Source organism: Microcaecilia unicolor, chromosome 6, assembly GCF_901765095.1.
Source record: "Microcaecilia unicolor chromosome 6, aMicUni1.1, whole genome shotgun sequence".
Lineage (NCBI taxonomy): Eukaryota > Metazoa > Chordata > Amphibia > Gymnophiona > Siphonopidae > Microcaecilia > Microcaecilia unicolor.
In genome coordinates, this window is record NC_044036.1 from 333058816 (window position 1) to 333198442 (window position 139627).

Here is a 139627-nt window from a genome sequence, read left to right on the forward strand (position 1 = left end):
CCCAATGTGTCACAATCTTTACACGCATTCCCTCACCTAGAGACCAAGAGTTCTCAAACCACTACAGGGCACTTCTAGAAATAAGGCACCTCCATAACCAGGCCCCTGATGTTGTATGATGAGCACCTACTATTAATGACATGTGGAGGGGCATTTTCAATATGCCATCGGACGTTGGACTTTGGACGCTTTGAGCTAAACATCCCGAAGCCAAATAGGAAATATGGCCATTTTCCAAAACTGGTAAAGTTTTTTTTTTTCCTGAAAATATCATTTGTAACAAGGTTTTGTGCACTTTATTTTTTTCAGGCCATTTTGGAAAAAAATCCCACACGTGAAAAACGTATAAAGTCAAGCCATTGCGCTGTAGTAAGGGGCCAGCATTTTTAGCAGACTGGTCCCCCAGACATCCCAGGAGAGCAACGGGGGTACGGCTTTGGACTTCATATAAATGTTCCCAGGTACACATCTCACCATTGCTCCCTTGTCTGCTGAGCCCTCCAAAACCCAATACACCCAACTGTATACCACTACAGTGGCCCAAGGGTGAAGAGAGCACCTATATATGGATACAGTGGCTTTGTGGTGCATTTTGGAGGGCTCACAGTTTCCACCACAAGTGGGACAGATAATGGGGAGGTATGGCACTGGTCCACCTGTCGGCAGTGCACTGCACCCACCACTCGATTACTCGGGGGGACCTGCTTGCTGCTCTAATGGACCTGAGTATAACACCTGAGGCTAATAAGTACTTTTTATTCACATTTTTTTTTTTTTTTTTTTTTGGGGGGGGGGGGTAGGAGGGGGTTAGTGACCACTGGGGGAGTAAAGGGGGGGGGGTCATTTAGGGCACCTTTTTATGTCTTGTTATAAAAACAGGTCTAGACCAAACTATAAGTTTTTGGCCTAGCCATTTTTGTTTTCTTCCATTATGGCTTTAAGACGTCCAAGTGTTAGGAACACCCTAAGCCTGCCAACTTGTGATTTGGTCACATTGCAGACAAAATGCATAGATAAGTATCTGCAGAATAGGTTTTGAAAATACTGAGTTGGACGTTTTGAGAAGAAATCCATCCAAAGGGTGTTCTGACACTTTTTGGACATTTTTCTCTTTTCAAAATGAGTCCTACAGGTACTAAAATAACCTGAAAGCAGCATGCCAAAATATTTACATGCCCTCAGGTTACACCAGCCCTAGCCCTGGTGTAACTGCAGTTATGTAAATACAGCAGGGCCAAGCATAACTTATACATGTAAGCCCTACCCATGCTCTGCCCCCCTTGCATTTACACACTCATTAAGACTTATAAAGTTCCATAAGTTACTACATAGGGGCTCATTTTCAAGGCACTTATTTCCATAGATTACTATGTAACTTTGTAAGTCTAAGAGCTTTGCAAATACACCTCTATGCACTTAGGTGCCCTGCTGGCATTTTCACAGGTAAGCCTATACTTAAGCATATTCAGTGCTCGTATTTGGTACATTTATGCATGCAAGTGGTAGATAAATGCAGGCAGCTAGTTATAAAATTGTCCTTTCTCTGTGTTTAGCTGTAAACCGACCAGAGCTTATGGTAGAAGGAAGACATATAAATGTAATAAATGGCTGCATGGTCAAGCGGTCTTAGGGGTGCAGGAGCCAGTCAGGTTTCAGGACGTTTACAATGAATCTGCATACACTTGAGGTAGTATATGCAGTGTGATCATGCGTGTTTATTGCACATAGCCTCAAAACGTGATTGGCTGCTGTCGCCTCAAACAAGTTTAGAGAACACCATTCAAACCTGTGGAATCCTTTCATGCATTCCCTAGCGCAGGGCGCTGGTCAAGAGCCACAAACCACTGGTGTTTTCAGTATATATAGTAGCAAGTTTAGAGAACCACCATTCAAACCTGTGGAATCCTTTCATGCATTTTTTAAAATGTATTTACTTATTAGGATTTATTTCCTACCTTTTTGAAGGAATTCACTCAGATGGTGTACAGTAAGAATAAATCAAACATGAGCAATAGTCCACACACACACATATATATATACATACATACTGCCTTAACTTGCACAGGAGTTAATAAAAAACTGTGAAACATGGAAGTGTGATGACTTTATTACTACCATAAAATAACAAAATCCTTTATTTTTTTTTTCTTGTTTGTTTGTGCAAAACAGTTGCTATTGCAAGAAGAAAATTCTAGGTATATATAAAGAAATATTTCACTAGAACTCTTATGGTTGTACACATTAAATAGTATACATTAAAAAAAAAGACTATATAAAAACATACAGTTTAGGTTAGCTTTTACACTGTGGTTCTGCTATGTACTTCTGGTAAATAGAATACTGTGCATCTATGTAACGAATAAAAGACCACAGAGAGGGTCGTGCAAAGCAGACAGTTCAACAAGCTAAAAGCAACAGAGCACCTGTGACATTTTTTTTTCTTTTTGGCCCACACAAAGCTGTTCTTCCAAATTCCAAAGCAACATCCAGCATGCTGAGGGTTGGAGACTTGTCACGACAGCTTCGCTTTGCCCTTCTGACTTCCACGGCACAAACTTATCTACCAAAATCAAAACAGAACTGCCTTATTCTTCCCGGCCAGACTGTTCACAAGTGTGTTATAAGCAGATTTATAGGGTAAGGGGTGATGGATTTGATATACCGCCTTTCTGTGGTTACAATCAAGGCGGTTTACATATTAGATACAGGTACTTATTTTGAATCTGGCACAACGGAGGCTTAGATGACATGCCCGGAGTCACAAGGTGCTGCAGTGAGACTTGAACCCAGTTCTCCTGGTTCTCAGGCCACTGCACTAAGCAATAGGTGACTCCTCCGCACAAAGCCTTTTATCTGTTCTGTGAAAACTCCAGAGTTCTTCTTTAGGTATTAACATATCAGCTAAAAAATAATAATTTTGTCATTTTTGTTTTGATTCTAAAGAATCCCTACAACCAAGAATAAACAGAACATATGTTTTAACAGGGCCCTGTCATGCCATACTGTTTCCACTGACAGCTACCCCGACCAAAGCAAGCTCACTGGGACAGAATGACTGAGGAGCGCCTGGTATCCTATTTCGAACCCCGAAATGTTTAAAAGAGCCAGTGTTTACCCCCCCCCCCCCCCCCCCGGGCTATAGGAGAAATGACATAAGTAGGGCTTTGGATTTTACATTTTACCTACTAAAAACCCCTTTCCAAAAATGTTGACTACTTTTGTAACGTGCCTAAAACTATTCTACTCCAGATCTGCACCATCTGCTGGAGGCAGATAAATAGTGGCAGGTTCCAGGACTGCAGCACCTCTTACACCAATGTCACTGAAGTCTCAGGTTTTTCTCTACATCCAACTGCTGGTCTGGGGATATAATTGACTAGTCTGGACTGGTCTAGTGAGATAAGCAATAGATCATTTTTATTGGTTAAATGCTGGGAAAAACACCCATCCCCTGGTTTGTTTGTTTTTTTGGGGGGTGGGGGTTTGCACTGACACTTGCATGTTACAATATAACATCCACGTCTACCAGTGAAGGATTATTGTATTTTCAAAGAACCCCTGATTAGCTGAGAAATAAATACCTAAGTAATCAAACCCATTGTTCCTCTGCCCCCTAATACAGTTCACTCCTCTGAGGGAAGTTGCACAGATTCAAGGGATTCCTACCTCTTCAACAGTGGTAATTGGCTCTATACTCAGCTTGTTTAAATACAGAAAACTCTGACCAGACTTGTTACTGGTACTGCTACTGCCACCTAATGGTGAATGAATGCAATTTCCTGCTCTGGCCAATATGCTTGCTACTTTTTGACCTTTTTTTTTTATTTTTAAGGGGCCCTTTTACTAAGCCGCGTAAGCGTCTATGCGTGCCAAAATAGAGTTACCGCCCGGCTCTTGCGGTAATTTCATTTTTGGCGCGCGTCCGAAAAATAATTTTTATTTTCAGATGCGCGTATCGGACGCACAGCAAGTGGCATTTGACGTGCATAGGTCATTTTACCGCCTGGATACCGTGTGCGACTTCACTGCTAGGTCAACGGCTGGCGGTAAGGTCTCAGACCCAAAATGGACACACGGCAATTTTCATTTTGCCGCACATCCATTTTCAGCAAAAATTTTAAAAAGGCATTTTTTTTTTACAGGTGCGCTCAAAAATGATTCTGCGCGCACCCAAAACACGCGTCTACACTACCGCAGGCCATTTTTCAGCAGGGCTTTGTAAAAGGGCCCCAACTTATTTATTTTCAGTACTTGATATACCGCAAGTGATTACAGGCACTTTGCATTCTCTGTGTGCTGTATTTTTCCTTGCATTTTTCATTGATTGTTGAATCCTCCCCCATGCCAGATGGTGCTCTAGAAGAGCACAAGAAACCCTCACTAGCTCAGAAAGAAGCAGACCTGCCAAGTTTCCCATAATCTGCAGGAGACTCCTGCTTTTATGGGTCATCTCTCACACTCCTAACGGAGAGCCAAGACTCAGCAGCCTCCCCCTTCCACTGACAACAAGAGCTGCATATGACTAAGATGCAAACTCTTGTAGCTAAAGGACCAGTTTTGTGATAACAGTTGCAAAATTTCAATGCTATTTTCATGAGTCTAGTCCCACAGAAGCAGGAGATTACATTTTATTAAGGCCTCTGCTGCTGCCTAAGGGAGAGGTGGCTGCCACAGGTCTATCGGAGGGATGGAACCAGGAGTTGGAGTGGCTGGAGCTGGGAACATAGCTGCGTGACGAGGGCTGGGGCATGTCTTAAGATCTGCCTCTTAAAGATCAAGCCCCCTTGGCAACTCAGAGGAAGTGTCTACTGGGACTCTCAACCACGTGCTCCACAGGAAATCACTTGCTGATGTACAATGCTGGGGGTCTGTCCCAAACATTGGCATACACATGCTTTGGAAAGAAGCAAGAACTTAATACTGATCAAGTAGCCTTTACACGTAAGGCTGCTACTCTCTCACACACAGGAAGCCCAGGTTCCCACAAATTCTCTCTCTGGGGTAGAAATCATTCAGAAAAGTTTGGAGGAGGGAGGAATTAAAACAGTTCCTTCCCTGTTGCACTAATTTCCCTTCTGAATGTGCTGCTTTCATGTGCAAGAGAACTCGGCAATCAAAGGAAAATATCTGATGAATCGAGCAGTTCTATGCATAAAAATATGCTTACGTTTGATGGGATACTTTAGGTAGCCAGTTCCTCACTGTCCTTTTATGCTGCTTCAGTCAAAAGCACTGACTGCACTTCAAAAGCATTCACAGGCAATAAGGGACCTGCAGTATGGCAAAACATGTCATGGACCTCCATAACACAATGGGTCTTCCAAGCAAAACCACTGAAAGTACAGTTGTTACTGGCATATTAACATACCATCGCCTGAAAGCAAAAAAACACTGTTGTATGTGCACTTGACGCGAAACAGAGAAAGCTGAGTAAAGCTTAATGTGCTTATTATACAATAATGTATCACCAACAGTACATCAAGATTTTACTTTTTTTTAAAAACTTGTGATATGGCTTTCAGAAGTCACAACAGTTTGGTATTCAAGAAGACCTTACAGCAGTGTCCTGAAATTCATGTCTCTCTCATGATATGACACTTTTGCTTTCAGACGACGATACAGAAACTTCAATATTCACTGGCCGTTATTCACAACTGAAAGTTACTACTTTTGTACACGAGAAGGATGGCTCTGCAGCTTGAAATTCCAAACTAAGACTAAACACAAGCATCCTTATCTTTTGAGGAGTCAGAATATTTCTTAATGATGAAAAACTGCTCTCTCTCTCTCTCCCCACAGTTTGAATTTGAAACCAAGCTTAAAAGGCCCCTCGATCTAGCTAGCTTAAGAAAATTCCAGCAGATTTTTTCCACCAATGCTAATGATTTAAAATGTTCTGATTTTACAACTTTCTATCTAGCTTCAGTACACAAGTGAGGGTTTATTAAACAAATCTATATGTTATAAAATACTTTAAAAACACAAGAGCCATGTTGAGTTAGACCAAGGCCCACTGACCCCAGCATCCTGTCTCCAACCACGGCCAGCCCAGGTCAAAAGTACCCCAGCAGATTCATTTCTCATTGCCCGGATCGACGATGGCTCTTCCCAGCACTACCTGGCTAATCATTTTTGATGGACTGTTTCCCCCAGGAACTTTTCCAAACCTTTACGTTGGCTGCCTTGACCGAGTCCTCCAGCAACAGATTCCACAACATCCTTTCTTTGATTTGTTTTAAAGCTACTGTTTAGTAGGTTCAAGTTATGTTCTCTTGTCTTTATGTAGTTTAGCCGCTTAAAGTATCGTTTGCTATTTAACTGTGCCCCCCTATTCATGGTTTTATAAACTGCCCTCTCATTTTTTTTCCAAACTAAGGGGGCCCTTTTACTAAGCTGCGTAGGCACCTATGCACACACAACGCGTACCAAATTGGACTTACCGCCCGGTTACTGCGTGGCCCTTGCGGTAATTTCAATTTTAGCGAGCGTCTGAAAAATATTTTTTTATTTTCTGGCGAGTGGCATTTGATGCATGTAGACCATTACCGCTCGGTTACCACGTGAGAACTTACCACTAGGTCAATGACTAGGTCAAGGCCTCAGAGCCAAAATAAACAGGAGGCAATTTTCATTTTGCTGCATGTCCCTTTTTTTTTTTTTTTTTTGGGGGGGGGGGGGGGAGAAAGGCTTTTTGTAGGTGCGCTAAAAAATAATTCTGCGTGCGCCCAAAACATGCGTCTACACTACCGCAGGCCATTTTTCAGCTCACCTTAGTAAAAGGACCCCCTGAAAAGCCCTAACGCATTTAGCCTCTCTTCAACAAGGGGATGGAACGGTTCCCTTACCATTCTGTCTCCCTTTGTGGAATCTTCTAGTGAGATTATCTAAAGGATACGGCAGAACTAGATAATTCTTATCCCATCTCTTTCTGAGACGTAAGGGATGAAGCAACATCAACATCACTGGCAGCTCTATAGCTACTTGGACAAAATGGCCGTTACCAGAAGCAGCAGGAACTTTATGTAAGATTAATGGACAACTATTTGGAGAAACAAAAACTGTCAAATCAGAGAAGACATTTCCACCTGGCTGTTCTAGGACCTGTCCCTTTTTTTTTAACCAGAGCAGTGATACTAATCTTGTACCTATCACTGACACAGAGCTTAACCGAGATTGGATAGCAGAGCCGGTAGTGGGAGGCGGGGCTGGAGGTTGGGAGGCGGGGATAGTGCGGGGCAGTCTTATACGGTCTGTGCCAGAGCCAGTGGTTGGGAGGCGGGGATAGCGCTGGGCAGACTTATACGTTCTGTGCCAGAGCCGGTGGTGGGAGGCGGGGATAGTGCTGGGCAGACTTATACGGTCTGTGCCAGAGCCGGTGGTGGGAGGCGGGGATAGTGCTGGCAGACTTATACGGTCTGTGCCAGAGCTGGTGGTTGGGAGGCAGGGATAGTGCTGGGCAGACTTATACGGTCTGTGCCAGAGCCAGTGGTGGGAGGTGGGGATAGTGCTGGGCAGACTTATACGGTCTATGCCAGAGCCGGTGGTTGGGAGGTGGGGCTAGTGCTGGGCAGACTTATACGGTCTGTGCCAGAGCCGGTGGTTGGGAGGCGGGGCTGGTGGTTGGGAGGCGGGGCTAGTGCTGGGCAGACTTTATACGGTCTGTGCCAGAGCCAGTGGTGGGAGGTGGGGCTAGTGCTGGGCAGACTTATACGGTCTGTACCCTGAAGAGCACAGGTACAAATCAAAGTAGGGTATACACAAAAGTAGCACACATGAGTTGTCTTGTTGGGCAGACCGGATGGACCGTGCAGGTCTTTTTCTGCCGTCATCTACTATGTTACTATGTTATGACACCTCATGCCCCTGGACATTAATTTTATCCATTTACAGAACTGAGCAGATGGATCCACCATGAGCTAAATGTAAGTGTGACAAAAATGGCACCAGCCCTCTCCATGCCTCAAGTGAGGTTCAACAATCCAGAGTCAGAACTTTTAAAACGAGGTCATCTCCAGCTAAAGTTCCCTCCCGACAATGTAAACATATGCTTAGCTTATAACTGTATAGATTTCCAAAATCCCAAACATTGTGATGTTTGTTGTTCATTCACTATTTGGCATTCAAATTCAATTGGCTTTGCAAAATGAAACGTGCAGCATTAAAAGCTTTCTTCTTAATTCAATTCTAATTAAAAACTTAACACCCTTGTGAAAATAACAAGGACTGTACATAATCCAAAACTTTATCTGCCTGAAGTTGTTTTCCAGTTTCTCTTCAGCTGTGATACGTCTGGAAGGGAAGAAATTGCCCCACCCCTCCCCACCAAAAAAAAAACCACCACGTATATCGAACCCCTGTAGAACTTGCCTTCGATCTTTACATTTAGTTTATTTGCAGAGTGCTTTTTTCACCCTCTTCTGCATGTGGACATTTTTCCTTCCAGACGTTTCAGGAAGCTGAATCCTTAGGTACAGGATGTGCTGTTTCTAAAAACTGCATGACCAGACTTGCAGCTTTACCCTCCATTTGTCCGTTCCACTGAGGATTCTTTAGGGCTTTCTTAATTTGGATATCTGACTACTTCCTAAGCTGTGCGTACAGAACAGCAGATGACTGCTGGCCTTTACGCTCACTGTCTACAGTGTGGCACATCACACAGCCAGTACCAAGACTGGGAATTTTAGGAGCTGGAAACTAAAGTGTGTTAGATTCTGCATCTTAACAGAACCTTACCATCATGCCTACTGCACATGAGCAGGGTTAATGTTAGTAAGAATTACAGCATGTACCAAAAGGCTATCGTCTGTATACACGGCACAAGTTGCTGGTGTTAAATAAGAACAGATTAGGGACATAGACCAGCTCTTCTGTTAGAAGCCTACTACTTTCTTCTGGTTGTGGGCCTGTACTGTGGTTTTTAGGGGCTCTGAATGCTCACAGGAGGGAATTCGTTCTCGTCATCGAGACACACTGGGCCAGTGGCAAACTCGTGCTCTGGTATCACTTCACCTCGAAGGGCACCACCATCCTCAGAAAAACCTGCGGATACCCAAACACAAGCAAATGTCAGAGGGAAAGCGTCATGCTAAAAGCTCCAGTGTGAACTCTCTCAATATCTGGCATTTTAGGAAAGGTTGGATGCAATGAAGAACAGGTTTAGTATTACAACAGTGAATACCAAACATTATCATCACCACACTCAAACAACTGTACACAAAGAAATAGGAAAGAAAATGCAGTAGCACCAAATGGTCAGGGAAAGTTCTCGCTATTTTGCACGCTACAGATTATGCATGTATACGCACTGAAGTAATGATAAATAAATCCATACAGCTAAAAAAAAAAAAAAGTGATACATTTAACAAGAAATAAGAAAAGGCAGAGAAACATAGTTACGATCTTAATTTAATTCCATATTTCTATTCCACTTAACCTCCAGGTTTCCAAGCAGATTCTAACATAAAGGGGCCCTTTAACTAAGCCGCACAAGCGTCTACGCGCACCCAACGCACGCCAAAATGGAGTTACCGCCCGGCTACCACGTGGCTCTTGCAGTAATTTCATTTTTGGCACGCATACAAGCGTCCGAAAAATAATTTTTATTTTTTGGCCGCGCGCCAAGTGGTGTTTGACACACATAGGTCATTACCGCCCGGTTACCTCATGAGCCTTTACCGCTAGGTCAACGGCTGATGATAAGGTCTCAGATCCAAAAAGGTACGTGTGGCAATTTTCATTTCACAGCACGTCCATTTTCGGCAAAAATGTTAAAAAGGCATTTTTTTTTTTATAGGTACGCTGAAAAATGATTGTGTGCATGCCCAAAACGCACGTCTACACTACCACAGGTCATTTTGTAAAAGGGCCCCAAAATAAAAACAGAATACACAAAACTCATAAAAATCGCCTTACAAAAGCAGCAATAAACAACATAATAAAACAAAGCATTCACAGATCTACAGCTACTAAGTATTTGTTAAATTCTTCTGGAAAAGCCACAATTTTAGTGCTTTCTGAAATCTCTCTATATAAAAGGCAACACCAACGTTCTATGAAGCCTCCAGCCGGAAGTGTGAAGGGGGCGAGATATCCGGTTTCCCTATGAGTGTCTGCCCCGCCCTCTCTAACACAGTCAGTGAAGGAAAACAGCAGAGCACGAAATCAAATCGCTGGCTCTGTAACAGTGAAGGACTCAGAGGGGGGAGGGGAGAGAGGCCAGAGGGCAGGGACACACACACTCCCACATGCACACAGAAGAAAACATTGCTAGCCCCCGTTTCATTTGCATCACAAACGGGGCTTTTTTACTAGTGACATATAATGAGTTATAATCTGAATACATGAAGGTAAGCCATTCCAAAGCTCAGGGGAGGGGCTTTCCCATATAAAAGCTCTGTTCCTTATGCTCACTAATTGGCACATATGGAAAAAGGGCAAAGCGATGACCTTAAACAGCGAGATGGCTAGTAAATAACCAGCAAGGATTGATTTATTTATTTGTGGAATTTATACCCCGCTCTTTCCCGCTCAATAGCAGGTTCAGTGCGGCTTACGTAGTATGGTACAAAATATCACAGCGATAATACAGGGATGGAAACAATGTACCAAAGAGATGACATAATTACTTAGATTAGGTTCAGTATGGTACGATGTGGAACAAAGTGTCGCAGGGACGGGAATGTGAATCCTATTGACGAAGTTTGAAATGTCTGATTTCTTTAGATATTACCTTACGTTTTCCTAAATGGGGACTAGGTACAGTTATGTTGAACTTGAATGAATAGTCATAGCACCATCTTGTTGACTACCGCAATGTTTTAATTTGAATATAAAATTTCCTTTCGTTTATGAGGTATGTTCTGTATTCAACGAATTAACGGATTGTCAAGCTGGTTACTATATGGTCCAGAACTGATTCTGCTCAAAGACTGGAAGACTTTTTATTAGGCCAATTTGTCAGATAGAAAGAGTCATGACTTATCTGCCATTAAGAATGTGTCATTTGAAGCTTGGACGGGATGAGCATTTGTATTATCTTCGTTAACCTTGTGATTTAAATTGGAGCATTTATAATTCTAGATAAGACTGAGGAGGTCCATTATCAGTTTTCCTCTCTACAATGTTCTGTGGAGGTTTGACTGAGTAATTGTAACATAACCAGGTCAAGTAGAACAAGGGCTGTATTAAGGACAGAGTCTGCTTTCGTTTATGAGACCCGTTATGCATTCAGTGATTTAACCGATTGTCACAATAAGCAGGGTTCTTGTTCAATAATGTTTTTCCTAGAACTTGGAAGATCTCCCTGGGTCCAGTTTCATGGAAGAAAATTCCGTGACTTGTTTGCTGGTCAAACGATTGTTATCAGTAGTTTAGGCGGGATGACTTATTTCTACGATGTTTGATAGTTTTGCAATTTAAATTGAAATATTTTCGACTACCGGATGATTTTGGAACAACACAATATTAGTTTTATAGCTCAAGTTGAATGTAATTATTATTCTCTGTGTTTCTTCTTTCTTTTACAACAGGGAGATGATTGTTACGTTTTTACAGTATTGCATATGTCAGTGATGGGCAACCTTTTGAGCTTGGTGTGTCAAAAGTTGCCAAAAAACAGAGCATAATTCGGGTGGTGTGTCACTTCGAGAAAAATCACTGCTACTAGGACCGCCCCCGGGCCCCCCCCCCCCCACCCGAGATCGCTGCCCACCCGAGGTCGCTGGGCCCCCCCCCTCCACCCGCTACCGGGCCCAGAACTAACCTTAAAGCCTCCTTTCACGTCGCAGCAAGCAGGGCAGACCTCTCCTCTTTCCTTCTGTGCTCCGCCCTTGCGGACGTTACGTCAGGCGAGGGCAGGACACGGAAGGAAGGAGTGGCCTGCCCTGCTGCTGCGACGTGAAAGGAGGCTTTAAGGTTAGTTTCCGGGAGCAAGGAGGGAGGGCGGACCACACTGCGGCGGCACCACGTGTCATCGAAAATGGCTACACGTGTCATAGGTTCGCCATCAGGGGCATATGTAGTTTTGGACTGTGTTCTTCCTCTATTGGTGTCTGCATGTATTCACCTTCCCGTTCTCTAGTGCAGAGATTGGCCCATATAATATTTCTGATCACGCGATACTCGTGATGAATATAGAGCTTGCAACTGCAGTGCAGAGGCCATTCCAACGGGTAAATATGTTTTAATCATATTGTAGAAACGGGAGAGATGACTCCTTTTCGCTTCCGTTGGCTCAAATTGCAGTGCTGCTGAAGGCAGAGATAGAACCCAGGCAACCAGGTTCTTATTGTCCAATATCTTTGTTGAATGTGGAGACAAAGTTATTTGCGAAAAGTCAGGCCAACCGACTACCATGGGTGTTACCCTCTTTGATAGTGGACTCACAAGTGGGTTTTTGTTAGGGGCCACACTGCCACAAAAAAAATTTGAGGATTTTGACCTCTCTAGAATATATAGAATGATGTGAAGGGTCTTCCCCAATTATCAGTTTTGATTCAGAGAAGGCCTTTGACAGGATAGTCTGGGATTTGTTTTTTGTTTGAAACCCTTGAGAAATATAGTATAGCATTCTATTCTGCCCCTCAGGCAATGCTTTCGGGTGGATAGCCATTTTATTCAGTACCTCTTTGTAGAAAAGAGGCAGGGGGGAGGGGGGAAGAGGACAACCCTGACATTTGTTTAAACCTTTAATAAGAGAGAGACTGGATAATCCAGAGATCAGTGGTATACACATCGTCAGCAAGAATTTAAGATACTGGCTTTTGCCGATGATCTCACAAAGTCTCAGGAATCGCTGCAGATCTTGATGGAAAGCTTCTCTATGGTGACTTTTCAGGTTTTAAAAACTTTTAATCTTCATAAATCTTTGGCACCAGCTTCTTCTGATTCTGTTTGGAGAAACTGGAGGGGAGCTTTCCCTTTACAATGGGGAGTTTATCAACCCTTTGGAAGACACTAAATAGTTTAATTAACATACTGAGAAAGTTTGTCTTTAGACTATGGACATTTGGGCTCGTTGATGCAATCAGGAGTTAAGAGCCTCTTTTACAAAGTTGTGCTACCCATTCTCGGTTTGGCAAATGAGAGGAAGCCCACTCAGTTCCTAAGGGCTTCTTTTCATTTGCCAAACGGGAATCGCTAGCGCGGCTTTGTAAAAAAAAAAAAAGAGACCCTTAAAAAAACTAGGGAACAGCCCAGGTTCTCTTTTCTCATATTAGTGGGGTTCAGCTACAACATTTTGCTTGTCTCTTTTCTGTTTTTCATAATGTCTCTTCTTTCCTATTATAGTTTTAAACGGCAACATGTCAGAAAAAGTACATATCACAAGCTGTGAAAAGTGGACGGCCTGCGTCAGACTGTAGCCCCCAATCATGCTCCTTGCCGCATTGGGTTCTTACCTGGCACCGTAGATGCTGAAGGCACAGCACTTGGTCTGGCTACAGTTGCGGCATAAGACTGAGGAACTGGAGACCCAAGGTCATTCTCCTTATTCTCTTCTGACTTTGACTCAAACATGCTACATTTCATTGAGAACAGAGAAAACATTTCTTGGTATTTACTACCTCTGAAAGGGGGAGGGAACAAAATATACTATGCAAGCTATACGAAACTGAGATGATATTTTCTTGTTAAGTTGTACAATTTTTTGCATCTCATTACCAGCATCTGAGCTTTGCCAAACAAGCTCTCTGCTTTTCAAGTTTTACTTTTAATCTAGACTTGTAGAATTTCAAGTGTAAAAAATGTAACGAAGGATGCTATATTGGAGAAACAGGCCAGATGCTTAAGACAAGATTCAATTTACATAGACATCATATGAACAATACTGGTGCCAGCAGGGTTCCCACGCCTGTTGGTCAACATTTTACAGGACCAGGACACTGTACCAGTGATTTCACAGTGAGAATCCTCAAAGGTAACTTTAAAACCATACAAGAACGTAAGACCTTTGAAGTCAGAATGATTGAATATTTTAACACCCAACAGAAAGGACTTAACAAGGATCTGGGGTTCCTAGCCCATTATAAACCATAAAGCTGTATGTCTCTGTTGATCACCCCACCCCTCACTTATCCACAACCCATCCTGTTAGAATATCAATGATATGCTTTGATGTCCCCATGCATACCTCCTACCCACCCCCATCCTCCCACCCTGTCAGACTGTCATAGTAATGCTTGAATCTTTTCACTTATATACACTGTCAGCTAGCACATTTGCTTATTTCCGATCTGACGAAGAAGGGCAACCTTCGAAAGCTAATCAAGAAATGTATTAAGTTATGTCCAATAAAAAAGGTATCATCTTATTTTCTTTTCCATGTTTTATTTTGTTTGATTTCTATTGATAACCTTAAGAGTGGACTAACACGGCTACCACACTCCTCTACTTAAGTCTGATACAGCAAATACCATAAATGCTGAGACCTAGTTTATGATGTATAAAGACCTCATGCCCTTGAGCTGAGCATCATATTTAAGGAAGAAGGCAGAGCAGAATTATCTGTACTTATGCTTTAATTTGGGTGGGTCTGACAAAATATTAAAGGTGAAATTTGTTCTTACTTGTTCATTTCCTTTCCTTGAGCATGCTAGATCAACAGGTTGAATCCACCTACCAGCAGATGGGGGTAGAGATACTGAACTATTCCAGTGACACCACTGGTAAGGGTTAGTGCAGCCTGGAATACTCCAGTATGCTAGGTCCACCTTGCCATGCACCCACTACAGCTTATATGGTGAAATCACAATTCTGAATGAACTATATACAAATCTCAAGAGACAGCAGACTAAGTCCATCTCTTCTTGCTTGTTGATGTAAACCACCACCATGGTGGCATCGTATGATATCAAATAAATTACCTATCAAAAATGATTTTGCTCTAAAGATTAAGAGAGAGGACACAAGTAACTAAGAGGTATGGTTACCAGAATAAGCCTATTGGCAGCCTTGTGGCTTTTTGCTGTGCGTGTGTTAGGAATAACGATGCTACAAGAACGACAATGTTATGAACCAAGTACAAATAATTTTTTGGTATCCTGTGGAACTACATATTTCTTCATGAAGTTAGAAGATTGAGTAGAGAGGACATCAGCAATTGTTTACTAGTAGTGGGATCTGTGACTGTTTTTATTTTCCTCATGAAGGAGTTTTGTTTCTCGCAAGGAGACGATGAGAGTTAGCACGTTAGGGGTTATTAGAAGTAAAGGTCTACGACTTTCCCCAGGCAGTTGAGGCCCATTTTGGTAAAAAGATACCTCTTAGTTACTCATGGTGCAGAGAAGGGCGACAAAAATGATAAAGGGGATGGGACAACTTCCCTATTAGGAAAGGCTAAAGCGGCTAGGGCTCTTCAGCTTGGAGAAAAGGCAGCTGAGGGGAGACATGATAGAGGTCTATAAAATAATGAGTGGAGTTGAACGGGTAGATGTGAAGCGTCTGTTTATATTCAATAGTTTTTATTGATGACATTGCACAGACAAGAAACAGTACAGTCTTTTAACCACGCACAAGACATATTTCAATAACATCACCTTGAACAAATTTGCACTTGTCTGTACGTCATCCCATTTAACATTAACCAAGGCTACCCTTCTCCCGCCCCTCCCCAGCCGAGTAACAATTGTTGTTGTCTTTACTTATGAATACAACTTAACCTAAAAATTATACAAACAATGGAATCCACTTCTCATGTATCTATTCCCCCCTTCCTCCCTCCCCCTCCCCTTTGAGCTGTTCAGATGTTCAGAATATAGCTGCGGCCTCTGGAAGGCATGGTCAACCACAAAGGTTCCCAGTGTATGCGGAATTTCTCCCCTGATACAGAGTTGAAGCGTCTGTTTAAGCTTTCCAAAAATACTAGGACTAGGGGGCATGCGATGAAACTACAAAGTAGTAAATTTAAAACGAATTGGAGAAAATCTTTCTTCACTCAACATGTAATTAAACTCTAGAATTCATTGTCAGAGAATGTGGTAAAGGCGGTTAGCTTAGCAGAGTTTAAAAAATGTTAGGGTGGCTTCCTAAAGGAAAAGTCCGTAGCCCATTATTAAATGGACTTAGGGAAAATCCTCTATTTCTGTAATAAGCAGTATAAAATGTTTTGTACTGTTTTGGGATTTTGCCAGGTATTTGTGACATGGATTGGCCACTTTTGGAAACAGGATGCTGGGCTTGATGGACCTTTGGTCTTTCCCAGTATGGTAATACTTATGTACTTATGTCCTCTGTCTTAATCTTTAGAAAAAAAGTCATTTTTAGTAGGTAGTTTATTTTGTATTTTTTTGCTCTTCCAAAACAATTATTTGCTTACACAGTGTATGATATCACCCAGACCACCTTTCCCTTCACCAGAGGTAGAGATTCCAGAAGTGCTGACTGAATAGCCCTCACTTCCAGGTGATTCATGAACTGCAATGCAGGACCACCAACCTTGCACAACCTGACCCAGGTAATGGGCTCCCCCACCCCTGGAGGTTCAAATAAAATAAATAAATAAATAGAATACATAAATACTATCTCCTCGGGGGAGGAAATTCAGAGGAACACCCTTGAGCAGATGACTAGGCCTGGCCCACCAAGACAAGCTCTGGCACAGACCCTGGAAAGGGAAGATGCACCTCAAACTCTTGGGACTGAGGGGCCCAATGGAACAGCAACCCCCACAAGATCAGATGCATACAAGCCCTTGTCTATAGCACTACCTCTGGAGTTGTTGCCACAGACCTGAGGAGCTGTATGTAAGCCCAGGCCCAAGAGCTTCCTAAGCACAGTTCCCTCTTCTGGGACTGGAGCTTTAGTACGTACTCCAAGGAACGGAACAAGATCCCCTGCTTGATGTTGAAGCAAACTCTTGAGGTATTCCATCCCCTGAGCAGGAGTCTTTTGGCATAATTTACCACCCAGCATAGGCTCCTGAGCAGGTGAATTACCACCACTGTAGCTACCCTGAACTGGATCTGATCAGCCAGTTGTCCAGGTATAGATGCACCCAAATCCCTTGCCTGCAGGGATACGCTGGCACTGCCACCACCATCACCACGACCTTGGAAAAGATGCACAGTACCATTTCCAGCCCAAAGGGAAGAGTCCCACTGAAAGTCTGCCCAAGATGCAGAAACACAGGACAATAGTTGCCAGGGCCCTTGGATGCAGAATGGTTATAAGCCATCTTGAAGTGTGTGTCAGGTAGGATCTGGAGGGGTGTCCCCCAGCATTGGGGGGGGGGGGGGGGGGGAGGAATTTAGCCTTCCTGTGCAGAACCCCACTGTCAGGGGCCCTTGGGTGCCATGACACCCAGCACTAATAGGTTGCAGCAACCAAGCGGGGATTCAGACATGGGTCAAGACCTCTTCTTGCCTACACCCCCACATGGGGATCCTTGGGGTTTCACTAAGGGCAGAAAGGTCTCCCTGCTGGACGTGGATTCTTGGAAGTCAGGACACCACTCACTGGCCAAGGAGGAGGATTCATAATAACAGAGTAAATGACGGCAGATAAAGACATGCACAGCCATTCTATTTCACCCAACAAGGCAGCCAGAGCTACATAACAATGCTGAAAATTGACATTTTACTTGCTGTCAATCTTAAGGTGTCTTCCTTTCCGCCCTCTGAGATACTCATAGCATGAATTTGATATTACATATTCATATTTGTTCTTATCTGTCCTTGCTCTTTTCAGGCCATAAACCGTAGAAGTCTGCGTGGCACTAGCCTTACTTCCCAACTGCTCAAGTTGCTGTAGATTTCCCCAGTGGTCTGGCACTTCCAGCACAAACAGCTTGATCAACTCATTGATTCAGTGACTGAGGCCCTGCATTTTACAGCAGTATTCCAGGAAGTGCTCTCAAACGGGGATCCCATCTTTGAGGGCCTCCAGAAGCCAACCAAGCACGTGATGGTGCTAGCTGAATGGGAATCCCTGGAAGGCATTCTCTGAGGCACCAGACTCTTGGGTAAACTCTACCCATTGCCTTGCAAGGATCTGGACAAGTTGTTCTACCTTGCTAAGGCGGTGCTTTGGTCATGGCAGTGACTAAGACAAAAGTTCGGATGGAAGGGGACTCAATGCTCTGTTCAAGATACAGAAACGGATTGTGAAATTCCTGCATGGCATGTGGAGACAGATATTCTCCCAGCCTGACTGCCTGCATCTGGTGCAGGCCTATCATTTATAAGGTCATAAACCTGGAAACATGGACTGTAAGACTGTTTAAACTACACTACGTCACAAACCTCTGTCATTTTTCTGTTGTATTATCTCAAGGTGCACTGGTCGTTATGGGCCTGGTTGTTTCTCCTTTTTGTTTCAGCTCAGTTAGAACCAATGCTGGGATTCAGATGCCTGAAACCTTCATTCACACTCCCTCTTTTTCTTGACCGAGACACCCTCCCACCGTTTCTAGTCTGGTCATAAAGCAACCCTCATGAGACCATGCACAAAACTCCTTCCAAAGCCCTGTATTATGAACACAATCACCAGGCATCACACTTAATGACCTGAAATCCTTTCATCCTCCCCTAGGAATGTGAATACTGCCTCCTCGGAGTGAAGAAGACCCAGCACGAGACCCAAACTGGTGACCTTTCATATAGCAGTGTACAGCAATAGCACAGAGTGTAGTTCTGATACTTCTGAAGATTTTGGGAAAAAATGTATTAACATTTTGAAAGGTTCTCAGTGCTCTTACCTGTGTCTCTTGATTAAGACACACTCTCCCCCATCTTGAGGATCTAAGTTATAGATGTAAATGTGACCATCGGATGAGGCGACTAACAGTCGTGGCAGCTTCTGTATCCTGAAAGTAGGAACAGGGAAGGAGCTGTAACTAGTATTTCAGTAATTTACTTTTATAATTGTTGTCCTATCTGATTTTGGCATTCTTTTCTATTTTATTGTATTCTGTCTTGATTTGCTTTAGTGATAAAGGCAGATTTAGCAAGTTTTAATAAAATGACAAACAATAATTTGATCCTAAGCCGGGTCCCTGAATCCTTTTATGTTTCAATATTTTTTATTGATGGTAACATATAAAAAAAGAATAAATTGAAACACCACCAGTATTACACAAAACACTAAAAGTAGCAAGTGCTACAATCGTAATCCCCACCCCGTCCCTTCTCCCAACCCTTAGGAGTACCAACAATGAACCATCTACCCTTAACCATGTACCATAACCCGTATCCTTTTAATATTGCGGGAACTTACCTGCTTCCTAATTAAGTTAAACGTGTTAAACGCCTATATTTTCCATCCTCTGTACACACATTCCCACCCAACACTAGTCATCAGTCAGAAGGACTAGAGAGACAGCACCAGTCAGGGCCACTCCTTTGAATTTATTTTATTTTTTTTATTTTATTTAACACATTTATACCCCACATTTTCCCACTTAGTTGCAGGCTCAATGTGGCTTACACAATGTCGAAAAATTAAAATGCAAATAGACAATATAATAGTAACTTGAATATACAGCAACGAATGTAATAAAAAGTACAGTAATGGTCCATGAATTTTGCTATATCTTAAGTAGTAGTAAATTAAGTTGGGTCTGAGGGGTAAGCCTTCTTAAACAGTGTGGTTTTCAGTGACTTCCTGAAGTTCAGATGGTTATGAATTGATCTGACGGTTTTAGGTAACGCATTCCAAGCTGAATAGTGCTGGCTGCTGTCATTCCTCCCTGGCCAGTACATTCCCAACCTCTGTTAGCCCCACCAAACAAATTTTGAATTTCCTGAATCACCTATGTCCCAGACACATAGCATAGATGACAATCTGAGCCATGAGGCCAGCCCCCATTAAATGCTGGGTCAATTACTTATTGAAATAGATTAGAAAAGCAGAGGCAAGGTTTTGCTCAGGTTGTAGAAACCTAGACAGACAAGGCCAGTGAACAAGGAAAACTGATGCAGAGCACCTGAACATCACACACAGCAGCACAGAACAAGCAGCCCGGGCTCCATAATCATCACTGTCCAATCGCTACATCCCTTACAGGTCACAGGAGGTAGGCTGGTGCTTACAGTAGCAGAGATCCCAGGGTTCAAATCCCGCTTCTCTCACTGGTCCTTCACTGTGACCTCAGGTAAGTCTTCAGGTAACTCCCTGAGCCCATACGCCAGGCCCCCTCCCTGCCCATCTTCAAATCCTTGCTCAAAGCCCATCTCTTCAATGTCGCCTTCGGCACCTAACCACTACACCTCTATCCAGGAAATCTAAACTGCCCCAACTTGACATTTCGTTCTTTAGATTGTAAGCTCCTTTGAGCAGGGACTGTTCTTCTTTGTTAAACTGTACAGCGCTGTGTAACCCTAGTAGCGCTCTAGAAATGTTAAGTAGTAGTAGTAGTAAGTCATTTCACCTTCCATTTCCTCAGGTATAGCTTAAATTCTAAGCTCTCTGGGATAGGGAATTATCATACTGTTCCTGAATTTGTAACTTTGTCTTGAACTCAGATTTGGAAACGCAAGTAATCCATATCCAAATCCACTCACAGATAAGCTGACTAAAGGTCTAGTAGTTATGTAATAAATCACTGTATCTTCACACTAAGGCCTGAATTCTGGAACCTCCTTGCATAGAAAGTAATAATGGGGAGAAGAGTCAGCTCCTGAGGCATACTCATTCAGCTTCCTTTGTACGTCTGCGTGGTCACAGAGGTTTCCAAGCCCTTTCCAGTCAGTCAGACCTGAATCCAGAAGAAGTGCAAAGGTGGAAAACTGACAGCTGTTTGTGCAATTTGTGAAAACGTGACCGTTCGCTTTGGAGAACATCAGCGAACACACTTGTGTTTTAGGGACAGGACAAGGATTCTTTAAGCCAATAAAGAAAGACTTACAAGGGGGGAGGGGTGGGCAAGCTAGGAATAATGTAAAGGGTTAGTAGGGTAGGATATGAAAAGGGAGGGGTAGAGAAGTAGGGGAGGGAGGGGAAGGGATCGGGATGGAACTAAGAAATGATGATGTTGGGCAGAACGATGGTCTACTGAATATATATAAGTTCATGTTAATGTTTTGAAAATGAGTTTCTTGCTTTAGAGTTGATTATTGAAACCAATAAAAAGAAAAACATACGTGGAGAGGGTGCAGACATTCCTCTGGCCAGAAAGGTTCAGGCGCACAGTGGCAAAGGCCCGATCCTGATTCATCATGTCGGATACTTGAGTAGGGAGGTAGTTAGTAGCAGCCATGAACATCTTTCCCATATAACCTGTCCAGGTAGGTGGGTCATCCGTCCTGCTAAGAAAACCAATTCAGAAACGGTGAGTAACGTGTACTATAGGAAGTTGATCAAGACCAACGTTCTGCCTGAATTAGTAAGAAAGCAATGGTTGCAAAGTCTATTACATTGTCTTGAACAATGGACTATCTTCCTCTCTCTTAACACCACCTAGTGGTATATTTATAATTGCATATAAATGCACTGGAAAGATAACTGGAAGCAGATACCACAGGACGGTTGTTCTGCCGCCATATTCATGGAGGCAGGTTGTTTGTTCTTTATATGTACACATGAGACACTGGTATAGCCAAATTTGGTCCCTGTACTCTTTAAGTAGGATAGCACTACAAAGTGATGTAATTATAGTTCTTTTGTGATAGGCTCTTCCTCAGCACCTGTCCCTGTTCCCTGTGCCTGGTGGGACTTTTCCTATTGGCTGGCTCTTGTCCTTGTGTGTGCTTTGCTGGGCTGTAGCCCGCCCTTTTTCTTTTCATTTGGGGTTGAGAGCACGTCTGCAGCCTGGTTTTCTAAGAACTGTAAGCTGACTTTGCTGTACCTGTTGCATACTCCCCTTTCAAGCTACTGTAAATAACCAAGTTTCTATCAGTTTAGGTTTAAACAATTTTTATTGAATGATTCAACATTCTTAACAGAACCAATAACGTGACCTTGGAAAAATACAACGCATTTGAGCAATACTCATCCATATCTTTTATCATCAATGGTTTTATCATTCCTCCCCCCCCCCCCCCTTACAACCAGATCTCCATAGCCAACACTTAGACAGATATTTTGCCACATGAGTATCCAATATAACATTGATATCTCCCGAATACGCTGCTCATACATTCTTTGTGCTTGCCTTATCATAATCCCCTCTCTCCCCCCCCCTCCCCAATAACTACCGGGAATGCAGAGAAACTTTCATTAACTCTTCACCTCATTAAGCATAAGCAATACATGTCGCTAGTATCTGCGTTTTTGCGGCCATGCGTTTTTGCAGAAATAAACCAGTGTTCTAAGACCTAGAAGCTTGAGGAGCCTTTCCCCCTCTCCTTTCTGTAGGTCATTGTTTCTATCGGTTTAAAAGTACGTACAGCATCCACTCCCAGCACAGAGCCGGAATTCTCCTAGCCCCTCTGTGTATGCTAGAGGACAGGGGTTACGTGAGAACAAACTCCAATCTGCAGGGCAGAGACTCTTGCTCAGCATTCCAAAACTGTAAGTCATATTTCTTTGTTTGATTTGCATTAAAGAAGATTCTGGTTCAAGAGTTCTGAGTCTTCATAGTGATGTTCTAATCTCCTGAGTAGAGACAGCCTATCCGAAGAGAGAGCAGAACAACAGTTCTAAGTGACGGCTCAACTGGTTCAGATCTAGGATTCTGCAGCCGTGTCTGCTCCCTAGAATGCAAATCTTGGGTAAGTTTGCGAGTCCGTGGTCAGCGTCACCTTGAGCAGGTCATCTTAACTCACGTGCCACTACAGCCAAAGTATCAGGGAAGTAATAATAAAGCTTCAATGACTAAAAATAAACAGTAGACCGAGACCCTGGTTGGATGTACATGCTGTTTATATCAGATCAATGAGTGTGCCACGAAAAAGAGCAGGCTGTCCTTTCTGCCTAGCAAAATGCACAGAGGACTGCTTTTAAGATCAATCATCACACTACTCAAGGAACAGAAATCATCCTGCACAGCATTCGTCCAACACAGTGTGCTACTCTCTAGGGGCATGGCATGTATAATTCATACACATGAAGTAATCCTGCATGTGTATCAGAAATAGCAAGTCCTGACAAGAGAGCAAGCATGGGTGTGAAAGAATTGGTAAGCACAGAATCCGATTTACCCACAAGACTCAGCAATTATAAATGCCAACCCAGAAAGCAGTCATACCTTTAAGGACCATACAGGAAACACATGAGAGACTTTGTTGGTCTCAACCCAAAGTAAAAACTAGGTAGTAAAAACCAGGGATCTGTCCTTGGACCCCTTCTTTTTTTCAATCTACACCTCTTCCCTGGGCTCACTGATCTCATCTCATGGTTTCCAGTATCATCTTTATGCTGATGACACCCAGCTATATCTCTCCACACCAGACATCACCGCGGAGACCCAGGCCAAGGTATCGGCCTGCTTATCCGACATTGCAGCATGGATGTCCAACCGCCACCTGAAACTGAACATGTCCAAGACCGAGCTTATCGTCTTTCCACCAAAACCCACTTCTCCTCTTCCTCCACTCTCTATCTCAGTTGATGGCACCCTCATCCTCCCCGTTTCATCTGCCCGCAACCTCGGAGTCATCTTCGACTCCTCCCAATCCTTCTCTGCGCATATCCAGCAGATAGCCAAGACCTGTCGCTTCTTTCTCTTTAACATCAGCAAAATTCGCCCTTTCCTCTCTGAGCACACCACCCGAACTCTCATCCACTCTCTCATTACCTCTCGCCTTGACTACTGCAACCTACTCCTCACTGGCCTCCCACTTAGCCATCTTTCCCCCCTTCAGTCCGTTCAGAACTCTGCTGCACGTCTTATATTCCGACTGAACCGATATACTCATATCACCCCTCTTCTCAGGTCACTTCACTGGCTTCCAATCAGATACCGCATACAGTTCAAGCTTCTCCTTCTTACCTACAAATGCACTCAGTCTGCAGCCCCTCATTACCTCTCTACCCTCATTTCCCCTTACGTTCCCGCCCGTAACCTCCGCTCACAGGACAAATCCCTCCTCTCAGTACCCTTCTCCACCATCGCCAACTCCAGGCTCCGCTCATTCTGCCTCGCCTCACCCTATGCTTGGAATAAACTTCCTGAGCCCTTACGCCAAGCCCCCTCCCTACCCGTCTTCAAATCCTTGCTCAAAGCCCACCTCTTCAATGTTGCTTTCGGCACCTAACCTTTAAACCTTTCAGGAAATCTAGACTGCCCCTATTTGACTGACTGTACATTTGTCCTTTAGATTTGTAAGCTCCTTTGAGCAGGGACTGTCCTTCTGTGTTAAACTGTACAGCGCTGCGTAACCCTAGTAGCGCTTTAGAAATGTCAAGTAGTAGTAGTAGTCTGTGATCAAAGTATGATTTTGTTTTGTATACTGTATTTTATTGCTTGTTTTAGGAATGTGTATGTTTATGGATGATTTGTTTTCTTGTACTCCACGTTGTTAAAAGTGGAATAGAAATACATTTTAACCTTAATTCTAAACTTGGCTGCTAGGACCTTCACAACATTAAACAATTTCAGGTTCTATTACGACTGTGTAACCTTGAGCAAATCAGCTTATTACCTGGTGCCTTTATTCTCTATGTATTCAGGCAGTAGAACTAGTATCATTAATACTGTTTAATATCTGGAATAATGAGTCTCCCTGAGAAATAGTCCCCCCCCCCCCTCCCCCCCGCACACAAGACACAGACCTGTCGGCTAGTTGTTCCAGTTTAAAGATATGCACAGTCTCTGTATTACTGGAGGCACAAAGGAACTGAGAGTCCATACTGAAGACCAGCGAGCTAATGTTCACATACCTACAACAAAGAGGAAAAGCTGCCGTTAGTGGCAAATTCTGCCGGGGATTGTTGCTAGTAAAATCAACCAAATCAGAAAACAACTGCGAAAAGAGACAGGTACGTTGTAATATAAGTTCATGCCTAAAATAGCAGCTACATAGTTGATTGGACATATTGATATAAGTTGTTTGTCTTGTATCTATCATCACCTAGTCCAACTAGCTGAGGTCAATCACTTCATTATTTTAAAAGCAGTATTTCTTCTAAGACTATACAGAAAATGCAAGTTATTGTGTTACAAAAATGCCTTGTACCAAAAGCTTCCTTTGCAGTCTCAATACACATAAAATCAAAGTCACTCTTTTACAGAAAATGTGCACCCATGATTAGAATTAGGGCTGCACATTGAACGCGTTAATAACACAATTAACCTGTTAAAATTTTTAACGCGTCTCTCCCCCACCCGCAAACATTCTGCATTGCTCTGCCTGCACTTATCATCTCTCCGGCACTCTCCCTGCTCCTCATGGCCACTGCACCCAAAGCACACTGCGGGTCGCTCAGCTCCAAGCCTCTCTCTGAAACAAGAAGGTCTGTCAGAGGAGGTGGAACTTCCTGTTGCAGAGAGGCTTCGCATCACCTTATGCCTGGAACAGACTTCCCGAGCCCATACGCCATGCGCCTTCCATGACCATTTTCAAGTCCTTACTCAAAGCCCATCTCTTCTCCCTTGCTTTTGGCGCCTAACCACCTTCCCCATTCATGATACCTACACTGACTACATAGTTTGCTACCTTTAGATTGTAAGCTCTCTTGAGCAGGGACTGTCCTTCCCCATGTTTAAACTTGTACAGCGCTGCGTAACCCTGGCAGTGCTATAGAAATGCTAAGTAGTAGTAGTAGGTTTCGGCAAGGGTAACAATCACAGAGGGCTTTCATTGCAGCGCCTGTGAGGAGCAGGAAGAAGGGGCTGCCCAAGTAAGAAGAGGTGCCACTACCAGCAGAAAAAACAAAAAAAAAGAGAGAGCGATGCAGACGGATGGGCACCTGAGAGGTAAGAAAAGGTGCCAGGAGAAAAATAAGGAACAGAGAAAGAAAGATGGAGACTGCCGGGGGGGGGGGGGGGGGGGGGGGGGGGGGGGGGGGAGAGTGACAGATAACAGAAATAGGGGATAGAAGAATCAAAGAAGGGGGGGGATGATGCACATAGAAGGGAGGGGAGGAAAAAGAGATGGGGAAAAATATGGTTATCATTGATGGAGGGAATGGAAGGAGAGGAGAGGGAGATACCGTGTTTCCCCGAAAATAAGACACTGTCTTATATTAATTTTTGCTCCCAAAAATGCGCTAGGTCTTATTTTCAGGGGCTGTCTTATTTTTCGAGGAAACATCGGGGTTGGATAGGGGTTGGCCCGCCCGCCCTCCATCATTCCTGGAACTAACTTTAAACGCCTCCTTTCACCTTCGCAGCAAGCAGCAGCAGGGCAGGCCACTCCTTCCTTCCGTGTCCCGCCCTCGCCTGATGTAACGTCCGCGAGGGCGGGGCACGGAAGGAAGGAGAGGTCTGCCCTGCTGCTGCTTGCTGCGAAGGTGAAAGGAGGCGTTTAAGGTTAGTTCCGGGAGCGACGAAGGGTGGGTGGAGGGGGGGGCGGCCTTGTCCGGCTCTCGGCGGCCCTGCTTTCAAACAAAAATTTACTAGGTCTTACTTTCAGGGGAGGCCTTATATCTACCAATTCAGGAAAACCTCTACTAGGTCTTATTTTCGGGGGATGTCTTACTTTCGGGGAAACAGGGTAGGAGCAGATGGAATCAGTCATTGATTGAACGTTTAGGATCAATGAAAAAAAAAATGTAAACAACTATGGGACTCATTTTCAAAGCATTAAACTTACAAAGTTCCATAGGTTACTTTGACAATACGCCTCCACGTTTACATGCTAAATTTATTTCAACTCTTTTACATTTCGATCATGCGATCAATCACACGATTAAACATTTTAATCGATGGACAGCCCTAGTTAGAATATATCATGTAGCAGTATGCAACCACTAGAGAAAGTATCAGATCCTAAACTCAGAAAAGCTGCCATCTTGCACCTGCTCAGCGAGCATGTATAGAAGCTTCTAGAAGCTTCTAAAGAGGAGGATGTGCCCCAGGGCTCCACATGTAGGAGTGCTGTCCTGCTTGTCCTTGAAGAACCAACTCACCTCTTCATTCCTCGCCTAAATTCATATAGTTTCTGACCTTCAGGTATGGAAAATACACGGATTACAGTACCCTGTGAGAAAACACAACATCCCAGAAATGTCACACAGCATGCAAAAGGTTAACTGTGTATATTAATGCATATACATCACCTAATGCATCAGCCTTTACAGCGCCAAGCGCGATATTAACTCTCCAGTACTTTCCCTGCTGCAGATGAGATTTTTTTTTTTTTTTTTTTTTGACAGTGATGTGCTGCGACATTATCCCTTGGATTCTATAAAGGTCGCCCAAAATTGGGTGCGGATCCCAGATCGGCGCCCAAATAAAGGGCTCCAATGATTTAATTAGCACTAATTATGAACTGGGCACAGATCTGGTTATAAGCTATTCTGTAACAATGGGCACCTAAACTGAATCATACGCCAATCAAAAGAGGGTGTGGCCATAGGAAGGTCAGGGGCGTTCACAAAAGATGAATAGCGGGGATTCGCGACCAATTTGTGCGCCGATTTACACCGAGTTTCCGCTGGCACAAGTCCTCGCACCCAAAGTTTTCAGCATCGAATTCAGTGCTCAATGCTATTTCTTCACTCAACGCGTCATTAAACTCTGGAATTTGTTGCCAGAGAATGTAGTAAAAGCAATTAGTGTAACGGGGTTTAAAAAAAAGATTTGGACAGCTTCCTAAAAGAAAGCCCATAAGCCATTACTAAAATGGACTTGGGGAAAATCCACTGCTTATTTCTAGGATAAGCAGCATAAAATGTTTTGTACTGTTTTGGGATCTTGCCAGGTACTTGTAACCTGGATTGGTCACTGTTGGAGGCAGGATACTGGGCTTGATGGACCTTCGGTCTGTCCCAGTATGGCAATACTTATGTACTTATGAATGTTCTTTATAGAATAACGCCGAGCACTAATTTCATCAGCACCAAAATTTTTGGGTCTATTTATAGAATCTATTTATTTATTTATTTATTTAGATTTTGCTCACACCTTTTTCAGTAGTAGCTCAAGGTGAGTTACATTCAGGTACTCTGGATATTTCTCTGTCCCAGGAGGGCTCACAATCTAAGTTTGTACCTGAGGCAATGGAGGGTTAAGTGACTTGCCCAAGATCACAAGGAGCAGCAGCGGGATTTGAACTGGCCGCCTCTGGATTGCAAGACTGGTGCTCTAACCACTAGGCCACTCCTAGCCCTATACACACATTTGGGGGAGGGGGGGGAATTCTATATATAGCGCCAAACATTAGGCAGTATTTTGGTGCAGAAAAGCGTTCTAACAGTTGCAAGGCGCTAAATAGAAGATCCACAGAAAAATACACCTATGAGCCCACTTATAGAAAGGCACCTAAGTATTTCCACGTGGATCTGCAAAGGAGGTGTGGCCATGGGAGGGGCAGGGCTTTCCTTTAAAATGCATGCAGTGTTACAGAATTCAGGGGATCCATGCCCAACGTACGCACTGGGGTTTTACTACTAATCATTTCTATAGCACTACTAGATGTACGTAACACTGTACACATTATCCCCAGATTCTACAGAACGCACTTTAAGTTGCGTGTGCAAATTCGATCATATTCTGGATTTGTGCAAGCAACTTAGTCATCAGCGCCAATAATTGCCAATTACTGCCACTAATTGGCATTAATTAGAATTTACGGGCACAACTGTCTCAGTATATTCTGTAACGTGATGCACGTAAATTCTAAGTTGAAAAGGTGATATGGCCATGGTCGTGGGCGTTTCTCAAATTTGTGTGCATGGTTATAGAATACAGCCGGTCTACACCTAATTCAGGCATCAGCATTTATACCGTTTTACTTGGCGTAACTGCCCACAACTAAATTTAGTTGCGCAGACGAGAACCTGGCCTAGTCTATAAACCCTGCGGAAACTTAGGCATATTCTTTAAAGTACGCCTAAATTTAGCAGTATTTTTTTAGGCATGATATATAGAATCCAGTCCTATATGCAGGTACTTTCTGTCCCTAGTGAGCTCATAATCTAGGTTTTTGTACCTGGGGCTATGGAGGGTTAAGTGACTTGCCCAGGGTCACAAGGAGCTGCAGTGGGAATTGAACCCAGTTCCCCAAGATCTCAGTCCGCTGCTCCTCCCCCTGGTTTCAGTTGATGTAACTCCTCGCACCCAAAGTTCAGCACGGATCCCGGCGCTATGCATTATTCTATAAAGAGCGCCGATCCTGGAACACCCACTATAGAATACCATTCAATGCTGAATTTTCAGCCTCATTTACAGAATTTTCCCCATACATTCTAAAATCCTGATCACAAGTTCTAAAAAAACACAACGTGCATAGTAATCAGATAATGTAATATTTGGGGATTTTTCTTTTGGCCTTCTAGTTCCATCTAAAAAAGTAGTCTCTATTGGGGTACACCATCATAAGCCTTCACTTGCAGTTACCTGGGGGTGAGGGGGGCTTTGTTCCCCTCACTCCCATCTATCCTAGCCATTACAGTGAATTCTTCATTGAGGCCAAAGACTGCAACTCCATCCAGAGCCCTAGTATTCCTGCCACTCAAGCCTGCTTACTAGGTGTCTGGCTGTAGTAGCTGGGACCCTCCATGGCATTCTCAACCTCGACCATCCTCAAAGAGCAGAACACAAGCTTGGCTCCAAAATTCAGGTCTCCCATAAAGCTGAGCACAGAACTGCTACTGGGTTATCAGGCCAGTCACATAGTTTTTAAAAATAGAAAGGTTTAACATGTTATCAGCTCACTGCCAGCAGAGTAATGAGGGTATGAGAACCAGGGGCGTAGCCAGACACCAAATTTTGGCTGGGCCTGGGCCCAAGGTGGGTGGGCAGAAGAACCCCACCCCATCCCATAGGTGATTTGGTCTCTCCTCACGCCTGCATGCCATTATGGTCTCTCAAATATCCCTCCTCTCCTGCACACCTTTTAAATTTCAGATTTTCAGTGAGGAGCAACTAATACATTACTCGTAGACCCCACATCCTTCCCACTGATGCAGCTTCCTGTTTCCGCATAGGCGGGAATGCGTCAGAGGGAAGGCTGTGGGGCAGGTGTAAGCAGTATGTATCAGTTGCTGCTTCCTGCAGGCGAAGATCTGCTATTTATAAAAGTATGCAGGAGGGACAGTTGTTGGGAGTTTTCAGCTTGGGAATCTCTGCCGGCCACATCATAGGTGTGCTGCTACTGGTGGGCCTGAGCTCAAAGTAGGCCCACCCAAGCCCACCCTTGGCTACGCCACTGATGAGAACAGTTCTTCTGGATTCCTTGGGCAACTGCCTACAGGATTTCTAATAGTCTCCTGGAGCAATATGGCTCCTTGAAATCCTGGGCAAGTCACTTAACCCTACTTCTACTAGTAGACATACACAGGCGGTTGGTTAGCTTGGCAGAGTTTAAAAAGGGGTTAGACGGTTTCCTAAAGGACAAGTCCATAAACCACTACTAAATGGACTTGGAAAAAATCCACAATTCCAGGAATAACATGTACAGAATGTTTGTACGTTTGGGAAGCTCGCCAGGTGCCCTTGGCCTGGATTGGCTGTTGTCGTGGACAGGATGCTGGGCTCGATGGACCCTTGGTCTTTTCCCAGTGTGGCATTAATTATGCATTACTTATGTACACGAAACACAAATGAGACAGTCCCTACAATCTAATCAAGACAGACAAAAAGAACAAATAAGGGATTAGGGAATTACTTATGGTGGGAATAATTAAAACAGACATTGTCTCGCGTACAAACGTTAAGACTGTAAGCCCCCCAGGGCAAGGAAAATACCTGTTGTATCTGAATGTAACTGGACTTGAGCAGCAACTGAAAAAGTTGTGCACCAAATCCAAATCTCTCTCCTTCCCCTTTCCATCTTAAGGGACTTGTGAGGCTACCTTGACATTGGGTCCCTGATGGGCACAGTCTCTGCATGGACTAGCCACTCAGCTCACCTTCTCAGAAGCACTGGCCAGCTTTGATCCCGTGGAATTGAAAGAGAAGGCAGCAAGCAGGCTATCATGAGCAGGAATAACACATACCGACTTCTATTTGTTGAAAGAAAAGAAAGAAAGTGGGTACAAACACACAGTGAATGCCTTGGTATAACAATCAAACATATAAATGCGCAGTAGAGACTTCCCTCTCTGTCCCGCCCCCGCGTCAATACGTGATGACGGGGGGGGGGGGGGCGGGACAGAGAGGGAAACTGCACCGCCGACGTTGCTACCGCTCCCCCCCCCCCCACTCGGAGTCGCCGCCGCCACCCCTCCACCCGGCCCGGGCCCTCTCTTCCCTTCTGAACTTACAGATCCATTCGCCGAACGCAGCAACGCACATCAGCTGAGCTGCAGTGAGCCCTTCCTTCTTTGCCTGTGGCCCCGCCCTCCTGTGACGTAACGTCAGCGAGGGCGGGACACACACAGGCAGAGAAGGAAGGGGCAGCTCAGCTGATGTGCGTTGCTGCGTTCGGCGAATGGATCTGTAAGTTCAGAAGTGAAGAGAGGGCCCGGGCCGGGTGGAGGGGTGGCGGCGGCGACGACTTCGAGGGGGGGGGAGCGGTGGCGACCGCGGGGGGAGGAAAACCTCTATACCAGCCCATTTTTACGGGCTCAACGGCTAGTGAACCTATATACTACATGCAATCCTGTAACAGTAATGTAATAAACCCAGCTCTGCTTGAAAATAAAGAGAGCGAAAGCTATTTCCAAAGACCAAAAATGTCTTAGTAGGTACAGGCTACTAACAAGGCCAGTGATGGGCAACCTTTTGAGCTTGGTGTGTCAAAATTCGCCAAAAAAAAACGAGCATAACTCGGGTGGTGTGTCACTTCGAGAAAAATCACTGCTACTAGGACCGCCCCCGGGCCCCCCCACCCGAGATCGCTGGGCCCCCCTCCACCCGCTACCGGGCCCAGAACTAACCTTAAAGCCTCCTTTCACGTTGCAGCAAGCAGCAGCAGGGCAGACCTCTCCTCCTTCCTTCTGTGCTCCGCCCTCGCGGACGTTACGTCAGGCGAGGGCGGGACACGGAAGGAAGGAGTGGCCTGCCCTGCTGCTGCGACGTGAAAGGAGGCTTTAAGGTTAGTTTCCAGGAGCGAGGAGGGAGGGCGGACCACACTGCGGCGGCACCGCGTGTCATCGAAAATGGCTACGCGTGTCAGTGCTGACAACCGTGTCATAGGTTCGCCATCAGGGAACAAGGCGCTACTATTATGTTTAAATCATTGATGAAATTCAGAAAACAAGAAGAAATACAGTGCAAGCAGCCTTGAAACAAATATCATCGCATACATTTCCAAAAGTATTAATCCCCATATCCACCCCCTCCCACAACCACCCTCCCAACACTTCCCAGTACTTTATGCCAATCCCTTCTCTGTCCACCTGCTGGATCAGATTACTCTAATTTTACTTGGGAGGGGGCTTGGTTTCTTATAGCTCCACTCCTAGCACTTCACATCCTATACCGCCGGAGAGAGAAAAATTTACTACAAAGCAACGAGCCCTCGGGGGTAACGTCTGTATATATGGCTCCCAGGTTGCAAGAAATTGTTTCCTCCTCCGGGTGGGGGGGGGGGGGGGGGAGGACACAACCACCTGGCGTTCCATCAGCAGAAGTTCAAGGGGCTATTGTTAAAAAAGGTACATTTTAAAATGTAAAGAGAACTAAAAATGGAGCATTTAGGGGTCCCTTTAGCAAGCCGCGCTGAAACGTGGCCGGCGCTGTTGTCAGCACGACTTTTCCCACACGCTGCGGCCAGTAAAATGGTCGCCTTTCCATATTGTTTTGTAATGGCCACGCGCTGATTTCCCACGGAAGGCGCTTACTGCCACCTAAGGGCTCCTGTGCAGTAATGTACTCATGACACCTAATTAGCGCAGGGCACACCTACTCTCCACCCCCAGACATACCTCCCACACCAAAAATAAAAAGGTAAAATTATGTATAATCATACCTGATAATTTTCTTTCCATTAATCATAGCTGATCAATCCATAGACTGGTGGGTTGTGTCCATCTACCAGCAGGTGGAGATAGAGAGCAAACTTTTGCCTCCCTATATGTGGTCATGTGCTGCCGGAAACTCCTCAGTATGTCGATATCAAAGCTCCATCCGCAGGACTCAGCACTTAGAGAATTACACCCACGAAGGGACACTCTGCCCAGCTCACCACCGCCGAAACGGGGGAGGGGAATTAACCCAGCTCATCCCCACACAAGTGGGGGAGGGGAATCCGTCCAGCTCAACCCCGCGGAGCGGGGGAGGGACACCACACCCGCCGATGCGGGGGGATCTGGCTTATCCTGCAACCGCAACCGCAGAAGGAGCTGACTGACCCTAACACCGCCGAAGCGGGAGGGGTACAAAGCTGCCCTACAGCCGCACGAAGCGGGAGGGAGTGCCGGCAGAATTTAAATCTCAATCCAGCCCCGTAAAACGGAGGGGAGAGGAATGCAGCAGCTCACTGTAACACAAACTCGTCTCACTCTTGAAGAATCCAAGTGAAAGAAGAACTTGAACACGAAGTCCTCCTGAAGTAACTGAAGGCTAAACTTGAACCTAAAATTCAACCAGAATATAAACAGTACAGATATCTGGGAGGGGCTATGGATTGATCAGCTACGATTAATGGAAAGAAAATTATCAGGTATGATTATACATAATTTTACCTTCCATATCATCAAGCTGATCAATCCATAGACTGGTGGGATGTACCGAAGCAGTACTCACCCAGGGCGGGACATAGAATCCCTGACCTCAACACTGAAGCTCCAAACCGGGCCTCCGCCCGTGCAGCCACAGTCAAACGGTAATGCTTGGAGAATGTATGAGCCGAAGCCCAAGTTGCCGCCTTGCATATCTCTTCCAAGGAGACGGATCCGGCCTCTGCCCTCGAGGCCGCCTGAGCTCTCGTGGAGTGAGCCTTCAGCTGGATAGGCGGCACCTTCCCCGCGGCCACATAAGCCGCTGCAATGGCTTCCTTGACCCATCTTGCCACTGTAGGCTTAGCAGCCTGCAGACCCTTACGAGGACCTGCAAACAGGACAAACAGATGATCCGATTTCCGGAAATCATTGGTCACTTCCAAGTATCTGATGATGACTCGTCTCACATCCAGATATTTAAGAGCGGAGTACTCCTCTGGGTAGTCCTCCCTACGAAAGGAAGGGAGACAGAGCTGCTGATTCACATGGAAGCGAGAAACAATCTTGGGCAGGAAGGAAGGCACTGTGCGAATAGTCACTCCTGCCTCAGTGAACTGCAGAAAAGGCTCTCGACATGAGAGCGCCTGGAGCTCGGAAACTCTTCTGGCTGAAGTGATAGCCACCAAAAAGACTGCTTTCAACGTCAGGTCTTTCAGAGATGCCCTCGACAAGGGTTCAAAAGGCGGCTTCTGCAATGCTCTTAGCACCAGGTTGAGATTCCACGCAGGCCGCTATAACAGAGTGGAGAGTCTCCATGCGAAAGTGCCGCACTTTCAAGGCCCGATTGACCCCTTTGAGGTCGAGGATAGGCCGGACAGAACCTCCTTTCTTTGGTACCACAAAGTAAATGGAGTAACGTCCCTTGCCAATCTGATTTTCTGGCACCGGAACGACTGCACCCAGGCGGATCAGGTTGTCCAAGGTCTGCTGCACTGCCACAGCTTTGACCGGAGACTTGCAGGGAGAGAGTACGAACCCGTCTCTTAAGGGTCGGCAGAACTCTAGCTTGTAGCCGTCTCTGATGACTTCCAGCACCCACGTGTCTGAAGTTATTGTGGTCCACTCGCCCAGAAACGAGGACAGCCGTCCTCCAATCTGCGCTGGGGCGTGGACCAAGGCCCCGTCATTGGGTACGAGACCCTGGGGGAGGACCGGAGGGAGCACCTCCGGGACGGCGGTCTCTGCGAAAGGAATGCTGCTTGGGGGAGAAATTCCTCTTGAAGGAAGAGGGGGCAGAGGAACCCGACTTGCCCGGGCGGTACAGACGGGCTTCCTGCAACCGTCCTCTGGAGGTACCGGGACGAGTACTAGCCCGAGCCCTGACCTCTGGTAATTTCTTGCCCTTAGACATGCCGAGATCGGTCACGATTTTGTCCAGCTCGACCCCAAAGAGCAGCTTGCCTTTAAAAGGCAATCTAGCCAGGCGGGATTTAGAGGCGTGGTCAGCAGACCAATGTTTCAGCCAAAGCCACCGCCGCGCAGAGACTGTCTGAGCCATGCCTTTAGCTGAGGCTCTCAAGACATCATACAGCAAGTCTGCCAAATAGGCTAAGCCCGATTCCAGGGCCGGCCAATCAGCCCTCAAGGAATGATCCGAGGGGGGAAGCCCGCTGCACCATAGTCAGGCACGCCCTGGCCACATAGGAGCCGCAAACTGAGGCCTGCAAACTTAAAGCAGCTGCCTCAAAGGACGACCTTAAGGCCGCCTCCAATCTTCTGTCTTGGGCGTCCTTTAGGGCCGTGCCACCTTCCACCGGCAACGCCGTTTTCTTAGTCACCGCAGTGATTAAAGAATCCACGGTAGGCCACAGATAGGCCTCACGTTCACTCACAGCCAAAGGATAGAGGCGGGACATAGCCCTAGCCACTTTAAGGCTCGCTTCCGGGACATCCCATTGAGCCGAAATTAAGGTGTGTATGGCATCATGCACGTGGAAGGTTCTAGGCGGGCGCTTCGTCCCCAGCATAATGGCAGAGCCAACAGGGGCTGAGGGAGAGACGTCCTCCGGAGAGGAAATCTTCAAAGTGTCCATGGCCTGTAACAACAGGTTGGGCAAATCCTCTGGGCTAAAAAGCCGCGCTGCAGAGGGGTCATCCGCTCCATCCGAGCGGGGATCCGTCTCCTCCAAGGAATCCGCAAAGGACCGTTGGGAGACCTCAGACACGCTGCCCTCATCTACATCGGAGGAGACAAAGTCCTCCAAGGCCTGGAAATCAACCCGAGGGCGTTTACCTCTGGGAACCTCAACCTCTTTACCAGAAGAGGGAGCAGGGGCAGCGTTTTGCATGAGGAAAGCCTGATGCAGCAGCAAAACAAACTCGGGGGAGAAACCCCCCAGACTGTGCACTTCCGCAGCCTGGGCAACAGCCCTAGACGCACCCTCAACCGGCGCTCGCAAGAGCGGGGGAGAGACATGCTGCGCATCCAAAATGGCGTCCGGCGCGACACTCCGCGAAGGAGCCGCGCGGGAAGAACGGCGCTTAACTTCAGCCGCTTTTGTGCCGTCGCCCAAATTAAGGGCGTTCATGGCATTAATGTCTCCAACCTCAAGGGCGGCCCACGAAGAAGCCGTCCGAGCCGCGTGGCCGGCCAAGATGGCGGAGGCGAGGAGCGGGGGATGGGCGTTTATGGCGGGAAAAACCGCCACGCCGGAGGAAGGACCGGGACATTCATCGGTCACGAAACTGTCACCCAACAAGGGCGAATCAGGCTGTAAGACCCCCGCATCCCCTCTAGAAGCGCTCAAGCGATCCGGGGAGCGACCCTTTGCGCCCTCGCCCTCCGACGCCATATGCCACGAGGAGAAGAATCGGGGAACCCCCTGCCCGCTATAAAAAGGTAAAATTACCTACTTGCCGCTCCGAGCTGTAACGAACTGGTGTCCCAGTGAGTAGCTGCAATGAACGTTTAAATAAACGTCGAAATAAACGCCTTTAAGGACGTTTAAATTTTTTTTTTTTTTTTTTTTAACGGAGCCAGCGGGAGGGGGGGAGAAAAGGAGGGACCTGGCACCACCAGGTTTGCACTTGCTCAAAAGAGCCCTCAACCCCAGGCCTCAACAAAACCTAAGGATTAGGCTTGGAGGCCTAGCCAGAGCTGCTGCTGTGTGTGACCACCACCTGCTGAGATAGAGAACATACTGAGGAGTTTCCGGCAGCACATGACCACATATAGGGAGGCAAAGTTTGCTCTCTATCTCCACCTGCTGGTAGATGGACACAACCCACCAGTCTATGGATTGATCAGCTTGATGATATGGAAATATATTTTTTAACGGAGTAGCGTACACTAATGGCCAAACTACTGCAAGACACCTTAGCACATCCCGTGGCGCTGCTCTTTTATTATTTATTACATTTGTACCCCGCGCTTTCCCACACATGGCAGGCTCAATGCGGCTTACATAGTACCGTGTTTCCACGAAAATAGGACATCCTCTGAAAGTAAGACCTAGTAGAGGTCTTGCTGCAATTTGAAAATATAAGGCCTCCCCCGAAAATAAGACCTAGCAGGGGAGGCCTTATTTTTTTCCGTGTGACAGGCAGGCGCTACTGCCTACCGTGGCTTTCTTTGGAAAACTGCTGCTAGGGTTATGAGTTATACTGACTACCTCCTATTAGGCAGCCCAATCTCACAATGAAACACACGTCGGTGCTAATTTTCCAGAATTTCTTGAACCTATCTATTTCTATCTCTTGTTGCCTTTGGTGCTGCAAGACAAATAAGATACAATTCCATGTCAGAAGTCTCAGGGGCCCTTTTATTATTTAATACATTTGTACCCCGCGCTTTCCCACACATGGCAGGCTCAATGCGGCTTACATAGTACTGTGTTTCCCCGAAAATAGGACATCCTCCGAAAGTAAGACCTAGTAGAGGTCTTGCTGCAATTTGAAAATATAAGGCCTCCCCCGAAAATAAGACCTAGCAGGGGAGGCCTTATTTTTCGGGGAAACATCGGGGTCACCCCCCCACCCGAGATTGCCGGCTCCCCCCGCCCTCAGTCGCTCTTGGAACTAACCTCTTAACCGCTTCCTTTCACCTTCGCACTCGCCGCAAGCAGCAGGGCTGGCCACTCCTTCCTTTCGTGTCCCGCCCTCGCCTGACGTTACGTTAGGCGAGGGCGGGACACGGAAGGAAGGAGTGGCCTGCTCTGCTGCTTGCGGCAAGTGCGAAGATGAATGGTGAAAGGAAGCATTTAAGAGGTTAGTTCCGGGAGCGACTGAGGGCAGGGGGAGCTGCCGATTGAGGGGGGGAGCCGGCGATCTCGGGTGGGGGGGTGACCCCGATGTTTCCCCGAAAAATAAGGCCTCCCCTGAAAATAAGACCTAGCAGGTCTTGGGGAGCAAAATTTAATATAAGACAGTGTCTTCTTTTCGGGGAAACACGGTAACAATATAAAGAATTACAAAGTCGTAAAAAGAGTGAGCAATTTGTAGTAAACGCAATATTAATGGGGTTAACGGATAAGTAAATTGAACATAGGAGGAATTGGGTGCAGAAGGAAATGAGCGTTGGGAGGTAGGCGTAGAAAGATGGAGAGGAATGGATACAGTGGTGGAAATAAGTATTTGATCCCTTGCTGATTTTGTAAGTGTGCCCACTGACAAAGACATGAGCAGCCCATAATTGAAGGGTAGGTTATTGGTAACAGTGAGAGATAGCACATCACAAATTAAATCCGGAAAATCACATTGTGGAAAGTACTTATTTCCACCACTGTATGGGGTAGCAATAAGGATAATGGGAAACACGGTCAATGTATAAACAATCGTCAATAAGAATCATGTGGGCAGGCTTTAGTTGTTGAATCGTTAGGGTAGGCTATCTTGAAGAGATGGGTCTTCAGTGCTTTTCTGAAGGGCAAAAGGCCGTTAATGGTATGGTGGGTTTTTACTAAGCTGCGTAGGTGCCTACGTGCACCCAACACACGCCAAATTGGAGTTACCACCCGGTTACTGCGTGGCCATTTTGGCACGCATCCGTTACACACGTCTCAAAAAATATGTTTTATTTTCTGGCGCATGGTATTTGATGCGCTTAGACCATTACTGCCCGGTTACAGCATGAGACCTTACCGCTAGGTCAGTGGCTTGCGGTAAGGTCTCAGACCCAAAATGGACGCGCGGCAATTTTCATTTTGACGCATGTCCGTTTTCGACAAAAACAAAAAGGCATTTTTTGTAGGTGCACTAGAAAATAATTCTGCATGCGCCCAAAACATGTGTCTACACTTCTGCAGGCCATTTTTCAGCGCACGTTAGTAAAAGGACCCCCTCAATTTTCTAAGGGGCCCTTTTACTAAGCCGCGTAAGCGTCCACATGCGCCCAACGCGCGCCAACATGAGTTACCACATGTCCACCACGTGGTTCTTGCGGTAATTTCATTTTTGGCGCGTCTGATACGCACGTCTGAAAAATAATTTTTATTTTCAGACGCGTGTATCGAACGCGCGCTAAGTGGCATTTGGCGCGCGAAGGTCATTACCACCCGGTTACTGCGTGAGCCTTTACTGCTAGGTCAACGGTTGGCGGTAAGGTCGCAGACCCAAAATGGATGTGCGGCAATTTTGATTTTGCCGCACTTCCCATTTTCGGCAAAAAGTTCTAAAACGGACCCCAACGTGCATTACTGGCAGCGGTCTAAAACCCACAGTCGAGGCACACTTACCAAACTGTTTGCATCGTAGACAACAATTTCCCCGATGTCACAGCTACCAGGGTACGCCAGGTAAGAATTGGAATGGTTGATAGAAAGTGCGCATAACCCTACCAGAAGGAGAGATGTCAATGAAGAAGACCCAAGGGAATATAGATATTGCACAGAATCATCAATCCCAACAAACCCGAAGTGAGCCAAATGTTCTACGAGCTCTGTACTAAGCATATTCAAAGCTGTAAACCCTATCGACACCTCAGCAAATCCTTATTTTCCTGTTAAGTGTTCAAATCTCAAAACCAATTAAAAGCTTGCAACAATGCACAAGAGGAACAGAACCAAACACAATGCTTAATTACTAGTACTAGTTCTCATAAAAAAACATGGCATTAAAATTACAGGTCAAATTAAGGGTAATAAGCAAGCCACGGAATGTAAAAATAATAGAAAAAAAATCATCTAAACAAGGAGAGGAATCAAAATATTTACATAAAACGGGAAGAACTGAAACTAAAACCGGTTTAATTCCTAAATTATTTGGAATTTTACTATTAAAAGAAAAAAAATCTATAAAATCTATAAATCTCTTTTTTTTTTTTTTTTTTGGAAAGAACAAAGCAGCCAGAATTAAGATACAATTTGATTCAAAAATAAAAAAAATTGTTTTCTTAGAGGATAGAGGATTTCATTGTCTACGCCTTTGGCTTCTTGAGCCACTAATTTTAGAATCAACACTCTGCAATTTGTTTGCTAATTTTTCTTTATTAAGACCATCTTTCTAATTTGATTTTATGTTAATGATGTTAATTTGATCATATTTACTTATAATCAAACTTGATGTGTACCAAGATTTTCTTGATGTATATTTTCAAAATAAAAAATAAATAAAAATTGTAAATCAGAAAAAAAAACAGTATAAAAACCTAACTCACCCAGAGAAATATATATATATATATAAGCAGTTACCATAAAGTCGCTCTAGTAAGCACACACACACATGCACACACCAAAAACCACAACCCACTTAAAATATCAGTGGCAAACACAGTTTGATTGAAATAGCTTAGTGCTCTGTCAGCATTGTTACGCACGAACAGCTAGCGCAGCTTGATAAAAAAAGAGCCCTCAGAAAATGTGTTATTAGAAGCATGTTTAAAAGAAGTAACTGTGCCAATTCATATACAATAGTTACATCAAAACTAGAGGCTGAACGAATTTCAGTTTTGGCTTTTGGCACTGAAACTGGCCCGCAATATGCCAGAGCATTTTTGTTTGAAACCGGAACTGTACTGTGAAGCCTGCAGCCCCCCCTCCCCTCCCCTCCCCCAAGCAGCTTGCTCCCAGAACAACAGGTCGGCCCCCTCCTGCCCCTCCACCTCTCCTGAACCTATCCTGGTAGCCATTTTGTCAGCACGGGCAGGAGCAACTGGGGGCTGCTCCTGCCCCTCTAGACCACCAATTGTGATTCCAGGAGAGGGGCTCCTTGTGTCAAACTGCATTCCCTCTGCTCAGGATGTGGGGGAGCCAACCTGTGGTTCCGAGAGAAGGCTCCTTGTGTTGGGTGGTGGAGGAGGAGGGGCTGTTCTTTGTTCAGGGCCCAGGTCAGTTGTAGTTTTGGCCAAAACCAACAAAACTGATTCCAGTTGCTCTCTAATCAAAACGTACTTTCAAATTTGAAAATTCTGCCACTGAAAACAGGAACAGCTCATTAAAAGCAGACATCCTGCTCACCTACCTGTCAGGTTTCGTGGGATTTCAAGGAGAGTCTTCAGGAGTTTCATGTCTTTAATGTTATGAATATAAATAGATTCTTCCAGGCAGACTATCAGCCTCTAGAAAAGCACAGAGAGCAAAGATACTGTAAAGAAAGCAAAAATCCTATCCCAACACTTGGACAGAGAAGCCTGGATATAAAATACTACAGTAATATGGCAAAAGAGAAGGAAGATTAAAGGCCTATTCGGATCTGCTCCAGTTTATAGCTTTTGGCATAACCTCACACCACCAGAACAAAGACAACTGTATTAATGGGTATCTACAATCATTTTATCTGACAGGAACCCCAAAATATTGCTCCAGTGGATTTAGAAATACAGAAATTGCAACCAAAAGCACTGCCAGTAAGGGGACCATTTTAATACCTGGACGCTAACATTTACGTTCCATCATGCCACCTAAGTACCATTGGGGCTCATTTTCAAAGCACATAGCCTTACAAAGTTCCATAGTAACCTATGGAGCTTTGTAAGGCTAAGTGCTTTGAAAATACGCCTAATAGTCACACAACACCTAAGTGCTACCTCTAGCAGCCACCTGGGTTTAACCCTGCGGCCACCTAGAGGGTCTGCCCCAGCACTACCCAGGCCTGTTTACACCTGCGCATGTGCTCCTACACTGGCATACCCTCCATTCACTGCACTGGGTTCTGCTTGCTTCTGGGTGAGTATCCCACATGCAAGTTATCCCTCGGTGGATTCTAAGGACACTGGGGCCACAATCCCTTGGGTCCCACAGCTCCTAGAAAACACCCGCAGACCGAGAACACAAACCACTAGGATTCTAGTCAGTCCAGGACAACGGAGCTAACAGACCATTAGGTTTATTATCATAAAAAAGGTAGAGCATTGAACAGGAAAAAGGTGCAAACATTAACAGGTAAAATAACAGGAATCAACATTAAAACTAACTAAACACTGTCTTACTACCTAAGTAGTACCTGGGGAGTTCAGGAAAAATAAATGTTCATAGGATTTGAACAGTGTTTCAGTGCAGAGGTCTCTTCCCTCCACACTCCCACTCTTGAGACTGGAGAATTCCAGCACATTCTGGCTAGATCTTGAGCTTCAGGGCCTAGATACTAACACTAAGGGTTTCTGCCCAACAGAACTGCAGGTAATCTTCCCCAGGGGTTTTCCTCTTTCTTTGGAGAATATAAGCTGAAAGGAAAACAGACTCTACTACAGCTATAAAGCAGAGGACAGACACCACCTGCTGGCCACACAAGGGAAATGCACTGAAGGAGAAAAATAAAACAACATCACAGGTCACAGGCAAGAAAATCCAGTGGCGTACCAAGGGGGGGGGGGGGGGGGGATCCGCCCTGGGTGCACGCTGCTGGGGGGTGCCGCGGCGCACGCCTGTCAGCTCCGAGTTTGCTAACTTCGCTTGTTCGCTGCAGCTCCCTCTGCCCCGGAACAGGTTACTTCCTGTTCCGGGGCAGAGGGAGCTGCAGCGAACGAGTGAAGTTAGCAAACTCGGAGCCGACAGGCACGCGCCGCAGCACCCCCTCCCCAGTGGCGTGCACCCGGGGGAGGGGGGTCATTTTACAGGGGGGGGGCGCATTGGCGATCCGCCCCGGGTGTCATCCAGGCTAGGAACACCACTGAGAAAATCCCCCATTTCTGCACAGCCATTCTGCAAACACTCGCTTAACTTACATAGCGCACATTTGAAGCATTGGTGGGACTCCTACTTACAATATTCTGTAAGTTTCGCACTGCTTCCAGTTCCACTAGCTCTAGCTGGTTATGTTAGTATTTTAGAAAGGAAAGTAGGCACCTACCACATGCCCTCTGGAAGTCTAAATTCTAGGTACCCTGTTAAAAATGCCAATATCTCTGCTTGGTCTATCTTGTGTTATCTTCAGTAGTTTATCCAGCCTGGTAGGTGACACAAACATGTTTATTTCCGTTTGCTACAGAGCAAACATGCACGAGTGTGTCTGCCAGCACTGGTTCCACAAAAAAGTGGCGCTCTTAAGAGAGGTAACTGTACGCTGCTCTTTAAGACATAATTCAGTCACATCCACTTATGAAGCCAGTTTAAAACTCTGCCCTTGGAAGTACACCTCCTCTGTCCTCATAGGCTACTATGTTTTATTTGGTGAGCTCAGAAAAAAAGTATTTTCTGAATTTTTAAAAGCAAAGAATTTTATCGGAGAAACAAATAAGAGCTACAAATGTGATTCAGAAATGGCCTAACGACAGAAAATTTACCGTTCCTGCCGCATGAAACTACACCGTGGCAGAGGAGCTAGCAGTTAAATGATCATGCTGCGATATTGGTGACTCGTAATTCAAATCCTACCTACTCAGTCTCAAGCACGGCCCTAAACACTAAAGTTATCAGAACTGGTAACTGATTTATGTTTTATTATGAAGCTATTATCTTCTTGTATTTTATTGTACAGTGCTTGATATTTGTATAATATATGGAAGCTGTGTAAGACTCATTGATTTTTTTTTTTTGGATGGTGTGATTCAGAAACTGAACGGACATAAATGATCTTCTTACTGGCTTATGTTTCAACAGTTTTATTGATGATACAACATATTTAACAGTCAATAAACTCAGTATATAACCATTTGCATACGATACAATCTGAATTAAAGCAAGATAATAAACTCATCATCAAAGTTTTAACATTTCCTCCCCCCCCCCCCCCCCCCACCCAATTCCACCCCCCTCTCCTTCAAGGTGTAATATTCACATCTTAATACTGGAAAACTATATCTCATGAGCCAACACAGATCTGGGCGATTCAAATAGTAGGTATTATACAAGAGAAAGCTTAAGAAGCCCACTGTCGTCCCCCCCAAGTCCCTCCCTCCCCCTTTACAATACCCTAAAGTAATCCATGTAATTCCATCCCCCCTCCTACTAAGCCAAATCCCTCCTCCCATCCCTCTCCCCCTCCCTTTAACCCACCCCCTAATGATGCAGTGTCCCTCCCTCGCTCTGCCCTTCCCTAAACTTCCCATGGAAATCCATTCAATACTTGACTGCGTGCCCAGTGTGATAAATTAGACAAATAAGCTTCCCAAATTGCAAGAAACCTCCGCTGCCTTCCAGGGGACAACCTTGCCCCCCTTGATTCCCATGTCATCAGCTCATGCAACTTATTCCTCCAGTGCCAGAAGGAGTGGGGGGGGTGACCCTGAGTCCAATAAAGAAGAATGCATTTCTTCCCCAAAATACATGCTTTCCCCAAGAATAGCTTCTTTCTTACTGGCTTATCTGTGCACCATGCATCGTCCCAGCCCAGCAGTCAAGAGCCAGCCTTCTGTTTTGTTTTTTTTACCTGTCGATTCAGTCGGACAGAGAGGATGTTACTGGAATAGCTGTAGTTACAAATTTCTGTTCCTTTCTTAAAATGATAGACGTTCATCTGACGAGGCTTTGTGTGACTGACCACCACCACCAAGCTACTGGAAAAGAGGCGTTCCACGATGTACACGTCTGGCATTTCATCTAGAGATGGATACAAGAAACACAGTCTCAAATTCCTTATGGCACAGACACAGGCTCGTCTAATCAATTCACAAAAGTTTCAGTCACTCAGGGGCCCCCCTTTCACTAAGGCCCGTAGGCACCTACACGCGTACAATGCCCCTCAAATTAGAATTAGCGCCCGGCTACCTACTACTACTATTTAGCATTTCTATAGCGCTACAAAGCGTACGCAGCGCTGCACAAACATAGAAGAAAGACAGTCCCTGCTCAAAGAGCTTACAATCTAATAGACAAAAATAAAGCAAACAAATCAATTAACGTGTAGAGGAAAAAGGAGAGGAGGGTAGGTGGAGGCGAGTGGATACAAATGGTTACGAGTCAAAAGCAATGTTAAAGAGGTGGGCTTTCAATCTAGATTTAAAGATGGTCAAGGATGGGGCAAGACGTAGGGGCTCAGGAAGTTTATTCCAGGCGTAGGGTGCAGCGAGACAGTAGGCGCGAAGTCTGGAGTTGGCAGTAGCGGAGAAGGGAACAGATAAGAAGGATTTATCCATGGAGCGGAGTGCACGGGAAGGGGTGTAGGGAAGGCCGAGTGTGGAGAGATACTGGGGAGCAGCAGAGTGAGTACATTTATAGTAGAAGAAGTTTGAACAGGATGCGAAAACGGATAGGGAGCCAGTGAAGCGACTTGAGTAAAGTGTTCCCCGGGTGGTAATTCTAATTTTTACGTTCATCCGATATGCACAGCAGAAAATATTTTTTTTATTTTCTACCGTGTGGCACTAACTGGGCAGTAATCGGCAGTGTACGCGCACTGACGATTACCGTCTGATTAACGCATGAGACCTTAATACTAAGTTAATGGGTGGCGGTAAGGTCTCAGGCCCAAAATGGACGCACACCAATTTTTTATTTTGCTGCACGTCCATTTTTGGCCCCCCAAAAAAGGCCTTTTTTGCAGCTGCGCAAAAAAATAGACTTGTGCGCGTACAATACACACGCCATTTTTTGGTGCGCCTTAGTAAAAGGACCCCTCAGCCAACCCGCTAAAAAATTAAGAGAGTCAAATTTGTCTGGCAGATCGACTGTAGCTGGACTATCTACTAGTTATCAATTGTTTAGAAAACAATGTTATTAAAAGGTAAGACATTTTTTGATTTACTTTTGGGATCTCAATCAACTTGGCAGTCTATGTAGAATCAATACCAAAAGTACAAGAGTGAAAACCAGTTACAGAAATGTAGTAAGATGTGAAATGAGGATTATTGACTACTAGTAAAACATGCCCGTTTCTTGCGGCAATGAAACGGGCGCTAGCACGGTTTCCGTCCGGTCCTCCCCCCCCTCCCTACTCACCCCGTCGGCTTTCGTCTGCCATTGTTGCGGACCTCAGTCGGCACGCCACCGTCAATCTGCTGACATTGCTCCGCCCTCGACACAGTGGTTTCGGTGGCTTCACCACCACGAAGGCTTCGAACCGCAAGGAAGTGCCCGGAGGACCTGACGGTGACGTCAGTGTCCTCAGAACGTTGAGGGTGAGTTTTATTATATAGGATTGTTTCATTTGCTATTAAGTCAATAAAACTACTCACCATGGGCTACCATTTGGAAAGGTCGTGGGGATCTAGGAGGTCACATGTTCAAGTATTTAAACTTCAAAGTCCATGCAATGATTCATAAGATCATATACGGAGAATCCTCTAGCTACATGAACGACTTGATCGACCTCCCAACCAGAAACAGATCAATGTCCTCACGTACTTACCTTAATTTACACCTTCCCTCCTGCAAAGGAATTAAATACAAAAAATCCTATGCATCCAGTTTTTCATTTCTGGGCAGCCAGCTATGGAACGCTTTACCAAGATCCATCCGAACAATTAACGATTATCTTCCCTTCAGAAAAATGTTAAAGACACATCTCTTCAAGCAAACTTACCCTAAACCATGTCTCCCAAATCCTTATATTCATCCCCAGTCCTCACGTCTCCTTCTTCCCACATCACACCCTTCCCAATCTCTTTCCTCTCTCTTGCCTTATTTACCTTTACATGTTCATATTTTCTTAAACCTTACTACTATTATGTTTATATCAGGTTGTAATATTCTCCATATAATCTATATAAATAAATCCCACCTTGAACGTTCTGAAACTCCCTCCAACTGTGGCAGTGAAGTCCTGAACTGCTGTAGTCCTCCTGGCTATTCGGACTACTCACCACCGCCCTCAGCCACGCCCCTTCTGCGACCTACGCCACGCCCCAACTGGACATAAAAAGCACCATGAACGTTCTGAACCACACTTTGAAGCTTCAAAAGTTTGTATGTTCGAAGCTCTGTAACCACTTTTAACCACAGTACATCTGGGCGCCGCCATGATCTGAAACGAGCGTCACAGCTGCAACACACCAATAGGAATACAACAAGGGAGGAGCGTCTGAGGCGAAGGCGTCAGTCGCCGTTGCCACGCAACGGAATGCAATCACGCGTCATGCACCTATCAAACAAAAGAAGGGGCGGACCTACGGCTCACTCAATACGTGCGCCTCCATCGTTCCCATGCACCTATCAAAGAACTCAAAGAAAAGGAAGGAGCTCTGAAGCCTCGAAAACACAGTCTCTGGGCCCGGAAAACCTTGCTAGAGCCCGTTTCATTTCTGTCAGAAACGGGCCTTTTTTACTAGTACTTTATAATTCTATTTACTACGTAAGCCGCATTGAACCTGCTGTATGTGGGAAAGCGCGGGGTACAAATGTAATAAATAAATTTAATCTATTACAACCCCTTGTGGTTAAACATGGAAAGGAATGTGGGTGTGGGCAGGAACTACACATGCTCATCTACCCAAGGTGGTGGGGGTACAGAGCACAGGAACAACAAAAAACGTTTTTTAATAGTTGTATTCTTGCATTATTATTAATTGTCTTGTACTGCTTCTTCTTAATTTGTTATGTAAGCCACATTGAACCTGAGCTTTCTTGGGAAAATGCGGGGTAGAAATTATAAATATTATGTAAAGAAAGACTAAGGAAAGAGATCTTGGAAGCAGGCCACACTACAGCTGGTTGCTGGGCTATATCCCTGAAGTATGAACAGGAATAACTAGGTGAACTTGAATGGCCAGTTGGTCATTTTCTACAAAAACAATCCACATTATACACAGGAAGTATTTAGTCTGGACTGTGTAGAATTCCCTAGAGTTTGTTCCCTGGCAAGCCCTGCCTTTGTCCTCATGAGGAAAGAGTGAACAAGAGTGTGATCCAGTATAAGGTTTAAAACTCATGACTCTCCTTATAAAAGCACCTAACAGGCATTCAAGAGCAAAAATACTGCCAACACACTTGGGGACAAAAAAGGACTAGCAAAAACCTGCCATTTCCCAGTTCACTGAGTGCATGATGCTATCTATGTAGCTTGAAATACAAACACATGCATACTTACTGCTTTCATGGACCAGGTCTAATTGTTCGACAGAGCCCAAGGAGAAAAGTTTGTAGCCAGTTTTGGTTCCAATTGCCAGAGAGCTGTGGAATACAAACAGATGTTTGACCATTACTAAAAGCCTCAGTACAGATTCTTGGCACAGGAACAAACTCAATAAGGCCTGAATAAGCTGCACCAACAAGTAAATCCATGGAAGAAAACATGGTACGGTCTGGGAAGATTTCATCTTCACAAATGGAAGGACCCCACCTGCTGCGCATTTTGGAGGTAATTCTATAAATCATGTTTTGCAAAAAAAATGGTTATTCTTTCTTGACTATTTTTGTTATTAATAGATTTTTATGTATTAATTTGTTTTTCCTACTTTTGTACTCCAGCAAGATTAATGCTGATTAGATTAAAATTTGGAATCCGCATGTATATTTTTCTTTATTATAAAATTACACATATGTAAGTGGGAAAAGTAAACGCACAGAAAGCAGAAGCTATTTTGCACGATCATGTGTAGGCATTCCTGGGGGTGTAGTTTAGGATGAACAGGGGCAGAGTTGTGATATATGCCAAATATTTGCAAAGTGGTGTGTGCACTACCTCAGAGCAGGTAGCAAATCCGTGTGCTCCTAGGGACAGGTCTGGACATCTGTCTTAGAAATGACAAATGGCTGGTTATAAGCATTCTCTGAGCCTCCCCCCCCCCCCCAATGCCCTTCCTATGGCTACACCCCTTTGGAGTTCCATACAATGAAATTTAGACATACGTTATAGAATAGGGCAAAGGGAAGATCTGTGCATAACTCCTAATTACTGCAAATTAATTGCTCATTAACACCAATTATGGATCCTCAGAAGCTTAGCCGAGATTCGGTGGCGGAACCGGTGGTGGGAGGCGGGGCTGGTGGTTGGGAGGCGGGGCTAGTGCTGGGCAGACTTCTACGGTCTGTGCCCTGAAAATGACAGATTCAAATCAAGGTAAGGTATACACAAAAAGTAGCACATATGAGTTTATCTTGTTGGGCAGACTGGATGGACCGTGCAGGTCTTTTTCTGCCGTCATCTACTATGTTACTATCTAGCACATTTTCAAAGCACTTAGGCTCCCAAAGTTCCATAGAAACCTATGGAACTTTAGGAGGCTAAGTGCTTTGAAAATATGCCTCTATGTTACTGAGTTCAATTCCCACTTCAGGCACAGGCAGCTCCTTGTGATTCTCGTCAAGTCACTTAACCCTCCATTGCCCCATGTAAGCCGCATTGAGCCTGCCATAAGTGGGAAAGCACGGGGTACAAATGTAACAAAAATAAAAAATAAATAAAATAAATAAATAAATATTGATTGTTAATGCCTAAGGGGACCTTTTACTAAGGCACGGAAAGGTTAATGCGCGCCAAATCGGCATTAACGCCAGGCTAGTGCATGCACCTGGAAATATTTTTACATTTGGTGCACAACGAATCCCGCAGTAGAAAATAATTTTCTGTTTTCTACTGCGGGGGCATTCCTGGCAGTAATCAGAAGTTGGAACACACTGCATGGTTACCACGTGGGCAGCGTGTGACCCCTTACCACTAGGCCAATAGGTGGTGGTAAGGGGTCAGGCCATAAATAGGCGTACGCTAGTTTTAATTTGAGTGCATGCCCATTTCCCGGCCCATTAAAAAAGCCACGGTAAAAAATGGCCCAGCGTGTGCCTAAAATATGCGCCCATGCTACCGCAGGCCACTTACCGTGGCTTAGCAAAAGGACCCCTGATTTATTCATTTACACATGGATCTAGGATCCACTCTCAGGAAGTCTATTCCAGTCATATGGTGCAGCAAGATAAAAGGAACGGAGTCTGGAGTTAGTGGTGGAGGAGAAGGGTGCAGTTAAGAGAGATTTACCCAGTGAACGGAGTTCCTGGGGAGGAATTTAGGGAGATATGAGAATGGAGAGGTACTGAGGAGCTGCAGAGTGAAAGCACTTATAGGTCAATAAGAGGAGTTTGAACTTTATACGGAAACGGATAGGAAGCCAGTGAAAATAAACCAACAACTTAGCTTATACGAAGCAGGCTTTACTCTGCACGGCATAAGCTCTACGGAGCGTTAGGAAGGATAAATATTGGAAGCGCTACTGAAGCGCCAACAGCTCCTGAGGAAGCGACGTGCAGTGAAACGGAGGGGGCTCCGTAGAGCTTATGCCATGCAGAGTAAAGCTGCTTCATAGAAGCTGTTGCTGGTTTATTTTCAACTTGGACTTTTCAAGTGGAAAAGCAGAAAAAGTACAAAATGATTAAAAAAAAAAACAAAACTAAAAAGGATGGTGGGAGGTTTTTGACTTATGATGTATCAGCAAGCAGCTAGGTTATAGTAGTACCACTGTAAAAAAAAAAACAACGGAAGTCTTTACTCCGTTGTAATAGTTACTTTATTGGTGCGTGTAGTAGAGGAGTGTGGTAGCCGTGTTAGTCCACTCTTAAGGTTATCAATAGAAATCAAACAAAATAAAACATGGAAAAGAAAATAAGATGATACCTTTTTTATTGGACATAACTTAATACATTTCTTGATTAGCTTTCGAAGGTCGCCCTTCTTCCTCAGATCGGAAATAAGCAAATGTGCTAGCTGACAGTGTATATAAGTGAAAACATTCAAGCATTACTATGACAGTCTGACAGGATGGGGGTGGGTCGGAGGTATGCATGGGGACATCAAAGCATTTCATTGATATTCTAACAGGGTGGGTGTGGATAGGTGAGGGGTGGGGTGATCAACAGAGACATACAGCTTTATGGTTTATAATGGGTTAGGAACCCCAGATCCTTGTTAAGTCTTTTCTGTTGGGTGTTAAAATATTCAATCATTCTGACTTCAAAGGTCTTACGTTCTTGCACTTCACAGAACCAGGACACTGTACCAGTGATTTCACAGTGAGAATACTGAAAGGTAACTTTAAAACCATACAAGAAGTCAGAATGATTGAATATTTTAACACCCAACAGAAAGGACTTAACAAGGATCTGGGGTTCCTAGCCCATTATAAACTATAAAGCTGTATGTCTCTGTTGATCACCCCACCCCTCACCTATCCACACCCATCCTGTTAGAATATCAATGATATGCTTTGATGTCCCCATGCATACCTCCGACCCACCCCCATCCTCCCACCCTGTCAGACTGTCATAGTAATGCTTGAATGTTTTCACTTATATACACTGTCAGCTAGCACATTTGCTTATTTCCGATCTGAGGAAGAAGGGCAACCTTCGAAAGCTAATCAAGAAATGTATTAAGTTATGTCCAATAAAAAAGGTATCATCTTATTTTCTTTCCATGTTTTATTTTGTTTGATTTCTATTGGTGCGTAGAGAAAGCAAACCTGGCAGTATTTTGTTGCGAGAGTTTCAAGTGGTTTGCAAGCCAATTAGAAATAGGTTTCCTCTGAATGAATAGCAATTTTCTGGCTTTGGACAAGCTTTCAACACCGCCTGAATACTTTTGTAAGAGAAAATCCTTTGGAAATTTCTAGGTGAACAGCCAAGATTCAGAGAATAAGAATATTCTGTATCTGACATGGTAATAGGAATTGTTTATACACTAGTACAATGGTTAATCCCGAGATCTTAAGTATGTATTTATTAAACAAACAGCAAGCTTTCTGAACATGTCCTTGTGATCCTACAGCCTGTCAGGTTTTCAAAATAGCCACAATGAATAGACATTTATCCTGAAAACTTCAGAGAGGTTTGGGAAGCAATGGAGTATTGTGAGTTTTGGAGGCCGTATCTTGCTAAGAATGTAAAAAGAATTGAAGCGGTGCAAAGAAAAGCTATGAGGATGGTATGGGATTTGCGTTACAAGACGTATGAGGAGAGACTTGCGGACCTGAACATGTATACCCTGGAGGAATGGAGGAACAGGGGTGATATGATACAGACGTTCAAATATTTGAAAGGTATTAATCCGTAAACAAACCTTTTCCGGAGATGGGAAGGCGGTAGAACTAGAGGACATAAAATGAGATTGAAGGGGGGCAGACTCAAGAAAAATGTCAGGAAGTATTTTTTCATGGAGAGAGTGGTGGATGCTTGGAATGCCCTCCCGCGGGAGGTGGTGGAGATGAAAACGGTAACGGAATTCAAACATGCGTGGGATAAACATAAAGGAATCCTGTGCAGAAGGAAGGGATCCTCAGGAGCTTAGCCTAGAATGGGTGGCAGAGCTGGTGGTTGGGAGGCTAGTGCTGGGCAGACATATACGGTCTGTGCTGGGGCTGGTGGTTGGGAGGCGGGACTAGTGCTGGGCAGACTTATACAGTCTGTGCCAGGGCTGGTGGTTGGGCGGCGGGGATAGTGCTGGGCAGACTTATACGGTCTATACCAGAGCCGGTGGTGGGAGGCAGGGATAGTGCTGGGCAGACTTATACGGTTTGTGCCGGGGCTGGTGGTTGAGCGGCAGGGATAGTGCTGGGCAGACTTATATGGTCAGTGCCAGAGCTGGTGGTTGGGAGGCGGGGTTGGTGGTTGGGAGGCGGGGATAGGGCTGGCCAGACTTATACGGTCTGTGCACTGAAGAGGACAGTACAAATAAAAAAGTAGCACATATGAATTTATCTTCTTGGGCAGACTGGATGGACCATGCAGGTCTTTTTCTGCCGTCATCATCTACTATGTAAACAAGACACCTAATGACAGCACGTTGCATAGAGCTCCCTGAAACTCCTAATCCCTAGTGCTACCTCCAACAACAATAACTTCAGAAATAAATGATTTTACATTACACAGCTATCACAACCCTCACTATGGAGTTATCTCATTTCAGTGCCTCATGAGGTGTTTTTGTAAGCTATAAAGAAACCTGGTGAAGATGGAATCTTAAAAAAAAAAAAAACCTAGAAAGCAGACACTGGAGGTCCAGACAGTTCCTTTGTTCGTACAGTGTCTGCTTTCTATTTTTTTCTTTTGGTCGCTGCTAGGCACTCGGCGCCTCTTTGCTATTCGAAGATGGAATCTAGGCAGGATACCTTCCGAGTGCAGGGCTTCAACTCTCAGCTCAGGTCTTTCACTCCCGGGCTGGCTGAAGCTTCGGTGTCTCTGGAGAAGGGACGAATTTCTGTCACTGCTTCACAGTAATATTTGCTGGCCAGACCTGGAGGTTCTCTGCAACGTCTGACCAAGGACTGTCATTGCAATAAACGGTTTATAGGTGGAGGGTTTTAAAATCCGGGGGGGGGGGGGGGGGGGGGGGATGTTGAGTTGTAAAGAAGATTCATTGCACTGTAGCACAGCGACTGCTGAAAGTCCAAAAATGAGAAGGAAACTGCTGGGCCAAACCCTTACCCCAAATTTTGAATTTTTAACACACATGGGTTAATCAGGAGATTATGCCAGGAAGCCTTACAGAGAGTCACACGATTTAAGAAACAGCATAACAACTGCAAACCAAGCCACAGGAATCCCAGCGCTGTACAGTAATGGAATCCTGCCTCTTTAGGATTATAGTCTACTGGGATGGATTGGCAGCTCGTGCGGAAGACCTGGAATCAATTCTTGAGTCAAGTTTTCCATTCCCTTACCCAGCAGTGAAGGAGGAAGCATAACAATCCTAGTCATTACTTAATAGCAATACCCAAGGCTGAGGTGCAGGGCCTACAATTACAGAACCCTGGTGCATGGTGTCCAGTTGAAGACCGCCAGGATGACTGAACCAAATTAAGTTGGGAGGGATACAAAATAAGATAAAGTCTCCCAGTACTGGCGAAGGAAGGCTCGAGCAATGTAGCACAGTGATTGAGCTTACAATCTAAGTTTTGTATTGGAGGTATTTATTCCCAAAAGAAGCCAAATGATCACCCAGTCAGGAACCCTCCATTTAGCTATGCCCATACTGGATAAACTCTTGACTTTCCCTACTCTGTTCACGGCAATAGGCTTCTCTCTAGTCCTACCTACCATTATATCTGACCTATGTAAACCCCACCGAACCCTCAAAAGGGGATTTCAGCGGTATATAAGGCTGATCTGATCTGATGCCTAATAGCAGGAAAACCCAGTCTAAGTAACAGTCCTAAGCATGATGAAGTTCAGACAACAGGAATAGTTAACAGCTGAATACAAGAAAGTGGACAACAACCGTATATAAAATTTTAAACGGTAAAGAGGGAGATTCTACATATGGTGCCTACAAAAAAATCTGAGCTGAAATCAATGCAGACTAAGATTTAGGCGCAGTATATAAAATACGCTTAGTTGATATCTCCGCGCCTAAAACTAGTTGCCTCCATTTACACCGAACATGGTGTGAATCCCGGTGCGCAGATTTATTTGCGCATACATTTTGGACCGCCCATGAAACACCCATTTCCCCACCTTTAACCATGTCCCTTTTGCTGCACGCATTATTAGAACTTAGGCGCACTGCATTACAGAATGTGCTTGGCGTAAATTCTAATTACTGCCAATTAGTGCTCATTATTGCTTAAGAGCTGTTATCAACACTGATTATTTATTTATTAGGATTTATTTACCACCTTTTTTAAGCAATTCACTCAAGGTGGTGCACAGCAAGAATAAATTACAGCAGTAAAAATATTCCAATAACAATACAAAGTATGGCATAATATGCTACATTACAATGTCAACACAATATGCAATAAAACATTTTAATAAACGGCATAGGGTGTAAGCAAAGATGGAACATATATCTATATATATATATATAAAAGGCACCTCCAACGTTCGAATGAAGCCTCAAGCTGGAACTTGAGGCGCCTGAGATATCCGGTTTGGCCTTAAGTGTCCGCCCCGCCCTCGTGTCACAACGTTATGATGTCAAGGGCGGAGCAAAGACACTCGACGAATCAAGGAAGCCCAGCTGTTTCCACGCCCCACAAGGTTCGTCACCTCCTCTCTCCACCCCCGCCCCAAGTACGCAGCTTCCCCGCCCTCTCCACTCGCCCACGAGGTCGCCGCTTCCCCTCTCCACCCCCCCCAAGATCGCCTCTTCCATTCGCCATCCCCCCCCAGTTCGACGCTTCCCTTCTCCATCCGCCCGCGAGCGAGGTCGCTGCTTCCCCTATGCTAGGCACCCCCAAGGTCGCCTCTTGCAAACTCCACCCCCCCCCCCCCGAGTTCGCTGCTTCACCTCTCAACCCCACCCCCTGAAGTCGCCGCTTCCCATATCCACCCACCCCCCTCAAAGATCACCGCTTATCTTAAAAACAAAAAAAAAAACTGAAACGCAGGCAGCCTTCAGCCATTGGCTGTCTGCTCGGCAGCCACTCATCTCTCCTCTCACTGGCCCTGGAGCGCAGGAACAGGAAGTTCAAAGTAACTTCCTGGTACCTGTGCTTCTACGGGGACAGAAAGAGGAGAGAAGAGCAGCAACACAGCACACAATCAATGCCTGGATGCTGCATTCAGTGCCTGGGAACAAAGAACAGGGAGGGAGGAGGGCTTGGGGTGAAGAGGGGGGCAGGGGTGAAGAGGTGGGGAGGGAGGGAGGGCAGACTGGAAAGTTGACAGTGAGCAGAAGGGGAGGAAGAGGAGCACAGAAGGGAAGGGGAATGCATCACCTGCTTAAAACACTCACACACACACACTCTTTCAAACACATACACTCACCCTGAGGGGGGGAGGGTGGCCTGGAACTTGGAGTGTGACTGGGCCGGTGAGAGGAGGGGGAAGAAAAGGGGCACGGTAGGGGGAGGGGAATGCACCACCTGCTTAAAACACTCACACACACACACTCTCTCCCTCAAATCACTCACTCACACACACACACAAAGTCTATATCAAACGCACACTCACATTCTTTCTCACACACACACTCTCACACAGACAGCCTCACTCTATGTCACACACACTCGCACATTCACTCAGTCTCTCTCACACAGTCACTCTCACACACACACACTCTCTCAAACATACACACTACCGATGAAAACCATGCTAGCGCCCGTTTCATTGCTCTCAGAAACGAGCCTTTTTTTTACTAGTAGATAGATAAGACAGAGTAACAGGAGTATGAAAATAAGGGACTAATTTAAAGAAAGTTGCACATGAGGTCAGAAAGGTGCTTGAATATTATCTTAGCTAAGGTAGGAGTAGATAAACATGTCCTGCTATAGTATGAGCAGCCGGTGCCACCCCTTGTCTGTTTGTCTGTGACTAGTAAGTTAAGTTACTTTCTGAATTAAAGGCCTGCTTGAAGAGCCAAGCTTTCACTTGCTTCCTGAAGTAGAGATAGTCTTGTGTTAAGCCTTTCACGGAGTGCATTCCAGAGTAAGGGGCTACTCCGGTGAAGGCTCGCTGATGGGTATTACATCATGTGATGTTCGTTGGAGAGGGTGTATTTAGGGATACTCCTTGGGAGGACATTTGAGGTGTGTAGAGGGAGAGCCTGTTGTTCAAGTACTCTGGTCCATTTCCTTTAAGGACCTTGGAGATCAGACAGAGTTTTAAATTTGGCCCTGTATTGTACTGGTAGCCAGTGAAGTTTTTGCAAAAATGGTGTGATGTGGTCAGTGACGAACCTAAGTCGTCTGCCACCCGGGGCAGATCGCCGATGCGCACCCCCCTCCCCCCAGGTGTCTTCTTAGCTGCTGGGAGCAGCCGCGCGGCTCCGCTGGCTCCCTCTGCCCCGGAACAGGAAGTAACCTGTTCCGGGGCAGAGGGAGCAGGGAACCAGCGGAGCCGACAGGCACACGGCTGCTCTCTGCACCCGCGGCGGACCACCCCCACCGCCCTTGGTAAGCCGCTGGATGTGGTCACGTTGCTTACAACCTTCTATTAGTCTTGCTGCAGCATTCTAGCTTGTTAAGCCAATTAAGTTACGGACATTGCTATAGAATACACTTCAATTTTGGCACATATCTCTAGGTGCGCTATATAGAATCCGGGGGTAAATGGACTACCTTAATGCGAGCACCGAGCAGTAGCCAGTGCAAGTTTCTCAACAGCAGAGTTGCATGATCAAATTTTCTTTGACCAATCAACAACTTCGATGCAATATCCACAAAGAATTGTAATAGTCAATTTGAGACATTATTATTGTGTGAACCAATATTCAAAAAGTTCCAGAAAAAAAATAAAGTTCTAATTGCTCTTAACTAACATACCCTGCTGAATTTATTTAAGAGATGGAATCAGCTGGATCTATTTTATAGGAGATACCATTTGAAGGGTTGATTATGTACTAGATGGGTGTCCATAACTGGTTTTTTTGTTGTTTATATTAAAAAAAAACTGCCACTTGCAGTTTGTTCTCTGTATTAGAATAAATACGCATACTTGTGTTTACTAAATAGTTTTGGTTTCTATAGTTATATTTTGACAAAGTATGTCTATTTACATATTTGTATACCTTTATACCCTATAACTTGTTTTGGGGTTTCCACAGGATGAGGTAAAAAAAAAAAATACATGAAATAAAATGCAGAAATGAGAACTAATAATAACAGAGGCTGGAAGCCCAAAGCAGAAGGAAACCGTAGAATATTGGGCCAAACAAAAAAAGGCCTGTAAGGGGTCCGTAGTGTTCATGGTACCCAGTCTGATGAGTCTGCTCATGAACACAGAAGGTAGATCTCATTCTTCTCTGCTTATGGTGGTGGAGAGGAAAACGGTAACGGAATTCAAACATGCGTGGGATAAACATAAAGGAATCCTGTTCAGAAGGAAAGGATCCTCAGGAGCTTAACCGAGATTGGATAGCAGAGCCGGTAGTGGGAGGCGGGGCTGGAGGTTGGGAGGCAGGGATAGCGCTGGGCAGACTTATACGGTCTGTGCCAGAGCCGGTGGTGGGAGGCAGGGATAGTGCTGGGCAGACTTATACGGTCTGTGCCAGAGCCGGTGGTTGGGAGGCGGGGCTAGTGCTGGGCAGACTTATACGGTCTGTGCCAGAGCCAGTGGTGGGAGGCGGGACTGGAGGTTGGGAGGCAGGGATAGCGCTGGGCAGACTTATACGGTCTGTGCCAGAGCCAGTGGTGGGAGGCGGGACTGGAGGTTGGGAGGCAGGGATAGCGCTGGGCAGACTTATACGGTCTGTGCCAGAGCCGGTGGTTGGGAGGCGGGGCTAGTGCTGGGCAGACTTATACAGTCTGTGCCAGAGCCAGTGGTGGGAGGCGGGACTGGAGGTTGGGAGGCAGGGATAGCGCTGGGCAGACTTATACGGTCTGTGCCAGAGCCGGTGGTGGGAGGCGGGGATAGTGCTGGGCAGACTTATACGGTCTGTGCCAGAGCCGGTGGTGGGAGGCAGGGATAGTGCTGGGCAGACTTATACGGTCTGTGCCAGAGCCGGTGGTTGGGAGGCGGGGCTAGTGCTGGGTAGACTTATACGGTCTGTGCCAGAGCCGGTGGTTGGGAGGCGGGGCTAGTGCTGGGTAGACTTATACGGTCTGTGCCCTGAAGAGCACAGGTACAAATCAAAGTAGGGTATACACAAAAGTAGCACACATGAGTTGTCTTGTTGGGCAGACTGGATGGACCTTGCAGGTCTTTTTCTGCCGTCATCTACTATGTTACTATGTTATCAGTGTAGTATATGGTTAGTTGGTCGTCTATCTAGACCAGGAATATTTGGTTGGCCAACCAGTCCCTAAAAGCCTTTTGAGAGCATGACATACAGACCTTAACTTCAGGAGAGTGATCTGATGAAGTTTTTCCTGAGCAGACCAAAGACCCCAAGTGTAAAGCCCATCAACATAGGCCTCATCCTCCAGCCCAATTTGGACACATCTGTGGTGGAAACATTTGCCACATTGGAATGATCCATCCACCAGGAAAAAGAGTCCCACAGAGGTTTGGTAATCCATACTAACTCCTGTAAGCTCCAAGTGGAGCAAGACCATTGCGTACATAAGGTCTGTTGGATATGACTCATTCTTAGGTGTGCCAAGGGACAGGAAAGCAGTTAAACTGAACAAAAATCAGTCAACATAACCCAAATTTATTTTCCTACTAAGGTGGACTTCCACTTTTCAACAATTTTTATTGAGAATAAAAGATAAACAAACCATCAAGAGAGTCTTCACATTTTTACAATAATAAACCAACCTTCTCCCCTTCCCAATTCTCTAAAAATGAAAAAAATAAAAAGAGAAACCCTAAGGTGGACAGAACCGCCAAAACATTTAGCTTCCGAGTTTGTGCTGCAACTCTGATGTAACAAAGGGGATGACAAATAATTCTGCCTAGCAATACACTACAAAGTGGCACAGCATGCAAATAAGTAACCGACACAGCTATCTGTGTCCTCCTTTCAGTGCAGCTGCCACATGAGATATCTGAAACTAGTTTGTTTGTTTTTTTTGTTCTCAAACCACAGCATATGGATAAAGTCACCTAAAGTTCTTCTCTGCCCTGAGCCCTCTGATGTACCAATTGTGTCAGTGGTAACTAATCATTCTAAGGTGTAATTGTATCTATATTCCGATCTACTAAGTGACAAAACTTCACAAATCATTATTCCCACAAATATTTTCTCTCTTCACTGGAACGAGGCTTTAGACCTGCCAATCAGATCTTTATTCAATGGACCTAATTTTTATATCATATTGATTTATACTTGTCCAAAGGCAAATACTGAGCTTACTTTTTCTTAATGTTTAAATCACGTTTATTAGTAAACAATCAACATAACAGAACAAGTATGAAAACAACCCAACACAATCCATGCACTGCACCATACAGTACACTGCATCATGAAAACAGTTTTTCAAATTACAGGAAACCCACCCGGAAATAGGAAATCCTTGAGCTTGTTTTTAACAGCAACACATGTTGAGACTGTAATTGCGTTTTCAGTATTTTATAGTGACATATACATTATGGTCCTTCTTGTACAATAGATTCTGAAGGACCATAATAATATTAAAATTATAAGTAGAAAAAAAATAGGAACCAAGGAGCCCTTTTATAAAGCAACACAGGCGCCTAAGAGCATCCGACGCACTCTTAATTCGGAACTACTGCCCGGCTACCGCGTGGCCCAGGCGGTAATTTCATTTTTTACGCGTGTCGGAAAATTTCTGGCACACAGCACTCACCGGTATGGTACGCGCGCTGACGATTACCGCCGGGTTAACGCGTGACACCTTACCACCAACTCAATGGGTGGCAGTAAGGTCTCAGGCCCAAAATGGAAGAGCGCCAACTTTCATTTTGCCGCATGTTCATTTTCAGCTTCCCCCCCCCCAAAAAAAGGCCTCTTTTGCAGGTGCACTGAAAAATAAACCTATGCGCGTCCGATACACGCGTCTACACCAGTGCAGGCCACCTTTTGGCACACCTTATTAAAGGACCCCCAAATGTTTCATTATTAATTAAAATGTATTCATTTAAATTCACTTATTGTAATTACTAAAGTAGTGTTAGCCCTTAAAGAAATATAAACTTCAATATTACGAGTTTCTGCAGATTGCCTTCGCCAGAGTTCAAGACCATTTCCAGTGTGCAGCATTTGTAAAACTGGTGGAAAGCAGTCACTGACGGACCATCACCCTGGAATATAAAGGAACCTGCAAACTTGTCAGGCTGCCCATCAGAGCAGCAGCAGAGCATTAGGAAATGAAAGAGAAGCAACTGGGGGATCAAGATGGCGTCTTCAGCAGAAGCACAATTAGATCACTCTCTAGGCTCAGTGTTTTAAGGTCACCAAAGCTTGTTGTTTCTTACCTTAACTATGGAGAGAAAGGAAGGACAAGCCCAGGGCATAATCCCCCATTCCACTTAATATTCTCATAGGTGTGTCCATCAAGGAATTTATGATCTTAACCTGACAGCCTGCTGAAATCAACACCAAAAAAAGGTCTTGGTGAGGAGGAACAGGGGAAGAGTGTAGAGATTTGGTGGTAGACTCCCAGGTGAGGTACCTTTGAATCACAGGAAATGATTAAGGTGAACAGGAAAAGGTACAAAGAAGGGCAACCAAAATAATTAAGGGAATGGAATGATTCTCACATGAGAAAAGACTAAAGAGGATACAGCTCTTCAGCTTGGAGAAGAGATGGCTGAGGAAAGATATGATAGAGGTCTATAAAATCCGTAAATGCAAATCGATTCTTTATCAAAAAGTACAAAGACTAGGGAACACTCAATGAAGTTACATATAGCACATTTTTCACTCAAAGTCTAATTAAACTCTGGAATTCATTACTGGAGCAAGTGGTAAGAGTAGTTAATGTGGTTTAAAAAAAAAAGTTTGGACAAATTCTTGGAGGAAAAGTCCATAAACCATTAAGATAGACACTGAGAAAGCCACTTCTTATTCCTGTTGAATCTTGCTACTTTTTGGGACTCTGCCAGGTACCTGCAACCTGGACTGGCCATTATTGGAAACAGGATACTGGGCTAGATGGACCCTTGGTCTGACGCAGTAGGACAACTCTTAACGTTCTGATATATGAGCCACTGGCACTGCTAATTGGGATACTGTAAGGGACCAATGCAGAAAGCTAGCTTGGGGGATTAACAAGAGGTCTGCATGTATGTTTTGGCCACACGATACAGAAAAGTATTTCATACGGAAGGTAACTCAGCACAGACCCCGTTTTAAAGATCAGTGTCCACAATATTAAAACACTAGTAAAAAAGGCCCGTTTCTGAAACGAATGAAACGGGCGCTAGCAAGGTTTTCCTGGGACTGTGTATGTTTGAGAGAGAGAGCCAGAGTGAATGTGCGGGTGTGTGACAGAGTGAGACTGTCTGTGTGTGAGAATGAGAGTGTGTGACAGGGCCCCCTCCCCTGTTCCTAATGCCCCTCACCCCGTTCCCTCCCCTCCTTTTCCTCCTCCTTCCCACACTTTGGGTTCCTTAAGGCTTTCAAAAGTCTATGTACCCCCGTGGCCCTAACGCCCAGTATCCGGATACCCCACCGCTTTCCTCCTCACCCCTCCCCCAAGATGTAATACTTTCACGTTCTTCATTTTTTTAAAAAAGTGTCCTATCTACCCTGTGTACAAATGCCCAGCATTCAGATTGTGTTCCTCTCGTAAATTTTCATTTCTTTCATTCATTCAGAACTCCCCCCCCCCCCCCCCCCCCGAACACTTTTGGTTCCTTCAGTCTTTTAAAAGTGTTCTATGTACCCTGTGTCCTAATGGCCAGCATTGAGATTGTTTTCCTTTCCCAAATGTTCATGTCTTTCAGTCCTTCAGAACTCCCCCCTCCCCCCATTTAACACTTTCAGTTCCTTCAGTCTTTTAAAACTCTCCTATCAACCCTGTGTCCTAATGGCCAGCACTCAGATTGTTTTGCTTTGCCAAATTGTCTGTCACTGATGTCACTGACGTCAGTGCGTGCCTGCCTAGCAGACCACTTCCGGCAGGCACGGTCCCAGGCACATCCTGTTGGAGGTGAGAATTATTATATAGGACAAGGAATTGCAGTTTATTAAATAAATCAAGCCAATAAAAAGAAATGCTGAGAAGACCAACAGGTAAGAGCAACAGTGGGGTTGTTAACACCAAAGCTGAGGTGACATACAGTCTGCCTTGTGGGTCATTCAAGGTGAAATGTAACACTTCACCTGTGATGACTAGTGAATTGAACCTCCCAACCCACCAGCCTGGTTCATCCCCTCTTCCCACACTACAAGTATGAAGAAGAATGAAGGGGAACAAAGACCCCTCTAATCCCAGCTGTTGGGATACAGGAGGAATCCTTGGAGCAATGGCTGAGCAGATGAGAGAGTGCGCCTTAACAGAAGTAGTCACGATGAGCATTACCTCCCCCACTCCAAGAAAAGAATCCATCTTCAGTCCCTTCCCGGTGAATGCTGCCAGCTTCATACACCCTGGAAGGTATGCGGGCTACTTTGGAACTTAAAGAAACACCCTTTTCTACATAGAAACAAGAATTTAACTGTCAGAGCTGGCGCTAGATTAGATCGTAGGGGAGGTCCTTGAGACAGCTCCTATTGGAGCGAAACATGCATGTCGGGCAGCAGAGCCCCTGGATCTGATTGTTGAGATGTTTCATTATTAAATATAAGAACGATAAAAAAAAGTTCATGTATAATATATTAGCCGGGTGTACCGATGACGAACTTTGCGTTGTTGATACTGCCATATGAATTTTAGTGCTGACGGTAGACGCTACTGAGGTACCCTAAGAAATTAATGTTGATATGAAGAAGAGGGAATGTGTGACGTTGAAGCCATTGTTTGAAAGAAATATATGAGTAGAAAGTTGGATCCCATAACTTTTATATCTACTCATGTGACAGCATCAAAATCCCAGTTTTAGGCACATAATTAGCAGATTTGAGAACAACTTGTGCACTCTTTCCAACTAGAGGAGAAAGTGAACAAAATAAATCTGAGAAGTTCTATGAATCTGTATATTAATGTTGAGGACTTAATGAACCTCTGGTTCCTTTTTTTTTCTGAATTCTTTAACTTTCCCAAACTTCTGAGAGCATTGCTTGTTGGTATGCTAAGAAGATATATAAGATTTTTAAAATGCTTCTGGAGGCCACTTCACCACTAAAAAAAAAGTTTATTAGAAAGATGAAACCTAATATATTCCTCAACTGTCCTTTGTCAGGGTGGACATCTCTGCATTGCTGGAAAGACCTCAGGCAAAGAGGTCACCATCATTTTGCTAACAGCACATTTAGTGGGGGAGGCGAGGGTTGCCAACCAAGTAGCCCTTTTGATATATTTTGATATGTACCGATTATGATTCATTTTTATATTGTTTATAAGTTTGTTGGATTTCTAATAAAGTATTTTGCTCTATAGCTGCTGTTATACCATATGAAGAAGCTGACATGAAACTTGGATTCTTGTTGGGGTTGCCGACACACATCTGCAGTTACCTTTGGATCTCACCGAGTCTGATGTTGGAACAATGCACAAGATAAGTGATGTACGTTGGCCTCTGATATTTTTATTTTATTGCTACTGTATATGGCTTCTGGACTACATGATACAATATATACCATTATAGATTTTAACAATATACCACCTTACAATTCTTGAGCTTTCTGTTTGCGCAAAGATTAAGACAGGGTGTCTGGATGTGTTTTGAGACACTGATTATTTCTGGGCACTACCTTATTTATCTACTTCTTTTTATTATTTGGAGTTTTATATTCCTGGATATTTTATGCATTGTATTTTGCAGGGAAACTACCACTGGGCTGCTACGGTTTGGCGAGAAATAAGCACGCATTGGGCCCTGTTTACTAAGCCATGCTAGAGGCGCACTAGCGTTTTTAGCGTGCGCTAAATGTGTAGGTACCCATAATATTCCTATGCGCTAAAAATGCTAGCTCACCTTAGTAAACAGGGCCCTTATTGTTTTCTTCAACCTGTACTCAGCAAAGGAAATTAAAAGGGAACAACTTACAAGCACCACTTTCACATACACATCCTAAAGCTATTTCAAATCAGACAAGAAACTTTTTTTTTTTCCAAATTAGAACATGATCTTAAAAAACAGTGAACCATCCAGGCCGAAGGAAGAAACTCAACCAAAGCACATCAGCTCCTGGATTCAAAAATATACAAAAGCCTCCCAAATAAATACTTTCCAAACAGTGCCTTTTATACACATTAGAACCAATGTTGCTTCAATGTTGCTTTTGGCACCTAACCTTTATACCTAGTCAGAAAATCTAGACTGCCCCAATTTGACTGCCCGTACATTTGTCCTTTAGATTGTAAGCTCCTTGAGCAGGGACTGTCCTTCTGTGTTAAATTGTACAGCGCTGCGCAACCCTAGTAGCGCTTTAGAAATGTAGTAGTAACCAGCCATAGAAACAGCCTCCAGGGGTAAAAAAAAAAAAAAGTCTTCAGTTCGTACCATTTGCTTTTACAGTTGGTGAGAGAAGGTGGAGGAAGCAGAGACAGAAATAGATTACCAGACAGCTTGACTTTTGGAATTCAATCAACAGAAAACAGGCTCAGCCTCTCTCTGATAACTTGGAGCCACCTGGGCACCCCAGACAGAAATAGCACATAAAGCCAAAGCCATCATCATAAAGTTCAATAAGAGAGACTTCTGGGCAGTCCTGGGTTTTAGATTTTCATCACAGTGCATAGTTAACTGCTTCTACTATGAAATCAGCACTGCAGATAAGTAACAGAATGCAACAGGATGGATGGAGACCGTCAGAAACACAGTTGCCAAATGACTCCAGGTTTGCACAGGTCGATCCGTCTAGGGGGGCTACCCCACTGCATGCAGTGCCTTACACTATTGCCTTTCTTACAGAATTCATACATCCCCCTAAATCCTCAGGATTCAAAAGTCCCCCAGTGGCAGCATATAGTTCAGGGTACCCTCTTCACAGAATTCCCATCTTTAAACCAGAGTCAAAGGCGTGGGATGCACTCAGTAAACAGAGTTATACATTGGGTGTCTACACGGTAAACAAGATCTAAAGGAAATTTTCAATGACATCAACCAAAGTCTCCAGATCATGCATTCATGGGCGGATGCATTTCGGCTGAAACTTAATGCAGGAAAAAACCCAATGCCTAACACTCTCCTCTCAACATAACAAGAACAAATTCACCACCATCAACACACCAAATCTGAACCTTCCAATTTCGGATACCCTAAAAATTCTTGGAGTTACCATCGATCGACACCTAACACTTGACAGCCACGCGAAAAACACAACCAAGAAGATGTTCCACTCAATGTGGAAATTAAAAAGAGTAAGACCTTTCTTCCCAAGGACTGTTTTCCCTAATCTGGTACCATCGGTCACCTAGACTACTGCAACGCGCTCTACGCCGGCTGTAAAGAGCAAATAATCAAGAAACTTCAAACAGCCCAGAGAACACTGCAGCTAGACTCATATTCGGCAAAACAAAATATGAAAGTGCTAAACCTCTATGAGAAAAACTACATTGGCTCCCACTTAAAGAACGCATCACGTTCAAAATATGCTCCCTAGTCCACAAAATCATTTACGGAGACGCACCAGCCTACGCGTCAGACCTGATAGACTTACCACCCAGGAATGCCAAAAGATCATCCCGCACATTCCTTGATCTGCACTTCCCTAACTGCAAATGTTTACAATACAAACTAATGCACGCATCAAACTTTACTTACTTGAGCACACAGTTATGGAATGCCGAAGGAATGGATCCTCAGGAGCTTAGTCAAGATCGGGAGGCGGGGTTGGTGGCTGGGAGGTGGGGATAGTGCTGGGCAGACTTATATGGTCTGTGCCAGAGCCGGTGGTGGGAAGCGGGACTGGTGGCTGGACGGCGGGGATAGTGCTGGACAGACTTGTACGGTCTGTGCCAGAGCCGGTGGTTGGGAGGTGAGGATAGTGCTGGGCAGACTTATACGGTCTGTGCCAGAGCCGGTGGTTGGGAGGAGGGGCTGGTGGTTGGGAGGCGGGGATAGTGCTGGGCAGACTTATATGGTCTGTGCCCTGAAGAGCACAGGTACAAATCAAAGTAGGGTATACACAAAAAGCAGCAAATATGAGTTATCTTGTTGGGCAGACTGGATGGACCGTGCAGGTCTTTTTCTGCCGTCATCTACTATGTAACTTAAAAATGATTGCCGAACTAATGAACTTCTGCAAACTGCTGAAGACCCATCTCTTTAACGAGGCATACCACAAAGATCAACCAATGTGAATATACACAACTCCTCCACATATATATAGAACTGTCTTACAATATCTGCTGTTATACTACTATCATGTTTCATCATGTTGCCCAAGATCCTTCTGTAAAACTAAATGTCTATTTTCTAGTATATTTCCACTATTCATGATGTATTGTAAGCCACATTGAGCCTGTAAAGAGGTGGGAAAATGTGGGATACAAATGCAACAAACAAATAAATAAATAAAACAGGGCAGACAATAGGATTAACCCAAGATTGGAAGCTGAGCAAACAGGGAAACAATAGGCAACTGTAGTAAGAACCCTCAGGCTAGGTTCCAAACCACTCTCTCCCTGAACTTTATCACGACATGTCGCGACAACTGACGTAAATAAAGCGATGAAAACGGGCGTCACTTACGTGCAGTCCTGGTTATAAGAGCAGCAGGTGAGGCCCGCCGAGCCGCCTCCCTCCGCGCTCTCCCCGTCTCCCGGATACATGGCAGAGGAGGCGGGAGAGCGGACCACGGGCCCGGGGTAGCGGCTGCTGCTGCCAGGCTCACCTCGAACCGGGTCGTCAGAGAGCGGAACAACAACAGGCAAAAGGACTTCTTGCTCCACAAACAAAAACACCCCCGCGCGCGCGCCAGCGCCACGCCCTCCCGATCTTCCCATTGGTCCAGAGACGGTCGGAACCGGGACAGGGGGATCGTCTGCGCATCCGATTGGGGGAGCTCAACCCCCAGCAGGACCAATGGTACTCACCTTTTGCGACTAGGCGGGCTCGCACGAGGCCAGCCCCGTCAGCCGCACCCACTTTGTCCAACAGGGCCGATTGAGATTGGCGGAAAGCTGGGAACCCTCTGCCAAGGCGCAAGCGCCAGGAGACACGCGGCTGTGTTTGGTTGCGTCAGCGGCCTGCGTAACTGGCTGAAGTGCAACACGGGGCGGTGCCGAGTCACGGGATTGCTTCTGACTCGAGTCTTCCGCCGGCTAGTAACCACGCCTCCAGCGGCCTCAGCATTCCTAACAAAGAGCTTGGTTTTTTGTGCTTTATTTGGTTATATTGTTCTCACGATTGTGACACCTATGTAATTCATATTTCATGAATGTTATTTATATTGTTGATATTTGAAACTATAATAATAAAAAAACAATTTTAGGAAAGAGGTTGGATGAAACCAGGAAGCGAGATGACGTCAAACACTTGAAGCCAATTAGGTTAATCTCCGTTTCCCCTGCCACGCGCAGCCGTCATCTCAGTACACTCAACACAAAGCAAACAAACCTATGAGCTGTTGTATCCACGTTGTCGTTCTTTTGTTGGTAGCATTTTTATTTAATCTTATATTTTCAAACATATCAGCTTGTGCAGCATACGGAGGAAGTAAAAAAAATAACTTTTCATAGGTAAAGTAGTAATTTGTTATAAATCGTAATCAGTGGGTCATTTTGAGGGGCTGGTTATAGGGACACCTTAGCACAGATTTATTTATTTTATTTATTTATTGCATTTGTTTGTATCCTACATTTCCCCACCTTTTTGCAGGCTCAATGTGGCCAATACATCATGAGTGGTGGAAATATATTTAAAAAAATAGACAGTGTTATAGAAGGATCTTGGGCAACATGATAATAAAAAAAAAACATAATAGTAGAATAACAAGAAGGATTTTGGGTAACATGGTGATGATAAACGTGATAGTAGTATAGCAAGCAGATATTGTAAGACAGTTCTGAATGTATGTGGAGGAGCTGTGTATATTCACATTGGTTGATCTATTTGGTATGCCCTGTTAAAGAGATGGGTCTTCAGTAGTTTGCGGAAGTTCGTTATTTCATAGATCGTTTTTAATTTGCAGGGTAGTGCGTTCCAAAATTGTGTGCTCAAGTAGGTAAAGTTTGACGCATGCATTAATTTGTATTTTAGACCTTTGCAGTTAGGGAAGTGCAGATCAAGGAATGTGCGGGATGATCTTTTGGCATTCCTGGGTGGCAGCAGATCAAGGAATGTTTTTATTACTACTATTTACAAGACAAATATTGAATAATTAGGACAGAGCCACCTTCATGCAGAAGTCCAGAGTCAGTCTAAGGGCCCCGTTTACTAAGCCGTGCTAGAGGCGCATTAGTGCTTTTAGCACCCGCTAACTATGTAGACGCCCACAGTATTCCTGTGGGCACCTACACAGCGCGCACTAATTTTGTGCACGTGTTAAAAACGCTTGCGCACCTTAGTAAACAGAGCCCTAAATGTGCCAACATTTTCCAGTAAAGCACACTATTAGCCACCAAGTTCATCCATCTTATCCAGCACTTCTGTCAGCAGCCATATCGGAGAAAACTGGTGTTTCTGTAGATTCTGGCACTTTCTAAAGGAACAAGAAAAAAGATGCTATAATAATTCATGTGTTTCCAAGAATTATTTGAGTCACACGCTGAACGTTGCAATTCACATGTGCACATGTACTCAGGCACGTGTGACATGATCACCTTGAAATGCTTAGGCTATTATTTTTGGAACAAGAAGAATGAGCATTGTACAAAATCTTTGAATAGGTTGTGAAACTGTTCATAACCGGCTTGATAAAGATCCCCAGGGAAGGACTGAAACATTGCCAAGTATGATTAAGAAATAGTTGTGCTACTGGCACGAGGCCGTGTGATGGGTGCATTCCTAATGCTGTTGCAGCTTCCTTTCACCAGTTGCTTGGCACAGGAAAGATAATAGTGAAAGAGTGAAAAAGGCAAAAAGCAGGTGATCTATCCCAGGCTGTCACATACTTAAGCGGTGAGAAAACAATAGGGTTCCATTATCCAATTTCTATCATTCCATATGCACTATGGCTGGGATAAAGGTAATTTTTTAATGGACCTGTGCTAATATTAAAAAGAGCATGTGCCCTTTTCATGAATGGTATAAAAAAGGTCTGAGGAGATTTCGAGATCTGATGTCGGATGGTTCATTAAAAACATTTGAGACACTAAAAAGGAAGTTTGCCCTACGAGCGTCGGATAACTATGCTTATCTACAGGTTAAACACTATATGAGTAGACAGGGGTGGCTACAGGGGGATCAGAGGGGAAGGGAGCCATTAGAGAACATATGGATTACTCTTGAGGTAGGGAAGAGGGGCATTTCCAAATTGTACAATTATATTAGAGGTAGTACATTGACTAAATTAGCCTATATGAAAGCATGGGAGAAAGATTTGAACTGTGAAATGAGTGCGAAAGAATGGGAAAGGGTTTGTATAGAGGTAAAAAAGGCATCCACGTGTGTACTAATAAAGGAAAATGCCTACAAAGTTTTAAGCAGGTGGTACTATACACCAGACAGGGTAAAATTGATGTATGCTAGTGCCTCAGACAGATGTTGGCGTTGTGATAAGGACCTGGGCAATTTTATGCATGTGTGGTGGTCATGCCCACTTATTCGTTCTTTCTGGGACGATATAACTATGTGCATGACCTCTATTCTGGGGACACAGTTTGTAGGGGAACCTAAATGGTGCCTATTAGGGTGGGGGAATAAAAGAGGCAAGAAGTGGCAGAAGCGGATTAAAAGACTATGTTTATCAGCTGCGAAGCTGGAAATTGCAGCCCACTGGAAAAAGAAAGTGGGTCCTACAGTCGTGGAGTGGAAAACAAGACTCCGCACCATAATGGGACTTGAACAACTGACGGACAGACGAAAGGGCAGATTTGAACCAAAGGCGGAGGAATGGAATCATCTAGAGTGTTTATGGACTAATGCCACTATTACACAGTGTATTCAGCCATTACGTGAAGATGGGGGGGAGGGAGGGGAGTAAAATTCATTAAGTTTTCAATAGTTGATATTATTGTACAGTTCACTAAGGCTTGTTGCATAGTGGGTAATTGATTTTGTGATTGTACTTATGAATAATGAGATTAAATAAAAAATTTCTTTCAAATAAAAAAAAAAAAAAAGAGCATGTGCCTATTTATGGCCTGAGCCGGCCCTTACCGCCACCCATTTATACTCACATATATAAAACGTAGATAAATAAATACATTCATTCATTCTCCTTTCAGTTTACAATTTGTTATAATTATACATTTATAATGAGCGTATGTCTTTGTATTGAATGCTTAGGACACTTCCAGTTACCATGTACATGTGGCCACATGGCAGAGGTGTCATTTGAGCTAGCAAAGGCTGTAGTTTTTCTGAAAAGAAATTTTAGCAGATTGTAAAACAGTCTTAAAAATTACCAAAAAGGCTCATATGGTGAATGACAGCACCTATTATAAAAATGGATGATGCTCTCAGGCTATTTTTCAAATTGTCAGCATAAGCTGGGGATCCCTTCCCCCCCCCCCCCCCCCCCCCCATTAAAGAGAAAGATGAGCAGATTTCCCACTAAGGAACTTTGAGTTCCTTTCACAAAGCCGCAGTAAAAAGCGACCTGCGGTAGTGTTGGCATGTCTTTTAGGCGTGCACTGGGCTATTTTTTACCGTGGCTGGGATAAAGGCAATTTTTTAATGGACCTGTGCTAATATTAAAAAGAGCATGTGCCTATTTATGGCCTGAGCCGGCCCTTACCGCCACCCATTGACTAGCGGTAAGGGATCACTCACTACCCTTGCAGTAACCATGTAGCACGTGCCACAGTGAATGAGCTGCTGGTTACTGCCAGGAATGCCCCCTGCGGTAGAAAATAGAAAATTATTTTCTACCACAGGATTTGGCACGTGCCAAATTTAGAATTACTGCCAGGCGCGCGTGCACTACCCAGGCAGTAGTGCTGATTATAAGTATTGCCACACTAGGACAGACCGAAGGTCCATCAAGCCCAGCATCCTGTTTCCAACAGTGGCCAATCCAGATCACAAGTACCTGGCAAGATCCCAAAACAGCCAATACATTTTTGCTGCTTATCCTAGAAATAAGCAGCGGATTTTCCCTAAGTCCATTTTAATAATGGCTTATGGACCTTTCTTTTGGGAAGCTATCCAAACCTTTTTTAAACCCTGCTAAGTTAACTGCTTTTACTACATTCTCAGGCAACAAATTCCAGAGTTTAATTACACGTTGAGTGAAGAAATATTTTCTCCGATTCATTTTAAACTTACTACAGTGTAGCTTCATTGCGTGCCCCCCCAATCCTAGTATTTTTAGAAAGAGTAACCAAGCGATTCACGGCTACCTGCTCCATTCCACTCTTTATCCTATAGACCTCCATCACATCTCCCCCCAGCCATCTCCCCTCCAAGTCGAAGAGCCCCAGCCGCCCTAGCCCCTCCTCATAGGGAAGTCATCCCATCCACTTCCATCACTTCTGCCCAACATTCTATCTGCCTTCCCAGCCACCACCGCACACTAAGCAGAGGGCCCTAATGCATCGTCAACGATGACAACCAGATCCCCCTCCCAATGTAGAACCCCGCACTATGTAGCCACAGTTCAGGTCCGTCCCTCCCACATGCACCACCCTGCACCTGCCCACATCAAACATCATCCGCCACCTGGACGCCCACTATCCCAGTCTCGCAAGGTCCCCCTGCAATTCCTCACAATCCTCCTGCGATCCAACAACCCTGCATCGTCAGCAAATTCGACCACCCTACCAATTACTCCCATCTCCAGATCATTTACAAACATGCTAAAAAGCAACGGTGCCAGCACAGACCCCTGGGGAACCCCACTATCCTCCCTCCTCCACTGAGAACACTGACCATCCATGCCCACCCTCCATTCTCTATATTTTAACCAGCCAAAAATCCACAATAGCACACCACCTCCCATTCCATGACTCTCCAACTTCCCCTGGATTTTGGGACCATAAGGCACCCTGTCAAATGCCCCCTGAAAATCCAGACACACATCGACCGACTGACACCCACCCCACACGTCCGCCCACCCCCGCACAGAAACACAACAGACCGGTGAGGCAAGACTTCCCTCCAAATCCATGCTCTTGAATTTGCTCTGCAGTTTCGCTCCCCACAATAGTCTCCATCACCCCATCTGGCACTGATGCCAAGCTCACTGGCCTACAACCTCCTGGACCACCCCCTGAACCCCTCACAAAAATCAGCGCCACATCGGCCACCCTCCAATCCCCCGGCACCATGCTTGATCTTAAAGGTAAATTATATATCACTAACAACAGTTCTGCAAGTTAATTTTTCAATTCCATCAGCACTCCAGGATGAATACCATCCGATCCAGGTGACCCACCACTCCTCAATCTGTCAAATTGCGCCACCACTTCTTCCAGGCTTAAAGAGACCTCACCCAGCCTCTTTGACTCGTTAGAACCAAATATCACTTCTGGCACTGGCATCTCTCCCAAATCATCCGAAGCAAGGAATTCATCTAATATCTTAGCCATAGCCCTGTCCTCCCTGAGCGCCCCCCTCACCCCTCAGTCATCCAGTGTCCAAATAACTCCCCGCTAGATTCCCACCAATACACCCAACGCAATCCCCCCTCAAAGTCTCTCTCTGCCTTCCCCTTCAGCGCCCTGCACCTGACTCACCACTCCCCATTACCCCCCGTCGGATCCTTCCTCCACTTTCTGAAGGATTTTTCCCCTAGTTCCAACAGCCTCCCTCCCCCCATCCACCAACCATGCTGGCTGTCACATGGTCCTCCCCTTTTTTTTTAACACATGGAATACATCTGACCTGGGCCTACAGGATGGCACCCCTGAAAGGTATCCACACCTGACATAAATTTTCAACCCGCACATTAGCCCTCCCGCACCCTTGCTAAAGGACCCCTTTGAGTTTCACAGGAGTCCTCCACCAGCATTCCTGATGGTTGGGGAGGTGCAATATCACACTTTCAATTATAAAGGACAAGCAGATTGCAAGGGATCTGCCTGACCCTCATGACTGAAAGAGCGATCACACCACCCCCATCAACTGGAATGCTGCAGAGGGCTCTCGACACAGCTCAAAGCTGCTTAGCAGAAAAACTAAAGAACTTATGAAACATCAAAACCTTGAACATGATTTTGCCATTGCAAACCTCGTCACACAAATAGTGGATCATCTCATCTTAAATTTTGGTGTTCAGGGAATATAGCCTAAGCTAAGAGAACTGTTTGTTGAATTGGCTGCTGGTCTACAGCCAGAAGTTACTTTGAAGCAGAGACGAAACTGGTTGCAATTCTTGGTGACAACCACACAAAGTGGAGGAATACTCAGTCTCTACGTGCGTCAGCGAGAGAGAATCCAAGGAGTAGGGACATATGCTATCACCTTTTTGAACTAGTGTCTCCCTCAGGCTTCTGGAAGAGCCCATCTTCCCTACTTTTTGCATTCCCCCTGCAATTCTTGGTGAGCAGGCGTATGTCTTTACCACAACTGCTGGTCATCCCATAGAAAATTTTGCATTAGGGTGTCCACTATCTTTAGAGAGGACATTTTCTTGTCAAGATTGAAGAGTTCCCACACATTTGATACTCTTGCATCAGTTCTCGAAGATATTCAAACAGAGTTTGCCATCACATGAAAAGTTGTTAGAACAATTCCAACTTTGTGAAAGCCTTCTCTGTAATTGGACAGTAGGACGATGATAACAAAGATGTGCAGAGAGCAAGAGTCAAAGATGACACCAAGGTTACGAGCTGATAAGACAGGGAAGATGAGAGTGTTATCCAGTGAGATAAAAAAATTGGGGAAGAGGAGAGATGGGTTTAGGGAAAAAGATAAGAAGCTTAGTCTTGGCCAAGTTTAGTTTCAGATGGCGGCGAGACATTCAGGCAGCAATGTCAGACAGGCAGGCTGATCTTAGGCCTAGATTCCTGCTTAAATTTCTGGTGTGGAGAAGTAGATCTGGGAGTCATCAGCATAAAGATGATACTGAAAACCATGGGAGGTGATCAGAGCACAAAGGGAAGACATATAGATGGAGAAAAGATGAGGTCCCAAGACAGAGCCCTGAGGTACACCAACTGAAAGTGGGATAGAAGTCCGGGATCCACCAGAGCATATACTAAAAGTGCGATGGGAGTGATGATAAGAAAATCAAGAAAGCACAGAGCCTTGAATTCCAAGTGAGGACAGCGTATCAAGGAGTAGGTGGTGATCAACAGTGTCAAAAGCAGCAGATCAAGAATAATAGAATATAATGTGCATCCCACTCCTCCTCTGACAATCCACAAGTTGGAGAGATATATGGTTTGAGAATATAGCACCTGAGTGTTACGTACTCATTCTCCAACATTTACCCTTGTATCCAGCATATAAACGTTAGCAACTATTTGCTAATTTTCACCCCTTATATGGGCTCATACACACTACTGGGCCACTTAGTGCGGGATGTTGATTCTTTTGCTCACAAATAGCTATTTTATTCACTTGCACTTTTGAAATTTTAATGCTAATAACTACTTGCAAAACTGTGCATAACAGCATTTTAGCTACAAAGTTAAACTACATGTGCTAAATGCTTTACAAACATGATTTTGTAAAATCTTTAATTATACCCCGTAGTAGGTGTAATATTTTGCTATAAATTCTGTAGGTTCCTTAGCATATCATTCACATTAACAGAATAGCATATGCCATTTCTACACTGGCCTCTTCAGTTTGACTGTTATTACATTTATGGTGGTCTTTCAACCTCAAATTTTTTCTTCACCTGATATTTATCATCTTAAAAAAAGAAAAAGGTACATTGTGTTTACAAGTATTTTCTTTTATTGATCCAAAGTACAAAAGTGTCACACAGATTGCTCAGTTATGTAAGTTTCTTTAAGAAATCCCAAATTAAATACTAAGTGTCCTTAAGGTACTTCCAAAAACAGAGTCTTCTACATATTTATTATTCACTCAACGGTAGTAAAAACCAATGAAAGAACACAATCTGGGAGTAATTAAATAGCAGGGTTCCCAACACCCTCCACATGAACGTTACCAAAAAAAAACCAATAAGTTAGGCTACCATACACTCATGTTTTCTCAAGTTCAGCAGTAGCAAGACCACAATAAGCGCTAAACATCCCTAAAAGGATTGCCACCTTTTGTGTCCACGAGTAAAACTCTCGGTCCCAGTCTTATGTTCAACAAACTAACATTTCTGACTTTTTAGTCACTTCTTTAGATGAAGTGTTGGGATGCAAAAGTGCAATACAGTCTGGCTACCCTTAATATGCAAACCTCTTTTATAAGAATGACAGTTATGTCCACTCAATCTTCCACAAATGTGTTGTTTTAGTACAACTTTGAATAGCGGTCCTTCACCTTAAAATAGTAGGATTTGGGTTTGGGCCTGATTTTCTCTTAAAATCCCAAACCTAATCTTCTGATACGTTTGCAGCATGGTCACACCCTGCCTATCTCCTTTGTGCACTGTACAGCACAAGAGCAGGCAAGAGGGTAACTGCTGAAGTGACTGAACAGAAATTTATATAAACTTCATGTGGTGTCCAAGGTTCCTGAAGCAAGCAACTTTTAATAGCCAAGCCTGATCAACAATTTCAAAAATTAGCAGGGTAAGCAGAGGTCAAGGGGCACCTGCACAAGTGTCCCTCATTGTTGGGTCAATAGACGTGGGGCATGATAGAAGTGCTCCTTCCCCACATTGTGACAGATGCCCTTTGCAGGGCTCAGAGCAGTTCTTATGTTGAAGTATAGCAACATGGGAGACAGTGGCAGGTGGAAAAAAGGATCTGAGTAAAGGGAAGAAAAATGAGATTCACTTTTTTTTTACAAAAATAATTGAATACTTTATTTCTCATGACAAAACAAATGCTCTCCGCTTAAATGTTTTTGGTTTCGTGTTGCTGCTAGCCAGCTGAACTCGCATGTTTTTTTATGCCCCCTGTGGCAATGGGGAAGTTAGAAGAAAAAAAAAAAAGGGACAGACCAACATCACAAATTATCGCTTAACGTTCTGCCCTGAATTCAATTTTCATTACAACAGACACAGTTAAAATCGTCCTCCATATCTGGTTTTGAAACCAACTGCACAGCAGTTCCAAAATGAATTGTACACTAAGTAAACAGATTCATTAGTGTGGCAAATAGAAGAAGAAAGGCATTCCCAATTTGCCAGAATTCTTCATTCAGTGGCCCAGTCCTGAAAGCGGAAGCAGTCACTGGCAATCTTCCAGACTGTGAGGGTTGGTGTTGTCTGCGAAGTCAGTAGGAAGTTCTGATTGAAGTAACGTTGTTTATTTCCATTAAATTTTACTGTTCCACTAGTCACAACCAGCACTGTAGTCTGCCCTTGTGTCGCTTGCTCTTCACAAACAGAAAAAAGATTGATAATTAAACACTACTCTACAATTTTCCACAACCCTCCATCAAAAATGATAGGCATATTCTAAAGACCAGGAAAATATTCAGCTCACGTCGTTTCAGCAGTAGTTCAAGGCAAGTTACATTCAAGTATTACCCTGTACCCAGAGGGCTCATAATCTAAGTTTGTACCTGAGGCAATGGAAAATTAAGATCACAAGGAGCAACAATGGGATTTAAACCTGGGCCACCCTGATTTCTTAGCCCACTGCTCTAACCCTTGGGCTACTTCTCCACTCTGGATTATCCAAAATACTAATTTTGGGATTCAGTGTCAAACTGCACTAAAAAGCCAGGTTCACAGTCCTCACTTCCTTCCTCAAGACAGCTGGGGAGAAGGGAGTCACGATCTCATTTCTGCAAGGTAAGATCTAGTGGCTGGATTCAGAGAGGAGAGTTGCACAGGGACAGAAATGTTGCTCATCCCCAATGGAATCTAACCCACACCTGCTAAGATCCATTCCATCCCCACAACTAATCTCCTCCATCCCAACCCTCACCCACAGGAGCCAATTCTATTATTTACTTTAGCCCTCTTGCTTCCTCCCAATCCCAACAGCCTCCTCTGCTTTTTTGGATGGTATTCACTATTCAACCAAGGAGTGTTCCAAGCCTCACTCTGATGCTCCAATTGCCTCTTCTCGGTGCATTCCAAGCCTCATTCTGGAGTCACCAGGGATTTTGAGTACACTCCCACAGGAATCCTGTGGAATTTCTTCTATCCCCGTGGGTTCCACAAGATTCCTGTAATTTCCATTCCCATGCACATCTCTAATTCAGAGTCTACTGTTGCAAAGTTCAGGAAGGAGCCCCTGTGCATGACCTTCAGAAGAGGACTGTCATTGCAATGAACTGACTAGAGACTTGGAGGAGGAGGCTAGCTGGGTAGCTGCAAATGAAGGCTTATGGAACTACAGCTGAGATTATGGTGCCAACTGAGCTAGAGGCTCAAAGGAGTAAAAATAAAATAAAATGACTCCACCAATCATCCAATTATTTGTGACTGGGCAAGGTTTGTAAAATTAGAATTTCAGACCAAGCTTTGGGATCCATCTTGTAAAAGGTTAATTACAGTACGACTATCTGGACTATCCTCTGCAGAGGGTGGTACGGATAATAATAAATAAATATGGAGTATCGGACATACCTACTTAAAAATAAAAAAAGAGCACACAATATTAAAGCATCGTATGTTAACAAGCTGAAAGGGCCGTGTGCGGGCCAGGAGGAAAATGAAAGGGCAGGGCTTTTCTCTGCTGCGTCCCCTCTCCATTTACGTAATTTCCTGTGGCAGACTGAGTGGACCGTGAGGATAATTGGCTGGGAAGGTACTGTACTGTTCTACCTAGTAGATTTACAAGGGGAGCAGATAATGGGCTATAGGCGAGGGAAATGAGACGGGGTGATACGGGTGGACATGTTCCCACTCTGGATGAACTGATTTGTACTGTATTAGTATTCTAACTTAAGGCTACAATTCCTTCATGTATATTTGCATGTAATGATCTAAAAACAAATACTCTTACCATGAACTGGTTGGCAGTCCAACATACTGATCTGAAACTCGCTGGACGGAAGCATGTCAAAAAACTCTGTCAGTGCTGCTTGTCCAGATATAGCATTCCCATTCCATACTAAGGTTGCCTTGTCCATGTACAGTTTTGTCAGCACCTAGATAACAGCAATCGAAATTCCTGAATGCTGTATATAAACATGCACACTTACATAGTAACATAGTAGATGACGGCAGAAAAAGACCTGCACGGTCCATCCAGTCTGCCCAACAAGACAACTCATGTGTGCTACTTTTTGTGTATACCTTACCTTGATTTGTACCTGTGCTCTTCAGGGCACAGACCGTATAAGTCTGCCCAGCACTATCCCCGCCTCCCAACCACTAGCCCCGCCTCCCAACCACCGGCTCTGGCACAGACCATATGTCTGCCCAGCACTATCCCTGCCTCCCACCACCGGCTCTGGCACAGACCGTATAAGTCTGCCCAGCACTATCCCCGCCTCCCAACCACCGGCTCTGGCACAGACCGTACAAGTCTGTCCAGCACTATCCCGCCTCCCAACCACCGGCTCTGGCACAGACCGTACAAGTCTGCCCAGCTCTATCCTCACCTCCCAACCACCAGCTCTGGCACAGACCATATGTCTGCCCAGCACTATCCCTGCCTCCCACCACCGGCTCTGGCACAGACCGTATAAGTCTGCCCAGCACTATCCCCGCCTCCCAACCACCGGCTCTGGCACAGACCGTACAAGTCTGTCCAGCACTATCCCCGCCTCCCAACCACCGGCTCTGGCACAGACCGTACAAGTCTGCCCAGCTCTATCCTCACCTCCCAACCACCAGCGCCGCCTCCCAACCACCGGCTCTGGCACAGACCATATATCTGCCCAGCACTATTCCTGCCTCCCACCACCGGCTCTGGCACAGACTGTATAAGTCTGCCCAGCACTATCCCCGCCTCCCAACCACCAGCCCTGCCTCCCAACCACCGGCTCTGGCACAGACCGTACAAGTCTGTCCAGCACTATCCCCGCCTCCCAACCACCGGCTCTGGCACAGACCGTACAAGTCTGCCCAGCTCTATCCTCACCTCCCAACCACCAGCCCCGCCTCCCAACCACCGGCTCTGGCACAGACCGTATAAGTCTGCCCAGCACTATCCCCGCCTCCCAACCACCAGCCCTGCCTCCCAACCACCGGCTCTGGCACAGACCGTACAAGTCTGCCCAGCTCTATCCTCACCTCCCAACCACCGGCTCTGGCACAGACCATATGTCTGCCCAGCACTATCCCTGCCTCCCACCACCGGCTCTGGCACAGACTGTATAAGTCTGCCCAGCACTATCCCCGCCTCCCAACCACCAGCCCTGCCTCCCAACCACCGGCTCTGGCACAGACCGTACAAGTCTGCCCAGCTCTATCCTCACCTCCCAACCACCGGCTCTGGCACAGACCATATGTCTGCCCACCACTATTCCTGCCTCCCACCACCGGCTCTGGCACAGACTGTATAAGTCTGCCCAGCACTATCCCCGCCTCCCAACCACCAGCCCTGCCTCCCAACCACCGGCTCTGGCACAGACCGTACAAGTCTGTCCAGCACTATCCCCGCCTCCCAACCACCGGCTCTGGCACAGACCGTACAAGTCTGTCCAGCTCTATCCTCACCTCCCAACCACCAGCCCCGCCTCCCAACCACCGGCTCTGGCACAGACCATATGTCTGCCCAGCACTATCCCTGCCTCCCACCACCGGCTCTGGCACAGACCGTATAAGTCTGCCCAGCACTATCCCCGCCTCCCAACCACCAGCCCTGCCTCCCAACCACCGGCTCTGGCACAGACCATACAAGTCTGTCCAGCACTATCCCCGCCTCCCAACCACCGGCTCTGGCACAGACCGTACAAGTCTGCCCAGCTCTATCCTCACCTCCCAACCACCAGCCCCGCCTCCCAACCACCGGCTCTGGCACAGACCATATGTCTGCCCAGCACTATCCCTGCCTCCCACCACCGGCTCTGGCACACACTGTATAAGTCTGCCCAGCACTATCCCCGCCTCCCAACCACCAGTCCCGTCTCCCACCACCGGCTCCGACACAGACCGTATAAGTCTACCCAGCACTATCCCTGCCTCCCAACCACCAGCCCCACCTCCCACCACCGGCTCTGCCACCCGATCTCGACTAAGCTCCTGAGGATCCATTCCTTCTGCACAGGATTCCTTTATGCCTATCCCACGCATGTTTGAATTCCGTTACCGTTTTCATGCACACTTCATTTAAAGCTGCTTAACAAAATGTTCCTTTTCAGTTTTACCCACAGGCTGCACCCCCCAGCCTTCCAACGTTCATCAACTTGGGGGATTATACATTTCTGCCTCCTCTAAGAGTGAACTCTGCTAATGCACCATCATGGGCTGTCAAACTTTGCGAGCATGCTTGGTCTTTGCATTTCATGCTCATCTTTGCTCTTTTACTACCTGATTTCTCCTCTGCTTGTGGCATTTTAAGAATGGGGTACAGACAAGTTTCATCTCTTTTCACTTGCCTCCATGCCCCCAGTTTATCCTCTTCTCCCTCCATCCTTCTTAACCCTTCTGGTCTCGTCCTCTTTTCTTTTGAGTCTTCCTCCCACTTCTTCCTCCTGCCTACCCCAACCAGGTGGCTGCAGCTCACACAGTTAATGGACCCATATGATGACAAGTACCAACAATAGCCAATTAGCAGGAGAAGACAATAGTAAGAGGCAGAAGCAGCAGCAGAGGTGGTGATAATGGGTCCTGCGAGAGCAGGCTGAGAATAGGAAAGCCAGCACTAGCATTGACAGGTACTGAGCCAAGGCTGTGAAGAGATGTTAACAGGAGCCAGATCAGATAACATTTTGGCAGCTAAACAGGATGGGGCTCCCAATTTTGCTGCAATTTCATGAGAAATGACAATTCTCTTGAAATCAGGGCCGTGGAGTCAGTACACCAAACCTTTGACTCAGGCTCCTATTTTCCTACTGTCTGATTCCAGCTCTGACTCCTACTGATATTAAGCTTTAAATTGGTCAATTTCATATAGATATATCTTTGTTTCACATTTAAAGTACTAATAAAATATCCAACTTCTCCAAGTTTATTAGAGACTTACTATCCTGTCTATCGAACAAGGTTATCCGAGTGGGAGACCTGACAGAACAGAGTGTGTGTGTGTGAGGGGGGGGGGGGGGTTCAAACTACAAATTTTAATAGGATGGTAAGGGGGCCAACATAAAAAGGGGTAAGCTATGCCATTCAGGCTAACCTCATGCAGTCCGATAGATAAAGACGTCTTTATCAAGTGGATGCATCACTGAATAAAAATGTCTTAAGGTCAGCTTTGAATTGTTGGAAAGGATTGTAATCTAAGGTGCTGCAGTAGAATGTTCCAGTGCTCAGGGCCCTGGACCGAGAACATTGAGTGTTGAGTACAATCATAAACAATTTCCCTTTAGATCCAGGACAAAGAGAAAGATGTGCTTATATTTAGATATATATAATATAGCCAAAATTGCTTCCAACTCATACTCCACAGCCCTACTTGCTATGACAAAATACTGACTTGCACATTGATGTCGTAAAAAGCAGTTACAGGAATGATCCAAGCAAAGCAGTAAAGCAAGGGAAATAGGAGGAAAAAACAAAAACCCATTTTAGATGTTATATGAAGCATGTAGAACAGGAAAAATGATGTACATGTTCCCATCCTTATAACAAAAAATCTAGTCATGAAAACTTCTGCATCTTCCAATCTCAAGAACTAGCAAACCTCTTTACTATGCCATTGCAGAGGTAGGTTCTAGTTATCTGTGGCACTTACCCTTCTTCTTTTGTCCATTGTTTCATAGTAAATGCTTACAAACTGTTCTGCAGCTCTGCAGGCCTGATCAACACATGTTTTAAAATCCTTTAGGCAAAAATAAAACAGGACTTATTAAGTTCGACTGATAATCAAGGCAACCAAAAATGGTGATCTCTTGTTTACACATGGTCCATTGGGTGCCAGCTGAAGCTTGGTATTCATACAGTTTAATAGGCCAGAATCATAGTAAAAACATAAATCAAGTCTGCCTGTTTAATCATTTACAGAGTATAAAGATCCATGAGCTACTGTACTCTAATTCCAATGCTTTCAAACATTAAAATACTTTATATAATTTCTACAAATACCCTGTAACGGAAACCCAATTGACCTCTAGTTATACACTAGAATAACAATTTTATCTTCTACTTTTTTTTGTTAAAGAAAAAAAAAAGATTGAGGGGAAATAAGATACAGCCCTTTCCAGGTTTGGGATTCTTAACCTCTCTCTCCACTCACACTAAGATAAACCTTGTGCAGAGTCAATCAGAAGAAACCGGACTAGAGGAATTACGCTGTACCAAGTTGCACCATCTCATTTATTTCTTTGATGAAGAGAAGACATATCAGAAATTGCTAAGGACTAAAATAACTCAGTTAATGGGGAAAAGCCTCAAAGAGCTCTTAGATTATATATTCATCTATCGGAGCTAAAACAGACCGACTGGTCTTCCCTTCATCATAGGCAAAAACCCCAAGTAATGCAGTTCTGAATAATCTTAATAAACTTATTGCCCTGAGCCGACGATGGCCAGCGTTTCGCTGCTTCTTCAGAGTCTCAGGCTACAATTGGAACACTAGCACAGCCATCCACAGCTGGCTAGTGTTCCAATTGTAGCCTGAGACCCTGAAGAAACAGCGAAACGCTGGCCATCGTCGGCTCAGGGCAATAACGAGGGGAACAGCACAGCGTGGAGCAGCATTAGAGGGAACGCCATGCAGTAAGCTAAGTGCAATAAACTAGATAGTTTGGCATGTTCCTGTAATTAGCACACAATTTTGATGCTATTTTTTAGTTTATTTACCAAAAAAAAGCATCAACAAAACAGTAACTGTAAAGTATTTGATTGCAGTGTTTATTAAGATTATTCAGAACTGCATTACTTGGGGTTTTTGCCTATGATGGAGGGAAGACCAGTTGGGTCTGTTTTAGCTGCGATAGATGAATATATAATCTAGGAGCTGTTTGAGGCTTCCCCCCCCCCCCCCCCAATTAACTGAGTTATTTTGGACATTAGTGGATGTTTGACTATTTAGATATTGTGGTATCTCCATACCACCAATTGATTATTTTTAAGGACTAAAATAACCACATACTCAAGTGGTGCACAGACAACTGAAAAGGAGGGAACAAGAGACAGAGGAAGAGTCAGAAAGGAGGGACCATAAAGTGAGGCTGAGAGAGCGACGTGAGTGACACACAAGACAATGCAAAGAAAAACGTGTCCAATTCGAAGAGAAAAAGAGAGAGAATGAGAGAGCGGAGGGGCCAGAAAGAGTGAAAGCCTGAAGAGGATTATGGAGAGCGAGACAGAGAGAGCCAGGGCTTGAAAGTGATGCAGAGACAGACACAGAGGTAATAAGTGAGAGGAAAACAAAGATCGTAGGAAGGAAGAGAAGAGACAGGGCCTGAAGGCCGGCGCTGAATCGGACCCTCACCAGGCTGGCCGCCATGGATCTCCCCTCCCCAGCCAGGTGCAGATGCGGCGGGACCCGAACCCAGCCGGTACCGGAGCGGCGTAGAACAGCTGTAACGCGTCACTTCCCGCCCCCCCTCGGCCTTTCAAAATCCTGCAACCGCCGGCGCTTTCCGCGGGGAACAGAAGCCACTTCCGGTGGTGGGTCCGTCGGAAAAGACTTCCCCCCCACTTCCGGGAAACGGCCGCACCCCGCAACTTCAGTTCCGCGGCCGTCCTCGGCCAATCAAGCGTTCCTTCCCTTTCCTTTAGCGCAAATAAAGGCGACTAAATTAAACCAGTAGGGGATGCTTTATAGTTTATTTTCCTGTAGTATTCAAAGCAGACTACTTTATTTGGGTCTTAGAAATGATTTTCTTTCTTTCTTTATTTTACAGTGCTTATGTCCCACAATTTTCCCACCTCTGGTAGGCTTCAATGTGGCTCACAACATTTGAATAACAAATAGACAGGGTACAGTAAATGGAAGGGGGTAAGCAGGGCAGAGAGGTAAGGATAAAGAAATGGGTCAATCCATAATGACAGCGTCCTGAGGTTAGTGAGGCTGGGAAAAAGGAGGACGGATTGAGCCAGCCGGGTTTTACTTCCATTGCTTTCAATGGAAGTAATTGAGCCAGCCGGGTTTTACTTCCATTGCTTTCAATGGAAGTAAAACCCGACTGGCTCAATCCGTCCTCCTTTTTCTGGAGCCATATGGAAACCCTAGGCTGGACTGGATCTTTGGGGTATGCTTGCTCAAATAAGCAGGTCTTAAGCGACTTCCTAAAAGTCAGATGATCCTGAACCGTTTTCATTGATTTTGGTAGGGCATTCTACAAGTGAGTACCGACGTAGGCAAAGGTGGTAGCATTTTGGTCTTGCAGAAGGTAGGAACAGGCCAAGGAGGTTTATTGATTCTATCTGGCCCGTTATCTGGGGCCAAGCTTACCAGCCATACTGGTCAGAACAAAACAATGTGAAACCTATGAGGTTTATATTGTTTTATTCAACCTCCTAGGTTTTCCATTCTAGGGGATGGTGGTGTAGGAGGAGTAGTTGTGAGGGGGGTTTGGGGAGTTTTCGAGGAGCCACCTCCACCTCTCCCTCCCCTTGTCCGTTTCCCTAACTCCCCAACCCCTCCGTCCTTTTCCTCCTTTCCCGAAATCACTGATGAGGAAACAACACATCTTCTCTCTTCCTCAAAACGAACTACCTGTTCCTCTGATCCCATTCCTACCCATCTTCTTAACACCATCTCTCCTACTCTCACCCCTTTTATCTGTCATATCCTCAATCTTTCACTTTCCACTGCGACCGTTCCTGATGCCTTCAAACATGCCGTGATCACACCACTCCTTAAGAAGCCTTCACTTGACCCTACCTGTCCTTCCAACTATCGACCCATCTCCTTCCTCTCCAAGATACTTGAACGTGCTGTTCACCGCCGCTGTCTTGACTTTCTTTCATCTCAAGCTGTTCTTGACCCACTCCAATCTGGCTTTTGCCCTCTTCATTCAACTGAAACTGCACTTACAAAAGTTTCCAACGACCTGTTACTGGCCAAATCCAAAGGTCTCTATTCTATCCTCATCCTTCTCGATCTATCCGCCGCTTTTGACACTGTTGATCACAGCTTACTCCTTGATACGTTGTCTTCACTTGGATTCCAGGGCTCTGTTCTTTCCTGGTTCTCCTCCTACCTCTCGCTTCGCACCTTTAGTGTACACTCTGGTGGATCCTCTTCCACTTCTATCCCACTACCAATCGGTGTACCTCAGGGTTCTGTTCTTGGTCCTCTCCTGTTCTCCATCTACACTTCTTCCCTTGGCTCTCTGATATCATCCCATGGCTTTCAATACCATCTCTACGCTGATGAGTCCCAGATCTACCTGTCTACCCCTGAAATCTCAACCAGCATCCAGACCAATGTATCAGCCTGCCTATCTGATATCGCTGCCTGGATGTCTCAACGTCATCTGAAACTTAACATGGCCGAGCTTCTCATCTTTCCCCTAAACCCACCTCTTCTCTCCCCCCTTTCTCTATTTCTGTGGATGGCACTCTCACTCTCCCTGTCTCATCAGCTCGTAACCTTGGGGTCATCTTGGATTCCTCTCGCGCCTTCTCTGCTCACATTCAGCAGATTGCCAAAACCTGTTGTTTCTTTCTCTATAACAGCAGCAAAATCCATCCCTTCCATCTCTCTCCTCTTCAATCAGTCCAAAACTCTGCTGTGCGACTCATTTTCTGTCAGAGTCACTATGCTCACATTAGCCCTCTCCTCAAGTCACTTCACTGGTTCCCTATCCATTTCCGCATTCAATTCATACTTCTCTTACTGACCTATAAGTGCATTCACTCTACCGCTCCCCAGTACCTCTCCACTCTTGTCTCTCCCTGCGTCCCCCCCTTCAGGTACTCCGTTCTGTGGATAAATCTCTGTCTGTCCCTTTCTCTTCTACTGTTAATTCCAGACTCCGTTCCTTTTATCTCGCTGCACCTCACGCCTGGAATAGATTTCCCGAGCCTGTACGTCTAGCCCCGTCTTTGGCCGTTTTCAAATTCAGGCTAAAAGCCCACCTCTTTAACGCTGCTTTTGACTCCTAACCACTACTCACTTGCCCTGTACCCTTTTATCCCCACCTCTTTAATTCCCTTACCTCTTAGTTGTTCTGTCTGTTTGCCTGTCCTATTTAGATTGTAAGCTCTTTGAGCAGGGACTGTCTTTTCATGTATGGTGTACAGCACTGCGTATGCCTTATAGCACTATAGAAGTGATAAGTAGTAGTAGTAGTCTGTGAAGGGGGGGAGGAGGATTATAGTCCAAATTGCCAATATCAAAACAAGCACTGGAGCACTGACAAAAACATTTGGAAAATCCCCTGCTCCCTATCCTCTTCTAATAATGGTTATATGTAAGCCACATTGAGCCTGCAAAAGGTGGGAAAATGTGGGATACAAATGTTACAAATAATAATAATAAAACCTCACAAGTTTGCTATTTGTTTTAAATAGCGATAGCAACTGTTTTGTTCTGGCCAATATAGCAGTGGGGGGGGGGGGGGGGGGGGACTTTTGACATCATGCGGACTTCTGTCATTAAACCTCCTTGGAACAGGCTGTCTCGCTGGGTTTTGCTGTCATCTCACACTGCATTGTAGGCGCTGTGGTCCTACATAGTTTTCCATTTGGCATCAGAGCCGCCTCTACCAAAATACATCAAAAAGTAGGTTCCACATGTGGTCTCAAAAATTCACTATGACTTATTATATTAAGCCTTAATCTGCTTCGATTCCAGTTTTCTCAAGGAACAATAAGACTATCAGTATTCGGAACCAAAGGTTGCCAACACATGAAAAGCCTTTGTAGTGTCAACCTAACTTTCTTATGAATAATGTTTTGCATAATATGAGGCCCTCCAAAATACCAACATAAAATAAAGTTGCATACTGCAGCTTCCCTAAGGTCATTCTCTTATTTGGCATTTCTTGTGCTCCCTGTAGGCCTGTTCTACACAATTCCTTATAAATCAATATTTTTTATTTACCTTGTAGTCAACTGTTCTTATAAAACAGTAGGAAACGTTCTCTTAGCAAGTGCACAGTGTAGAAAAGTAGAGAGCCAAAAGAACACTGAGTGAACACATTCATGGATGTGAAATTAGTTTTACAGACCTTACGGACACTAACATTTTCTTTCTTTCTTTCTTTCTCTCTGTCAGTAAGGGTGAATGTTATCAATGTGGACTACCATTAAGATCAGAGCTGCCAAAGGGGGTATGATTCTTGAGAGGAAGATTTTAGGATATGCCCCCCAGCCTCGCCCTCTGCCCCAGCCCCACCCACCACCTCTTGGCTCCACTCCCGGTACATCTTAATTACACAGCTGTGCCCCCCTCCCCCGAGCACCAGAAGATGATCCAAAATAATAATTCTCACCTCCAACGTTCTGACTTGCCTGGGACCGTGGCTCATTACGAGTTGGTCTGCTAGGCTCCGTAGATCAGGCTGACATCACCATAGCCATTATGATGTCAACTTCAGAACCCGGGGGGAAAACAAACATGCCTCACAGCTGATCCATGTCTAGAGGAGGGTCGCTGGACATGGGTGGCTGCAGGGGGGGGGCAGGGGGTCACTGGACATGGGTGGCTTCAGGAGGGGTAGGGGAGAGAGGAGGGTCGCTGGACATGGGGGGCAGGGGAGAGAGGAGGTTTGCTGGACATGGGTGGCTGCAGTGGGCGCAGGGGGAGAGGAGGGTCGCTGGACATGGGTGGCTGCATGGGGAGAGGAGGGTTGCTGGACATGGGTGGCTGCAGGGGAGCTGAGGAAAACCTTGCTAGCGCCCGTTTCATATGTGTCAGAAACTGGCCTTTTTTACTAGTGTCTTAATAAGACATCATCTCCTGCTGTTGTGGAACCAGCCTGGCGGTAAGAGCTGTGAGATTTTGCAGCTCTTATCACTAGACTGGTCCCGTGGCAGCAGGAGATGACATCTTATTAATGCCTCTTCTGCTGCTGATGGAGGGAGAGACTGCTGAGTGGGAGTTCTTGGCTCCCCAACGGAGTGTGGGAGATGACCTGTGAAAGTGGGGGAGATGTGGCCGGTCTGTAAGATTTGTTATTTTACTGTTAACCCCAGTTATTAGTAACTAGGTCTCATTGCATAAAATGTGATCTGTGCTAAATTGCCACAAGTTAGTGGTAAAATAGCATCTTAATGGAAGCACAAACTATGCCCCTAAATCTACTAACAACTGGCAATTCTGATCTACACTTTAAACTTATGACAAACTGGCAGTTCTTACAGAAATTAAAATCTGGATAAAAATAGCAGTTAACCTAAAATGTTAAAAGCAATGATTCACAATGAAAGGCACCATTAAAAAAGAAAAAGAAATATACAGTTACACTGTTCTGCAGTCAGTAGTGGAAGTCTTTCAGTGCATGCAACATACTTACGGGCAGTGGAAGCCTTTCAGTGCAAGCAACATACTTACGGGCAGTGGAAGCCTTTCAGTGCACGCAACATACTTACGGGCAGTGGAAGCCTTTCAGTGCACGCAACATACTTACGGGCAGTGGAAGCCTTTCAGTGCACGCAACATACGGGCAGTGGAAGCCTTTCAGTGCACGCAACATACTTACGGACAGTGGAAGCCTTTCAGTGCACGCAACATACTTACGGGCAGTGGAAGCCTTTCAGTGCACGCAACATACTTACGGGCAGTGGAAGCCTTTCAGTGCACGCAACATACTTACGGGCAGTGGAAGCCTTTCAGTGCAAGCAACATACTTACGGGCAGTGGAAGCCTTTCAGTGCACGCAACATACTTACGGGCAGTGGAAGCCTTTCAGTGCAAGCAACATACTTACGGGTAGTGGAAGCCTTTCAGTGCACGCAACATACTTACGGGCAGTGGAAGCCTTTCAGTGCATGCAACATACTTACGGGCCCTTTTACTAAAGCTTAGTGCGTGTCAATGGATATTAGCATCTACCAAGTGCAATGTGGCCCATAGGTATAAAATATGATGCACAGCATTTGACATACTAAGCTTTAGTAAAAGGGGCCCATAGTGATTTGGATCACAGTATGTATGCAGTGCCAGTCTCCACAAAAAATTGTTTTTGTTTCTTACATTAAGTCACTCTTCTGATCTGCAAATTTTTCTGAAAGTAAGCAGAACTAGAGGATAGGCAACATTGCTGTTTTTTTAGAGGTGTGCTGGCAGAACATTTCTGTTTCATAGAAACATGACAGCAGATAAAGGCCATATGACCCATCCAGTCTGCCCATCCTCTGTAACCCCTAATTCTTCCTGTTCCTAAGCGATCCCACATGCTTATCCCATGCCCTTTTAAATTCTGGAACAGTCCTCGACTCCACCACCTCCACCGGGAGGCCATTCCACGCCTCCATCACTCTTTCTGTGAAATAATATTTCCTTAGGTTACTCCTAAGTCTATTCCCCAACTTTGTCATATGCCCCCTCATTCCAGAGCTCTCCTTCATTTGAAAAAGGCTCTCTTCCTGTATATAAATGCCCTTGAGATATTTAAACGTTTATATCATGTCTCCTCTCTCCCTCCTCTTGTCCGGCGTATACATGTTGAGGTTCATAAGCCTGTCCCTATAATTTTTGCATTCAAGACCGCTTACTAATTTCGTAGCCGCCCTCTGGACCGACTCCATCCTGTTTATATCTTTCCGTAGATGCAGTCTCCAGAACTGCACGCAGTACTGCAAATGGGGCCTCACTAGAGACTTATACAACAACACTATCACCTTATTTTTCCTGCTGGTCATGCCTCTCTTTATGCACCCAAGCATCCTTCTGACTTTGACCGTCACTTTTTCTACCTGTTTGGAGACTTATACGGTCTGTGCCAGAGCCGGTGGTTGGGAGGCGGGGCTAGTGCTGGGCAGACTTATACGGTCTGTGCCCTGAAGAGCACAGGTACAAATCAAAGTAGGGTATACACAAAAGTAGCACACATGAGTTGTCTTGTTGGGCAGACTGGATGGACCGTGCAGGTCTTTTTCTGCCGTCATCTACTATGTTACTATGTTATGTCATCAGACACAATCACCCCCAAGTCCCGCTCTTCCTTCGTACACTGAAGCACTTCACCCCTATTCTGTGCCATTCCCTCTGATTTTTGCAACCCAAATGCATGGCCCTGCATTTTTTGGGATTAAACCTTAGTTGCCAAATATCGGTCCATTCCTCTAGCTTCGCTAGGTACACCCTCCGGGGTGTCCACCCTGTTGCAGAGTTTAGTATCATCTGCAAAGAGACAAACCTTACCAGACAGGCCTTCCGCAATATCGCTCACGAAGACGTTAAAAAGAGCCAGCCCTAGAACCGATCCCTGTGGTACTCCACTGACGACATCCTTTTCTTCAGAGCAAGCTCCATTTACCACTACCCTCTGTCTCCTACCAGTCAACCAATTTTGTTTCATTTCCATTTGTTGGTATTCTTGTTTATTTTGTTATATCTTGCTTTGATTTTCATTTGCATTGTTCCTTTTTGTTTTGTTATGCACTCTTCCCGAAGCACACAAGCTGTTAACAAAACAAAACAATATGTGGCAGTTATATTTACACTGAAGACCAGAGCTTCCTTACTATACTTCAGTTTGGTTTGTAACAGTATCACACCAGCAGCAGTCAACAATTTAAAGAGTGATACAGAGCTGCCAAGGGGACCTTATTTTTTTAGAGGGAGATTTTAAGATGTGTCCCACACAGCCCCACCCACGTTTCCTCCTGGCTCCACCCTGTAGCTCACCAAAATTCCACAGCCACAGAGTCAACAAGTTGCCTCCGCTCCACCTCTAGCAGTAGGAGATGCCTTAACAAAACGTCATCTCCTGCAGACCGGTCTTGCATAAGAGAGCTGTGAGATTTTGCAGCTCTTCTTTCAAGACTAATCCTGCAGCAGCAGGAGATAACGGTGATATTAATGTATCTCCCTGCTGCTGATGGATGGAGGGGAGGGCTGTTGAGCAGGAGTTCTTCGCTCCCCAGTGGGAGTGTGGGAGGTGTCCTGCAAAAGTGGGAATCTCCGGTAGTCAGGTCTGGTTATAAGTAGCTACATAATTGTATATCTTTAGCTTGACATGCAGTCTGATAACTACAAGATCCCAGAATAGCAATTCATCATCACTAAGAAATGCTGGGTTTGATTCCTGAGTCTGGCTTTTGTTTCCTAAGCCAGCAGGGATTGGTGACGCTATAGAGACAGGGAACTGGGGGAAGGAGTTGCAGACAGGCCCAGGATGCAGGGGCGCTGGGTTTCAAAGGGACCCATTCCCCAGATTCTGTATGGGTTGCAATTTTGGACGCGGATCACAGATCTGCACACAAACTGGTTTGCTAATTAGGTGATAACAATCAATTACTGGTGTTAACAAGCATGTCATTGGCAGTAATTAGGAGTTATGTGCAGAATCTGCGCTAAGCCCTATTCTAGGAGTGCCTAAATTTCATAGTGTGCCACTGCAAAGAAGTACATGGGTGGGTCAGCGGCATTCCCCGAAATTAGGTGTGATGTTCTAGAATACCTGTATTTGTGCACCTAACTGCCATCAGTTGGGCATGAACATTTACTCCATCCTTTGGCAGACATATGTGCTTGTGCTCAAAGTTAAGCACAAAATGCATGCTAAGCTAATAGCCTAGTGGTTAGTGCAGTGGACTTTGATCCTGGGGAACTGAGTTCGATTCCCACTGCAGCTCCTTGTGACTCTGGGCAAGTCACTTAACCCTCCATTGCCCCTGGTACAAAATAAGTACCTGAATATATGTAAACTGCTTTGAATGTAGTTGCAAAAACCTCAGAAAGACAGTATATCAAGTCCCATTTCCCTTTCCCTTCTGTCTGCCACCGGGCCCCCTGCATTTAAAAAATAAAATCTCTAATCAGCAGCACAATGCCAGCACCTCATGTCTGTGTGAAAGCAGCAGATCACCTCTCCTCGGGCCTTCCCTCACTGTGCCCAGCCCTCAGGGAAATAGAAAGTTACATTAGACGAGGGCGGGACACAGTGAAGGAAGGCTCTAGGTGATCTGCCGCTTTCACACAGAAGCGAGGCGCTGCTGATTAGGGATTTATTTTTTAATGCAGGGGCCCCAGTGGCAGACAGAAAGGGGCTGTTGACAGAGCTGAGGGTAGGCAGGTGGAGACTGTGGCGCTGGCGGCCTGGGAGCAGGAGAGAGGCCCGGGGAATTTTGTCCCCCCTGCCCCCCCCCCCCCAGCGACCTTGTGTAGGAGTTGGTAGTTTCTGTTTTCTGGGTTGGCATTTTTTGAAGATAGTTCATTCACGTTCAGCATATATTTGGGTGGCGTTCCGAATAGTATCTTGAAGATTAGGGTGCTCACATTGAAAAATATTCTTGCCTTGACTGGTAGCCAATGTAATGTTTCAAGCAGTGGGGTTGCTCTTTCATATATAAATGTTTCTTTAAAATCAGTTTTGCAGCCGTGTTTTGGACTGTTTGCAGTGATTTTTTTTTTTTGTTACATTTGTACCCCGCGCTTTCCCACTCATGGCAGGCTCAATGCAGCTTACATGGGGCAATGGAGGGTTAAGTGACTTGCCCAAAGTCACAAGGAGCTGCCTGTGCCGGGAATCGAACTCAGTTCCTCAGGACCAAAGTCCACCCCCCTAACCACTAGGCCACTCCTCCACTCCACTTAGTGTGTTTTCCTCACACCCTACGTATGCTGCATTGCAGTAGTTGAACTGCTATAGTATCGTTATTGGACCAGTTTCCGTAGTGTTCTGAAGCATTTTGATGTTACTGCTGATATTTGATTGTCCGGTGTTAGATGTTTGTCAAGAATGATTCCTAGTAAGTTATTTTTCTGTTTACAAAGCTGCGTGGCAATGCTCACACAGCCCATTCAGTGTGAATGGGCTGTCGGTATTACCGCACTGGCAGCTGCTAGCGCAGCTTTGTAAACAGGCGGGTATATTAGTTAGGAAAAGTGAAATTTTATTAATACACAGAGAGCCTGAAAAGAAAAGGCTTTTATATGTTGTAGTGTACATTTCACTCAGCAGGCGGTGTTGATCAAAGTACTTAAGTAAAAGTAAAAATAAATGTATATTTTAATACTTAAAGTAAAAGTACAAATTTACTTAAGTGAAAGTAAAAAAGTGATTGCCTAATATAATACTTTTTGAGTAAAAAGTAAAAGTACTGCAACTACAATGAACACAACTATTGTTAACATTTTTATCCCAACAACTTTATTGCTGTGCAATTCAATCCACTTTGCTTTTAGTAAATTATTCAAATCACTGTCACTCATGCAAGTATGCTTGTGAGTCATTATTAATCCAGCACAGCTAAAAAGGTGTTCAGCAACTGCACAGGCAGGAAGAGGAGCGTTCAGTCTGATAAAAAGTTCCTTCAAATCAGGCCAGGCTGCAATACTACTGATGTCTTCTGACAGGGTCTCCTATTGACCAAGTGCACTCAATCTGCAGCCCCCCATTACCTCTCTACCCTCCTCTCCCCGTATGTTCCCACCCGTAACCTCCGCTCTCAGAACAAATCACTCCTATCTGTACCCTTCTCCACCACCGCTAACTCCAGACTCCGCCCCTTCTGCCTCGCATCACCTTATGCCTGGAACAGACTTCCCGAGCCCATACGCCATGCGCCCTCCCTGACCATTTTCAAGTCCTTACTCAAAGCCCATCTCTTCTCCCTTGCTTTTGGCGCCTAACCACCTTCTCCATTCATGATACCTACACTGACTACATAGTTTGTTACCTTTAGATTGTAAGCTCTCTTGAGCAGGGACTGTCCTTCCCCATGTTTAAACTTGTACAGCGCTGTGTAACCCTGGCAGCGCTATAGAAATGCTAAGTAGTAGTAGTAGTAGTACAGGGTCTGCAGATATTGATCACTACTACTACTACTTAACATTTCTAGAGCGCTACTAGGGTTACGCAGCGCTGTACAAAATAAACAAAGAAGGACGGTCAAAGGAGCTTACAATCTAAAGAACGAAATGTCAAGAGAATCTCTCTCTGAAACACTTGACTTTGTATAGCAAAGAATACTTTATCATCATCATTGTCATTATTATTGCATTAGAAGTAGAATTGTCTATTTCATCACTTGCATCTTCATCTTTGCTATCATCGTCATGTTGTCTAATTACAGAGGCTTTCTCAAAGTTTGAATCATTGTCTGCTGTTCTAAGCACTTTTCATCTGATGGCAAACTCTGTTTGAATATCTTCAAGAACTGATGCAAGAACTTCAAATGTGTAGGAACCCTTGTCTTCCTCTCTAAAGACTTTATGGATCCAGTGGACAGTCACCCCAATGTAAACATTTCCATGGGATGATCAGCAGTCTGTTGTGGTAAAGACATGTCTGTTCACTAAGAATTGCATTTGCAACCAGCTTCAGCTTCATTTGCACTTCAAAGTGATCTAACTCATCACTGTTCTGTTTGGCTGGAGACCAATAATGAGTGGAATAGAACGGGTAGACATGAATCGTTTGTTTACTCTTTCCAAAAATACTAGGACTAGGGGGCATGCGATGAAGTTACAAAGTAGTAAATTTAGAATGAATCGGAGAAAATTCTTCTTCACTCAACGTGTAATTAAACTCTGGAATTCGTTGACAGAGAATGTGGTAAAGGCCGTTAGCTTAGTTGGGTTTAAAAAAGGTTTGGATGGCTTCCTAAAGGAAAAGTCCATAGACCATTATTATTAGACCATTAGACTTGGAGAAAATCCACTACTTATTTCTGGGATAAGCAGCATAAAATATATTGAACTTTTTTGGGATCTTGCCAGCTATTCGTGACCTGGATTGGCCACTGTTGGAAACAGGATGCTGGGCTTGATGGACCTTTGGTCTGTCTCAGTGTGGTAATACTTATGTACCAGTAACCAGTTCAATGAACACAGACAACTCCATCGTTCTCATAGGTTATATTACCTTGTGGTGATGTGGTCAGGGGTGTGGCTTGGATTAGGCACAAACTCAGTCAGACACACAGGGTTTAAAAAAAAAGGGAAATATTTTATTATTTGATAAACCATGTGCCTCCTGTTACTTCACAGGCTTTCATCCAGTACAAGTCCAGTCTCTAATTAGGGTTAGCTAAACATAGCCCAAGGTGTTTCCTATCTTGCCAGTCTTCTGTCTGTGACACATCCAAACAGAAAAATCATCCATTCTCTTCTATTACATATTTAAAAAAAATCCCTCAGCCTCTCAATATCCTTTCCTATCCTAGCTCTTCTTCTCTTTTCTAAAATAAATTATTACTTGTTTATATTGTGTTTAGCAGATTCATCACATCCACTGTAGAGGAGTGTGGTAGCCGTGTTAGTCCACTCTTAAGGATATCAATAGAAATCAAACAAAATAAAACATGGAAAAGAAAATAAGATGATACCTTTTTTATTGGACATAACTTAATACATTTCTTGATTAGCTTTCGAAGGTTGCCCTTCTTCGTCAGATCGGAAATGTCCAAAAAATTGACTTTTTCTGGGGAGTAGTCAATTTTGAATCTGATTGTAGGATGGTATGTATTGAATGCAGAATAAAATTGTTTCAGAGTTTCTTCACCCTCCGTCCAAATCATAAAAATGTCATCGATGTACCGGTAGTATTTTAGAGGTTTGGTCTGGTGTGTATTCAGAAATGTCTCTTCCAGCTCAGCCATAAAAAGGTTGGCATATTGGGGTGCTGTCCTGGTGCCCATCGCAGTGCCCATTATTTGCAGATAGATATCATTGTTAAAGTGGAAGTAGTTGTGAGTTAAGATGAATTTGATTAATTTTGTAATAGTTTCTGGTGAGTATTGATGGTCCAGTGTGGATTTTTTTAGGAGTCTTCCACATGCAGCTATGCCATCCGCATGTGGAATGTTGCTGTATAGTGATTCTACATCCATCGTGACCAGAAGGGTGTTAGGTGGTAGTTGCTTGATATTTTTCAATTTATTTAGAAAGTCTGTGGTGTCTTGTATGAAGCTGTTAGTTTTGTGTACGAGAGGTTTCAGAATTCCCTCTATGAATCCAGATATTTCTTCCGTGAGTGTGCCAATACCTGATATGATTGGTCTGCCAGGGTTTCCCAGTTTGTGGATCTTGGGTAGCATGTAAAATGTGCCCACGGAAGGTTGATTTGGTATGAGTTTCTTCAGGTGAGGTTGCGCTTGTGTAGGAAATGTTTTGATAAGGTCTTTCAGCTGTTTTGTGTAATCCTGTGTGGGGTCCTCAGTTAGTTTCCTGTAGTATTTATTGTCTGAGAGCTGTCTGTGCCCCTCTTCAATGTATTTTTGTATGTCCATAATTACCACTGCGCCTCCTTTGTCTGCGGGTTTGATGATTATGCGTTTGTTAGTTTGTAGGGTTCTTATGGCCGCTCTTTCTGGTGGGGTAAGATTGTACAGAATTCTTTTTTGTTTGTTGGAGAGTTGTGATTTAACCCTATGTCTGAAACTCTCTATGTAGTTATCCAGTTTGTAGTTTTGTCCCTCCTGTGGGGTGAAATAAGTGTTCTTCTGTTTAAGACTGTATTTCGGATCATTTGATGTCTCTCTATTGTGGAAATGTGCTTTAAGACGCATTTTTCTGAAGAATTCTTCTAGGTCTGAATATAGCTGGATTTTATCTAGGTTATTCGATGGGCAGAATGAGAGCCCTTTGGAAAGCACAGAGATCTCATGTTGTGATAATTGATGGTTCGAGAGGTTTATTATCCCCATTTGGTTTGCATCTGTAAAGGTGTGATCAGTATTCCCTGGTTTGTTTGGGCTCTGATTTTCACATACCTCAGATGTGTATCCAAGTGTCTCCATGTTTTATTTTGTTTGATTTCTATTGATATCACATCCACTGAATGATGCTATCAACTATAATGTTACTGGGTGATTGATGTCAGTTTGGGTCTTTCTTCATGCATAGAAGGTACTTCGGATTTCTCAGTAGTGTCTCTAATGGCTAATTTAAAGGTGAGGAAGAACTGTGCTGGTGGTCACTTTAGCTTCCTTCCATAGGAGCCAGAGCTGTGAACAAATTCCTTGAAGATGGCCAGGGACAAGTAATTTCCATAGGGTTTGTCTCCCATGCAATAATTTAGAAAAGTCGGCTCCCTGTGCCCCTTCATTTGCCTTCCGTTTCTACTACTACTACTTAGCATTTCTACAGCGCTACAAAGCGTACGCAGCGCTGCACAAACATAGAAGAAAGACAGTCCCTGCTCAAAAAGCTTACAATCTAATAGACAAAAATAAAGCAAGTGAATCAATTAATGTGTAGAGGAAAGAGGAGAGGAGGGTAGGTGGGGCGAGTGGTTACAAGTCAAAAGCAATGTTAAAGAGATGGGCTTTCAATCTAGATTTAAAGATGGTCAAGGATGGGGCAAGACGTAGGGGCTCAGGAAGTCTATTCCAGGCGTGGGGTGCAGCGAGACAGAATGAGCGAAGTCTGGAGTTAGCAGTAGTGGAGAAGGGGTAAGAAGAATTTATCCATGGAACGGAGTGCATGAGAAGGGGTGTAGGGGAGGACGAGTGTGGAGAGATACTGGGGAGCAGCAGAGTGAGTACAGAGATGCCACCACACTGCACCCACAGAGCTGGCTTCCCTAGTTACTGGTGTGCAGACATCTCACCCCCCCCCCCCCCCCCCCCCGTCCAGAAATGCAGCACATGCCCTTTGGGCGCACTCTGCCTTGATTTGTACCTGAAGAGGACAGGTACAAATCAAGGTAGGGTATACACAAAAAGTAGCACATATAGGGTGGCTCAAACCGTCTTCCTTTTTCTGGAGCCATATGGTAATCCTAAGCACATATGAGTTTATCTTGTTGGGCAGACTGGATGGACCGTGCAGGTCTTTTTTTCTGCCGTCATCTACTATGTTACTATGTAAAAGGTTTAATTTGGTTCTTCTGTGCCTGAATTGCCATTTTGAGATGGAGGGATAAGGGGGAGAACTCTGTGTTATAGGTCATCCCCAAACATGACGTGTATAAAGTAGACCATGGGTAGGGTTTTTCTTTTCTACCTTACACACAATTCCCCTAATTGCAGAAACTTGGGGGCAAAATTGCACATACAAGCTATAGAATTAATGCTGTGGGATAAACGTGGTGGGAGGCGGGGCTAGTGCTGAGCAGACTTCTACGGGTCTGTGCCCTGAAAATGGCAGATACAAATCAAGGTCAGGTAAACACATAAAGTAGCACTTATGAGTTTATCTTGTTGGGCAGACTGGATGGACCGTGCAGGTCTTTTTTTCTGCCCTCATCTACTCTGTTGCTATGCTGCCAGTCTCAAAGCTCCTCCCAGGGATCAAAGCGCGCCAGGCAGGCGCGGTGGGTCCCTTTAAGGTTGCCAGGGGCGACCGTTTCCTGTCAGAGCGAGGCCCATTGACGTCACCGCGAGCCCGCTATTGGCCGGTACTGGTGGTGTTTCCGGAGGGGCAGCAGCGAGCGGAGGAGGCGGCGGCTGGTCGCTCGGGCCTTGTTGGAGTTTTTTTTTTAACGGCCTTCGAGGCGGGAGGAGGGAGCCGAACAGTCCGCCACAGCGCCCTCGGTAAGTCCCCCGGTCCGCCCTGCCCGCGGCTCTTTATTTGTTGTCATTGGACGTATCCAAGATGGCGTCAGTGGGCGAAAGGGGAATAAACAGCTGGGCTGTGGGGGAGGGGCGGGGCCACTGGGACCTCCACGAGCCCCGCCGGGGCCACCCTGGGACCCCCCGCGAGCTGATGTGTGCGCTGTATCCGGCTGCCCCGGGGAGAGGGAGGTGCTGGCTTTCGTCAGGGACACAACTACCAAGAGTGGGCTCGTCGCAGGCCGCCCGGCACAGCTTCTGTGCGTGACTTTTTTTTTTTTTTTTTTACTATATCCTATGGCTGTAGGAAAGTAAATGTAGTAAATCTCAAGAAAGATATAGCAGAATTGGAAAAGGTGCAGCGAAGGGCGACTAAAATGATAGCGGGGATGGGACGACTTCCCTATGAAGAAAGACTAAGGAGGCTAGGGCTATACAGCTTGGAGAAGAGACGGCTGAGGGGAGACATGATAGAGGTATATAAAATAATGAGTGGAGTGGAACAGGTGGATGTGAAGCTTCTGTTCACGCTTTCCAAAAATACTAGGACTAGGGGGCATGCGATGAAACTACAGTGCAGTAAATTAAAAACAAATCGGAGAAAATATTTCTTCGCCCAACGCGTAATTAAACTCTGGAATTCATTGCTGGAGAACGTGGTGAAGGCAGTTAGCTTGGCAGAGTTTAAAAAGGGGTTAGACGGTTTCCTAAAGGACAAGTCCATAAACCACTACTAAATGGACTTGGGAAAAATCCACAATTCCAGGAATAACATGTATAGAATGTTTGTACGTTTGGGAAGCTCGCCAGGTGCCCTTGGCCTGGATTGGCCGCTGTCGTGGACAGGATACTGGGCTCGATGGACCCTTGGTCTTTTCCCAGTGTGGCATTACTTATGTACTTAAATCGGGCCTTAGATGTGCTGCATAAGATTGTAAATGACTGTTGGTTGATTTTATTTTTGACCAAGCTTAAGAATGTTTTTTTTCTGCACTGCCTGCATTTGTAGTTTTTTTTCATGTACCCTGCAGGCTTATTTGGGTTTTTCAATTGCAAAACTCAGCCTCTTGAATTCAGCTTGTTTTGTTGCTTTTTGATGTTTCACACCACTGAAACCTTAACTTAGAATTGTGTTGGCCCAGATAGGCTACCCAGTTTGGACTATGGTGTGATGGTCTGTTTATGTTTATTAAAACCTAACGTGTTGCTTAACTTCTGCAGAGCAAAGCAGTTGACAGCTTATACATAAAAAGTAAAACAAAATTAACATGGAATATAAAAGATCTCTCGTAATATAATAGGAAAGCTTAAAAACACACCAAGAATCTGTCATAACAAAATAGCCATATCATCTATTGCAAAATTCGTGACCTGCAGAACAACTAGTATACCCTGCTATTGTCTTCCAAATCACCCCAAAAACCTGTTTGAAAAATAGTTTTTAGCAAGACCTTGATCTTATTAAAATTTCCTTATGTACGAACATAATGTGGAAGACTATCTCACATAAAAGGTACCACATAAACCCCAGTTGATTTTCGGCTTCCCCTCTTTGTTGTTGTGGGGTTGTTGTTTTTCTTTTAATTCCATGTTGTTGTTTTCTTTTTTGTTTCCACCCAACACCATTTTTCATGTATCTAGCGTGATTTCTGTGAAGAAATATTCTCTGATTTCTTTTTCCAGTGGATTTTCTTGAAGCCTCTTAGCTTGATCTCTTTGAGAGTATCACTTCTGTGTTTTTCAGAGTACAGTCTTTAGAATTGGGCAAAATATTTTAGATAAGCCTTAATTAAAACCAGTACAAAAAAGGAAATTTGCTATCTGACTGTGCTGTCGTGTTCATGAATATATGGAACAAAACTGGCCCATAGATTCCAACTGCATGCTACCAATCACCTTTTTTCTTTAGAGTGGAATTATTTTATCCATTATCTAGCCTGTCATCGTATGGCCCATCTCCACGTAAGCTGCTTAGTTTAATTGTTCTGTGTAGCACAGTGGTAATAACGCTCATGTAGCTCTATAGCCTTTGTTTTTATTATGTAAGGGAAAGGGGTTGGGATTTGAGGTACTGCTTTTCTGTGGTTACAATCAGAGCGGTTTACATACTATATACAGGTCCTTATTTTGTATCTGAGGCAATGAAGGATTGGGTGACTTACCCAGAGTCACAAGTAGCTGCAGTGGGAATTGAACCTGGTTCCTATGGTTCTCAGACCACTGCACTAACCTACTCCTCCACTCCTGTATTTATGCTGCCAAGACTGGTTTATTCAAAACACCGGGCTATGTATTTTGAATAAATAAATCCTATAAGTAATTCATGCAGTACCCTTTTTAAACAATGTGGCCGTGACGGACAAAGTTATCCATCTTCTGCAGTCATTGGGTTGGGTGATCAATTTATGAAGACTAGACTAACCCCATTGCAGACACTGGAGCAGCTGGGCATTTCATTTGACATGAGAGAGGATCTTCCTCACGGAGTGTAGGAGGTCGAAGCTGGTTCAACGGGTTGCTCTTCTCAGTAAAGGCAGGCCCAGGGTTTGAGACTGTCCAGGTTCTGAGGTCAGTGATGGCAGAAATGGAAATGGTGCTATGGGCAAGGGCTGCGGCCATTACAAGAATCTCTTCTCAGCTGCTGGTCTCCGGTGTCGCAGTAGTGCAGTCTTCATCTTCCTTGGTTGCCAGAAGGAGCATGCAGTGGTGGTTGTCATCCAGGAATTTGACTGTCAGAGCTCCCTTTCCGATAACACAATGGGAGTTGATGACAATGGACGCCATCAAGTTGAGTTGGAGATCTCATTACAAGTTCCTTCTGGTACAGGGCACCTGGATGGAACAGGAGTCTTGGTGGTTGATAAATAGCATGGCGCTCAGGGCAGTGCGGAATGCCTTACGTGACTTCACTTCCTTTCTGGCAGGGGCTTAGTCTGAGATTTCTCTGACAGTGCAATGACAGTGGCTTATATCAACAAATAAGGTGGGACCCGCAGTTGTCCGATGTCTGTGGAGGCAGCCTACCTCGTGAGTTGGGCGGAGAAAAATCTTCTTTGCTTATCAGCAGCTCATAAGGCGGAGTCCTTGATTGGGAGGTGGGCTTACTCAGCAGGCACTCTGTAGACCCGGGAGAATGGGAACTATTTAGCCAGAAGTTTCAGTTGATAGTGGACTGATGGGGTTCTCCAGTTCTGGAATTGATGGTGATGAAAAGGAATTCCAAAGTGCCCAAGTTCTTCAACCATTGGAAAGAACAGGGCTCAATAGGGATTGATGCCCTACCGCAGCCCTACCGGAGACACATTTACTTTGTCTTTTCTCATTGGCCCATGGTTGGCCATGTGTAGAAATGTTTTGCAGTGCACTGGGTTTGAATAATTCTTTAGCCTCTGTGGAGGCCGTGGTATGTGGACCTGATTTGACAGCTGGATGGGGGTCTTCTTCTTCTGTAGGTACATGATGTACTGAAGCAAAGTCTGGTGCTCATGGATGATCCTTGTCCCTTTGGTCTTATGGCATGGCCATTTTAAGGGCTCAGTTGAGATGAAAAGATTATTCTGATTTGGTCATTGCTACCTTGCTTCAGGCTTGGAAACGCTGTACATCATTGGCGTATGAAGGGTGTGAAAGATGGCTATGGGCTGAGCGCAGACTTTCTCCCTTCTCTGCTCAGATTGCACACATCCTAGCGTTTCTCCATGCAGGTGTTCAGAAAGGATTGGCATTGGGTTCTCTATAAGTTCAGGTTGTGTCCGGAGTGGAACCTTAATTTAGTTCTTTGGGCTCTTCAGAAACCTCCTTTTGAGCCACAACAGAAGGCCTCCTTGAAAGAGTTCATGCTAAAGATGGCGTTCTTAGTGGCTGCTGCATCAGCAGTTAGGGTTTCGGAGTTTCAGCTTCCTCTTGTTGGAATCCCTTTCTCTGTTTTTCGGAGGCTGGGGTCTCCCTGCACACGTTTTCTTTCTTTCTTCCGAAAGTGGTATCACAGAGAACAAGGAGGCTCAGTATTCTTCTTTGAAGCTTCTCGATGGGTTTAGAGTCCTCCTTAGATATCTGGAAGTCACGAATGAGTTTTGTTCCAAGCCCACAATTGCTAGATGGCTGAAGTTGACTATTGTACCAGCTTATTTGTTTGCAGGGGAGCAGACTCCTTAGGCCTTGTGAGCTCATTTTACGAGATGTACAGTGACATCCTGGGCGGAGACTATCTTACTGTCTCTGGCACATATTTGCAAGGCAGCCACGTGGTCAATATTGCATACCTTTGCCAAGCACTACAGGGTGGACGGTGTGACATGTTCGGAAGCCAGTTTTGGGGCTTCAGTCCTCAGTTTGTCAACACCAGGATCCCACCCACTCTAGGGATTACTTTTGAACATCCTACAGGTTCTGGAATTGGTGGAAGCTACGTAATGGAAGGAGAAATTAGGTCTTACCTGATCATTTTCTTTCCATTAGCCCTTCCCACTATTCCAGAGGCCCTCCTGAGGTTTCTGAGATGTATGGTTGGCATGAAGTAATGAGTCAAATAACAATTGTCACCTTGCATGGTGCTTCCTACATATATCTTGTTCTCTACTAGTTGTCCAGAGATGAGAGGTCCACACATGTTTGCTTGTCTGGTAAGTGTTAGGTTACCAAGTTGTTTAAAGTGGTTGTGTTTATTTTGAGTTTCTCCTTATTACTTGTCTATGTAAATACTGAGGCGCTGGACTGGATGCCAAGAAAGAGATCTCAGGTCAGTTTTCATTTCTCTATCTCTACTTGCTGGTACAACTATCCCACAGGTTCTGGAATAGTGGGAAAGACAATTATCAGGGATTAACTAATTTCTCCTTTGCCTTCCCTTCTGTGAAAGGCAAAAAAAAAAAGGATTAAATTATTTGAGAAGCTTTTAATCTTCCAAGCTCCTACGGCTTGGAAGGAAATCCATGAATGTTTTAAATCTTCACATTTTTACTTGACTTTTAGAAAAGATTTGAAAACTGTGTTATTTAGGAAAACATTTTAGAAGGTCTTTGGTTCTTATAGCCCCTCTCCCAAACATATTTATACCTCGACAGATACAGCAAATCCTCCCCCTCCCCCCCCCAAGCACTCCTTTACCCCTCATAAAAACACTCATAACAAGGGGGCGAAAATGTCCAAACCCCAAAATTAACAATGCATTTAAAATGAAATTCCAAGCCCTAGATGGTAGTAAGGAAATATAAAGATCCCAAACTGGTGTGTTTTCTATTTTTCTAAATGTTTACACTCTCAGATATGTATTTATCAGATGGTTGTGTTATATTAATTGTAATTCCCAAGTGAATGTCGTGGTTTCTTTAACTACGTGAACTGCTTTGAACTTTATGGTATTAGCTGTATACAATATGAGTTGAGAACCCCTGAATTGCTCATCTTAATTAGTGCTTTTCAACCCAGTCCTTGATGTACACCCATCCAGTGAGGTTTTCAGGATAGTCACAATGAATACAACTATTGATTGTCTACTCCAATTATTGCTTGTCTGCTCTCCTTGTCCGTCTTGTCCTCTAGATTGTAAGCTCCTTTGAGCAGGGACCGTCATTCTTTGTTTATTGTACAGCGCTGCGTAACCCTAGTAGCGCTCTATAAATGTTAAATAGTAGTAGTAGTAATATGCATATAAGAGAGATTTGTCTACCAAGGATTCAGTGCATTCAGATCTATGTCTTGCATATTCCTTGTGGATATCCTGAACATCCAGTTGGCTGGGTGTGCCCCGAGGACTGAGTTTTGAGAAGCACTGTAATTACATAAAACAAGGTATATAGGTGACGGTACTTGGCTGGGACCTTGCACTAGGCTTCTTTCTGGAATCTTACAGCCCACTTCCTTAAATCTGTCGTCATGTGTTACTGCAGCCCAAAGGCTTGATGACTGGCACCACCTCTCCTTTCTGTACCTCCCTCCCTCCCGCTGTCAGATGGTTGTGAATACTGTCTCTACAGCATCCCATGCTGATCAGGGAATCGGACCTCTGTATGGGTGATGTGTAGCCAGACCACCCCTGTCTTTCAGCTCTTTACTCCTAAATGATTTGCTTTCTTCCTGTTGTTGCAGATAAGTCATGGCATCGAGCAACACTACCAGTGAGGAGGAGCGCAGCCTCCGTGAGTGCGAACACTATGTACAAAAACACAATATCCAGCAGCTCCTCAAGGACTGCATTGTGCAGCTGTGTACAGTCAGACCTGACAGACCAATGGCATTCCTCAGGGAGTACTTTGAAAGAATGGAAAAGGTAAGTAAATTGTTCTTGCATTCCTGTATAAAGCTGAATGGAAATATAATATCTGTGCAGAGAAGTGTGTGTATCCATTTCTTTATGGAGCACCAGTGTTATGTATGTCGCTATTCAAGAGAAAAAGAAGTGCAAAAGAAGACGTGAATGAGACCTGTGTAAGCACTTTGGGCAGAGATACAAGTACACAGTTGCCTAAAACTAAGAGGAATAGTACCAAAAGTATTGTGGGTTTTTTTTTTTTTTGTAAATTTTATTTATGATGCAGTGATACAATGTACATGGAAACAGCATGCAAATACGAGATGTAGTAATCAGGACCAGATGTCATGAAAATAACAAAAGTCAGCATCCCCAACCAGTAAAATGAACCAATGCCAAGTTATGACTTAAGTGTTGGTTGCATCTCCTCCTCCAGGTGGGCTCTTAGCTGGCACTCCGTACATCTTCAGTGACTTTTCTATATTTTTACGTCCCCCCCCCCCCCCCCCCACCATCTATCGTACCATTCACACAGAACCCCATACGCACACTAACCCCCCCCCCCCCCCCCAAGGGGACAACCACCAGATCCTGTAAATCTATTTTTAGCTCCTAATAAGTAAAGGACACCATTCATGCCAAAATTCTAAGCCCATATTGTTGACTAATGGTTATCAGCTACCTGACTAGTAGTTACCATTTGGATATGAAACTTATTATCAAGAAAAGATTGCAATTTTTGTTTTTGGGGACTTTAGTCACGTCTTTCCAGAGATGGTCACTGTACCTTCTTGAAAAGGTCTCTGGGTGTCATATGAGACAATCTTGGGAAATTCAGCACTCTTAATTGTCTCATTTTTTTTTCCAAATATTAATATTTTCATTCCTAAGAAATCCTGGACCATTTTGCATCCCTTATTTATTTATTTAAAACATTTATATTCCACACTATCGCAAATGTTTTAGGCAGATTACACTCAGTCACATACATAATTAGATAAAACAAATACAAGACAAACAGTGACTAAATAAAATATCAAAATTACACAAAAGAACTCTTGGCAATTTAACAGCTTAGGGCCCTGTTTACTAAGCTGTGCTATAGGCGTGCTAGCATGTTTAGCGCATGCTAATGCTAGTGACACCCATAGGAATATATTTATTTATTGTGAACATTTATATCCCACATAATCCCACCAAGGCAGGCTCTATGTGGCTTACAGCGTTTGAGGAAAAGTTCAGCATAACAATACTAGTTATATAATAATAATATATGAGCGTCTCTAGTGTTTAGCCGTGCTAAAAATGCTAACGCACCTTAGTAAACAGGGCACTTAGGGCCCCTTTTACAAAGCAGCAGTAAGCCTAATTGCAGGCTTACCGCTCACAAAAAGGATGTACCGCCGGGCTACCACTATAGTTCCCGCACTCGGTGCTCCGTCATATCCGGTGCTACAAAAATATATTTGTTTTTGTAGCGCTGGTGTGTACCCGGTTACTGCCGGGTTAGCGTGGAAGCCCTTGCCGCCACCTCAGTGGGCAGAGGTAAGGGCTCCCCCCCCCCAAAAAAAAATGACCACGCGGTAAATGGTTCAATTGTTGCACGGCCATTTCCTGAAAAAAAAAAGACCTACCTTTTGCCCGCTGCGGTAAAAGGGGGCCTTGGTGCGCATCACAAACCTACTCCGACGCCAGTGCAGGCCCCCTTTTGCTGCAGCTTGGTAAAAGGGGCCCTCAGTCTCTTGTCACTATATAGACTTTCCTCCAAGTTTTATAACCTTTGCATTATTAACGGAGGATTTGATCATATCCCTTTATATGCTTGTAAAAATAAGAATATTTTAAGATCTGTTTTGAACTCTCTCAAATTTTGGATCTTTCTCATTGGACAATAAATTCCAAAGTTGGGGCCCTGCAATATAGAATATTGATTCTCTATATTCTTCCAATTTAATGACATAATGTGTTGGGACTTACAACAACATTTATTAGCTAATCTTAAACCTTATTCTGTTTTCAATAGGAAGCCAGTAGCTTTCCTTCAAAATGGGTAGTTACAACCCATCAACAGCCTGGCGACTGAATTTTGTACCGCTTAGAGAGCTCTGAATTGGTTTCATTGAATCCCTATCAATAAACCATTGCAATAATAAAAATAAGGTGATATAATGTTTTGGACAACCATTCATTTGTAATTAAAAAAAAAATACATCCTTTATTTTGTGGATATGAAATTTCATTTTGAGTGATGAGTCCATAATCACCCCTAGATTTTGAATTCTGTCAACAATAGGAATCGAATCAACTTCAAATACAAACAAATCTGGTATGTCAAAACAAGAGTAACTAGACAGGATCAGGATCTGAGGTTTAGCAACATTTAGGACCCTGTTTCTAAGCCATTTTATAGACATGCTAGCGTTTGTAGCGTGGATGGGTGTCTCTAGAGTTTAGTGCGCACTCATTTATGCGCGAGGTAAAAACGCTAGTGCACCTTAGTAAACAGGGCCCTTAATTTTAGATGGCTAACTTTCATCCATTGTTGAATTGACTGTGGATATAATCTTAATTTGTCCAGAGTTGCTTTAACTGACTCATCAGTTGAGATTAGAACCCGAATGTTGTCTGTGTAGATTCTGAACTGTACATTTGAACAGTTCAGCAATCTACACAATGGTAGAAGAAGGATGTTAAACAAGACAGCTGATAAACAAGATCCCTGGGGCTCACCTGTTAATATTTTAACATTGCGTCTATTAGGGATCTCTTATATGTCAGCTGGCGCTGGTAAATCAATAAACTAAACAGTTGCACCAGTATATGCTCTTCTATAACCAATCTACAATGTTTTATATATATACTAGTAAAACATGCCCGTTTCTTGCATTAATGAAACGGGCGCTAGCACGGTTTCGTTCCGAACCTCCCCCCCCCCCTACTCACCCCTTTCGGCGTTCTGATGGCACTGGCCGCCATTGTTGTGGTCCTCAGCACGCCACCTTCAATGTGCTGCGTCGTTGGTTGTGAAGCCACTGACGCCGTTGCTCCGCCCTCGACATCATCACGTTTGACGCGAGGGCGGAGCCCCAACACAGTATTTTCGGTGGCTTCACCACCACGAAGACTTCGAACCGGAAGGAAGTGCCCGGAGGACCTGACAGTGATGTCAGTGTCCTCAGAACGTTGAGGGTGAGTTTTATTATATAGGATTTTTTAGTTTTAATATGCAGTGCTCAGTATTTGCTGTTGTGACAAATGACCATATGATATGGAGTTAGCCAGCAGCATTCAACCATCGCAGCACTGTTCCTACCTGCCTGCCTTCCATGTTAGAAAGCTCTACTGCTGTTAACTTCACTATTAATAATATGAAGATAAATTCACTTATCTTGGCAGGCGTATTGAATTTCAATGATGGGTCTTGTTGCGTTGCTGCTGGTCAACAGTCACCCTAGTGCTACTGTGATCTGTGATTAAAATCAATATTCCAATGTTATTCCCAACGTGGGGCCACGTTTCTCCATCACGGCGTTTTCAATGTATCAAGCTGTAGAGAAAACGGGAGCGATCTCAGTCCAAGTGCCTCCCTGCTTACGTGAACTAGTAGCTTTACTAAGGTTCACTAGTGTTTTTAGCTTGCGCTAGAAATCAGCTGGCACTAAACGCTGAGATGCCCATTATATTCCTGTGGGTGTTTCATTATTTAGCTAGTGCCAGCTAAAAACTTAGCGCACCTTAGTAAAAGATCCCCTTAAATATTAAGCCCTCTGGGTTAAGGGATCTTCTAATTGTACCTATTTATAAGTCCCATTAAGCTCAAATTTGGAAAAGTAAGTTATTAAATCTAAAATATAAATCCACCAACCATAAAAAGGTAAGAATGTTAGTTGTAAAATGTTGCATTTCAGGAATTCTAGTGAGATCCAGCACCTTGTTTTAGGCAGCTCCAAAGGCTGAGATCCTGCTCGTCTCAAAAATAGACTAAGTAAATCTGTTAGGAAAAGCTGTTTTACCTCTGGTGTGTTTGAACCTTGACTCTTAGCTTTTCAAATTTGGCCTTCACTTTGGAGCTAAAGAAGGAAATTCCAAAATGAGTCTTGACAAACTCTCTAACCTTACCGGGCTCCAAATAATGTCCAAAGACGATTTTGACTTCCAAGTTCCAAAAGTGGTGATTTTGTATGGTGTTCCACTTAGAAATTTGATTTGCATTGTTTGAGAAATGTCCGATTTGGCTTTTATGACTCTTGAAGCTTGTTGTTGAATTGAGGCATGTGATTTGCATATTCCTGAAATCGCCTTTTTGTCTGTATTGCTACTTACAGTAGATTAAAAATGCAATTTGAAAACAAAGAATAAAGCATTTGTATATTAACAACTTCCCTGCTACAAAGATGCCTTTGCTGTTCAATGAAGGGTATGAGGGGCATGGCATTTTGAGGGAGAACCTTATGTCTGAATGGCTTTATTAGATGTGACTGATGTGAGATTGGCATTATACTTATGCTGATTTCATTTTTTAAATGCGGACTTTCATAGATGGTTTCAGAGTGGACAAGCAAGACAGTATGCTGTCTGAGCTTATCAAACTCTGTATGGTCCATCAGCACCATGTATTTTGACCCTACTGTTTTCATCTGTAATAGGAGCCCTGAAAATGGGTAGGGACCATTGATCTAAGACTGGTTGAGATAATGAGCACAGATTGAAACACTTATACATCTAATGTAGAAGTTAACATAAAAAAAAAATATATATATATATAGATATGTATCTATATATAGTCAACATCTCTCCCTCCATCCAGCTACTTTCCCATTACTGGAGCTAAAGGAAACGAGTCATTGTAGCTAGTAGGAATTTGCAGTCATTTGAAATAACATAGGAAATAAAACATAATTTTGTGTGTTGTCACTTCTGTGCTTTCACATGTTTTATTTGCAAATGGCATGCAGTGATCTCTTTCAGATTCTAAGCTCTGTGGTACAGCAAATTTGTGTGCCTAAATTATTACTAACGTTGTAGGCTGCCTTAATTTTAAAAGGCAGACAAAACCTCTGAATTTATTGTACACTATTTGCAAACAGTACTTGCTAAAAAAAATGTAAAAAAAAAAAGTATGGCCTCTTATAATACTACACGCTATGATATAATGGTGTGTACTAGGCTTGTGCAGGGATGTAGTTTGGGTGGAGCATAGGCAGAATTTGCAAGTATATGTGGAGCTTATAAAATATGTTAATCTATGCGCATATGTGAATCTATGTGGAAACAGTGTATGCTACTCTTGAAAATGACTTGACATCGGATATATTTTTTGCCTATAAGGAGGAAGCAAAACATATGTTGAGTCAGCAGAAATCAGGATCTCGCTCAGACTCCCGTGAGGAGGAAATCTCTCCCCCTCCCCCAGTCAATCCCGTGGTGAAGGGGAGGAGGCGGCGTGGTGCCATCAGTGCAGAAGTATACACAGAGGAGGATGCTGCCTCTTACGTTAGAAAGGTACTTCATAATTTCTTTAATTTTCAAACATAACCAGGTTAACAAAACGAGATTCTATACATTTCCAGATGTCTCCCCCTTTAAAGGAGATGCATATAACCAACGTTGTACAGTATAAATCAGTTTGAAGAAGTTTTTGTTGTGTTGTCAATTAGGCTTTCAGTGGCAAGTAGTATTGAGATCCTTGGTTTTCACTCCCAGTCCTCGCAGGACACCAACAGGTTGGGTTTTCGGGATATCCCTAATGAATATGCATCCTTCGATAAAAATTGTGATACTTTAGATTTTTTTGAAATTGTAGATTATCTAGGCTATGTATTTTTTTTTTTTAGGTTCTGGTTTCTTGAGGAAGCACAAGTGAAACATGGTCCATATAGATCTGTTATGTCACAGGCTTTTTGCTCAGCATTGGTAAAAAGAATTGCAGAGGCTTACTCTGTTGAAGTCTGCTTTGTTATGTGGGGTTTTTGAATCTTGCTCGGTGAACTTGGTCATTGGATAGATGGCTGTAAAAATTCAATGAAGGTATTCCATAATGCTCAATTGACTTTTGCATATTTTGAACAATTGACGATTTGGAGATTTGATCAAGATCGTTGGAGTCATTGAGAATCAGAGCCGCTGAAGGATTGTTTACGGCATATGGGATGTTTGTGGGACTCATTGGGAGGATTGTTAAAGATGTGATGACACAGTTTTCAGTTTTGGAATATAGTGAACAAGAGGACATGATATGAGATCTGGCATTAGTATGCCATAATGATACAGTTTTTATTGAAGGATGTGTTTTAAAAGCAAATGAGAATCCCATTGGTGTTTGAAATGGTGTCTAGAGGGCAGAGGTTGTGAGTAGTTTTTAATTTGTTTTTGATATTGAATAAAGTTTTGATATTTTAATGACTATGCATGAGAGATTTGCATGCCTACTGCCTCCACTGTATGCAGTCTTTCATGTGTATTCATTAGGGATATCCTGAAAACCCGACCAGTTGGTGGAGTCTCTAGGACCGCGGGTAAAGATCAGATGTTTAGGTAATCTAAATAACTTGTAAATGAACTTCATATCTTGTCTGGCATTCCGTCTCAGCTGTTATATTCTGACATCATTCTTTCAATTCTGGTTAAGGTGATTCCTAAAGATTACAAAACTATGGCTGCTTTGGCTAAAGCAATTGAGAAAAATGTACTCTTTGCTCATCTTGATGATAACGAAAGGAGGTAAGATCTCATGTTTTTGTGCTTGAAATAATTCACAATGTCACATTAGCTCTTCAGAGGGTAACCCATTTACTGTGCAATATATCTCTTTCAGTGACATTTTTGATGCCATGTTCTCAGTTACCTATATTGCTGGAGAGACTGTTATACAACAAGGCAAGTGATAATTCTTCTTTACACTCTGCAGTTTGTAGCTGGGCAGACAAGGTTAAACAGATCTGAGGTACTAAGTATTTTACCCGGAAGGGGGAAAGGGAAATGGGACTTGATATACTGCCTTGATATACCACTAGGCTACTCCTCCACTAGCAACATTCCATGTAGAAGCCTGCAGGAGTCAGACTCACAGAAACAGAATCCTGCGCGGCCACGTTGCTAATCTGCAAGGGCAGGCTTCTACATGGAATGTTGCTAGTGGAATAGCAACATTCCATGTAGAATCTCAAATAGGGAAAGGGAAATGGGACTTGATATACCGCCTTTCTGAGGTTTTTGCAACTACATTCAAAGCGGTTTACATGTATTCAGGTACTTATTTTGTACCAGGGGCAATGGAGGGTTAAGTGACTTGCCCAGAGTCACAAGGAGCTGCAGTGGGAATCGAACTCAGTTCCCCAGGATCAAAGTCCACTGCACTAACCACTAGGCTACTCCTAAGCTACCACTAGGCTACATCTAGAATAGGCTCTTTGTGGGGGGAGGTGTGTGTGACTGTAAGACCTTAGATCATATTACCTCTCCACACTAGTTACTAGTCAAAATGAGATCTTCGTTTAAGCTGCTGTGGTTGTTTTCAGCTGTGTTCCCTCTTTTTTAGCTCATCATGTTGTAAAATAAAAATCACAAGCAGAGCCCTTAGCCCTGCTTCCGTGTTCAGTGATTTGGCTACCTGCTACAAGAAAACGGTTTGGTTTTTGTATGCAAGCCCAGAAATGTGGATAAACTCCCAAGAGACGTTAGGGAGAAACAGCACTTCCTAAAGTTTAGAAAGGTGCTGAAAATGTGGCTCTATGTTCAGAGCTGTGGGGAATTTGAGAATTTGTTGAATTGTAGTATATGTCAAACTTGATATTAAACAATAAACATACTAATCACGGTGGAGTAATTGATTTTATTGGGGGAGAGGAGAATTTTACTGTGTTTTTAATGCTGCTTTTGTTTCCTTTTTGGGAAGTGGAATGTTCAGTAATCAAATCAAATATCAGGCCCTCAGTTAGAGCTCATTTTATAACATTAAAACACTTTGGAGCAATTACAGGAAAGTAACTGCAACCCGGATAAGCTCTGTGTGCAAGCCTGCTTCAGACATCATAGTACAGGAGTGCTTTTTATTTTGCAACCTAAGATTTATTTGATGGTGGGATGCACTTCTGCCTCGTTCTTTCACACCCTGAGTGTCATCTTATGTGGTTAGAACATTTCATTCTAGAGTGTTGAAAGTGTTTTGAGGTTCACTTTGTTAACCCTGTTGCTTAGAGGTTTTCTTAGCACAGGCTGAACAATGTATATCAAGTTAAGTGGAGTGCCTAAGTTTACTCTTGTGGATTTCTGTAAAGCAGCAGTGGTGAGGCAAGAGAGAACTATATGTACAGGCTTGCCCCAGGTTTTCCTTTTTGATCATCTCTTGAACCCTCAATCCTAGAAGCAAGGAATCAACATGGGACTGGTGCTGGGGGAGCTATGTTAAATGTTTTGGTTTTTTTTTTTAAATATATATTTTTCTCTCATATCAGTGCTCATGGGTATCTCTTTGTTTATAAATTGTGTATGAAAGTACATGGACAGAGCATTTCTGCAAACAATGCTTTATTGCATTTGCTAAGGTTTGAGTTGTGTTCCTATTAAAAGCTTTTCTGTTCTCTTTTTTTAGGTGATGAAGGTGATAATTTCTATGTCATCGATCAGGGAGAAATGGATGTAAGTTTTCAGCTACAAATCAGGATTCCCTTTTCAGCTGTTTAGTACTCGTTTGTAAAGGAGAGTTTCTATAGCATCCCACAGATCTATCCTCTTTCAACAGGTGGATGGACATATCTTGTGCAGCTCTCTGGATGGTATTGCTCCTAGCCAGTTCCCGCGGGTTTAGTTGAGCTGGGGGTCTGGGCTCTTGTTTCCAGCCTGATTGGGGCACACCTGATGGGGCCAGGTTCCCTGCCCCCCCCATACCGTTTTCTACCTCCCTGGTCCGGTTTGGCCAAGCTCTTACCATATCCTGGAAGTTGCTCTTCGGCCAGGCCCGGCCTGAAATCTTCTGCCTCTTAACAAAAAAAAAAAAAGCAAGCTGAGGCCGGGAGCTCTGTTGTGTCGGTTTGTGCTCTGTGCTACCATCAGCTGCTTTCCTGATGCGGTGAGTAGTGGACGTCATTCTTCCCAGTGGGGGTGGTTCACGCAGCACCGGGGGCTGTGGACCGTCTCCAGGGGTACTTGTCAGTGGCCTTGTGTGCTGGGAAGATGTTCTTTCCCTGGTTTTCACCCAGATGGTGTGTGGCTCTTCTCTTGGCAAGTATGCAGGGAGGTGTTGGCTATGGGTGGCTATTGTGCACTGAGGCCCTTAATATTGATGTTTTCTCCCCATCTGTGGCGGTCTTTTTGTGCCCATTTCTGGAGTCTTCTTTGAAGGCATGCCTACATGCGGTACCCTAGCCCTTTGCTTTAGTCTTGGCAGGTGGTTTTTGGTACGCTGGAATTTCTTTCTTGAAAGGTCTGCTTTCTGTAGTGTGATAGTTTAAAAAAAAAAAAAAGCACCCTTCTGAGTTGTCTCTGGGGTACGCCTGTTAGTTTTAGCCATTGCATAAAGGGCAGGAAATTCCTCCCTGTGCGGCTCTTCACTCTGATGTTATTCAGCCTGTTTTTTTTTGCAGCTGTTTGTGCTAGTTCTCTCAGTGACAGTCTCCCTTCCTGAGATCTTCCAGATTCTTGTCAGTCTCATTGACTTTTTGATTAGGCAGTGTGGAATTCGTGACCTCATTAGTCGGGTGAGTGCTTCTTGCTGCTTGTGTCTCCTGAAGGGAATATATAGGTTTAAAAAAAAAAAAAAAAAAAAGCAGTTCCTGGTGTGTTTTAATGTGGCACTGTTCTGCTTTCACTTTCCGGCAAGTTGTGTCTCAGCTCATTTTGGATTGTAAACATTGCATTTCCCTGGTTTATTTTCTTTTTCCCTGGGGATGTTAATGCTTTTGCCTCTGGTGATTCTTCTTTTATGAGCTGACATGGTTCCTTTGGATTTCTTCCTTGCAGCCACAGAACTTTGACTAGCTTTGGCTATGGTTGTGCAGCCTTGCCTGACTCCGGTGCTGGCTGTGGGGGCTTGTCTGGCTCCGGCCCCATCCATGGAGCCTTTCCTACCTCTGGCTTTGGCCGTGGAGCCTGGCCTGGCCCTTGCCGTTGAGCCTTGAGCCTGGCCATTGAGTTTTGCCTAACCACGGATCTGACTGTTCCATTTTGTCTGCTGCCGATCTTGGCCCCGCAGCCGAACCGGGCTTAGTTCTTGCTCCGGCCATTTCATGGCCTTAGTTCCATCATCGGCTGTCGAGTCTTGCCCAATTCCACTGCCTCCGTCCTTGGTTCCTGCCACGCCCCTGGCCGCTCCGGCTGCGCACCTGGCTGCTTGGGCTCACTTGCCTGGTTCTGGATCGTTCTGGGGGGGCTAGCTCTGTTTTTATTGCTCTTTGGGCCTTGCCCCAACTCTGTCCATTGTCCTTTGCCCTGGCATGATTGGCCGCGTTTACATCTGACTCGGGCCAGTGTCTTCAGTAGCTTCACAGTTGGCCTGGATACAGCTGTGGCCAGGGATGCATCCATCCCAATGGCTTCTGTCCCTGAGGGTTTCCTCGGTGGTGTGGACAGCAGGGGTCTCGTCGGTCATGAGATTTTCTCCTTTCACGGCTTTTTCCTGTTCTGGTTGCATCTCGGTTCATTGATTGGGATCCTGGTTACCAGGAGGAGCTCTGCTCCATCTGTGATCGCTCTTCCAAGCGCTCCCCAGTGGACCAGGCGGGAGCTCACCATACCCGACTGCCATCTTGGGACTTCTCACTCTCTTGTTCCTGGATTCCTTTGCAGGCCATGTTCTTGTATTCCGTGGCTGAGGCTGGACGCATTCCCTTGCCTTGCACCTTGGCCATTGATTTATTCTGGCCCTTCAGGCCTCTCTGGTGGGGGTCTAGGTGCTTCTGGGTGGTGGGTTCTCCTATTTGGGACATTGTGGTGCTTACCTGGCAGTGGATGGTTTCTCCCGGGTTGGTCTGGCCGAGCTTTGCTTGTCGGTGGTCTTCTGTCCTTGGGCTCTGTTCTAGGTGGGTTTGGGCTTTCCCTGTTGCCAGGTTTCATTCAGGATTCTCCTGACCACCTCCTTGGCTTGTCAAGGGGTTGGTTGCTCTTCCCTCTTTCCCTCCAGTGGTGTTCGTACTGGTCCACTCGGCGTTCACAGCAGCATCTTGGGTTGTTTGCTGTTGGCCAGCAGACTGAGGCGTATCTGTCTTCAGGGATTGTGGTGTCCCACCCTAGTTGTGGACTGCTTTGGTACATCCCACTTGTCTCTGGCTCTGGATTGATCTGAGGGACACTATGGAAGGTAAAATTAATTCTTACCGTTTCTTTCCATTAGTCCCAACAGATCAATCCAGAGGCCCGCCCTTGGTTGGTATTGGTTGTGTATTTCTCGCAGTCGTAAGAACTAAAACCACACAACATGTTACGTGTTTCTGCTTCGGATGTTTCCCTCCTGCAGGAGCAGTTGAGGAGGAGCCTACATGGGCTTTGTAGAGGCAGGAGGGGGCTTACACGTTGGATTTACTCTTTCTTCTTCCACTGCTTTGGTGTTGACAATACTGAAGTTAAGGAGGCTGCACATGTCCTCGTATTGTAAACTTCTGAAGTTCTCTGTATCTCCACCTGCTGGTAGAGTAGTAGTAGTAGCACTCGTCTCTTGATTGATCTGTTGGGACTAATGGAAAGAAAATTATCAAGTAAGGACTAATCTTACCATTTGAACAAACTTTTATGTGTGTTGAAATGTCTCAAACTCTAGTCACAAAACTGAGAGATCTGAATGTTTTATTCAGACACACAGAATGAGGAAAACATTTGGGAAAACAAAATCCTTAGCTGCTGTGAGGATATGGCTGGCATCTATTGTCTCACTCATTTATTTTCCCAAAGGTTTCTAAAGCTGTTATGGTTGTTGGTATTTTTTTTTCCTTGCCCAGTAGTTTCTCCTTTTTTTCCCCATCTCGGTCAGATACAGTGCTGGGATTCTGTTGCCTTGAGCCTTCAATCAGAATTACCTGGGGATTTGTTTCCCCTCTAATTAATCCCCCCCCCTCACTGTTCATTGTCTGGTCATTGCAGCAGTGGTTGTGATTTGTCTTTAATTCTGCCAATCAAATTTGTGTTCTTATTGGCAAGCCTATGCATAATGCACACTTACATTTCTAAAGCTGTGGAATAGTGAGACCTTTGAGGAGGCTTTAGTATTTGGTCTTCTGTTTACATAGGATTCCCCCTCTCTTTGTTTTTCAGGTGTACGTAAACAATGAGTGGGTAACCAGCATCGGAGAAGGAGGGAGTTTTGGAGAACTTGCTTTGATCTATGGAACTCCAAGAGCAGCAACCGTCAAAGCCAAGACCAATGTTAAGTTATGGGGCATTGATAGAGACAGCTACCGAAGAATCCTTATGGTTAGTGTGTGGTGCTTTTTACTGATTGCCCTCAACTAAGCCTTATGATTCTGTGCTGAGATAAGGAGAACTGTGCTGTGACCATAAGTAGGAATTTGTACAGGTCTTGAGAAACACTAGAGGAGCAGAACAATTCAATTAAATGGTGAAACCTTTTTTTAAGATCTCAGCTCAGTTAAAATTTTTCTCCAGTTACATTAACTGGTAGCATATTTTCAATTTTAATTTTGTGAATAAAGACTAATTTAGAAACAGTTTTACTAAGCACGGTTTCAGCTGAACTCTGCTTTTCCTAATACCAGTAAACAATATAGTATAAAACAAACAAAAAAAACGTAGTTCACAGGTGCCAGCTATGTTGTTACTGTAGGTGCTTCAGTACCCCCTGTATTAAGTAAACTCCTTCACTGTGCCCAGGAAAGGATAATTTGTTTTGAATTTCTCGCCCCCAAACATCTTGAAAACGTAGCTTCTATAAGTATTTGTACCACAGTGTCTGTTTTAAAAGTTAACGCTTGTTTCATGGTTTTCTGTGTGATATATTTTCTCTAAGAAGGAACAGATAACTTTGTAGAGCTCCTGCTTAATATGTGCTGCTTCTGGTTTTCAGGGAAGTACGCTGAGAAAGAGGAAAATGTATGAGGAATTTCTCAGCAAAGTCTCTATTTTGGGTGAGTGCCTATTATTATTTTAATTTTATGGATAGTATTGAGAACAAATCATCTGTTCAGCTTTCTCCCAAAGTGACTCCTGAGCAAGCAAATGGTAGATCATGAAGGGGGCAGACTCAGGAGTAATGTCAGGAAGTATTTTTTCACAGAAAGGGTGGTAGATACGTGGAATGCCCTCTCGCTGGAGGTGGTGGAGGAGATGAAAACAGTAATGGAATTCAAACATACGTGGGATAAACACAAAGGAATCCTGTTTAGAAGGAATAGATCCACGGAATCTTAGTGGCGATTGGGAAGCAAAACCAGTGCTGGGCAGACTTCTATGTTCTACGCCCTGATCATAACTGAATAGATATGGATGAGCTGGAATGTAAATTTTAAGGGGCTTTGACGTTAACATCAGAACTTTTAGTACAAGAAGAGTTCTGGGCAGACCTCTACGGTCTGTGCCCTGAGAATAGCAAGGACAAATCAAACTGTGGAATACATATAAAGTAAAATGAGTTTATCTTGTTGGGCAGACTGGATGGACCGTTCAGGTCTTTATCTGCCGTCATTTACTATGTTACTATGTTAGATCCGAGGGCAATTTTATTCTGACATAAGGTGATAGCTCCTCCAACAATATTTCTGTTCTAAAGCCAGTTACGTTTTTGGTTGTTCTGGTTTTAATGATCCTTTACCATTGAACCCTTCTGGGAAAGTTACTAATTTTGAGATCTGGCATATTGTGGCTAAAATGGAGTTAGCTCAGTCAGAATGCTTGTCCTCATTTTTCTGTGTTACAATCAGTGGTTTACATATATGCAGATACTTTTCTGTCCCTAATGGGCTCACAATCGTAAGTTTTTTTTTTTTTTTTTTTTTTTACCTGGGTCGATGGAGGGTTAAGTGACTTGCCCTGGGTCACAGGGAGCTCCAGTGAGAATTGAACCCAGTTCCACGTTCTCAGCCCGTTGCATTAACTATTGGGCTACTACTCCACACCTGTTCCAGTTCCTATTCTCAAATGGAATGTAAAGAAGCTATTCCATCTACTATATAGTACCAGTTAAAAAAGGCATGTTTTGTTCCATTCTAGATCTCATGTAAGTTGAACCTCGTATGTTCCTTGTTCTAGGCTGTGCAATTTGGTTTGCTAGCCGCTAAAACACTTATGAATTCTATCAAAATGAAACAGAAATCATTTACAGGAATTATGGAAAATTAAGTCATCTTAATTATTCGCCCACCAGCACAGCATCAGACATCAGTTTCAAGTTATAACAAACTTACAAAATCTAACATCAGTACCTCTGGTAATTATAAGTAATTAGACTAATTAGAAGAGAGAAAGGAGGAAGAAAGTTTGTTCCTCATACAAAGGGCACAGAACAGAGAGAAAGCAGAGAAAAGGCAGAAACAGAAAATATGAAGGAAAGAAAGATTCATGGCTATAGAGAATTAGTTTCTATCACGGGGGGGGGGGGGGGGGGGGGAGTAAAACCCCCTCGGGAAATAAACTGTGACAAGGACATGAAACTCTCCTGCCATCAGGACTATTTTGGAGTTTTTGTCTGCAGCAGGGTTTTATAGGCTGTTGTGAGCATCCACCTCTCCTCTACCCTGGACCAAACATAGGTGCTGCACATGGGCTGGAAACTTGTAATTGTGACTTTCATATGTGCTGGAAGCTTGTGCAATTTGTCCTTGCCACACCTCTAACTCACTTTTGTAACAGGATATACCAGGTATCTGAGTTGCCTTAGCAACATGAGACCCCATCAGAGCATGTGACCAGCCAGAAATTTCTTCATGTGGCTGATAGGAAAAAAAGAGTTTTAGGGGATGGGAAATAGTGCAGTATACCTGAAATAAAATGTAATTATAGACATCCTGCAGCCCAGAGAGTTTGACTGTCTTTGATCTCAGAATGGCTTATCTTCACGTTACGATTTGGTTGCCACATCAGAGATTCTTGAGACTTACTGTTTTGGGAGAGCTTTATCAATTTTAAGCAATGCCTTTTGGACTAGTAACAGCTCCCAGAACGTTTTTCCAAAGTGATGGTAGCAGTGACTGCTTTCTTATGCAAACACGGAATAAGAGTGCATCCATATCTGGATGACTTGTTAATTCGGGCCAGTACTTTTCAGCAGAGCAAGGAGCTGAAAGCCTAGGTGCTCAACCCTTTACAATCTCTAGGTTGGGTGATGAATGTTTCAAAAAGCAAGCTGCTTCCTTCTCTGGAATTGGAATACTTGGGAGCCAGATTTGATACCAGGTTGGGTGTGGTATTTTTACCAAAGCAGAGTGTGTGGGAACTTCAGTCTCGGATCTGGTAGCTTCTGCAGCAGAAAGGGCCTCGAGCTTGGGATTACATGCAAGTACGGGGATCCTTGGCAATGTCCATAGATTTAATTTCTTTAAGCTCAGGCTCATATGAGACCATTACAGAACTCTGTCCTGTCAGTTCTTGCCTCACTCCTGAGTTATAGGTCTATGCACTGTGGATATTGCAAGCAAGAGTCAGCATGAAGTGGTTGTTTTGGTTTAGGAATCTTTTTTTTTGGGGGGGGGGGGGGGGGAAATTTTGTGTGGACTCTCCCAACTGGATAAAAGTTTGGTTGCAGATTGAGCTGGCTCGGTCCATCAACCGGTTGGAGCTCAGAGCTGTTCATCTAGCCCTGTGGGCCTTCAGGTCGCAGCTGCAAGGATCAGCAGTAAGAGTATTTTCTAACAATGCAATTGCAGTGGTTTACATCAACAAGCATGGAGGAACCAAGAGTAGTGAAGTAGCCAAAGAAGCAAACCAGTTACTTCATTGGACCGGAGCCACACTTACTAGCTCTCTTGGCAGTGCATATTGCAGGAACTCACAATGTCCAAGTGAATTGCCTCAGCAGGCACCTCCTTGATCCAGGGGAATGGAAACTATTTGCCAGAAGGGTTTGTGTCTCAGTGGGGACAGCCATTTTTGGATTGCATCGTAAAGAGACTCCATGCCAGTGCCTCGATTTTATTTCCACCCCCCCCCCCCCCCCAGTTTGAAGAAAAGAGTGTGAGTCCAAGGGTCTAGGTGTCCTGTTACAATTGTGGCCTTAGGAAAAGCTACTCTGTTTCCAGCACTTTAAATGCTTGGGTAATCCAGAAAATAGTGTCGCATCCAAGCAGTGTAGTTCTGATAGCTCCAGATTGGTCCAGAAGACTTTGATTTGTGGGCTTTGTTCTTCTCAAGAAAAATAACCTATACATCTTCCCCAGGAGAATGACCTTCTTTGTTAGGGCCTGTTAAGTCATGGAAGATCAACGCCCTTGAATGATCTGACTTGATGCCATGGGTACTCAGAGGAAGTGATTTCCACTTGAGGCATGGAAGCATTCTACTTCTACAGCTTATGCAAGAGTTTGGAGAATTTGGGGGACTTGGTGTGTGCAGAAATTGTGTTCTTTTTTTTAGTATTGAAAAATACTACTAAATATTGTAGTATTTATGCAAGACAGAGTTCAGAAATGCTTAGCTCTAAGCTCCTTTAAAGTGCAGGTGGCAGTTTTATCTTGCTTTTCTGTAACAGTTCATCTAGACTTTTTCTGCAGAGGATATCTTGCATTTGTCCTAAGATTAAGGTCTCTTGTTCTGAATGGAGTTTGAAACTTGTATTAAAGACTTTGGGTCTTTCACCCTTTGAGCCCCTTGAAAGAAATATATTTCAATTTTGCTCTCAAGACACTGATCCTCTTAGCTATTTCTTCAGCTCAGAAGGGCTCAGAAAGTTTCAAAACTTCAAGTCTTATCTTGTAGAGATCTTCTCCATGTACAGTCAGGATTGAGTTGCATACCTGTAACAAGTGTTCTTTGTGGACAGCAGGATCCTAGAGCCACACTGATCTGCCCATCCCTTCCCTAGTTGAAGTGTGCGTCTGACAGTTGTAACGGTTGTATTGAGAGTTGCAGGGACCCACTTATGGCACCTGCACTGTTTAAAATAGTAAGTTTTGGTGAACATTCCCAACTGACATGCATTATGCGATGACTTAACCAACAGTGTGTGTCTGTAGGATCCTACTGTCCACAGAGAACACCTGTTATAAGCATGCAATTTGATTTTTCCCTCCAGTTCATTGAGGCTGGGGTTTCCATCCTTTTTCCCTAAAATGATTTTTCTTATTTCATGTAAACCAAACTCTTCTTCCTTCCTTCCTTTTGCAGAGAGGAATGTGAAAAAGATTAAGTCCTTACATATTTTAAGTGTCTGACAGGTTCTTTTGGGATACCTAAAAGTGACAAATGGTTTCTGTATATTGAACAGGTTATTTATTCTTTTTGGAGGCCCATGGAAAAGGGAAGTTGCTTCTAAAGCTGGCATTGTGTGTTGGCTTAAAGAGACAATCTCATCCACCTATATCTTAGTGGGAACGCAACCACCTCAAGCTTTAAGAATGCACTCCACTAGCGTGGTGACAACATGAGTGGAATTAGGTGCAGTTTCCCCTCTAGGTATCTGCAAGGCGGTGTTGTGGTCTTCACTTCATAAATTTGGAAGACATTATCAGCTAGATGTAAGAGTTGAAATGGAAGCTTCTTTTGGAGCTGAAGTGATTTTGGGCAGGGATTTCAAAGTCTTGCCCGTTTTTAGGACTGCTTTGTTACGTCCCACAGTTTCTGGACTGGTCTGGTATGGATGCTATGGAAGAAGAAATTAGGTCTACTTCTTTCCTTTAATCCAACCAGAGCGGTCTAGAGAGTCTCTCCCTCATTTGTTTGTTCTGCCAACGTTCTACTATAATGGTTTTACTTTGTTACCGTTGTTTGGATATTTTGTCTCTCTTTTTTTTTTTTGGGGGGGGGGGGGGAGTTTTCAAAGGACAAGTTTCGTATGTTCTAGAATTGATTGTTTAATTTCAGTACTTAAAGAAATCATTTTAAGATTTAATTTCTTAGAAAGGAAAAACATATGCCTCGCTACTTTGTCGTTCAAAATACTGATGACCTAAGGCTGCACAGTGTCCTTATAGGAGGGAACTCAAAGCTCTTATTTTCTGTCTCCATCTGCTAGTCAACAGACACGACCCATAGGGCCTGGACTGCTCTGGTTGGATTAAAGGAGACCTAAAATAAATTTGTGTTGTGGTTGATGTCCCTGATACTCTTCAGTTCATTATTTTTCAAGAAGGTTCAGTAATGGATACTGTAATTTTTCAGATCCATCAATATTCACGGTAGAAGGATGTGGAGACTTTGATCATTGTTTGATATTGTAAGATACTCCGCCTTCCGTTTTTTGTTCACAGAACTTTTTTCTCCCGTAAGTGTGCATTGTTTGGGAGTTTTTTGATTTCTGTGAGTTTTTTCGGAAGGTGGTAGGAGCCTATGATGTTGGCCATTTCAGTGGAGTCCTAATGAGAGGTTCCCTGGGCTGTTGAGGCTATTTTACATTTATATATTTTAGGTCAAAGTCCTACGTCCAACTATTGAGTGAGTAAAAGAGTGGCATTTAGGATTTTTGATATATTTACACTCTTTTGCAGTCATAATAGTGGATTGAAGGAGAGAAAATTAGCAAGTAAAACCTATTTCTCCTTAGTGAAGGGGGAACATGATGGTCATTACTAAATTAGAGCACATAATTTACATGTTCTGAATTTTCCTTAATCTGTGTTGTCAGTATCCGAAATGTTGAAACAGTATTTTGTAGATATTTTACAATTAAACCTGACTCTTACTTCTGTTAAAACAGTATCCTATGGACCTCTCTTCTCAGCCAGAGAGGAGTGAGTTGACTGAAATCCTGGAGACATCTAATCAGGAGGCAATGAACTGGGCTATGGTGGTTGCCACCTTCAGTACTTTGTCGGATAGAGATCTAATTTTTAAAATGGGTATTTTTCAGAGAATGTTAATTTTGATTCCCATAATTTTGAAGTGTTTTCTGATATTTCTTTTTTCTCACATGAGGTGAGAAGATTCATTCAGCTATGCCTGCAGGCTTTGGCTTGGGTAATGAATGTCCTTCTTACTATAAAATCCTAGGATATGTTTGATTAGGTTCCCAGGAAAGACCTATGTGTTCACCAGGCCTAGTCATGTGGAGTCATTGATCCAAGAACAAAAATCTTTTCATCGGGGATAAAGGATATTTTGACCTAGTAGTGGGTTGATCTTATATAGGGCATTTGCAGTATTTGACTAGTAGTTTAGTAGATTATTCTGCTTGATTTCTTTTACTTTTTTCTTTTGGCATGCACATTCTCCTATATTTACATTTCTTCAGTAGTTGTTTAGGGGTATATATTTTCTTGATTGTATTTGATTTACTCCACTGTTTACTAAGCTGCAACACAGCAGCTAATGTCTTACCCATTCAACTGTTTTTTGTTCTTTTTCCTGTGTTGACTTGGTCCTATTTTACTTGTTTTCTATTCTTTAAAAACTTAATAAATTAAAATAAAATAGATGGGCAAGGTTATTCCAGGCAGATAACGTATCCTTAAATAAATGCTTCTGATGTCCAAATGGTGGGGGCTTCATGATCTGGCATTACTTTGCTGATTTAATAAATTAATAGGCTGTTGGAAATATTTTTTTTGTGGGTCCACTTCCGTTTTGTGGAAATAAGACGTGGAAATTTGCCTAAGCCAACTTGTGTGGGGTAGGAAAACAGGAATTTCCTTTAGGATAAAGTCCCAGTATAATTGGCAGATAGTAGACATATACACAGCATTTTTGCATCTGTTTGGAAGAGCAGGAAAGCTGTTAGATTCTGGACCTCATGGAGGTTTGGGGTGAGATGACATATATTGAAGGTAAAAGTTTTTATATTGTTGGATTATAGTGACACCAGATATTACTACATTTTGTCTCAAATATGTCATTATTCCTTTTTTAAATGTGAGATTGTGAGATGTCTTTCTTCTCAAGTTTGTTGGAGACTTTGCAATGGTTGTGCTAAAGATCATTAATTCTCAAACAAGCAACATATTTGGACATGTCAATATTTTTGAGGGTTTTTCAAAATAGAGCAGTTAAAGAAAAAGACCTTAAACTGATGCTGGAGAAAAAAAAATTAGATTTCGGCATACAGTATACTAGCTGTAAAACGTTTTTAAAAGACCTTTTTGCTTTTATATTGGGCTATTCTTTATATATATATATATATATATATATATATATATATATATATATATATATATATATATATATATATATATATATATATATACACACATGCATTACATGCAGGCCAAAGTGATTTTATGCTAGTATGCATTGCAAAGGTACAATTTTTTTATGCTAACATTTTTTGATTTGTATGTATGCATAGAAGTCGTCTTTTTGGATATTTTTAATCACATAGTGGCATTAATTACAGCCTTTTATGCAGAGATAATAAAGCCCCTGCCTAGAAGTATGTCAAGATTAACTAGATGCAAGGCAAGTTAAAACCTGCTGTTTCTTCCCCCTCCCCCCCCCTAGAATCTCTTGATAAATGGGAGCGTCTCACAGTGGCTGATGCTTTAGAACCAGTGCAGTTTGAAGATGGACAGAAGATTGTGGTGCAAGGAGAGCCAGGCGATGAGTTCTTTATCATCTTAGAGGTGAGAAAATGTGACATCCGCTGCTTGCTGCCAACTATACACAATGTATTGACTTCGGAAGCAAAACCTTGGATAAAATAATTCACTTGTTGTTTAGGTTTACTTGAAGTGAAACATGAGGTTGTTCCGTACTTTTATTGTAAGAAAGCAAAGGGAATGTGGTGGTGTTTTTGATTTGTTTGAGATTAATATATAAGCACATAATTATTGCCATACTGGGACAGACCAAAGGTCCATCAAGCCCAGCATCCTGTTTCCAACAGTGGCCAATCCAGGTCACAAGTATCTCGCAAAATCCCAAAACAATACAATACATTTTATGCTGCTTATCTTAGAAATAAGCAGTGGATTTTCCCCAAGTCCATTTTAATAATGGCTTATGCACTTTTCTTTTAGGAAGCTAGCCAAACCTTTTTTAAAACCCTGCTAAGCTAACTGCGTTTACCACATTCTGTGGTAACGAATTCCAGAGTTTAATTACATGTTGAGTGAAAAAATATTTTCTCTGATTCATTTTAAATTTACTGCTTTGTAGCTTCATTGTGCGCCCCCCCCCCCCCCCAATTCCTAGTATTTTTGGAAAGAGTAAACAATCGATTCATGTCTACCCGTTTCATTCCACTCATTATTTTATGGACCTCTATCATATCTCCCCTCAGCCGTCTTTTCTCCAAGCTGAAGAGCCCTAGCCACTTTAGCCTTTCCTCATAGAGAAGTCGTCACATCCCTGTTATCATTTTTGTCGCCCTTCTCTATACCTTTTCTAATTCTACTGTATCTTTTTTAAGATGCGGTGACCAGAACTGCACACAGTGTTCAAGGTGCGGTCGCACCATGGAGCAATACAAAGGCATTATAATGTCCTCATTTTTGTTTTCCTTTCTTAATAATACTTAACATTCTATTTGTTTTCTTAGCCACTGCCACACACTGAGCAGAGGGTTTCAACATATCAACGATGATCCCTAGATCCCTTTCATGGTTGGTGACTCCTAATGTGGAACCTTTGCACTAGGTAGCTATAGTTCGGGTTCCCCTTTCCCACATGCATCACTTTGCACTTGCTCACATTAAACGTCATCTGTCATTTGGATGCCCAGTCTCGTAAGGTCCTCTTATAATTTTTCACAATCCTCTTGCGATTTAACAACGTTGAATAACTTTGTCATCAGCAAATTTAATTACCTCACTAGTTACTCTCGTTTCTAGATCATTTATAAATATGTTAAAAAGCAACGGTCCCAGCACAGACCCCTGGGGAACCCCACTATCTACCCTTCGCCATTGAGAATACTGACCATTTAACCCTACTCTCTGTTTTCTATCTTTTAACCAGTTTTTAATCCACAATAGGACACTACTACTACTATTTAGCATTTCTATAGCGCTACAAGGCATACGCAGCGCTGCACAAACATAGAAGAAAGACAGTCCCTGCTCAAAGAGCTATGTAATAAAAGTGAGCCAAGTATAGGACAATCAAGCAATTGTGACATCACTGATAAGGTTGGCTCTTATTGGTGGACTGAGGCATTATGACATCACAATATTAGCTCTGGTTACAAGAGACTACTACTACTACTACTATTTAGCATTTCTATAGCGCTACAAGGCGTACGCAGCGCTGCACAAACATAGAAGAAAGACAGTCCCTGCTCAAAGAGCTTACAATCTAATAGACAAAAAATAAATAAAGTAATCAAATCAATTAATGTGAATGGGAAGGAAGAGAGGAGGGTAGGTGGAGGCTCTCCAATTTCCTCTGGAGTCTTTCATGAGGTACTTTGTCAAATGCCTTTTGAAAATCCAGATACACAATGCCAACCGGCTCACCTTTATCCCTTCCAAGAAATGTAATAGATTGGTGAGGCAAGATTTCCCTTCACTAAATCCCATGTTGGCGTTGTTTCATTAATCCATGCTTTTGAATATGCTGTTTAATTTTGTTCTTTATAATAGTCTCTACCATTTTGCTTAGCACCGACATCAGGCTCACATGCTTCCTGTATAAGATTATATGACAAGAGATGCAGGATTCATTGGCTAATATGTTTACATATAGTGACAGATTTAGGTCATGCTTGGTATTGATAATGTTTGGATGGTACCATATAAATAGTAAAAAATGACTGTACTTGAAAGTTATTTATTTGCCAGCTAGATATTGAAAGCCTTGTTTATAGTTCAGGTATTTAGCGATGAGTCATTGGATCCTATTGGTTTTTTTGTAAATGTACTTCCATTTTGATTGGGATTTTTTTTTTTTTTAATATCTTTATTGATACATGAAAACAAGTGCATCAACAAACTGTAATACAGAAAAGGAAACATTTAAAGCCAATACCCCTCTATGCAGCAAAAACAAACAGTGACTGTTGGACACCCATAAGCGGGCATGCCCTCATCTCCATGAAATTCCCCCCCCCCCCCAGCCAATTATCCCTTCCCTCAACCCTCCCTCCCCCTTGCTGTCCATCCATCTATGCACTTTATTAAGGTGATCATGGTTAATGCACTTGCTCAGTATGCATATATGTCTGAAAACGTGCTTCAGTTAGTGCGTTAGAGTACAGAAACCTTTTGAAGAGTAAAGAGTGCTTTTTTTTATATGAGAATATTATTGTGTTTGCATCAGGGAGCAAATACTGCAGTACAGCAAATTCTACAGCATATTGGTCATTTTAGATTGGATGAAAATAAGGGGCATTACTTACAAGACTAATTTTGGTTTTATTTTAATTTCTTAAATACATTTAGGTACAGCAGGTATTTTTCTGTCCCTGCCAGGCTCACAATCTTGAGTGTGTACCTGAGGCAATGAAGGGTTAGGTAACATTTTTTGTTTCCTTCAGGTTCTGATACCTGCAGCAGGGCAAGGAAAGTAAAATGTTTACATTTGCTAAACTGATTATATTTAACTGTAAATTTTAGGAAATAAAGTATTCAAATTGTTTCTGTTACTTTTCAGGGCACAGCTGCTGTTCTTCAGCGTAGGTCGGAAAATGAAGAGTTTGTCGAAGTGGGAAGATTGGGGCCTTCTGATTATTTTGGTGAGTCCTTACAAAACTCTTTAGTTTGCGGTGGGAAGCAGGTAAGGTGGGCTAATGTCCATTGCAATGCATTCTACAAGATGAGATGTAGAAAATTAGCTGTGATGACACGAGCTGGGTTGGGATGTTTTCTGTCTGTGGTATAGCTCTGCTATTTAGTGTCCTTGAACGCTTGTACCCTAGTATTAAATGGCATTGAAAACATTAAACTATGTGTTTGTTAAGACATGAAGGAAAATACAGTTAATGTCAATCTACATGACCACTTTCAGTACTGCAGGAGAGTTGCAGGTGTCTTGATAACTTTTCTTATTTGTCTGTCTTGCTATAGGTGAAATTGCACTGTTGATGAATCGTCCCCGTGCTGCCACAGTGGTTGCCCGTGGCCCCTTGAAATGTGTGAAGCTTGACCGACCCAGATTTGAACGTGTCCTTGGCCCCTGCTCGGATATCCTTAAACGAAACATTCAACAGTACAACAGCTTTGTATCGCTGTCTGTCTGAAACCGCGCTCCTCCCTCCCCCAAATCCATGCAGACTGCTTTCTTTTACATTTGCTGCACCACAGGGTCACCACCATTACAGCTTCCTGGCCCTTTCCTTATAGATATAATTCTCTCTAAAACAAGAGAGTTCCTCCCATCACATTTTGTTTTTATATTTAGAGCATCTGTGTGCTCAGTGTCCAGTTTCCTATCTGGGAGGAGTTTGATAGAGATTTTTTGCTGTTAACTGCTCTCTGTGCAGCGTCCAGTGTTCTGCTGTTGCAGTTGGTGCTGTGCTTGGCTTGGCAACAGGTGACTTGCCATGGAGTAAGGATGTAACAGTGGAAAATATTTTTTTAAACAATGCCTACTTTTTCTAATTAGTATTCAGTATATTTTAGGTTGTGGTCACAATTTGCTGTATTTCTTAAGGGAAAAAAAAAGGGCAGACTTTTTTTTTTTTTTGTTAATTTGAAATTTTATGGGTACTGTAATTTTTGATGCCTCAGCCAGTAGGGAAAAGCTTAGCTGGATGCTTTGCAGTGATGCTGGTCCGCTCCCTGTGTGCTGGTCTGAAGATGGTTTGATTTACTTGTTCGTTTTTTGTTGTTTTTTTTTTTGTTAGAATTTCTCACAGGTCTTAGTGTCATTTCTGTTGCTTCACAGGTTTTTGCCACCAATGTTGTTTGGTTTCTGCGCTGGTTCTCTCTTGACTTGTTTTCAGCTATCTATGCCTTTTAAGCAGAATTTTATTTGGAAAAGGCATAACTTTGACCCCTGAACCTTAAACTGGTAAACAAACCATACAGCTATCCAGCTAGTGCCAAATATTACACATTTCAGGGTGGCGTTAAGAGCAGATATATATATTTTTTTCTTATTAGCTTTGGTACAAAATTCATCCTGCAGCTTTATTTTCTTCTGTTACAATTGCTGTCCATTTAGGGGAGATTTGTTAATTGTGGGGAAGGATGATGTTGAATAAGTGAAAGATGGACTGATAAGGCTAGTAAGCTGGTACCTGAATTCATCTTTGCAGTCATTGTGCAACTAGGGTAGCTCAAATCATATCTAAAACCTGTTACCATTTTAATGGCTGTTTTGATTACTTGAGTGAAACAAATTGGTATCTTCAGTCCAGATTGAGGTGTCCACATCACAGAAAGCACTATCACATTTAATATTCCACAGGCCAGTCTCAGCAGAAAGGCCACAAATGAATGAACACGGGTATTGAATACCCTTCTGACTCCCATAGGGGGGGTCCCTCCAGACCAGGATAGGGGTGTGCCAGTGGCATGAGTGGCAGAAGGCTGCAGTTGCATCATTCATGCTTTCCCTATCCCCGAGATAAATACAGGACTTCAGTTTCTACTGAAAACTGTTCGTGAGCACTGTGCTCACTAGAAAATGTTCCCTTCTTAAATAACAAATTAATTTATGCATTTAAACTTAGAAGTAACTTTTTGTTTTTCCTTCTAATTCAGGATTGATCTGGAAAGTGAAATGCTGCGCTTATTTGAAGGTCTGCTTTCTATCCTAGCCTCCCCCCCCCCCCCCCCCCCAACCTAATTATCTTAGATGATATTTTCTATGCTTTTAAAGTAACTTGTTGCTGAGTCTTAAGTATGTTTCAATATCTCCTTGTGAAGTTTATTCCCTGTGCACCAGCTGTAATTAGTCAAAATCATTTTAGGAGATTCTGTAGTAGATGTTTATAAAGTTATTTATTTGTCCCTTACTTAAATTTGAGGAATGTTGTATATGGGAGTTGCAGCAAGTTCCCTATATTATTTTTTTCCTGGAATTTTTGTTCCCTGGTTTTCAGACCCCCCCCTCTTTTTTTTTTTTTTTTAAGCTGCTAAGGCACAACATGGGTTAAGCAATGAGATTTTCAAATCTGTTTATCAATAATCAACTTAAAAAAACCCCACAACTTTTGTATATGCTTTTCTGGCACTTAAGTTGGTTGACTTTTGTCATAAACATACCATTGGAGGAATTCTCCAAGGACCTAGTTCATACCTCGTAGGTGGTCACGTATTGGGAATCTAAATTGCTAGATTAATCAGATTGATGGCTTTATCCTTTTTTTATTTTCTTTATAGCAAACAAAGCCCCGGATATGTGGGCTACGTAGCAGGTTTGAATTTGGTTCTTAATGAATCCCTTATGTGACTTTTTCTACTCTGGAGATCTCATCTAATATGAAATGGTTTAAACATGGGGGGGGGGGGGGGGGGGGGTCGTGTCCCAAGAATTTGTGTGCTGAATTTGGCCCTGGTGTTCAGCATTTTCCTTGCACTCTACCAAGTCATTTTGCAAACTTAAGACCTCAGGGCTGTATGTGCTGCTCTTTGCTTTCAGTAATTCTCTATCGACTAGATGCATATTTCCTCTGTTAATGCAGATAGCTTAGTGGCCTTTTAGGTCTGTTGTTTTTCTGCTTTATCATATCAAGCAGTGACCAGCCCATTGTGCTTTCATGAGCAGAGAAAACAGTGAGCCTCGCAAACTGTTTTTATTAAACAGTAACTAAGTGCAATAAGACAGATTTTGAACTTGTTAATCAAGAACATTTTGAAAATTAAGAGCAAACGCATTCACTCAAACCTGAGCTTGTTTTTATTTTACAAAGTGACTTTTATAATTTTAAGAAAAAGTCAAGATTATAAGGGTATTGGAGCTCTAGTAGACTAGAGGCTAATTGTTTGGGATTTAACATGAAGACTGATCACGTTACAATTTGAGCAGAATTGGTGGTTTTTCAGAAACCTTATAAAAGTGATCAGTTGGAAGCAGTACTGTCTTGCAAAGCTCACACTTTTCAATGTAATGATTTGTAAATGAAATTTTAGCTTTTGACATATTAAGGGTTTTTCATGCTATTTAGTCAAACCGTGAAACTTGATTTGATCCTTGAAGCACCAAAAATAATGTAAACTAATTATTGTAAGTTTTCACAAAACTGCATATATGTTTTTAAGATAAGATTTTCTAATTGTTTCATTTCATATACTGTTTTTAGCTTGCTGTTTACTCCCTTTTTTGTAGATTATCTACAAGGTTTTAGGATAAAAATGCACCAAGTCTACATCGAATATTAGTCTATTATCTTTTGTGTGCAAATTTTAAAGATTTTTGACCACAATAAGCATAGTTTGCCTTAGCTAACGAATTCAGGGCTTTAGGCGTACATTTTGCTAGACCACCTTAACAAAGTATAGTACCACAGAAAGTTATAGTCAAGCAGAGGACCAGTTTTGTATTCTTACCTGACTATATATATATAAAGTCTGATTTCCTGTATGTGCTAATAAATATATATATTCCTTTTGTTATAGATTGTCCTAAAGGCAGGTCGAGCAATAAAAATGATGTAAATTCTTAAACAATTGTCCTTAATTTTATTCTGTATTCAAGAGATCCAAAATCTTTTAAGAGACTTTTTGTGACGGCCTTGTAGTGTCTGTGCATGTCTAGAAGAAGGCTATGTGAAATCTGACCTAGACATGACTCTGAATTTCAGCATCCTTAAGATTAGTAGTGATGCAGATGTTGTTGGAGTATCCCATGTTAACATGGTCCACATGTGAGGTGGAGACTTGCAGCCCTACCACTGACATATTGAGGGTCCCAGGCAGACGGCCTCAGAGTAGAGCCCACACTTTACTGTGAAGTAGCACTAAAGAAAAGTGGCATGCTATAATCAGTGAACATGCAAATTACTGCTGCATTAAAATTGCAGCAGTTATCTGCAGCTTATTTCTAAATGTCACATTTCCTTTCGGTGCCTGAACGGTGATTTGGCTCAGACACTGACAGGAAAGGGTAGCTTTAGACCCCTCCTCCCTCCCGAAAAATCCCCTTCTGTCCTGACTCCTGAAAAAATTCCCTGGTAGTCTAGTGGGGGGGGGGGGGGGGGGGTAAACCCCCATTCCTTAGCATCCCTCCGGACCGGACCAGGATTGGACTGTTGGGTTGTGCCCGCCTACCAGCAGGTGGAGACTGAGAAAAAACTCTGACTCTAGAGAGCCAATAGGAGCCCTGGCCATGTGACCTTAGCCCCAGTATTTTCTCAGTCTCCCAGCAGGTAGGAAGTGAGCCCATTAGTCTCTCTCTCTCTCTTTATGATATTACAGATATATTTATAATACTTCTTCTGTGCCTGGAATCGTAATTAGAGGCTTGACAGGGTTTCTTTTCTTTCTTTGACAGCCTCTGGGGTGTTAAACTCGGGTGTCTCGAGTCCACCCCCCTTCCTCCCCATCTCCCTGGCTTAGCAGGGAAGGGCCGTCCCTTTCTCTGGAAAGGTGTACCGTCTTTGGGAGAGGCAGCCACTTTTAATAGTCAGCTGTTTTTAAAGAATTAAATCAAGTAAAAGAAAATTAAAAGAATTAATTCAATTGAAAGGAATTTAAAGGAAGTAGTTTTTGCTTTCCCCAGTCTTATAACGAGCAGGTAGCTCTTCTGTCTTATTCTGTTTGAAGAGTCTTTATTTTCTTTTCTGGCGGAGCTATTTAAAAAAAAAAAAAAAAAAAGTGAAAAGTCAGCGTCTGTGACTTTAATCGGTGTTTTTTTGTTATCTTCATTATTTTTCCTCTGCTATCCGGCGTTGTTAGCGGCGGTAGTTGTAAAAAAAAAAAAAAAAAGAGAGGCGCGAACTGTTAAGCGCGTGCTCGCTCTTGGACAGGTCTGTATAGCTTGGGAGCTGTATTGACGGTTCCTGTCGGGCCAGAGGCTAAACCATGTTTTGTGCGGCATCGGAGGTTATCTGTTTTTCAGCGGCACGGATTTCCTGCTTCTTCGTCTGGTCAGTGGTTTTCTCCCCCGAACTTTATTCTTCTCATTTTGGTGCGCTTGGCCGCCATTGTTTTGCCTGCAGCTGCAATTTCCCTTGATGCGGCAGCGTTTTTCTGCTTTTACTGTGTTTGGCTGTTTGTGCAATGGAAAGGAGATATTGTTTCTCCGGTAGTTGGGGCGATTGGTAGTATATTTCCCCGCAATTAATTTTTATATGTATTTTTCAAGCTATTTAAAAAAAAAAAAACCCCAAAATGTTACGATGCGAATGGCGCTCATTTTGTTTTTCCCTCTGTTTTTTCTCCGTCGGGGACTTTTTGGTTGCTAGCAATGTTGTGAATTAAAGTGCAGCTCAGTTGGCGATTTCTTTGTTCTTGGCAAGACTCCGATTCAAAGTGCAGCTCAGTCGGGAATTCTCTGTTTTAGACAATGGGGCGAATTAAATTATATCTCAGCTCCAAAATAACCAATTTCCTATTCCTTTCCCTTGTGTGTGATGTTTGGAGGAAAGGTTTTTGCTATTGTCTAGCGCAGTTTTTATGGGGGTCCAGTGTACGTCACTCTGTGTCTTTCTCATTTCCTGGTGAATAGGACTACATTGTCTAATAGTCAATTGATTAGTACTTTACAAATCTGGCCATAATATCGTAGTTCCTTTCAAGCATTTCCCTTCATGGCTATGATGTTATACAGTGTTTTAAGAACTTAACAAACATTTTCTAAGGCATAGGCTATCTGGTTCAGGTGCCATTGTTTGGTACTTTACAATGCTGGATATAAGATCTTAATTCCTTTCAGGAAATTTCCCTCCGTGGCTGTGTTCTTATACAGTGTTTTAAGATCTTAACAAACGTTCTCTAGAGCGTAGGCTGTATGGTTCAGATGCCATGTGCAATGAAATACATTGTCTGATACTCAATTGTTGCGTACTTTGCAATTCTGGACATAAGGTCTTACTTCCTTTCAGCAATTTTCTTTCATGGCTATGCTTTCTCTTTGGCATAGCAGATGACAGCTGCATAGGCTACATGGTTCAGATGGTTCTCATATTCTAGGAGACTCAGTCCTGTCTACCGAGCACCCAGTTTTCTCAGATGCTTTAGAAGGCATGTTTTATTCACATCTTCTCTACTTTCCAACTCTCTTGGAGTTTCTCATGTGTTATCTTAGTTTTCTTCTAGGACTTACAAGATATATGTCCACTTAGGGAGTAAAGTTATCAGGTCAATTTGCATTTTCTCCCACTTAAGGATAGTGGGAGGTCCTCATGCCATCTACTTGTATTTTTGTTTCCTCTATCTATTCAGCCTGGGCACATGGTAAACATTCTGGTTTTGTCCAGTATGACCATCCATAACATCTGCTATCCCTTTCTCTTCCTTACAGATTTTAGGGTCTTGTTTCAAGCTTTCTTGACGTCAGGTACAGTCTTGTCTCCTGTGGCACAAATTCACCACCTTTTCCGTAATAGGTATTTTCCAAGTCTATTCCTTTTCATTTTCATTTTATTCTTCCTCTCTCCAGAGTTTTTTTTTCTCTTGGAAGGAGATTCACTCATTTTCTGTGCATTTTTTGCCATAAGGGCATAAGTGTTGCCATAATGGGAAAGGCCAAGAGTCCCCATCCTGTTTTCAGATGGGGTCAATCCAGATTGCAAATACCACATTCATATCTCGTGAGTGTGCATCTGTTCATCTCTGTACATCTCAGTGAGGAAGGAGGCATGACATGATACGAGGTTTGGGGAGATCCGGCAAAATTAAAGGCCAGTGTGTCTCAGTCCACGCTCAACATATGGTGATCCTTTCATTTTCATTCTATACGTCCTCACTCCAGACCTTCCTTTCAATTGGAAGGGGATTCTTTCACTTCCTGTGCATTTTTGCTATTAGTATATGAGTATGGTCATACAGGGAAAGTCTAAGAGTCCATTAAGCCCAGCATCCTGTCCTCAGTTGTGGTCAATCCAGGTTGCAAGTACCACATTCATTTCTTATGGATGTGGGTCGGTACATCTTAGTACATCTCAGTATAGGAGGAGTAATGTCCGTGATACGAGGATGATAAGGTCCTCATTACCAGTTTTCTTGCCCTGCTCTTCGGTCTCGTGTCGGCTCCGCGCACTTTTTTCTTAAGTTATGGTCGTAGTAGCAGCGGCGCTCATGAAACTACGTCTCGTCGTTTCATCCTTTCCATAGATGTCTGGTTCATTACAGACAGTCTTATTGGCAGAGTTGTCAGGTCAAGCAACGGGTGGTGCATTTCGGGCACACCCTAGGTTATGGGGTGCATGTAGCCAGGTCTCTCATTTGAGCTCTCTTTTGAGCTCTCGTGTGATCTCATTAGATTTCATAGCATGTTTCTATTTTTTCTCTCATTGTTTAGTCAAGTTGGCGCAGACTGTTTTTGTCTTCTCTACAAGCGTCCCACTTTCTGTTTTCTCTGGATGTTCTTGGGCCTTCGGCCATTACCTTGCTCTATTTTGCAGAGTAAAATTTTACTTTCTAGCTCCCAAGAAGGAATTTTTTCTTCATTCGCTTTGGAGTCTCGGTAGTCTTTTTTGGGCAGCTTTTCACTCTGTCAATTTCGTGACCATTGAAGAAGAAAAAAAAAAAAAAAAAGAGTTCTCAGTGGATAGTACCTTAAGGGGAGGTCCCAGTTCTACAACTATTTCTTTTCGCTCTGACCTTCCATGTGCCTCGCTTACTCTCTTGCTAAAAAGACTTGTCAGCGGCAGAGATAGATGCCCTCTCGTATCCAGATATTTATCTCTGATGGAATCCCTCCGCTCAGTTGGCCTCTGTATTCTCACTAGTGGTCTGGTGGTTGAGATTGAGCATTCTTCCTGCAGGTATGCCGGGAGCATATACACAGTGACCAGTTTTTTGATGGCTGCATCTGTGAAAAGATATATGTATATTTATAGTTCTACTACATAAGTACATATGTAATTCCACACTGGGAAAAGCTCAAAGGGCCTATTGAGCCCACCTTTCTGTCCACGGCCAATCCAGACCATGAGCACCTGGCTAGATTCCTAAACGTACAAACATTCTATACATGTTGTTCCTGGAACTGTGTAGTGTTTTATGGACTTCTATATGTATCTAACAGATGAAAGGTACTAACAAGTGTCTACTGTTGATTTATTCCCGTTTTCACTAATTGGGGTCTACGACAAGAGTCTCAGGTGATTGGCTTGCAGAGGCAACAGCTACAGATGATTCTTTCTCTCTCAGTTGAATTGCGCTCTGAGATATGTTTTTTTTTTTCATGTTGGGTAACTGCAGCGGCTGTCAGTTTATTTGGACCTTCAGTCTAGTTTGCAGCAAGGATTTAGGTACCTTCTTCTTCTGCATAGTATTTAACTGCATTCTTGTTTTTACCTATTTAGCTTCTAGTGATCAGGTACTTTCTCACTGACAGGCTTTACATACTTCCAATCTGTTGCTAGGTCAGCAATAGTCTACAATATCTGGAGTATTGTACTTCAGGATCTCGGTTTCCACTTTCTCAGCTGAGGTAGATTCATTGCAGTTTTTTGTTGCCAGGCGGCTCTGCTTCTACCTTTGTCATCCTTCTTTCAGTCGTTTTTTCTCGAGTCTCTCTGTCCTTTGCGCTGCACTGATGCGGTAGGGGACAATGTTCAGCGTCACTTGGACTTTTCAGCTTCAGCTTTTTTGCTTTGTAGTCATTCTATTTAGTTTATTGGCGGTTCTTGGATCGTCAAGCTTTGGCTTCGTATTCATCCTAGTTTGGGTGTCTTCAAGGACTCTACCACATTCTCAATGTCTGTCCCTCCCGTAAGATTACTGCTTTGGTACTTCCCAACAGTCCAATCCTGGTCCGGTCCGGAGGGATGCTAAGGAAGGAGAAATTAGATCTTACCTGCTAATTTGCTTTCCTTTAGTCCCTCCGGACCGGACCAGGCCCCTCCCATGTTCTGTCAACTCTTTAGATTCTTTTATTAAGTTTGGAAGTGTATTCGTTCCTTTACCACACGTGGAATGTTTAAAAAAAAAAAAAAAAGACTTTGCGTGGTCCATACCACTTCTCTGGTGGTTGCTGGTGAGCTCGGTTGCTGGAATATATATAAAACCTTAATGGGTCATACCACTTCTCTGGTGAGAGTTGCTGGTGAGTTCAGTTGCTGGAATATATATAAAGCCTTAAATATGTCATACCACTTCTCTGGTGAGAGTTGCTGGTGAGTTCAGTTGCTGGAATATATATAAAGCCTTAAATATGTCATACCACTTCTCTGCCGAGAGTTGCTGGTGAGCTCAGTTGATGGAATATATATGAAACCTTAAGTGAGTCATACCACTTCTCTGCCGAGAGTTGCTGGTGAGCTCAGTTGATGGAATATATATGAAACCTTAAGTGAGTCATACCACTTCTCTGGTGAGAGTTGCTGGTGAGCTCTAATATGAATGGGCCATGCCACTTCTCTGGTGAGAGTTGCTGGTGAGCTCTAATATGAATGGGCCATGCCACTTCTCTGGTGAGAGTTGCTGGTGAGCTCTAATATGAATGGGCCATACCACTTCTCTGGTGAGAGTTGCTGGTGAGCTCTAGTACTCGGTTTTGCCGAGGAATTTGTGGCTGCTAGGATTCCATACGGCACAGAAGTTCTTTCTTTCTTTCCTGCTTTGTTATTCAAATACTGAGGCTAAGGTCACATGGCCAGGGCTCCTATTGGCTCTCTAGAGTCAGAGTTTTTTCTCAGTCTCCACCTGCTGGTAGGCGGGCACAACCCAACAGTCCAATCCTGGTCCGGTCCGGAGGGACTAAAGGAAAGCAAATTAGCAGGTAAGATCTAATTTCTCCTTGCACAACCCCCATTGCACAACCCCCATGCCTAGGCCACCCTCCAACCTCATATCTTAAACGAGGCAGGAGTGATGCCCACTGGTTCCTGCCTTCAGTGCCATCATCTATAAAAGTGGGCATTGCTCCTTTCTCATGTAAAGTATGGGGTGGGGAGGGGCTGGCCAAGGGGGTAGCACGATGGGGGGAGGATTTTTTAAATTATTTTATTTTTTAAAGTGGGTTGAGGTAGGGGTCCAGTAGACTACCAGGGCAAGTTTGCTTTTGATATTAGAGTGAGGGGAATGAGGGGTCAGGAGGGGGTCTAATACTTTGCCAGGGCCACCTTTTTAAAGGCCATTACAGAAAGCAATTCAGGGGCAGGTTGGTTGGGTTGGATTGATGAAGAAGGTGCCAGTAGACGCACGTTCTACCCATCCAACCCTTCTATGTTGCCCAGGATCTGGCTCAAAGTTTCCTGTGTGCAGTGCACATCAGAAACTTGTTTTTTTTTTAATAATGCACAGCTGTGGAATACTTATTTGGCCACAGTTTTAATGCATGCTAATGCGG

General features: G+C 43.9%; 3 protein-coding genes across 8 annotated transcripts; 1 reads left to right on the plus strand and 2 right to left on the minus strand.

Annotated features, from left to right (window-relative positions):
• Positions 1–2096: 2096 nt before the first annotated feature.
• WIPI1 (WD repeat domain, phosphoinositide interacting 1) lies at positions 2097–67442 on the minus strand. Of its 4 annotated transcripts, XR_003942668.1 has the most exons (14): positions 66960–67442; positions 47977–48059; positions 44383–44552; positions 41038–41134; positions 39315–39412; positions 30889–30981; positions 26944–27014; positions 24646–24753; positions 21075–21239; positions 18692–18799; positions 13398–13516; positions 8939–9039; positions 5168–5271; positions 2097–2560 (listed from the first exon to the last, which is right to left on the minus strand). XR_003942668.1 is itself a non-coding variant. In XM_030208484.1 (13 exons), exons 1-13 carry the CDS (start codon positions 67211–67213, stop codon positions 2513–2515), a joined length of 1512 nt encoding a protein of 503 aa, XP_030064344.1. In that variant the 5' UTR covers positions 67214–67442; the 3' UTR covers positions 2097–2512. The 4 variants fall into 4 exon arrangements, 3 of the variants coding, with proteins under 3 accessions (XP_030064344.1, XP_030064343.1, XP_030064346.1); XM_030208484.1 differs by lacking the exon at positions 5168–5271 and having other exon boundaries at positions 21075–21236; XM_030208483.1 differs by lacking the exon at positions 5168–5271.
• Positions 67443–75127: 7685 nt separating this feature from the next.
• On the minus strand, positions 75128–84066 carry LOC115473485 (NTF2-related export protein 2). Of its 3 annotated transcripts, none has more exons than XM_030208489.1 (5): positions 83885–84066; positions 82184–82270; positions 78347–78491; positions 76566–76763; positions 75128–76532 (listed from the first exon to the last, which is right to left on the minus strand). In XM_030208489.1, exons 1-4 carry the CDS (start codon positions 83897–83899, stop codon positions 76582–76584), a joined length of 429 nt encoding a protein of 142 aa, XP_030064349.1. In that variant the 5' UTR covers positions 83900–84066; the 3' UTR covers positions 75128–76532; positions 76566–76581. The 3 variants fall into 3 exon arrangements, with proteins under 3 accessions (XP_030064349.1, XP_030064348.1, XP_030064347.1); XM_030208488.1 differs by having other exon boundaries at positions 75128–76526; positions 76560–76763; XM_030208487.1 differs by having other exon boundaries at positions 75129–76763.
• Positions 84067–98843: 14777 nt separating this feature from the next.
• Positions 98844–131852, plus strand: PRKAR1A (protein kinase cAMP-dependent type I regulatory subunit alpha). Its single transcript, XM_030208490.1, has 11 exons — positions 98844–98994; positions 105100–105280; positions 110591–110764; positions 111891–111982; positions 112077–112138; positions 113853–113899; positions 117503–117661; positions 118272–118332; positions 125786–125907; positions 128876–128957; positions 129289–131852. Exons 2-11 carry the CDS (start codon positions 105107–105109, stop codon positions 129459–129461), a joined length of 1146 nt encoding a protein of 381 aa, XP_030064350.1. The 5' UTR covers positions 98844–98994; positions 105100–105106; the 3' UTR covers positions 129462–131852.
• The last annotated feature ends 7775 nt before the right edge of the window (positions 131853–139627 follow it).

What these genes read in the sequence shown, in the direction of transcription:
- WIPI1 (XM_030208483.1), bottom strand. Translation starts at nt 67,213, where the DNA reads ATGGGAAGATCGGGAGGGCGTGGCGCTGGCGCGCGCGCGGGGGTGTTT. An exon ending in TCTACGATGCAAACAGTTTG is followed by an intron (nt 30,982 to 39,314) that starts GTAAGTGTGCCT and finishes TTCAACAAATAG; the next exon opens with AAGTCGGTATGTGTTATTCC. An exon ending in TGGCCAGTGCTTCTGAGAAG is followed by an intron (nt 27,015 to 30,888) that starts GTGAGCTGAGTG and finishes GTTTTCTCACAG; the next exon opens with GGTACTGTAATCCGTGTATT.
- LOC115473485 (XM_030208489.1), bottom strand. An exon ending in CAATGGACAAAAGAAGAAGG is followed by an intron (nt 78,492 to 82,183) that starts GTAAGTGCCACA and finishes GCTGTTATCTAG; the next exon opens with GTGCTGACAAAACTGTACAT. An exon ending in GGACTGCCAACCAGTTCATG is followed by an intron (nt 76,764 to 78,346) that starts GTAAGAGTATTT and finishes CTGTTTGTGAAG; the next exon opens with AGCAAGCGACACAAGGGCAG.
- PRKAR1A (XM_030208490.1), top strand. Translation starts at nt 105,107, where the DNA reads ATGGCATCGAGCAACACTACCAGTGAGGAGGAGCGCAGCCTCCGTGAG. An exon ending in ACTTTGAAAGAATGGAAAAG is followed by an intron (nt 105,281 to 110,590) that starts GTAAGTAAATTG and finishes TTTGCCTATAAG; the next exon opens with GAGGAAGCAAAACATATGTT. An exon ending in AGTTCTTTATCATCTTAGAG is followed by an intron (nt 125,908 to 128,875) that starts GTGAGAAAATGT and finishes GTTACTTTTCAG; the next exon opens with GGCACAGCTGCTGTTCTTCA.